Below are 144,179 nucleotides of genomic sequence, written 5' to 3' on the forward strand. Positions count from 1 at the left end.
AATGCTCTTCACCAATTTGTCTGATTCGCCTCTCCTTGTGAGCACAGGAGAGGACCATATTTCCCTGTCCCTTGAAATTAGATGTGGCCATGTTTTGGTCAATGATATAAGCAGAAATGAAATTCACTTCTAGGCAAGAACATTTAAGGACACTGTGAAATTCACCATATTTTCATTTCCTCTGCTTTGATCATCTTGATGCATGTGCTATTATGGAGATGTCATAAATTTGAAGCTTCTTACAATACTAAGCCACTATCGACAGTTACCTAGACATAAAGGAAACACTGTGTGAGTGAGAAATGATTTTTTGGTATGTTAAACCATTGACTTTCTTCTCTCCTTCCTTTTTCCCTGTTTCATTCCCTCTGTTCCTCTCTCCTGCTCTCTCTCTCTCCCCCTTTTTCCCTTTCTCTCTTTCCTATCATATCATAACCCAGTTTATCCTGACTAACACACAATTCACAGAGTTAGAGGCTAAAGTTATTTGGGTCTACTCTCATACACAATAAAATAAGTTGGAAATATGGACTAGTTTATAGGAAACTAAAATTCAGTATGAAAAATTTTAAGTAAGAGGGCTATAAAGTTCAGGAAAGACTGCACAGGGTAAGTAAACTTTAAGCTGGAGACTGAAGGATATTAGCCAGAAGGAAATAAATCCAACCCTGGTTATATCAACTTTCCTCTTACTCTCCTCCTGCATTCAAGCAGCTGAACATAGCTGGAGAAAAACACGCAACTATGATCACTGGTTTTACTTGAAATTTGTAACCACTAACTCAAGCAAGTCCTTGGAGCTGCCTAAAAACACACTTTTCCTGGTATACTCACACATTCACTCTCCTCAACAACCATTTCACCCTTTCTGTCCAAAATATCAAATCTACATATATCAAATCATTATGTTGTACAAACTTATACAATGGTATTTCAGTTATATCTCAATAAAACTGGAAAAAAAACAACAACAAAGAAATGTCTTCCTCCTTCTTCATTGCCAGCTGACAACCTTTGCCTCTATTTTACTGGGAAAACAGAAGAAATCAGAGGAGAAATTGCATACATTCTTAACTACCACTTCTCCCAAAGTGCCCCTATCCGCACTCACCCATGGTAGTTTTCTTTGCTACTGGGACTGAATTCTGCTTTCATGTCTCCAAGGCCAACCTCTCCAACTTACCTACTGCTAAAGTTGATTTAAAGTTAATTTAAGTTGATTTAACCAGAGCTGGAATTATTTAGTCCTGTCTATTATTCTTTAGTTTCTGGCTTAAAGTTAAATTTTACATAAAGTTTACTCCACAAAACCTTCTCTCAACATGTACTTCCCTTATCTTGAAACTTTCACGCTACATTGTAATTTCCTGACCATAGCTTTTTAAGGACATTAGTACAATTGTCCCTTCTCTTCTTTGCAATTCCATCTTTTTTCTTCTTTAATGGATCCTTCTTTTCACTTCTCAAATATCTCTCTCATTTATAGCAAGATTCCACAAAAGAAAAAAAAAAGTTGTTCATATCAACTCTCTACATTTCTCCTCTCTGCTCATGTAAAGTCAAGAAGGATTGCAAGAGCTCCATGTGCTCCAGGACAGACCACTTTTCCTCAGCCTCCATGGATAGCAGTACAGAGATAGCCCAGAAGCTCAGCAGTCTTTGGTAAGACCATCCCTTCTCTGGCTTCCTCATCACCATTGGTAAGAATGAAAAAGGGCCCTGGAATTCTTAGAGGTGTTCTTAGAAAAACCCTTCCTGTCCCTATATCTCAAATTCACAGCCAAAGTACTATGATCAGCTTGTATATGATTAATACTAAAAATGTTATGCTCCATAAACATTAGCCCTTGCTCAGTTTTAGAAAATCATTCTTCATCTTCTGACCTCTAATTGCTACAAGACTCTTTTGGTAGTGAGGCAACATCATTCTAGAATTTCTTACTCTACTTTCCTGTTTTTCATTTTTTTCCGAATCACATAATATCCTCTAATATACTGTATGTTTTACTTAGGCAACTGCTTGTCTTCCTCCACTAGGATGAAAATTCCTTGATGGTAAGAGTTTTATTTGTTTTGTTCACCACTGTATCTCCAACATCTAAAAGAGTGTCTGGAACACAGTAGGCACTCAATAAATATTGATTTAATATATTATTGAATTCTCTATTTAACCCACTCCAATCAGACTATCATTCTAACTTCACCAAAATAGCTCTCTCAGGCCACCAATTTTCATGTTGATCAAGCCAGGGGTCAATTCTAATTCATCATGTTTTTTGATATGTCAGGACCATGTGTCACAGTAGTTCACGATGTTCTTCTTGAACTACTTATTATATTTGACTTCCAGATACATACTCTTTCTTAGCTCTATCTTTCTATCTTCTCATCTATCTTCATCACATTATTCTCACCTCCAAATGCTGGAGTGCCCAAGGGTTCAATTGCTAAGCCTTTTATCTTTATATTCACTCCATAGAATGCTTCCCCTCCCCACACCTTACCAACAAACCAACAGGGCTTCATTATAAGAGTATATTACAGCTGAAATAGTCACAAGGCACAGATTCTCTCTGAGAAATACTTAAGGATGCCTAAAGTCAATAGAGGAGACAAAAATAAGGACACTAGTGGAATTTGAAGCCACTGGCAACTACAGCTAACGAAAACATTAAACACATCCAAATTCCTAGCCAGATTAACATAAAACCTCACAAATCAAGTCTCTTTAACTCAATTCTTTTACCCAATACATCATATCTGGCTTTCAGCAAAAAATTCCAAGGCATGCTAAAAGACAAGAGAAAACATAGTCTGAAAGCATCAGAACCAGACTTAGCTATCACTAAAATGTTGGATTTATCAGACAGGGAATTTAAAATAACTATGACTCATATGTTAATAGCTCTAATGGAAAAAGTACACCATGTACAAGAAAAGATGGATAAACAGAGAGATGGTAACTCTAAAAGGAATCAATATGAAATACTAGAAAATGAAAACACTGTAACAGAAATGAAGGATGCCTTTGATGGGCTCTCTGTTAGACTTTGCATGACTGAGTAAAACGTCTTTGAGCTGGAAGACAGTCCAATAGAAACTTCCAAACTGAAATGCAAAGAGAACAACAACAAAAACAGAGTAGAATATCCAAAAACTGGCCTCTGGGACAATTTCAAAAGGTATAACAGATGTGTATTTGGAATATAAGAAAGAGAAGAGAGAATGGAGCAGAGAAATATTTAAAGCAATAATGGCCAAAAATTTTCCATGAGTAATGACAAAGAAAACCACAGATCCAAGAAGCTCAGGTAACACCAAGCAGGATAAATATGAAAATATCTCCACTTATGTGTTTCATGTTCAAACTGCAGAAAACCAAAGACAAAGAGACAATTTTGGAAGAAGCCAGAGTGGGGGAAAGCACTTTACCCAGAAAGGAAAAGGAATGAGAATTACAGCAGATTCCTGCCGAAAACTATACAAGTGAGAAAAGAGTGGAGGGAAATATTTAAAGTGTTGAAATGTCTGAAGTGTAGGATATAAAGTTCTACAGAAAGTAAAATTATCCCTCAAAAGTGAAGGAGAAATAAAGACTTTTCCAAACAAAAACCAGAGAAATCCATTTCCAGCAGACCTGTTCTGCACAAGAAATGTTAAAAGGAATTCTTCAGGAAGAAGGAAAATGTTATAGGTCAGAAACTCAGATCTACATGAAGAAGAAAGAGTATTGGAGAAGAAATAAATAAAAGTGAAGTAAATTTTTAAATTGATTTAAAAGATAACCTTTTAAAGTAATAATAATAAAGCACTGGATAATTATAATATATGGATAAGAGAAATGAGCAACAACAATTCCCCAATGGATAGGAGGGAGGAATTAGGAAAATTATTATAAGGTACCTGCACTGCACATAAAGTGGTATAGTGTTATTTCAAGGTGGACTTAAGATTGTTTTCAATATAGATTGCAAATTCTAGGGCAATGACTAAAAAAATACTAGAAATATATAATTGATATATTAATAATGGAGATAAAACGAAATCACACAAAATGCCTAATTAAAACTAGTGAAGATAAGAGGGAAAAATTTAAAAAAACAAATGGTGGATATTAATCTAATTATATTAATAATTACTTTAACTATGAATGATATAAACACACCAATTAAAAGAGAGATTGTCAGAGTAGATAAAAAAACAAGACCCAAGTATATGTTGTCTACAAGGCACCCACTTTTAAACATAAAGACTCAAAGAGGTTAAAAGTAAAACGATGGAGAAATATATACCATGCTAACAACTAATCAAAAGAAAGCTGAAGTGGCTATATTAATCTCAGACAAAGCAGATTCCAGAACAAGGAAAATCATCAGGGAAAAAAGTGAATATTACATAATGATAAAAGGGTCAATTCTCTAAGAATATATGATACTGCTAAATGTGTATGCACCTAACAAGAGGACCTTAAAATATGTGAGGCAAAAACTCATAGAACTGAAAGGCAAAACAATAAGTGGAGTTAGGTCACTGCTTGGGGTTTTTCCTTGCTTTTCTTCTGGTCAATCAGATTCTTCAAGCAGATGGACTGTATTTAAGGAAGCAATGGCTGGGAGTTGAGAGAGAAACAGCAAATGCTGTTGACTGGCTATGCTAAATGCTAAATGACTATGTTGGAATTGGGGAAAATAGGTAATGGGTTTCATTAATAAGTCTACATAGAACAGGGTGCCCTGCATGGGAGGCACTGGGCTCAGTTCGAGTGGGAGAATCTTGAGGCAATGCTATCTGTCATCTTTCTTGTGGCCAAGTCTGCAGCAGCCAGGAAACAACTGCAGGGTGAGAACAACCAAAGGGAGATGAGAGTAGCTTCTCTCCTGGGCTCCTTGCCCAGATTATCAGTTCCTGAAAGCACAGATGGTGCTTCATGTTTTCCTAAAACATGCTTTTAGGAAAACATGAAGCACGGGCCCTGAAAGTGGGCTACAATGAATGTGCCAAAACATCTTCGTTGATTATGAAAACTAATGCTTGTGATTTGAGGAATTTCTAGTTGGTACTACGTTTTATAGCATGAGAATTCAATGGACAAAGAAAACCATGCTGTTTTAAAACTGTAGTTGATTCTGCATTTCAAAGAAGACAAAACTAAGACTGTTTTTTGTCGTCGTCGTCGTCGTCGTCGTTTCGTCCTTTGCTTTAAAAGTCCCAAAGCACTAGCTTAATTTGGAAGCTGAAGGGTGAGAAAAGGGAAGTGAACAATAAATATAACAAATGTTTTGCATAATAAATGCAAAGGGCCATCTTTTTGTGGGCAGAGTGTAGTTCTACAAGTTTCATGGTCTTGAGAAAGCTGTCTGTTCTATCATTAAATCGACAGGGCCTGTCTAAATGGCTGACTTGGATACAAGCCTATTTCACAAAATGTCTAAGCCCTCATTTCTAAAAGTTTAATGTGCATAGGAACTACCTGGAGACTTGTTTAAAATGCAGACTTCGATACAGTAGTTCTTGAGGTTGCCTAAAACTCTGCATTTCTAACAAGCTTCTAAGTGATGCCACAGCCCTATTCCACAGGTCACATTCTGCCATAAGCAAACTTGGAAGAAAGTCCTGGGAGATCAGTCTCCACTATGCAAGTAAGGCAAATATTCCTAATGCCAGTCAACTCAACAGGTTAACGGAACTCAGGTCCAGGCCACCAGCTACCTTACTGAACAGATATTGAGGTCCTGTTCAGAATTCTTGGGTATTCAAGATGAAAATGATCATAGAGTTCTAGTTTAATCCCTTAGTTTTACAGATGGGGATACTTAGCTCCTGAGGGGTTATATCATTTGCCATCATTGCATAACTATTTAAGTGTATGATCAGGACTCTAATCGTAGTTTTCTGTTCAGTGCCCTTTACTTGCCTTATACACTACAGGAAATCAGCCTACAACAGAGGATATGGCGATAGGACACAGTGTGAACTGTACAGGCATCAGAAAAGCTGGGAGGAAAAACAAGAGAGAATAAAACCAAGACAGGTTCAATGACCTAAATCTATGAAAGATCAGACACAACAAAGTGCAGTGTAGAGACAGTCATTTTAATACTGATACAATAGTACTTTAGAGGACAACATATAGCACGGGGTCATTTCCATCAGGACAGAGTATGTGGGACATATGGGTCAGAAGCAATCGGGAGGAGTACCTTTCTTCTTTATTGGGTGAGTGATCTAGGTTGATGTCTCAGGTAAAACTGCCTTTACACTCACTATTTCCTTTTTTATACTACATCAGAGCCTGACTTAGAAGCCCCATGGGTTCAGGCTAGGACTAAAGATTCCATTATCACCTTCTCACTAAGACGTTTAATGATTAAGAAACATCTGTCTCCAACAGGTACAACTCAACCCAAGTCCCTTAGGCAGTGGGAGGAAAGGTATGCAATATAGGATAGCAAAGCCTAAGCAGAATCCACCAAAAAAGTTGCCAACAGTGCCAACTCTCACAGCTGACCCCTTGAGTCTCTTTCTTTGTGATCTTGAGGCCATATTGACCCTGATGCTGGCTTTCAACTTCCCCTCCAGCTCTTCATCCTATCTAAGAATAGAAAACTGTATAGTTCACCAGTCTGGTCCTGATAAGTACATAAGATCAAGAGTGAATAGCCACATATTATGCAGATAATTGTCTAATTTGGGTATTCCCTGACATCAATGCTCCAATCTTTAGTCTGCAGTCTGTGTCACCTGTTTTATATGTTGTCACTCTGGAAAACCTGGGAGGAATGTTACTGCCTATGAATGCTTTGAACTCCTCCAAGAAAGGGCATAGGTTCTGGGACCACTGACACTTGGCTGAGGGTATATGTGGAGATAGAAAGCTCATGTCCAAAGGGAAACGGGAATGACAGGCAAGGTGGGGTGGGCACCCTTTATTTTTATGACAAGAAACTGACACAATAGGTGTAAAATACAAAAATACATCACAGCATAAGAGATGGTAAAGGAAAGGACAATAGCATAGGCGAGGCACTTGTTTTCCTCAGAAGGCAAACATGGTGGGATCCACGGATGATTTCAGGAAAGCAACAGCAGCTTTCACAAGCACATGCATGATGGAGCCTGTTATGAGGAGAAAACAAGGATTAGGGTGGAGAGACAGCCATGAGAGCAAATGCTCTTCTCCCAGTCTCCCCTAAGCTTCCTGATCATATCCCCTGAATCTTGATTTTATCTTTCCTCAATGGCCCTGACTTTTCTCTTCCTTCTGTCCAGATTCTCTTTTAATCTTCTCTGGTCCCAGAAATATACAGCAGCACTGAGATTATGAACATCCAAGTCCAGTCTTACATACTCAGTACAGTACTGAAATAGTGAGTAAAATAAATGCCACTTTATGTATGTCCTTCTCACAATTTGCACTCCCCATCCACATCCCTTTGCCTCTTTACTCACTGCCCCCCATACCCCCTACCCCCCTGCCCAATATAAGATTCCACCCTTATCCTGCCAAGGAAAGAACTATCTGAGAGACCCGAAAAGGTCTGAACCAGGATGGTCAAGGGAGGAGACTATGGGGATTCTCTCTTGGTCCTCCTCTGTCAGGCCTGGAGGCTCAGTACCTGGGAAGATGGCTAGCTTCCTAAGGAGAGAAGGAAATAGGTCTTAGGATTATGCTCCTACCTGCATGGAAGCGAATCCAGGCCACAGCTTTCCTTTCCAGAAGCTCCCACTCATACTGCAAATCCTTATTATAGGTATGCAGCCAGAGCACTGCCAGGACTGTGGCCCAACTTGAAGAATCCACATTCTGTACAACAGATAGAGACTTCCCTGAAGCCTACAAGTTGGAGCAGGAAGCCCCTCAAGGGGATGCAAAAAGTTCTATTCCCTCCTCACTTACCATCCCCCAAATTGACACTAAATGGCATTATCTGATCTCTCTTTACCTCATCTATGATTTCCAAGGCATAATGCCAGGCTCTGAACCTCAGGACAACAATCCATTGAGTCTTAGGGTAGAAAGGTCTTGAGTTTTAAACCCAGTGTAACCACCAGTACAGTGCTGGAAACTCCTAAAACACCCCCAACGAGGAATACCCAACTGTGACGAGAGAAGCATATGCATAGTTGCTTACAGATTTTATAAAGTACCTTCAAGTTCTTTTATTTGAATCCTCACCAAAACAAACAAACACAACATGAAGGATCATAAATAATCACATTTTTGAGAAAACAGATTCACACAAAAGTGAAATGATTTGCCCAAAGTTAGCCTCTAGCAAATGACAGAGCGAGAACTAGAGGCCAAATATTCTGAGTGGAGTCATTTTGCTCAATAGAAAGTCTCAGCTAAAGAACAGAAAGTGTTCTTCCATGACTTCTCACCCACAGCTCCCAACTTTAGTTTCCTGAGTCAACAGATCAAGGGAAGTTCCTCTTTCGTATCATGACTTTTAAAATTTAGAAACAGCTATCATGTCCTCTCCGAGAAGTCTTGTTTCAGATCAAAATTCTAAGTTCTTTTAATTCTTTCTTAAGAGGAGTGCTTATGTCAAAGCAGGAAGACTCCCCACGCTTGTTCTCCTAGTCTAGAAACAAACATGACAGTGATTTTTAAGAGATATCTTCTTAAATGGTCACATCTGGAAGTATAGGTACTTACAAAATGCTATGACCACAGCCCAAAAATACATAAGACATGCAGCTTTTCTGATAATCCCGTTCCTTCCACTAATCATGTTTCAAATATGCTGATTCATATTGTTTATGGTCATCTAAAATTTCTGATTTTCATGGGCAACAGCTCTTAAATCATTTTGCTTCTGTTCTCTACTTGTATAGTTGAGAATTTAGAATAAAAAACAGTATTTTTATTACTACTAAGTTGTGTTTTTTTTCCCCATGGAAAATTGAAAGTCATTGTTCAAGGTCTTTTGGGATTCTGCTTTTCTTGTCTCATACTCTAACTTCCAGTTTTGCCACAGACAAATAGGAAAGCACTGGTCTACATCTTCATATAAATCTTCATTGAAAATATGCACCTCCAGAGAATTTGGAGCCTGGTGGGTCTAAAAAACTATTTCAGGTTTGAAAAAATTCATTATTCAGTGCTATGGGTTTTCAACTAGTTTGTACTCAGTTCATATACCCATAATTAAAAAAAAAATTCAAGGGGTCCGCCCAGTGGCATAGTGAAGTTTGTGTGCTCCGCATCAGTGGCCCATGATTCATAGGTTCAGATCTGGGTGTGGACCTAGCACATCAAGCCACACTGTGGAGCTTGTCAAGCCGCACTGGCAGCATCCCACATAAGTAGAGGAAGACTGGCACAGATGTTAGCTCAGTGACAACCTTCATCAAACAACAAGAGGAAGGTTGGCAACAGATGTTAGCTCAGGGTCAATATTCCTCACACTCACACACAAATTCAAATTCCTTACTGAAATTCAGATATACCAGGGCTCTTGATTCCCTTGATTTATTGGCCCAGTTACCATGCCAAAGGAAATGTTAGTGCAACATGTCTTGTTCCCAATGAAATTAAGAAGTTCATGATCTTTACATTTTCTTCCAATTGTTTATGTTAGCCTTTTAATTATTTGTTCTACAACAGTATTTTTCAACAGAAGTATAAAGCTAGACACACATATAATTTTAAATGTCTTAGTAACCACACGTAAAAATGTAAAAATAAAGAGATACCATTATTTTACAAATATATTTCATTTAACCTAATATATTCAAAATATCATTTTAACATATAATCAATATAAAAATAATTGTAGATGAAATATTTTACCTTCTCTTTTCATATTGTCTTTGAAATCAGTACGTATATCACAATTATAGCACACCTCAATTCAATCAAAAATTTAGTTCCTCATATGCATTAGCCACATTTCAAGAGCTCAATAACCACAAGTGCCTAGTGGATACTGTATTGTATGGTGCAGTTATAGGATATCTGAAGTTTATTTAATCACCTTCCATATTTTGAAAATTCAGAATGACACTTGTCCTTTAGGCTTTCAGCATTTGTCTGATATTTAACAATTTCTCAATTAGAAGATTTACTAAGTTACCTTGAAATTCTGGAACGTAATTTGTCCTCGTCAGCATACTTGAACACATTTGAAATAACTAGCTCATTCCTATGATTACTTCACCTATCCTTACTTAAATAAAATTTTGCTAATTTCTAGACTACTTCCTTTTATATGCAGAGGAGCAAAAATGTGGGTTCTGAAGACAGATAATCTAGAATTGAATTCAGCTCACCACTGACTGGCTGGGTAAACTCAGACACATTATTACGCTTCTCTGGGCTGCAGTTTCTTCATCTTTAAACAGTAACGTGAATAGGATTTACCTCAATTAATTGTTGCGATGAATAAATAAGATCCTGAATGTTAAGTGCTCAGCACAGTGCCTGGCACAGATTAATTTTTCAATAAACATTAGTTATTATAACTAAGATGATTGGCAGAGAGTGTAGTTAAAGTAGAAGAGGACTTTAGCTTTCATTTTGTCACCCATCCACTCTACCAGCATACCATTCGCTCCTTGTTCTTTCTGCTCTAACATATCCAGAAAAATCTTCAGCCTCTATTTATTAGAAATTAATTTAGGCTACAGTGTGCTGTATTCTCCTTCCTCGGGTGAGTCATGATTCACCTCAGTTCTCATTAATGACCCCAATCCTTCAAAAACATACATACTGCTTTTTTGTCTCTGAATCTCACCTTGAGAGGGAGTGCTGCCAGTACGTCTTCCAAACTCATACCGAGGACCACGGCCAGACCTTCATTCAGATCCCAGGAACCGTTTGCTTTTTGGAGGGAAATCAGCTGCACAAGGTGCTCATTTCCAAAGACTTTGGGGGAGAAACAGAGAGAGAGGATGGGGAGTTACGGAGTTATTGGCCCCTTAGCATATCTGAGAAAGACAGGTCTGAATTCACAGACAAGCTGTAGTGAGAGTGCAGAGCTAAGCAGATCCTACCAAGATCCCTATTTCAGTTCTTCACCTAGGAGATATGCATTTTCTCTGTGACAATGTCGGCCACCTCAGGGATGAACTGATTTAAGGGGAGCTTCATTTAAAACTTCAGCAATAAGGAAAAGATACAGGGTACTCAAGAACCCATAGGAAACTGCTGTATAAAATCTTATCCAGTCCTGTTCAAATGGTCCTTAAAACTTTAAGCATATTAAAAAATTCTAGACAAATATACCTTGATTTTTAATTATCAAAACTTTCAAAGCAGTCAGCAGTCTACCTCAAGCAATAGTCTAGTGTCTAATCCCGGTGGTGCGAAAATTGGTTAAAGACCACACAATTTTCATAGAAACTATCTCACACTGGCTATCTATTATAGAAGACGACATACTTAGACCAATGTAGAAATTAGTAGGCAAGAAAAACTGTAACTAGAAAAACAGTTCTACTCCAATGGGAAAAAAAAATCTAATGCTCTGAATTTCAACACCCTTAGTTTGAATCTCAGCTCTGGTAACACTCAAAATTTAATAATTACTTAACTAGTAGGAATCTCAGCCTTCTCTGAAAATTGGAGACAATAATGCCTAATTATTGTCATGGGAAAGAATGTGAAGTACCAAGAAGGCCTCTAATTAGCTCCCTAAAAATAGTAGTTAATTAATTCACAAAAATCAGCAGCATAACACTGCTGGGTAATTTTTCTTTCTACTTTGGTAAGAGGATTCATAAGAGAGAAATCTCAGAGTAGGGATATTCTAAGTTAATGGGATATTAGGTCAGCATAGAAAACCAACACAGACTGAGAACCTACTCTGTGGGTAACATTAAGGAGGTTCCCATGACAACTCTGTGAGGTGAGTAGTTGTGCAGCTGAGAGAATTAAGGTTCTAAGAAGAGAATTAATTTTCCTAAAATCCCACAGTAATTGAGAGTACACAGATCTGAATCCACCATAGATCTTGAAACACTCTTGCCTAGGGAGAATAAATAAGTAGAGAGAAAGCGGCAAAGAAGAAGTTTGAACAATTAAACAATTGTACACTAGAAACTCTTGCTACAAAAATTGGAGACTAGAAACAAATTTCTTTGAAGTCTGTTTTAGCAGAAACGGCACCCCTTAGTGATGAAGTGTACTTTGACTCAATCTGTCATGTACGTGAGAAGCTCAGTTGCTTGGAACACAATGCAATGACCAAGGGAAATGCTTTGGTGACAGAGAGAAAGTCATCAGAGAGCATCAGGAATACCTATCTTGAAATCCAACTTGTAAAAAGATGATCAGTGCAGCAAGGCCCAGACAGGGTGGCAGCAGAGTTCTGCAGGAGGAGGGCTCCAGCCTGCAGGCAAGGTGTATGAGCTGAGATGGCAAAAGGAGTTTGTTTAACTAGGACTCAACCCAGACTCCCTTGGGGTAGTTTCAGGATCCTATATTGTACACTAATGAAGCTATGCTGGGTCTAGAAAATATAGGGAGTGGACAAATCTCACCCTCTGCTTGACGCTTTTCAAACAGACTATCTCTTAGGTAGTAAAAGCCACAAGATAGCAGAATGCTGAAGATTAATTCTTGAGTCTCCATAGATCAGAGAAGAGAACTAAGGCTTATCTCACCTGTATTGCGAGTTTCCAAGTTGGTCCTGTTGCTGGAAGAACGAGCCGTTTCCATCTCAGGAGAGATCTCTTCGGGAGGCCTGCATTTCTTCTTTAGTTTCTGACCAAGAGCTTGGGTTTTGCCTAGTCGTATATGTGTGACAGACAAACATTGGTGAGAAGAAGTCCCTGGAAAGATGCTTACCTAGAGAGTACAGGCCCTAGTTAATCATGGACTTCTAGGGATCATGACCATTCTGCTGGTATGACATCCTCAAGTAATAAGAAGTGCTCTCCATGGGGCCGGCCTGGTGGCATAGCGCTTAAGTGCACACATTCCACTTTGGTGGCCCGGGGTTCACCGGTTCGGATCTCAGGTGGGGACATGGCACCGCTTGGCAAGCCACGCTGTGGTAGGCGTACCACATATAAAGTAGAGGAAGATGGGCACAGATGTTAGCTTAGGGCCAGTCTTCTTCAGCAAAAATAGGATTGGCGGCAGATGTTAGCTCAGGGCTAATCTCCCTCAAAAAAAAAGGAAGTGCTCCTTGTGGGCCGAGATGCAGGAGGATGGTAGGAGGACAAGGGCTTTGAATGAGCTGAAAAACACCATTACAGACATTGACACTGAGGCTCCCTCCGCTCTCTTTTGTAGGCAAAGGGCCTGATAATTTGAGATACATACCCTCCTAAACATGTCAGCCTCAGCCACCATCTTTATTGCGCATTTTTTCTTCACCTATGAGCCCACCTCCTGCACATACTCTCACCCTCTGAGGCCTTTCTACTGTGTCCTCTGTAACCCTTGATACATGCTAATGATCTTTCCTGCATCTTTAGTTTTATTACAAGAGGCTTCTTCCAACTATTTATCTTGACTTAAAACTAATTTTTCCTTCCAAAAAAAAAACTGTTCTCCCTCTGTCCCCCTCAAATGGTGGTTGCTCAAGGTATCATATCCTAAGAATCCAGGTTTGGGAGGTAGGGTTGGCAACCTCTTCAGTTCCAATTGCCACATCAAGACCCTCCACCCTCACTGGATTACCTTCTTCATATCCTCACTTCTGTTAACCTCCAACCTCTTTGTCACATCCCATCGTTCACTGAAGCATCTGAAAGCTAGATTACAGATTTCTACTTCACTGCAAGGCTACCATCATCTTGAGAGATTTCACTACCCATGTACATAATCTATCCAACACCCTAATTCAAAGCTTCTTAACTTTCTCAAATCAAATGGCTTCAGCCTCCATCCTACTTCCGCCATTCCCACCCAAGCCAGGACCTTGTTATCTAGTAGAACTGTTCTACCTGTAAAAAACATACTGAAAAACAAAATATTGCTTTTTAAATACAATATCCAATTTTTCCAGCTCTCTGACTCAGAGATTCCTATTTTACCTGGTCTTTGACCTCATCAGGACTTCTAAGTCCTTGTTTCCTCTGCTTTTTTCCTATATGTCAATTTCTATCTTTACTCTCTTCTCTATTTAGCCTAAATCTCAGGTCCAACACTTCAGTACTCTCTTATCAATGTCTTCAATTCCATGTCCCTAATTTCCTTTTCATCACATCCATCTGGCAAAACCCCAACTTCAAAACAGAGCCAACACTCTACTCCATTCATGCTTATACCAAAGCTGCCGAGTACTGCTGAAATGAATCACATAAACCATGATTCCCTTTAGAAGTTTGGTGCCACTAAAAACATCAAGATATCACAACTAAACTGGACCCTCAAAACTCCTTGACAAATGCTGTTTCTCCCTGGGTATTTCACTCTCCAATTGTCCACAGTGGTTATTTCAAACCCTTTCCTCAAATTCTCTTCTCTACCACTTCTAGTCTCATACTCATTAGTTAAATTTACTGTCTCTTTCACTAAAAATATAGAAAAACTATCACACAGAAACTACAAATACTTGCCTCTCAGCCTATGAACTAAAATGTAATCCCTTTACGTGTCCTCCACTTCCTGGCAATAAGTGGGAGATTGTCCTAATACTTGTCCTATTAAAGGCTAATCCCTCCACTGCAGCCCTAGATCTCACCCTCTCTCACTTCCCCAAACACCCTTCTCAATCAGCTATCCTTTTTCCCAACAATATTTTCAACCTCTCTACTGGCACTTTCCTATTAGCTTTACAACACCCTCAAATCTCTCCCATTCTGAAATTTTAAAGAGATATAATGCACAAAAACCCACCTCAACTCTACAATCTCCTCTATAGATATTCCTACTCCTTCCCCTTTTCAGCTTAATGTTTATAAAATCTATCTTTACAAGCTACCCCTCATTTTCTACCTCTCATTTGCTCTTTAACACTCTCTGATGGGAATTCTTTCCTGATCTCAGCCAATGAAACTGCTCTTGATCAGATTAGCAAGACTTCTTTGATATTAACCCAACAGTCCTTTTTCAATTTTTACTTTGACTTCTCTGCAGTATCTGATTCTTTGATAACTTCATTTATCATAGTTTCTTTTTGTTTTGAATATGTACTCACTTCTTTTCTTCCTATTTCCTTCCTCTTTATTCTGGTTTGGGGAAATCCTCTGTTACCCATCCCTTAGATACTGGGTATTCTTTAGTGTTTCAATCTCATCCTCCTTTTCATCTCACTTACACCTGTCCTCTGAATAATCTCATCCATTCTCATGCCTTCAGTTATTACTGAGATGCTAAGTATTGCCAAATGTCTATCTTCTGACCACCAAACCCATCTATTCACTTTCTACTGGACATCTTCCTGTGGATATTCCACAGGCATCTCAAGTTCAAGGTGCTCTAAAAATAATTAAACTATTTAACTCCCAAATTTGAGTTCTTTTGTTACTCATTTAAATAAATGGTATCCTCATCCACCCAGTTGTACAACTAGAAATCTGGGCTACCTTGAAACCTGCCTCTAGAACTAACATCATCCATTCCCCTCCAGCTGTGGAGTCCTGCCCAGGGAATTTCTCCACCTGATCCTAATCCTCAAGCCCCTAACATCTATAATCAAGCCTGCTTGTCTCATGCCTGAGACAATCCCAATAATCAGCACCCATTCCCTAACACTAGTAGCTTGTTTATCAGCCATATGTGTAATCATTAACCATCTAATTATCAATAGGATAAATCACCTTCAGATTCAGACAGTGGGACTACTCAATTGTGTGTTTTCTATGTTTTAATTTTCCTTGTTTGTTTTCCCTTGGATTATTTTAAATCTCCTTGCCAATGAGATATATTCTAGTTCCCTAAAACAGAAAAGTTTATCACCAGCCAGAAATCCTAGATGTGGAGAGACAGGAAAAAAATGCAACTTAAGGACATTTCACAAACTTTCCTTTAAATGATATGTTCAGATATCCAAGACTCCTTATTTTATGTGAGTTTTAATGGGGGAAAACTCACCACTTCGATTATATGATGACATCACAACAGGAGTACTCATTAGAATTGGCCTTGGAATGGCCCTACGAACCAGGGGCCTCTGCACAGGCTTGTTGAGATCCTTGTTGATGGCAATGAAAGCTGTGTGGGAGCTTATGACTCCACACTCAAGGCTGACTTTCAACACATCTTTTTTATCATTTGCTGGAGTCTCCCTGAAACCCATGTCCTTGGTCTGAAGAAAGGACTTGGCAGCGAGGCGGTGAATGGTGAGGCTAAAAGAAAAAAACTATTGTGACTTAGGGAGAAGCATATATGTGCCAGTTACTAAGGGCCCTCAAAAGTTAGGGATGACAGAGGGAAGAAAAAGGCAGATAGGGGACAGATAAGACTTGAGTGGGTTATAAAGGAGAAGTGACTATAAGGAAATAATTAAGCTGAAAATTAAAAGAAGGAAACCAATCCCTAAGAATGGCAGAGACAGAAAGAGAAAGGAAAAAAGGAAGGAAGGGGGAGGGAGGAATGGAGGGAAGGAAAGAAAGAAAAGAAAGAAAGCAAAGACAAGACAGAAAGGAAAGTGACAAAGAAAGAAAGGAAAAGAAGGAAGCAAAGAGAAAGAAAGAAAGAAAGAAAGAGAAAATAGCAAAGGAAAAATGAATTCTCACTTGGCATCGAGCTTGGGTTGTAAAGAAAACGTCACCTTATTCTCAAAACTCTTGCCCTGGAGTGTGTACTTAAGGCAAACTTCTCCTGTGGCCTCTGCTGGCTACAAATGAGAGAAGAGTACAAATAACGGAAGGGAGAGTTCACCAAGAGAAAGGTCAGAACTGGGGCAGCTCCCCAACCTAACATGTTAACATTCCTGACTAGGAACCAGGTAGCTCAGGAAATCAGAGACCTGAAATGATGGAGAAGGGGGCAGGCTCACTGCACCTGGAAGTGTAATCCCTTGATGAGATCCCACCAGCTTTAATGACATTGTCCAGAGCAGAGTTCAGGGCAGTAGCTATTCTGACTAGAGGAATAAGCGAGAATGAGAACTCACCGGCATCATCCCAGTCAACTGGGCATAGACAATTAACCTCTGACCCCTAAAGATGACAGTCTGCTCTGGGGAAAGCATTTTAGCAGAAAGACCTTGAGGCAAATCCCAGCTCAGAGACACGTCCTCTACCACAGGCTGTAGAGAACGTTTCAGGGCTCTAAGAACCTGGTAGAGGAAAGAAAAAATAAGCACAAAGAACAATAATGGCAACAATGACAACTACTAACTGAATATTTATCACACACTGGGTACTATGAGACATGATACATGCTATGTCTATTCCTTAACACTATACAAGGAGATGGGTATTATTATTCTTGCTTTACATGTGAGGAAGTTAAAGCTGAGAGTTTTAACATAAATGTGAATGAAGGAAATGTGTAGGAAAGGAGACGCTGGAGAAGTAGAGATAAGAGATGGCACCAACTGGGAAATAGGAACTTAGAAATATAACAAAATGTGGAAGACACCTTCCCTCATGCATACTAACCAAATGGAGTATCAATTTACTGCTTCTTCCAATCTACCAGACATATTACAATTGTTCTTTCTCATTTCTCTTTGTATCATTTGCATGGAGGATAGGATATGGTATCTAAGGAGGTCCTAAAGCACAAACCTACAATCTCAATCGTGACAGTCAAAATTAGTAGTTTCTCTGTTTCTGGCCTTAAATATAAAGCCCTACCTCTTCCAGCATCTTGTCCCTGGGCTTCCAACTACTAGGACCAGATGTCATTTCTCCAGAAACTACAGCAGGCCCCTTTTCCATAAGACCAAAAGTAGCCACATTAAGAATACAGCCCAAGGCCTTGGGGATATGAAAATGAATCCCGGAGGCAAGTTATTGCCTCTACTCTTGCAGCAATGCCCACCCTGTTCCACACTCGCTCTAGATTGCCACATCTGGATACAAGGCCTGCCCCTAACCTTGGACTGCATCCTTTCCTTGCCTGTGATAAATTCTGAAGTGCCCCCTGCCACCCGAGCAATGCCTTTTATTAGGCTGGTGGAGGCTCCTTCTCCAATACCAAACGAGAAACATCTGTAATTATAAAAAGACAAGAGATTAGAGAAAGGCACTAAAGAGTGAAATTACAAAATTAATACATAATGGTCAAAAAATACATAAAGAGATAGTCTATTTCCTTGGCCAAATGCGTAATAGCTACCATTTATTGAGCATATTCCATATTTCAGGAGGTCAAAAGCCTTAAATTAATATCGCAATTTAATCATCACAAGACTCCTAAGAGGCAGGCTTATGTTTCACTTTGCAGATAAAGAACCGAGGCCCAAAGAATTTAAGAAATTTGGCCAAGATGACACACCTACTAAATGGTAGAGATGGCATATGAGCACTGGTTGGTCTGAATACAAGATCCCTCTGGCAAACCATTATATATTATACTGATTCTAGAAGCAGAAAAAACAAAATAATAAGACCACATCTTCATCAATTGTTTTCAAATCAACCAAAGAATGGGTTAATCAGAAGGTAGGGGAGTTAGGAAAAAACTGACACTATCATCAGTGCTAGACTAATATTATACTGGAACCACATCTGCCCCAGCAAGGCCAGTCTCAGTGTGGGAAAGAGTGCCTCCTGCTCTTCTAACTGCTCTCTCCCTGCACTAGTCCCTGTGCATCAAATGGCTGATTAATCACAGTATGACTTCCCAAATAAAACTGTCTATAAACAGAAAATGGATCGGTGATACAAATACAACCATTTTTAGAAAGTGTGACATGGATAGTTCTCATTGTAAATTAATACATTGGAATTTTGGCTTATGCATCAGTCTCTTTTGCGTTGGGTTAGTGTGAGTCATCATCTCCAAGTCTAGTGACACCAGCAGAAGGATTAATGTTATGAACTTGTAGTGCTAAGAAGAAGACTTCTAATTATGGTGACCTAACTGTGAAAATGCTCCCTAGAGACACAGCCTCCCAGCATCTTGACATTATCACCTTTAAATTTCCAACATGATGTGTGAACTGTGGCTTGTGTTCTTTATGGGTTACAAAGGGCTTTTATATATATGTTTAAGTGTTTCTATACGTAAAACTAAAGCTAAACAACATATATTGATGGATAACTATATGCCTAGAACTTATTTAAGTGATTCATGTGGATGATAATTATAATAATGGCAAAAATTCATGTAGCATTTATTTTGTGTCAAGCATGGTTCCTAATGCTTCATTTAGTTATACTCTTTTAACCATCACAATAAACATATAAGGTAAGTACTATTATTATCTGCATTTTCAAGTGAGGAAACTGAGACTTAGAGAATTTACTTGATTTGTCCAAACAGCTGGCAAGCAAAAGAACTGGAAGTTAAATGTATGACTTCTGACTTAAAGTATAACATCCTAGGAGAGTTCTGCTCAGAGCAATGCCAAAAGAAACTGTTTTAAAGCCAGTAGAGAACTAGAAAATCTGCATACAATATCTTAAATCATCTCTTTGAAAACACCAAAAGGCTACTGGGGCAATAAGAATCTATGGCCTAGACTTGGGAGAGGAGGGAAGCGGAGAGAGATGAGCTTGGATCTGGTATCCCTCCACCCCTTGAAGCAAGTGTCAAGTACAAACGGATGGCTGAGGGGTTGAAAAGCTAAGCAGTTTCAGATATGGGCCTTCCAAAGACAAGATGTCCTGTAGACACCTCAGGTTTTCACACAACCCTGGAACCTACACGCTAGAGGTAGAGGCGAATAGAAGTAAACTAGCCATCAAATAACTGAAACTCATTAGACTCTAATCAGACTAATTATCTGCTTCTAGACTAGCAACCTGTCACAAGAAAAGAGGAGGTCTTCTAACAGGGAAGATAACGTCATCTAGAAGCTCAAAGATATTCCTACAATATTTCACATGAAATATCTGACAACTAACAAAGAAACAGAAAATCGCCAAATATTGGGGAATTATACCCTATACTTCTGAATAAGACAGGCTTTAGAAATAAATCATAATGATAATGAGAAAATATTCTCAAGTGGACGCCAGTGGAAAATGACATATCCAAATTCAGGATTCAGCTACAGATAGGCTTAAATTTATAGTTCAAAATACATATATTAGAAAAGAGAAAGAAGTCTAAAAATCAACTACCTGGGCATCCATCTCCAGATGTTAGAAAAAGAATAGCCAATAAACCCAAAGAATTTTAAAGACAGAAATGAGACATGGAAGCAAACATTATTGATATAGAAAACAATCATGCAATAGAGAGGATCAACAAACCCAAAAATGCTGGTGTTTTGAAAAGATTATCAAAATTGACAAGCATTTAGGGCAAGGAACAGAGAAGGCACAAATGAGCAACACCCAGATTGAAAACGTCATACTACCACAGATTCTACAAAATTTAATAATATCACAAGACGATATCGGAGAGAATTTTATGCTAAAAAATTTGAAAATTTACATAAAACATAGAAACTCCCATAAAAAACCAAGGATATAAAAATACAAATAGTTCTATTTTAATTAAAGAGATTTAAAAGCCTTCCCACAAAAAAGTCTCCTAGCAAATTCTAGTAAACATTTAAGAAAGAAAATATTTCAGGTAATAGAAAATCAGCAAATTCTCAGTTCATTTCTGATGCCAGCATAAGAGTGATATCAAAACTTGACAAGAATATTATGAGAAAATATATCTGAATATTTCTCATGGAAATAGATTCAAAAATCCTAAACAATTAAGAGCCAATTGAATCCAAAAATATATGAAAAAATATTAATAGGTCACAACTAATTTGGGTTTATTTCAGAAATGCAAGGTTGGTCTAACATTTAACGATAGTCATATAATTCACACATTAAAAGAATAAAGGATAAAATCATACATTCATGTCAAGAGATACATAAAATGCATTTGATGAAATTCAATAACCATTCATTATCTAAAAAAAGAAGAAAGGGAAAAGAACTCTCAAAACAGAAATGAAAGGACATTTCCTTAGTTGCAAAAAAAACATATAGAAAACAATCACACTTATTGATACAATGCTAAACATGTTCTCTGAAGTCCAAAATAAGATAAGGATGCCAGCTATGACCACTTCGACTCAGGTTTGTACTAGAGGTCCTTTTCAGGGCAGTACAGAAAGGAAGAAAAATGAAGACATAAGGATCAGAAAGGAAAAAAATAAAACTAACATTATTTTCAAACATGACTATCCATAGAACATCTAAAAGAACCTACAAATATACTACTAGAATTAATATCTAAATTTGGCATGGCTATTGAATACAAAGTCAATGTAAATTTAAAAGCTATTGTAAATTGTTATCAATTTATATTTAGAAATAAACATCCAGTAAATAAAATGTCTAAAAAATACTATTTAAAATAGCATCAAACACCTAGGAAAAAAATCTAATGAAAAATACATCAAGACCTCTACACAGAGCATTATAAAACATTATAGAAAGATATTGTGTGTATTGTAAGATTAAGAAAACGAGTAAGTTTACTCATTTTGTGGGACACCAGGTTCCTCACCATGGAGGAAGAAGATACAAATATGCAATAGGAGAAAAATAGAAAAAATGTTATATTGTTACCTTGGAAGTAGGGGTTTCAGTAAAAATTTGTGTTTTTTAGACATATTTGTTAGTTCCGTCTGCTGAAAATGGCTAGACTCAATAACAGCCCGGTAGCAAACAGTTACACCTAACACTTAAATACTGACTTCTAAGCAATTTTTTCACTAAAAGGAACAAGGCACAGGGATGGGAAAGTACAGGTGAATCAGAAACATATTTTTCTAAGAAAGACAGGAAATATTCATAAACCAAAGAAACATGAAAAAGACATAGGAGCAAGTTAGAAGGGGCTCCCACTGGCCAAATCTGGAAATTTTGAGATTCTGAATAATAAGAATAACGTATCTTAAAAAAATTGAAAAATAATGAAAGAATCCAAAAGTACATATTTATACAGCAAAAGGAAGGAAGGGAGGGAGGATGCGAAGAAGGGAGAAAGGGAAAGCTCTTCTTTACAGTAAGATGTCAACTAATAAATATGTAAAAGATGACAGGATTTTAAAATCACTATTTTATTTGGGCAATAAGCATAAGTGAATGCTAAAACTACTGAGTAAACATTTGCTGAGAACAAGATGTTTACAATATATCAAAGTTATCTTCAGATACAACCTTTAGCTAAGTGGTCAAACTCATCGCCAGGCCCAACATTACTTTTTAGATTATTTCTTTCAAAAATATTTAATATTAATGAATTTAAACAAACATAAATGGAGATTCTACAAAAATAATTAGCAAGTACTCTTTCAATGTCAGTGGCATGAATATTAACTATGACTCCATGCTATACAGGTATGAATCTCAACATACTGCTGAGGGAAAGAAGCAAGACAGACAGAAACAGAGTTACACTGTATCACTCATTTATTTTCATTCAAAAACAAACGAAAATAATATAAGTCAGGAAAGCTACTTCCTTCAGGGAGGAAAAAGTGGGTGGTGATTAGAAATGGGGTGTGACGGAAAAGGGTATAGATGGAGAGGTAATGGTAGCATTCTAGTCCTTGACCTAGGTGGTAATTACACATGTGTGCTCACTCTGATAATCAATCCTGCTGCATACTTATGATTTGTGTACTTTTCTGTATGTTTTACTTTAATAAAAATGTTTATAGTAAAAAAAATGTCTTACTATTCAATTCCTGTTTTCACTATGATTTAGAGAGAATGAGACAATGATTTTGTTGTGTTGACGTTCTGTAGAAAATTACTTTTATCTTTTAGTAGAGATGTAAAAAATGATATAGAAAGAAAACTGTCAGCTGGTAAAAGTAAAATTCTTAAATCATTCTGTCCTCTAAAATGAATGTCAACACTAGTATCATGTGGCACTAGAATACACATGGCACTACTTGGTCTAGCACCCAGAAATGACATTCTCTTCATACCTGTGCCTCAGACTGTTGCTCCTAACTTCTTTAATTACACTAAATGAGTCAATAACTTCTCCATCTGTAAAGACAAAAAGCTGCAGAAAGAAAGAAGATATTCTTCAAGTCTCTGTGAAGTTCATTTTTAAGATGCCAGAATTTGCCCTTGAAAAACCCAACTATTTCTTTCCAGAGACACTGACGCCACTTCAGACAGGTGGGAGATCCCTAACATTCTCACATGGTCTGTTCAGGACCCTCCGAATATTCAGCACCTCACACTACTAGCTTCATCTGAGGCTTTTGAAGCACTCTAGAAAAAGAACTTCCATTGTTTACAGCATGGATCTAAGGAAGAAGAATTCTATGAAAGGCCTCTTATCTTTTTATCTTTACTACATGTTAGAAGACCCTGAATTACATACCATATTTCAACAATCCTACAATGAAGCTCAGGGCTATGGATTCTTGAGTAGGGATTTCATTCTCTCACTCCCTTTCTATTAGCTCTGCTGCAATTCTTACCTGTAGAGGGTGGCCTGGGATGGAAGATGCCCCATAAATGGTCTTGAGTGGTCTCAAGATTTCTGTGCCCCCTAGGTCAGCCTGCATAAGGTTAACTCTCCTCAGTGCCTCCTCCATTGTATGCTGATTGTACTTCACACTGTTCCTGAGAAAAACAAACACACCCAGTGACATGAAAGCTACTGGACATTGGCCAGTATGGAGTCCCTGAATTGTGATACACTCATCGTAAACAACCTTATGTGAAACCTCCAATGCCAAAGTCAATTCCGCAGTAATTCCTTTAACAAGCTAGTCCTTTCTTTATCTTTTGGATTCTCTATGGCCTTTCTAGCAACTTACGGAAAGAATGCCTCATAGGAAGATCCAAATCCATAGATGTTGAAATAACAGCCTATCGGCAAACTCTTCAGCAATAAAATCAGTGTTTCCTGAAAGAAGAGAGTATGAGGAAAGAGAGTGAGAGAGGATCCTCTCAGACACAGACCCTGCCAATCTCATTCTTGAAGGTCTGGGCCTTCACCTCCTTCATGCCTACAGCCCTCATGGCCCAAGGCTAGCCTCAGGTGGACATGTTAGCTGTAGCTCAGGTGGGGAACAGACCTGCAGCTCCAGATGGACCCTAATTTAACCCCTGAGATTTATCCCCACCTGAGCATGTGACCAGAAAAAGAAAAAAAACTAGTCTTACCTTGGCTGCCTCTATGCGCAGCTGAGATTTATCCTGTTTACTCATGGGCCCCTGCATACTTCCTGAGCAGTCCATGAGGAAGACAAATTCTCCACAGGTGATTGGTGGCTGAGCTTCTGGGATATTTGGGTAAAAACTCACCATCGCCGATGGATCTCCCATCAAACAATCTACCCAGAAAGGATAAGGGCACCGTAAGACAAAAAGGAACTCGAGAATCCTAAAGACCCAAAGAATCAATTGCAGTGAGTTACATAGGGAGCTGAGAAAACCCAAATCTAAAACACTGTTTGATCTTTATACTCTATCTGCTGGCAAAGGGTTTGAGATGACTTATAAACATATAAAAGATATAGAAGAGGAACACACACAAAAGAAAGAGGGTAGAAGTTACCAGGTGCAACCAATAATTAAAATACCATAATTGAATGCTAGTTTCCTAGCTGCTAGGCAAATGAGAGAAATACATTAAGGCAAAATGTTCCAGCACTTGCCAGAAGAATCTAGCTATTTTATTTGCATAGACACCTCTTCAAAACAAATCAATGGGGAATTTATCACACAGGTTCTTAAGTCTTTAATTACAGCTTTGAAAAAAATTATGCTGATGTGGACAAATCTTATGTTGACAACTTAAAAGAGCTGAGAGTGTAATAAGTGTCATACACCAAGGAAAGTTCATCTGCTTTGGGTATGAAGCGCTTACCGATACTCTCCAGAACAAAGAAAGAGATGCACTGGGACGTGTGTTGGACTCTAATAGCATCATCCAAATGCTGGTATAGAGCAGACCCACAGGATCCTGGCCCATGTCACCAAGTTGTCAAAGCCATAGCCATGATTTAATTTTGAGGAGTAAGTGAAAACTGATGCAGGAATTGAAATGTTAGTATTGAGATAGAGATGAAATGAGAATGCTTGGGTTATATCAACCCCGGTTTTACAATTCAGAGAATATAAGAGGACATAGAATTAAACTCCAATATCTAATTTTTATGAAGTGATTCCAGGATTATAGGTTTAAGTTCTCAGTAGCCCTGGGATTCAGAATGATTCCAGGACCTGGTTCAGTTTAATCTTTTAGCCATGGGGTACCCCAATAACCAAACCGGCTTCCAAATAAAATGGGTGTGGCTCAGCAAATATTTGATAGAACATTGGTCCCAAAATAACTTTTACACAATCCAGATCTCTGGACATAAGGTGGAAGAAGTAACTTTTTTTTAATGGACAAGGTGGACTCCTTTCCACTCCAAGAGACAGCTGGTCATGGCACTGTACTGAGAAGTCACAAAGGTTGCCATGAGAATGAAATGAAATGAGTTAATATATCTAAACTGTCTGGAAAAATGTCAGGTACATAGTAAGCACTATGTATCTATTATCTACATAATTCTTATGCCTTGGCTGAAATTATTTTCAGCTTCATGAGTCTCAGCTTCCTCATTTTTAAATGAAGCATTTGAAATCCTAGCAAGCTCTTCTGCTTGTCAGCCTCAGTTGCCTCAACTCAAGAATCAAAGTAGTAATACTTCAAGATTATTTTAAGGGTTAAGTGATATAATACACCTAAGGAACTCAGTCTAGGGCTCCACTCAGATTAGACTCTTAATTTTATAAAATTATCTATAAATTTTGTTTTTATGCAATTATTTTTATTAATTTATAAATGCGATTTTTAAAAACCATCATGTTCTTAATATGGTCAGTGCATTCTAAGTTTTTAAAAAACATATTTTGTATTTTCATCATGTAGTGGTATGCTTCATTTAGCAGAAATCCAAATGGTTTTAGTGAGCCAAGCTGCCTCTTGTCATTGGTTTCTTTGTATGGATGGGAATATCACATACAATCACATACGTCACATACGATCTAGGAAGCAAGATTTGAGCTGCCCTTCTGGAAGGAATTCACAAGATTCATAAATATTGCCCCTGATGTCCCCCTGTGGCCTGCAGAGCCGGTTACAAGGAACAGATGAGGAAATATGCATAGAGGCCAAGGAAACTTCTTGAAAGGAAAGGGAAAGAGATTTCAATCCTTACCCTTTAAGATTCAACATCATAGATCTTTCTCTGGTGGATTAAAATGATCCTGACTGAAGACCAGGTCACTGTTGTAGGACTATCTCATGGAGGAACTCACCAGAAGCAAAGGACAAAACCAGGTAACTAAGGTACAAAGACAAAGAATGGGGCTTCACGGAAGAGGTGCTGGAGCCAACCTGGTTGAGGACGGGGAGCCTCTAACGCTCTATCAGGGACAGCTTGCCCTGAGGAAAAATGGTAGAACAAGTGAGGGCAAACTAAGGAGTTCCAATTTGAGAGCTCGAGTATGAAGCTATCTTGGCCAAGCATTAACAATGAGAGAGAAGGATGGCCTGTTGAAGACCAATACAGGGAACTGTCTTCACAGCGGCTGTCGTCATAGAAGAACCTAACCCAAGCCATAGCATTTTGACTATGACTGTCCTCAAGGATGCTTCCATCTCAATAATGTAGCAAATGCTTCAGAAGTGGTGGTATCTCTCCAGTGATACTTCATGGTCCCTGCAATCCAGGGGCATGGCAACCCAGTAAGGCCCCAAGACAGCAACGGAATGTCATGGGTTACACCAGTTACAATTACAAAGAAAAGTACAGATATATTAAGGAAAACTTAGAAAATGAGAGAAATTAAAGAAAAAAGCTAAATTTATTAAGAAACTAAAATTAATCTTAGAAATTAAGAAACTAGGGCCAGATGGAAAAACTCTGGAGATGGATGGTGGTGATGGTTAAACAACAAGGTGAATATGCTTAAGGCAACAGAATTGTACACTTGAAACAAGTTATTTACATTAGGTAAATTTTACCACGGTAAAAAAAAAAGACAAAAAAAGAACTCCAGATGAGATTACATGTAGGTGTCATGATCAAACGATAAAAGTTATTTATTAGATAAAAAAAAGTTATGAAAGTAAACTTAGTCTTAATCACAATTACTACTGGAATACTTCCTGTGATTTGACATGTTTTTCCCAGTGCATAGGTGTGGCAACCTACCTGTATAACTTACTTTACTTTTAACTTACTACTTAAGATTCTTTGGAAACCTTTTTTCCATATCATTTCAATCTGTCAATGTACATTATTTTAGCAGCTACATAATAACTCTTCAAGTATACCTAGCATAGGGAATTTACCTACTGTAAGACATTTTATTTTTTACTAATCTTTGATATTATTAAAATGGCAGAGGACATTTTGGCGCATACCTTTTTTTTTTTTTAAAGATTGGCACCTGAGCTAACAACTGTTGCCAATCTTTTTTTATTTTTTTTTCTGCTTTTTCTCCCCAAATACCCCCAATATCTGGTTGTATATTTTAGTTGTGGGTCCTTCTAGTTGTGGTACATGTGGGACGCTGCCTCAATGTGGCCTGACAAGGAGTGCCATGTCCGCAGCCAGGATCCAAACCAGCAAAACCTTGGGCCGCTGAAGCGGAGCACGTGAACTTTACCACTCGGCCACGGGGTGGCCCCTCGGTGCACATTTTTTACTTATACTTAGATTTATTTCCTTAGATAAGATTCTCAAAACTGGAATTACCAAAATAAACATTTATTTTGACTGACATCTATGGCCAAATTTCTTCTCAAAAGTTTGATAAAAAGTTATTTTGCTTCAAGCAATCTATAAGAGCACCAGATTCACCACACCTTTTGAAACATGAGGCATTATCACACTTGAAAATCTCTGACAATTTGAAAAGTGAAAATGTCACCTCATTATTTTTATTTTATTTTACTTTGATTTGCACACGTAGAGACCGATCATTGTCACATTTGTTTGTAAACTAGCTGTGTTTCCTCTTAAGAATTATGTCTTCTTGCCCTATGTCAAATTAACTGATGCACTTAAGTTTGCCTACAAGACATATGCACACAATATTCTTTGAAAACAACTATTTTGCATGCCATAGTGTAAGCCATTTCAATGTTTTGCCCACTACTAGATAGAAGGAAAGAAAAGAGAGGGAATTTTCAGGGTAATTCCAAGACAGGAGTTACCCCTTAGGAGGTAACTAAAAGAGAGAAAGAAAATACCTGAATCTGTTTTGGGTTTCCCCATCTCCACAGCTACACTTGGGGTATGTACCTCACTGTAGTAAACCAGGAGTTCCACATCTCGATCAAACTTGTGTCCATCAGCCAAGGAAACCTGAGCAGGGAACAGGCAAAGGAGCCATGTTAGAATTATCACTGCTTGCTGCCTGGGGCTGAGGTCAGAGCTGAGGGCTACAGGCTTCTTCCAGAAGTGAGCATGGTCAGGAGCAGGAGCAAGAATGGAGAGAAGGCACTGGAGATTAAACAGGGATAAAGAAGGAGCACACTGTGATTCCCTCTGGGTTGATATGGAAAAGTATGGAATGTTTAGGAAAGACGGAGTGAGGAACAAGGTCAGGACCCAAAGAATAAGGGCACTGGCAACAACAGTGTTCTCTTATAAATTACCTGAGCAGAAGTCTTATCATCTCCATGGTACTCAATAGGACTCAAAGGGCAGTTGGATTGGATCCTCTCAATGCCATGCTGGGAACTGATGGTGGCAACCACACTGAGTGTGTAGGGCAGGTCTTCCAAAGGGACTACAGGAGTCTTCATATTAAGGCAACTGTCTTCAGACCATCCTACAAAAAGTTACCTTAGTTCTGTTTTCCCTTCCCACACTTTTTAGCACCCCTACAAACTTGAGGAGGTTTCCCCAATTATCTTACCAACCACTAGTATTCAAAGGGAGAGGATACTCACCAGAGAGACAGTATCGAGGATTCAGGATAGCTGGGAGCACGTAGCGCAGGGCTCCATCTGCTTCCAGGGGCAGCTCCTGTACATACTTCAGGGTGAGTGCCACCTTGCATCCAGGGTGGAGGTTCCCCACATTGCAACAGAAGACATCCCTGGAGCACCTGTCCTCCTCCAATAGGAAGGCTTGGTGGCCCTGGCTGATGGCATTCTCATAGTTGGTGTGGGCCTAAGGAGAACGGAAAGAAAGGTGGTCTCAAAGGTGACATGGCTGATGAAGAAACAAGTGGTACAGAAAACAATGATTGGGGGGGAGGGACTGTGATTGGTCTCACCAAATTCACAGCTATACTTTGAGCTTCTCTGATTGATTTTTCCCTCCAAATGATTTTAGGAAAATAGCGGTCATAGGGGAGTGGAGGAAGAGCATCCAACATCAGCAGTTTTGTGAAGCTGCATTTGCTAGAGGTCCTAAAGAGCATGCACTAAAGAAATAAGAAGGGAGAAGATAATGTACTCATTCCTATTACCTTCATCTTGTCCTGTAATTCTGCCATAATTTTCTTCCCATCCACCATGGCCTCGAAGCTGTAGACAGCTGAGTCTTCATCCATGGGGAAGACAAAGAAGGCCTCCAAAGGAACTTTCTCCTCATTCTCATAGTTTAAGGTAGCAGACACACCAGCCACAAACTCACAAATGGACAAGGTCACAGAGATGCTCTTGAGTGGCACTGGAAATAGACCAGAGTTCAAGAGTTCAACAAACATTAACAGAATGCCTCCTGCAGGCATGGCATTACATTAGGTGCCAAAGATTCGATGGCAAGTAACAGTCACCAATGAGGCTTACCTGGCTCTTCTCGCCGGGTTAGGAGGCCACAGGGGTGCACCATGGTGACACAGGGTTACTGTGGAAAAGACATGTCATGAACAGATGACATGTTAGGGATTATCTATTCAAATACTAATATCTTATGTACTTTTGTCTTGCATAAGAATATATCAGAGGGTTAACAATGGACATAGGAAGGAGGAAGAAGCTGAAAAGAAGGAGACAAAGATGCCAATAGTAAGATCACTTCCAAATGCCAGATCCAGGTGGGAAAGCTGTAAGATTCACTAAGTATCAAATAAACAGGAAATCTGTGACACCTCGTGAGATTGGTTCAAACACCAGTTCTTTTTCAAAAGTGTATTTAATATACCGCTCTTTAGGTACATTGAATAAGTCTAATTAACTTAACACCTCTGAACCTCAATATTCTCTTTTTAAAATGAAAACCATAATACCTATATGTCGTATATGCACGTATGAATGAATATATGTAAAGTCTCTAGCAGAGAGCCTGCCTATAGGAAGCATTTAATCAATGATGATTGACATAAGTGTTGTTCCTGTTATTGCTGTTACTATTGTTAAATAGAGCCTGACTGTTACTTTGGATCATGGTATTCAGAGACCTGCATGTAAGAAGCTGCCTGATCCAAAGGGGATCCCTGCAACTTAGATCACTTACCTTGTCACTTTTCATTTGAGGCGCATAATTGAAACCACTGTTTGTTGCTTCCATCCAAGATACTCTAATATATGTACAAACACCATACATGCAACATGTCCTTTATTTTAAATCAGGTCATACTAAACATATCTTCCAAATTTTATTATAAACTTAGACAACCATTTCATGTGATATGGGAACAAAGAGACAAAATTATCTACCTAGATTATGATTTAAATTATGATTCTTTAATCCAGAGAATCAATAGATGGGTCATGTCTTACTCATTGGCCTTACTACCACTAGAAGCTGCCCGCTGACCATTCTGAACTGAATCATTTGTGAGCTTGCCTCTCCCTGTTCTGTCAAAGGGTGACCTGAGCTGCAATCTCCAGCATCAATGAAGGGGACTTTCACTCAAAATACAGCTTTACGAATTAAAATGGAATTACCTGGTGCACAGAGAATGCTGAAAAAAAGTGAAACTAATGTCCTTATCTAGAGTCTCCGGAGCAGATGAGTCACTGGGAACCACAACCTTCACTCAGGAACCTACAGGCCAGTAAAACATGTGGGCTCTTGAGAAAGGCAAGCTTCTTTCCTAGAAGAACACTCCCCTCAAGGATACTGAAGCTTTTGGCAGGACTCTTTCTAGGCCCTCAATGCTCATCCCAATCACCATTTAAAACATCACACCCTACCCCAATCCAGAGCAATGTCTATGTTGCTCATCCATTTGATGGAAATAATGTTTCTTATACACCATGCCCTGTCCCCACAAATCAATGCCAACAAATCAGACTTTTTGTTCTGTGACTGTTTTTATTTTGAGGAATTGAATAAAAACTGAAAGTGGCAACATGGCTCACATTTGATAGAAACACTGAGGGCAGTAGTGGCTGTAGGCAGAGAAGAGGCTGCTCAGGAAAAGGGTTTCCATGAAGACAATTGACTGGGGTAAGTTGTCTGGTAGAACAGGGGGAGTGGGGGAGGGAAGAATTTCTAATAACACCAGCAGGGAGCTTAACGTAGAAGGTCACAGGACACAGGGATACAACAGCTGAAGAAATTGTCTCAGGCTACCAAATGGTGCTCTGAGGCTCAGCAGGACTCACCAGGATGGCTTTCAGGTGAGCTGACAGAAGCAGGGGGTGTCTCCTACAAAGAAACAGCCTTACTTCCTGATTCTAACCCCAGGACAAATCCCTCACTGAGGGAAATTTGCTGCTCTGCACCCTCTCCCTGACCCTTCCCAGTACAAACTAAGCTGGGTCAGAATTAGTTCTCTGTCCCTCAGGATGCATTTTGGAAATGCACCTAGCAACAAGTAGGCAAAGTTGGCCACAGCAGCTGAACAGGTCAAAGGCTTGAATCTGAGGCAGCTGGGAAAATAGAGGGTGACTCACTGAGCCAGAAGGGCTGCGTGTTACGTGGACCCTCAGACATCCAGGAGTCCAGGCCCAGCACTGTTCAGCCACACCTGGGGGAGGAAGGGGCAGGGTGGCCCAGCGCACCACACCCCTGCAGCCTGTTGCAGGGGAGAAGTGGAGAACCTGGTACCCAGCCAAGCAGGCGGTTTGTTTGTGGAATGGGGCTTGGATAGAAACCGAGAATGATTTAATCCCTACATTTTGAGTCCTAGATTTTCAGCGTCCAAGTGTTAACAGAAGGGATCAGAGTCGGTCCCTTAAATTTCCATATAGAAGAGCTGAGGGGGCTACAATAAGATCGAGGTTGGGGGAAGCGGAGTTTGAAGCTCCATTTCCACAACATAAAGTTACATAAAACTGAGAAAACATCAATTGTCCGTATGAAAGAAAGAAATGTTAAGTAAAAATAAAGGAAAGTAGGAAGAGGAACTTGGAGATTATTAGAAGATGGCTAAATCCCCCTTCCACCCCCACCTCCCCCCACAAAATTCCCTTAAACTGCCAAACTGCAGACACCCCCCCGGAGATTGCACCCCAGGACTAAATTCCCCGCCCCTTGGGCTTGCAGTTTAAACAAACCCCGAGAGATTTGGAGATGGAGAAAGCGAGTTAGAATGGGCGGGTCCAAGTCCTCAGAGGTCAGGGATGGGATCCAGCCCCAGCGCGGGCAGCCCGGTCACCTACCTTCCGCTGTAGGTCGGAGGCTCGGAGTCACAGCAAAGAGAAAACAGCTGCAGTCAAAATTTCCAGGAAGGCCCTCCCCCTTCTAGGGACCGTTTATAAAGTAGCGATTACAAGACTAAGGGATCGACGGGAAATTCTTAAACAATTAGTCTAACATTCGCTCTTCTCTGGATCAACGGAAAATTCTTCCACCCTGGAACTATCGCTTTTTCCTTTGCCTGTTCTAGGCTAGGGAGCAATCAGAGGATAGGCAAAGGGAAGGTATTTTTTTTCTTCAAGTGAAAATGCTGTAACAGTAACATCGACAATGACTTCAAAAACTATGCATTTCTTGGGTCTGCCTGGTTACATTTAGTGGTTACATTTGCAGGCTCAGCTTGGGGGACCTGGGTTTGCAGGCCTGGATGCCTGTCGGGGAGCTGGCACCAATCTTTAAGTCACGCTGTGGAGGCATTCCGTATGAAATAGAGAAAGATTATCACAGATGTTAGCTGAGGGACAATCTTCCTCAAGCAAAAGATGAAGATTGGCAAGGGATATTAGCTCGGGGCCAATATTCCTCACAAAACAAAAACAAAAACCCTTTCTGTAATAGACTAAATCACAAAGGGCTTAGTGTGTATTACCCACTGCTAATAATACTGCGTGGTAGGCCCTGAACTTTATGGGCATTATATTATTGAATCTTCATCTCTAATTTGAGTCATATGTCCCCTAGATTGTATCCTCCCTACAGCATAGGGTGAAGAGGAGGAGGATCCAGGGCAATACCCACAGGATCCAAGTCTTCCAGTCATGTGTCACTTATGGGTTTGCCATCAAGATTATAAAACCAAGTTTTGGAGGGTAACAATGTAAGTAATTGAGATCTGTGCTCATTTTTCTGGAAGTGATCAGGTTTCCTATGTTTTCTTTATTTTGTTTTCCTATTAAATCTCAGGCTTTAAAAAGATGTCAAATTGCTGCTGAGAATCTGTACAGGGTAAAGAAAATACGATATGTATAGAAGACACAGCTTGATTTTGGTCTCTGCGATGTATTCATTCTGCCACATTTACTCACTCTGAGTTTGTTCTCTTTTTTATGAAATGAGCTAATGCCATACCTACCTCCCTGGGTTGTATTTAAAAATCCAATGGGTCTTAATGGATGTGAAAGTAATGGATATGTCTACACACACACACACACACGCATATATACCTATGTAATAAAGCACAATATAAGCAGAAATTCTATTTTATCATTATTTGACCCTAGAATTATGTTCTTTACATATACCAAGCTTAATTATGAGAGGGAATGATCCTTTTCTCTTGGTAGAAATTATGTCTAGCATTGTCTCTCTCAGCTATAATGTTTTTCTCTTGGCTGAAGTATCTGGGCAACAAGAGTCAGAAGCTGGAAAAGTGGGCAGAGTTCGTCACCTGATCCAGCTGGACTAAAGAGATTAGAACTAGATGTCTGCCACAGACCAGACAAGGCAGTTTGGTTGGAAGGAACTGAATCAGGAAACATACATAATGTGCCGGTTAGTGGAAAGATAATTATATGAAAAGTCTCTGAACCTGGCACTATGAACACAATTAAACTGATCTTTATAGCTATTAAAATATGAATGCATTTTATTTATCTGTTTATTCATATTTTGTTTAAAAACAATAAGTAATTTCATCTTTTCATATAAACTATTTAATAAACCCAATGATCAAACTTTTGAAAGAGAAACATATAATGCATTCTTTTAATCAACGTATGTTTATTGGGCTTCTACTATATGTAAGGCATTGTTCTAGACGTTGACATTATGGCAATAGCAAGACACAAAAATCTGTACCAACCTGGAGCTTACATTGCAAGGAAAAGAAATATTAAAAAAAAAACAAATAAACAAGAAAATAAGCAAAAGCAAAATCTGGTAGTGAAAGTGCTTAAAGAAAACAGGATAAGTAGTGTAACAGAGAATGAAGAGACTACCTTAGATTAGGAGTCTCCGTTCAAACATCTGTCCTTGTGCCTTAATGTTGCTTGCTAAGTATTCTCCAATATTCCTTCTCAAGTTTAGTCCAAGTTTAGTCAAGTCTGTGGTCATTCAGAATAAAAACATTTCCCAGCCTCCTTTAATTTAGATGTGACCTCATGACTAAGTTCTGGCCCATGGGATGCAAGGAATGTGTGCAACACAATATTGTACCCTTTCAAGGAGAAGAGAATGGTCTCCCCTACTCACTTTCCCCTCTTCCTACCTACTGGTGAGAATGCAGATATATTCTGAGCCATGTTGGACCATGAGGACTAGGGCAATAAGTGAAAGAATAGAGAAGCAACAAGCTAGAAGGATCCTAAATCCCTGAGTCTTTCATGAAGTAGAAATGCTATATTAGCACAGATTTTTACATGAGAAAGTAATGAATTTCTCTATGATTTGTAACAGCTATTTGGGCTTTGTGCCACACAAATTTTATCCTACCTAATACACCTGATTATGATCAATAAAAACAGTAAAGTTTTATCCCTGAGCTAACATTTATGCCAATCTTCCTCTATTTGGAAGATTGTAGCCACCACGGCACGATTTGACGAGCAGTATGTGAGTCTGTGCCAGAGATCTGAACCCAGGAACCCTGGGCCACTGAAGCAGAGTGTGTGAACTTAATCACTACACCACTGGGCCAGCCGCCAAAAGAGTAAACTTTTAAGAAAATTATCTTCTTCTGAATATGAAAAGCATATTTGCATAAAAGAGAGAGATCTGCGCATTATTAGAACAGTATCCAATTCACTTCAGCACCCATCAATGTAACACATATGCCCTCATTTATGCCAGTGTATGTTGGTCGTAGAATGCTGCTTATTTTCATCCAGTTCTGGGAGTCATTTCCTTTTCTGAAAAACAGTTATTTGTGTTATCACGTAGAATACTCAGCACTGGTTCAGAACAGGCTGTCAATAAGTTGTTTTGCTCATCCTCTCATTTCCTGCTGTTCTCTCTCTACATTTGTTCTCATGGAATTTTATCAAAGTCTCCTATTTGGTTTGTTCTCTCTCCTCTGATGTTTCCATAGCAATTCCTCTAAGACTTCCTACTGTTCTCATATTTCAGCCCTTTATGTGTTCCTAAAACTTACAAACCTTCAAGTAAATAAATGCCCCTAATGTATAAAATTGTTTGATTAATGAATAAATACGTATAAATACTCATGTTTATTTATACTGTTAAGCCTTGTGATTGCTATCCACTAAAGATATTGTAAGATAGATTTCAAAAAGATCAAATAAACGAATGCCCAGAAGAATACACCAGTCTTATAAGCTTTTATTACCAGACCTATTCATGGTAACAATTATAATTAATAGATATTTTGAAAATTATTTTATTGAGGTCATATTGGCTTATAACACTTTGTAAGTTTCAGGTGTACATTATTATATATCAGTTTCTGTATAGACTGCATCGAGTTCACCCCCAATAGTCTAGTTTTTATCCCTCACCATACATATGTGCCCCTTTACGACTTTCACACCCCGCCCACCCCGTCCCCCTCTGGTAACCACTAATTTGTCCTCCTTATCCATGTTTGTTTATCTTCTAAATATGAGTGAAATCTTATGGTGTTTGTCTTTCTCTGTGTGGCTTATTTCGCTTAGAATAATTCCTTCAAGGTCCATCCATATCGTTGCAAATGGCACAATTTTGTCTTTTTTATGACTGAGTAGTATTCCACAGTAAAAAAAATAGGCATCATGTTTATATGATCACCAGTAGCACGCACACTTTATGTTTGGAGAGAGAACATGAAAACCAGATTCAACAGAAACTTATCTTAGATGGATGGATACTAGATAGGATGGAGTAAAAAAAACATATCTAGCTAATATGTACTGAGTTCTTAGAAACCAGTGCTAAGTATTTTACATGTTAAGACAAACAGCTTTAATTTCAGACAGCAATAATGGCTGTCATCACAAAGCCACTTAGCTGTTTGTCAGAAATTCCTTAGAAGACGCTGATCATTGCTTAAAATTAACAGTTGTCATCAACTATAAGCAAATATACTTTGGGCAAACTAGAAGCATAAATAAGTGCAAAAGGAGATAGGCAAGGTGAAGCTCAGAGGTTTAAATCTCTGAGAACTAGTAAACAGCATACTTTGCTCATCCAGAGGGTCAAAAATTGTAGAGAAAACTAGGAATCAGGTTCTGATTTATTAGGATCAACTTGATTCTGCCATAGAATCAAGTCTGTGAGCTTTAGGTTCAAAGAGCTAGGGCTCAATTCCTATCTCTACTACTTAGTTGTATAATATTGGGATTACACAAAACAACTTCTCTGATGTTCTCATCATTTGTAAAAAGGACTAATAATACCTACCTTAAATGCATATTGTAAGAATTACCTAAAATAAGATTTTTTAAAGTCATCGCTCAGAAGTCTTTAAATGTTAGGTCCACTTTCCTTTTCTTGCATTGGCCTGGTTGAATCCAGAGATTCTGGAAAATTTTACTTTCATTCCATAGAGAACAGGCTATTATTATGAAAAGGACTCTGAGATTTCTTATATTTTTTTCTGACTCTATGAATATTAATTGTTTTGTTTCATTTTGGTTTGGTTTGTCACTGTAATTACTACTAGTTAAAACAAAACAAAGCCAACCAAATAGAAAAAAACAAAACAGAACAAAACAATCATCTTAAAATTAGGAAGGGAAGAGAAAAGAAAAGAAAGAAAGATTCTAACAATGAAGAGAAATCTATGTATCATCCGATTTCAATAAAAATCATAGGGGTAAGTAGCATGTTTCAGTAAGTTTATAAAGCATAATTTCATTTAATCCTTGAAATCTTCCTAAGGAATATTATTATAACTACATTTTACAAATGGCAATATTAAGGTTCAGAGAGGACCATTGACCTGCACAAGGACATACAGCTAATGAGAAAAAGACTTGTTTTTCACTCCCAGAATCTTCTGGCTCCAAAATGGTACTCTTTTCATTATGTTCTAATTTATTCTACAATGGTAAAAGGGAAGGGTATAGGTTGAAACAGGAAAAATGACAGATAATTAGGCCAAATCTCTGAGATCTATAGAGAATGAAAGGGGTCCATCAAATGTCTATCAAGAATAGAATAATAGGGTGGCCAGGGGGAATCCACAAGCTCTTTGATTACCAATTCTTTTAAAGATTATCTTGATTATTGTGTACTATTTTCTTACTCATAAACTCTCTCAACATCCAGCATTTAATTGCTCCCTATACTTAGAGGGCTCCTGCTCCTTGAGTCTTGGGATATATTATGGATCGGGCTCCCAAAGCACTAGAGATAATTTAAATTCCTACAAAGGTAGGACATATTTTTACCTATGTTAACTCTGAGAAAATCACCATAAGTGATAAGGTAGCCATCATATATACAGCATCCTCTCTGGTAATTCTGAATGAAAATGACCATTTGGGGTCTGCAGTTAGAGAAACCAAGTCGATTTCCATGGTACCTAGGAAAGAGAGAGTTTTGGCATGGAGACCCTAAGAACTCTATAGAATAAACTGAAAAGTAGGGGAAAAAACATTTGTTTTCCATAATTGAGCCATAACTGAGTCAGTCATGACTCTTGACAGTGCTCAGAGCACTCTGAGTCTGGGTATCGAGGATTGTTGTAAGAAGTCACAACTAAGGGCTTCTTTCTCATTTTATGTAATGACTAGAGTCATTGCCTCCATTCACTCTATCAAACAGCATAAGGGAATGCATTTATTTATTCTTTTTTGGTTTATTAAACATTAATTCAGCATCTGTCATGTTCCAGGCACCACACTTAAGTTGCTTAGGATTAAAAATATTAGAAACATTTTCATTTATCTTTCCTTCCCAAGTTCTCTAGCCCTCCCCTTACCCAATAGACTGATTCTATAAAATAAAGACCCAGAGAATATGGCAAAGACAGAAATCTCATAGCAGGTAGAAGCAGTAAAAAGATTGTAAATACTTATACCATATTTTTTTATTTCCATATAAATGTATCTGTGTATAAATGGATGATTGAAACAGTGTTCCCTCAAATGTTAAAAATGGGTAATCTAATTTTGAGCGATTTTTCCTTTCTTCGTTATATTTTTTCTGTGTCTCTTTCACGATTTTACAAAAAGATTGTAACACTTACTTTTTTAAAAAACCTATTTTCAAGAGAATAAAAAGGACATATAAGAATGGGATCAAGTGAGGCTAATTATCTGAACTACAGAGTTTTAAGGAAAAAAAATCCAGAGCAATTATTTAGGAGAAAGAACTGAGTGGTCATTTCTAAAGCTAATGCTATTATATTATTTATAAATTACCCCTAAACTAATTTCTAATAAAATGTTCTTTTCCCATAGATTGAGGTTCTATCATTCCCATCCTCATTTTGGCGCTATCATTTGTCAGTTCTACTCTTCTAGGTGTTTGCAGAAGATATCTGTGTAGGGGCCTTACCTGATCATTAGAACTGAAATCTGAGTCTCATTGTATGTTCAGGTATAGAAACTTAAAAAGCAAAAAATAAAATTCTGTTCTTATGTCATCAGATTAGGCTAAAGTAGGGCATTGAATATATACATTGATAGCAGTGTTTCTTTGAGCTAGTGATTATCCTTTCTTCTTTTTTTTTTCACCAAACATCTAAAAATTCTGTAGCCCATCGATCTTTCCTTATTTGTCCCCCCAAATGTTTTCTAACTCCCTCCAACCACTCTCCCCACTGTAGCTAGATTTGTTTCTTCATACCCCTCTCTTCCACAATACATTCAAAGGCAATGCCGCTAAAACACTCTTAGTTTTTTAAAGTTCCTAATATAGAGAACATATCCTTGAAAATGACCAACCAGACCCTGAGTAATCATTTTCTTTTCAGCCTCTCAAGCTTTATCTCACAACTCTTTTCCTCTGTTTCCTCAAGTTTATCAAATGTGCTGTGCTCTTTTGCAAAGCCTTTGCACATGCTATTGCCCCTGCCTAGAATGTTTTCTGTTCCCCTCCCTGTACTCTTACTCACTCTTCACATTTCAGCTGGGATAACATTTTCTCAGGGAAGTCCTCCCAGACCATCCAGGAAGACTACCTAGCCACACAAATTGTGATGTGAGTACATATTTACTGACATGAAAGAGGAACATGAGTGAACTAATTAGGGTACAAATACGATATCATTATAATTTTTAATCTGTTGAACTTTTCTTCTCAGCATCTACCACATTAAATAATTATATATATATATATATATGATTATTTGATTAATGCCTTTCTTCTGCTAGACTGTAAATTCCTTGAGGGCAGAGCTATGGTCTAGTTTCTCTTCACCAGAACATAGCAATTTGGGCACATCACAGTAGCTGCTAATAAATTTTTGAGGAAGGAATGGATGAACTCATTGAAGCTTCTAATTCATTCACGTCACTTTCTCTCCTCTTCTCAGCCTTTTCTTGTTTTACTTAGATTCTTATCTAGCTTAGATGTTTTGACCATTACTGTAAGTAGTTCAAAATTACTCAAATCCTTTCCTCCATTCTGTCTCCTTGCCCAGTCTTCAGGGAACCCATCTGCCTACTGCCTGCACCCATACTGCTAGGCTTTCTTAGAGAAAAATCACAAGCCAGGCAGTTTAGCAACACCATAAATTCATTATCACTACCTTAAGTGTTTACTAGCTATCCTGTTACTCTTCTTTATTGGAATTCCATTCATGCCCTATTGGAATGACTGTCGATATGGGGTTGGTGCCTAAGAATTTTAGTCTAGTCTTGAGTTCTGCCTAATGAAGAATCAAAATGGGATTCACTAGCAAAGCAAGGACTAAAAGATCAGCAATATTTTAATATCTCCCATCATGAAATTCTCTGCTAAACTTAGTGGAAAATGTGGCTTAAATTGAGTCCAGGGGGAGACTCTTCCTCAGGAGCCACCTGATTTATCTGCCCAGTCACAGCAGGGAAAGCTGAAACCAGGAGAGAAGGAGAATGGCTTTCTTCTCCGACTAGTGAGCCTTATTCCTCACCCTCTCTCTGTCTCATACCGAGAACCTAGACCAAGTACATCATTCTATCATTTAGTTTTCTATATGAACTTTCTATCAAGCATGGTGCTTATGCATTTCAAACCTTTTTGAATAAATATTAGTCTTTAATAAATTAAATTTCCTAAAAGGTGAAATGCTTTGTTGTATGATCACTTCTTTAATGTGCCCTTCATCTGTTGAAGAAAATAAAAATCCTTAATACATGGTTTGCTGAGTAAAATGTAAATTAAACACTAACTTAAAAAATTATATTTTATTAATTATAAATATTTTCTATATTCAAGACAGATCTAGAATCTACATTTAACCCAACTTGGGTACAAAGGTTTAGTTATGCAAGGTGAAGAAGTTCTAGAAATCTAACGTATAGCATGTTAGCTACAGTTAACAATACGATACTGTATTGAATATTTGAAATTTGCTGAGAGGGTGGGCTTTAAGTGTTTTACCACAACAACCAAAAAAGATTACTGTGAGATGATGGATATGTTAACCAGCCTGATTGTGGCGATCTTTCCAACATGTATACACATATCAAAACATCAAGTTATACACATTAAACATATACAATTTTTATTTGTCAATTATACCTCAGTAAAGCTGTTGAAAACAGACGATGGGGGCTGGCTTCACGGCCAAGTGGCTAAAGTTCTGTGTGCTCTGCTTTGGTGGCTGGGTTTGCAGACAGGTTTGTGGATCTACTCAACTCATCAACCGTGCTGTGAAGGCATCCCACATACAAAGCAGAGGAAGACCACCGCAGATGTTAGCTCAGGGCTAATTTTCCTCAAGCGAAAAAAATAGAGGAGGATTGGCAATGGATTTTAGCTCAGGGTGAATCTTCCCCACAAATAAATAAATAAGTAACAGAAGGATGGATGAAAGCTGCCTTTACGGGTTCAGCTTCAAGGTCAAGAATTAACGGTTCAGTTGTCTGTTGCTATATAAAATGCAATCATAAAACTTAGTGGCTTAAAATAACAATTTATTTTTATAAAAAACAAATTGAAGCTTTGCCTAAAAAATACAGATAAAATACAATTTACCATTATGCTTTTCTTGTGTGTGATAAGTCTGGAACATCTTTACACTTTCTGGAGGAAATTAAACACGAAAATAAGAAAACTTTCTGAGTTATTTTGTCAGTCTGTCCTATTGTGGTCTGATCACTCTTTGTTCTGTAAGAAGTATCATCACTGGAAACATCTGACCTTTTGAGAATGTAGATTTGTGTTTACACTGTGACCATGATATTAGTTTTGCACATGCCACCTGATTCTAAAATGTCCGGTTGGACATCTAAAAGAATCCATGTCATTTTCACCTGAATAAATTTTTACCAGACCAAGGTAAATTTAATAGTATTTTATTTCCTTGTGAGAAGTGTATTTATCATCTTATTTGGCTGTACAAACTATTTTTCAAGTCAGTCGTCATGCTTAAAAACATTAAAAGTAATCAGGGATGACTAGGATGGTAGAATCAATAACTTTTATAATCTTTTATCATTAGTTAATGGTGCAACAGAAACATTACTTCTAATTTTTAAGTCATAATTCCAGATATATTTGGAATAGTATAACTCCTTAGATACTGAAACTTGATGATCAGAAACTTTATGTCCAAAAGTCCTAAAGAAGAGGCCAAATCCCATTTCCTTTCAGAGTAGCTTCATAATTTGGGGCTAGTTATTTAAATTCTTTGATCCTAATTTTCCTCATCTGTGAAAGACTTCATCAGTGTTCTTTGAGGTTTAAATAAGACTGTAACACCCTCTTTTCCTCTCAGATAGAGTCTAAGTTTTTTGAGCAGAGGGACTCTCTCGAACTTTCTGGCTCTCCTGGCAAATAATTAATGTCCTGTCTGACATAACTGGTACTCAGTATTAGCTGGAATAAATGAATCTATGTATGCATAAATAAGCAAATGAATGAATGTATTCAATAAGGAATTTGGTAATCCACTTTCCTCAAATACTTATTGAGTATGCAAGGCATTTAACTCAGAAGCTTGAACAGATACCAAGTAGTCTAGGACAGATACTTCAAGTGATAGCTTAAAATTCCTTTTGACCTCTCTGCATATTTCTTCCCCCATTCTCCTGGCAATGGGCCTTTCCCCTTTGAAGAATTGCCCATCTCCATTCAACTGTCCCCGAACCCTGGCCACAGAGGTAAACATGTGACCCAGTCAAGGAAACCAGATTTGGATCTTGATCTGGGGTACACAGAAGCCATAGGCAGCTGAGGCTGAATCATGTGATGGCAGCGCCCTGAGGCTGCTCCATACGTTCTTACTGCTGAGACACCTGGACCTGCCCTAGTTCCCACTCTTCAATGAGCCTAGATTTTCATACATTTATTTAATTCTCTCAACTACCCCAGTTACTGTCCCTTGCAATAAGTCAATCACATTGGTACAATGTGGTAAAATAACGTAATTTATTCATAAAACAACACATAAATATGAAAAAGCATTAAATATGAAACTATACATATAAACACATATGATAAGCGTGCCAAAGCAATTATTATACCACTGAAGTATATTTTATAAAGGAAATCACAAAAGTTTTAATCTTTAATCAGTTTCCTTCTCCCTCTCATTTCTAAGGTGTAATTATACCCAGTAGTTAATCACTCCCTGGCTCAGTAAGAGCCCTGACTTAGGGGATTAATACCCAAAGGGAAACCAAGGTTATTTAAAATCTCCTGTGTTTGGAAATTATTGCACTTCTTGGAGTTGGAAAGGAAATTACTGTAAGGGAGCTTAAGCACATTTAGATTTGTGACACTCTATTTGAAAGTGACTGAAAAAGAGAAGAATTCAAGATATTTCCCTGCAGAGTTCAGGCTGGTAATATTTAGGCAGGGGAGGACTCCTTCCTTCTGCTGGATTAGGAAAGGAAAACAACATTCAAAGCACCAGCAAGTGATGTTCCCTTTTTGCCATGTAAGCACCCAAATTTTGTCTTTCACTTTTATTTTATTTTGGCTCTCATTCCATCCTCTCACAATTAAAAAAATAAAAAGAGATAGATAGGGTTTTAGGCAATAGAACTGATAGATTGATCTATAATTTACAGATCTGACTGTGTCGGAAAATTTTTAAAAAGTAGAAAAAGAAATCAAAATTTTTCAAAATATGGAAATTAGAAATGAGTCTCTACGACTCCTACCCATGTGAATTTATAATAAAATTGGGCAATTGCTTAAGTTGGATCTGCTTAAACTATTACAGATTTTGGAGTCAGAAAGGGGACTATCAGGTACTCATTGTACAAATTCAGGAAAATGGAGACTACCTGTTAGTCACATGTAGTAAAATCCAGAGCTTATGGGACCTGTTAATGTAACTTTTTGTTCATTAAAAGCTATCGAAGACCCTTCTTTTGGCTACTTTGTCAATGCTGACCAGCATACCAAGGAAGGCGAAGTGGAAAAGATTCTGTATCTTTTCTAAGCATGGCTTCTATGATCCTAAATGATTTTTGGAGAGTTACTTTAACCAAATTGTCTTAGATGAATATAAGAAACTTGGATGGAAACTTATTTGTTACAAAAACATTGAGTCTTTATATTTATCCATTTAGAATCACAAAGTATATTAAGAATTAATGCGATTTAGTAATGTATATGATGAATGGAAGCTAGGAGGTTGGTCATGTAAGGCCTCTTGGTGATATTGTAAAAAGGATCATTTGTAAATAGAAACTGCACTGCAGAGAGACATCCAGTATGGAGAGAAGCAGGCAAATCAAGACAATTCTAACAGGAAGCACCACTCTCTAAAAATCTAGATCATTTCATCCTTTTCCATTTCACCAGTTCAAACACATGTAATTTGCATACTAAATTTAACCACAAATTTCTTTTCACAGACACACACAAGTTGATTCTTCCATAAAAATGAGAAATCACACAATGGTGACTGAATTCATCCTGCTGGGAATCCCTGAGACAGAGGGCCTAGAGACGGTGCTTTTTCTCCTGTTTTTATCATTATATTTATGTACTCTCTTGGGAAATGTGCTCATCCTTACAGCTATCATCTCGTCCTCTCGGCTTCACACTCCCATGTATTTTTTCTTGGGAAATCTCTCCGCGTTTGACCTGGGTTTCTCTTCAACAACTGTTCCCAAGATGCTGTTATACCTTTCAGGGCAGAGTCAAGGTATCTCTTTACAGGGCTGTGTGTCCCAGCTCTTCTTCTACCATTTCCTGGGCTGTACTGAGGGTTTTCTGTACACAGTCATGGCTTATGACCGCTTTGTTGCCATATGCTACCCTTTGAGATACATGGTCATAATGAACCACAAGGTCTGCTTCATCTTGGCCACAGGGACCTGGATAGGTGGCTGTGTCCATGCCATTACCCTAACCTCCCTCACCTTCCAATTGTCCTACTGTGGCTCTAATGAGGTGGGCTATTACTTCTGTGACATACCTGCAATCTTACCTCTAGCCTGTGGTGATACATCTCTAGCTCAGAGGGTGGGTTTTACAAATGTTGGTCTTTTGTCTCTCATTTGCTTTTTTCTCATCCTTGTTTCTTATGCTAGAATTGGGATCTCCATATCAAAAATTCGCTCAGCAGAGGGCAGGCAACGAGCATTCTCCACCTGCAGTGCACACATCACTGCAATTCTTTGTGCTTATGGGCCAGTGATCATCATCTATCTACAGCCCAATCCGAGTGCCTTGCTTGGTGCTACAGTTCAGGTATTCAATAATCTTGTAACCCCCATGTTGAACCCACTGATCTATAGCCTGAGGAACAAGGATGTAAAATCAGCCCTGAGGAATGTATTTCCTAAAAGAGGTTTGGCTCTGAAAAATAAGTGAGAAACTCTAAAACTTTGCTGGACAAAGTTTGTTTCTCCATTTCTTAGGACAAATTCTCATCTGCAGCTTCCACGACATGTTGAAATTAAATGTACTCTGAATAAATATACCACTTAAACTTGCTAACTTTTAAAATATATGTCTGTTTTCATATTTCCCTGTTTCATAATAAAATCTAATTAATGGAGTCATTTAGCAGATATTGAACTGATTCTTACACTGCATGGATGCTCTCCCAGCAGCATCATTCTCCACAAAGCATTTCTTAGTTCTTTAAATCTTCCAAAGAGTTAAGAGAACTTATTTTCTTTCTCATAATCTCAGTTAAAAGTGCATTCATGTGCCAGCCCTGGTGGCACAGCAGTTACCTTCACGCACCCTACTTCGATGGCCCCTGATTCACTGGTTTGGATTCTGGGCACAGACCTAGCACCATTTATCAAGCCATGCTGTGGCAGGTGTCCCACATATAAAATAGTGGAAGATGGGCACAGATGTTAGCTCAGGGCTAATCTTCCTTGAACAAAAAAACAAACAAACAAGAAAATTCATTCATATGTGTCTAGAGTGAAGAGAGAATGGAAAAAAATTTCGAGAGAGCCTAGCTTAGTACAGAATAGAATAACTCAATATCCTTTTTTCTCGTAGAGTATAATCTCCAATTTTCTGCCAATAAGCACCAAAACTCAAATTCATTCAAGTAATATTTAAAGTAAGATCTTTTTAGTGAAGTCTAATGGGATTTAAAGATTTTTCTAGTGTGCACATTCCTTTGGTATCTGGATATTCTTTCTGTATTATTAGAGTCCTGGAAGGCTACGAACTTGAATCATTTCCCATTATCCCCTAAAAGAATCAGCATTAGTTTTGTAAAATATAGTAAAAAACAGACAAACCAAAAAAGCCCAATCTAGTTTAAATATGCTACTACATGTTTTTCCCAAACAAGGAATATTAGTTTATCCCTATGTGTTACAGAAAACCCAAGTTAGAATTTTCATTTAAATTCATGTAGCGATAAACTTGCTTCTCCATTGAAAAGAATATGTTTCTTTTTTTCTCATAGTAAGATTTATAAAATTTGTTTTGACTTCTCTAATCTCTGTGATCCGTAATGCTAAGGAAAGCAAATAGGTACATTTTATTTATAGATACTATGTGAACTTAATATATTCTCATTCTTGTTTTCCTAAGTTTGTTTTCTCTTTTTATATTTTACCTACCAGTTCTTTATGGCTTTTCTTGTAGCCCACATTAAGTCATTTTTGGAAATAACCAGAGAATTAATAATACACTAAACAAAAAACCCCCCAAAATAATAATAAATATCTACTTTAGAAGTGAAACAGTATTTTTCATAATAGAATTATTATTTTCTTGCTTCTCTTCCCTTCAGTTCCTGCCTAACATCTCAGATGATTAAAAATAAGTTTCCTAGGTAGAAACTATAACCATCACACTGAGTGTGGAGTGAGCCATTAGGAAATATTAAATGAGCTCCAGTGACAGGAAATGTCAATCACCAGTGCTTTGTGATTTGCTGTATAAGAATCTGTAATGTGAGACCCTGTAATTGTACCTTACAAGTAATTAGGTAGTCACTGTGGCTAGAAATCAAAAGGACACTAATCCGATTTCAGGTAACTGTAACTGTGGGCCCTCCAGTGCCAGTTCAACTGATCTCAGCTCTTATCAACAGAGGGATTAAGACTTGTCTTTCAGAAAATCTGCAAAGTCATGTAGCCAGGGCATGCACAGAAGAAATCCTGACCTGAAATTACCACAGAACCAAAGATCTTCATAACTAAAGGACATATCCCCACATAACCAAAGGACCAGGACATGACCGGAACTTAAAAGTCAGACTCTTATCAAAAAGAGAGGGGTCTCTCATTCAGGAAAATCCAGGGTTAAAATTCCTTCCATACCTCATCACAAATGTTTAGCACCCTCTCATAAAAGTTTAAAATCTCATCATAAATGTTTAGAGCCCTGTCATAAATGTTTAAAACCTTGCCATAAATGCTCGAAGTCCACCAATCAAAACCTGTACCACTAGCATTTCCGTGTTTGCCAGCCTGTTCTCCCTAACTTCTTAAATTTTGCCCCAAATCCTGAATCAGGGAGGCAGATCTGAGGGCACACGCCACCTGTCACCCTGCAGATCGATCTAGCTGATTAAAATAGAATAAAGCCGATTTCTCCCCCAAAAGCTGATGTTGTAATTAGTTAGGTGTTCGTATGCACTGGGCAGGAGAACCACAACCTTGTGAGGTAACACAACGTTAGTTACGCTGAAGTTACAGCCTTCAGATAGGCAACAATTGAACTGAAATATTAAACAGCAAATGTTAAAAGATAAAATGTAATAGCTCAATTTTCTGTATCTCTTTACTATAAACATCAAAAAAATAGCTTCCATTATAGCAATGTTTTTATCATTTTAAACGTTCTGTTACCCAAAAAACACAATAGTCATTGTTATTCTTTAAGCCCTATCATGATGTCGTCAGCTGCATTCATACACATTAACCTCTTTCTTCCTCTAAACTCCAAGGATTCATATTAATTGCTTTCCATCTTCCTAAATGTAAACACTCATTTTTTTTCTTCCTTAAACTCCCCGTTTGGCATGCGAATGTTGAAATAGGCATATGCTTTACAACTCCCACTCTTCTGTTCTTTAAACACACTCAGACACACACACACTTTTTGTTTTCTGCGTTTTATCACATGTCACTACAAAGAAACAAGTGGCAATACTAAAAAATAATATGCACTTGTAAAAGTAAAATGATTTAGAAAGTCTCTTTGAATTTTACCCTAACAATTTTCCTCTAATGTGTATTAAAATGTAATTCCAACTAGTCCTGTCCTCCTTCTGTCCTCCAATTTCTTCACTTTCCACAGAAGCGAAGAGTTTATAGGCTAAGAGCCTGGATTGAGAAATGTGTTTAGTCAATGGCAGAATCAAAAGTAGAAACCAGAGCTTCTGATTTGCAGATCACTTCTTTTTCTGCTTCACAAACTTATAAACGCAACTGAGAAATTTACAGATGATCTTGATGCTACATAACTTTGCTTAATTTCCAGACAAGTCATCATAACCATAAAAATACTAAATAAACAAGAATTAATCATTTTGTTGCAAGAGGGCATTTTTATTGAATCTGAACTTTCATTTCTCCTAACATAAAACATATAACAGCTTTTAAACATAAAAAATCTAATACAAAATAAATAATTTTTAACCTTTATGTTCTCATGAAGCACCCCTAGAAACTTCATCAAATTACTTTTTAAATTTAGACACAATTTCAGACTTACAGAAAAGTTGGAAAAGTAGTACAAAGAATCCATGTATACCCTTTACTCAGATTCCAAAAATGTTATTATATTTGCTTTATTCCCTCTTATATATATATATACACATACAAACACACTCACTTTTTTTTCTAAACCACAATAAGTTGTATATGTGATAAGTTGCAGACATAATGTCCTCTTTCCCCTCACACCTTACTTGGAGTGTGTTTTCTTAAAACAAGAATACCTCCTTATACAACTATAATATAGTTATCAAAACCAGGAAATTAACATTGATACACCTCTTTATGTAATCTACAGACATTCTTTATATTTTACCAACTATTCCAATAATATCCTTTATAGCAAAAAGAAAAAAGAAAAAGAAAATTTCCAGAGTCATGGATTGCATAAAGTTATTTCTCTTTGGTTTCCTTTCATCTAAAATATTTCTTCAGTCATGTATTCCATTGTATTCCAGGACATTAATGTTATCAAAGATTTTAAGCTTGATATTTTGTAGGACATCCATCAATTTTAGTTTGTCTGATGTTTCCTTCCTATTAGATTCAGATTATGCATTTTGGGCAGGACTGACTCAGAAATGATGTTGTGTTCTTTCCAATACATCGTATCAGGAGGCAAGTGTTGTGCTTTTGTCCCATTACTAGTGAGGTTAATGCTGATCATTCTTTTAAGGTGGTAGCTGCCAGATTAATCAAGTGCTAATTATTACTTCAATTTCCTCATAAATAGTGATCTTTTTTAGAGAGAGAAGTACTTTGAAATTATATAAATATCCTGTTACTCCTCAAATTTTTACCCGTTAGTTTTAGCATACATGGATGATTCTTGCCTGAATCAATTATTGTATGATATTTGCCAAATAATGACTTTCCAATTTATCATTCCTACTATATTTATTAATTAGCTTTCTACTGTAAGGAAGAGTTTTCCCTTTTGCCCTATTTATTTATATCAAAATGACATTCTAAGAGTGGGTTAAGCATATGATACCTATCTTCTTGAGAATATGATAAAGGCTGTCAGCTGCAATCATGGGATGAGATGATCATATTAAGACTTTATCTCCTTGGGGAGGAGATGTGAAAGATATCAAAACAAGATTTTTCCACCTGACTAGATGCCTTCTAAGTTCCCTTCCAACTCTGACATACTAATTCTGTCATTCTGTATTACTGTGGATCATTTTATCTGGTTGGGGAAATGGGATTATGGATAGAGGGAAGAATAATGGGACTGAAAATAATAATAATAATGGGACTGAAAAACATGTTTTCTTGGAATGAAATCCTTGCTAAATTATCCAACAAATGAAAACAATTTTTCTTTCACTTTCTTAGTGCCTGCTAGTTGCAAATATAGATATGAAACACTAGGCAATGACATCAGTCAACCAAAAAACAGAATTTATTATTCTGAAGATATAGAAGACAAGTGGCACAATCATGATATATTACAGAGACACCAGCAACATTTCTCAAGACAGAAGATACAATATTCTTGGACTTAAATTTTACCATTGAACCCAGGGCTGTTAATGATAATATAGGAATGAGTGAGTTTACCTCTAGAAACATCATTGAGTCCCTTCAGACTCAGACTAATGGACATTAGAACATAAGATTAGACTATCCCTGTGTATATATATGCTGCCAACTGCCTCAACCTGGGACAGAAATACCTCATAATTCTCGGTATTACAGGAATACACAGCAGAATTATAGGGCGGAGGACACAGTAAATTCAGTCCATCACAAAATCCTCAACCATTGCTCTGAGATGCTGCAGTCCATGGACTCTCCTGTGAATACATTCCTGAACTAGGTGCTGCAGAATTAGGAAAGGAAACCATTTCCCAGAATTCTTAGGGGATCAAATTAAGAATTCCATCGTCCATTTCACTCAACACTTAGTCTCACATTACACTCTTCCAGCACCTGGTACTGTTTTGGAATTTCACATTTTCTACAACACAAAATTGTCCTCTCCTCTACTAGCCAGAAACCCTGAAGCCAAATCACCTAGGCCCAGAAGACTTCTTTGTCCATTAACATATCAATATGAAATCTTCATAGTTTTCCTTAAACTATCACCTGTGAGCACATGATTTGAAATAACTTTGCCTAAAACTCATTTAAGTGGGCAAGAAACAGTGAAATGGCAAACTCCTAACAGTTTTGGAACATATGTAGGAGATGAGCACTGAGTAGTGTGGGATCCAGTGTTGTGCAATCAAACATAGAGCAAATCACCTTTGTAGAGTGAGGGAAAGTTTGGCTGAGGAGAATGCAAGGCCATAAACATTGCTTACAGAGTTATGAATGTGGAGTACCTTGATTGTAAAATGAGTTAGAATGACTACACAGTCATGCAAAGCATAATGATGTTTCAGTCAATGAAGTACTGGATATACAATGGTGGTCCCATAAGATTCGTACCACATAGCCTAGGTATGCAGTAGGCTATACCATCTAGGTTTGTGTAAATACACTCTGTGATGTTCACACAATGACAAAATTGCCTGACGACACATTTCTCAGCACATATCCCCATAGTTAAGTGATGCATGACTGTACTGCATTCATAATTGCTGTGACAGAAAGCAAGGCTCAAATGAAATGGAAATTAATGTTAAGCATGTGTTGGATTATGTATTATTAGTCAACACATATTTCTTGATCACATATTATGTACAATAGTTAGGATCAGTAAAATAGTTAGGAAGTGAATAAAATGAACATGGACACTAAATTTAAGAAACTTACATCAATTGAAGGACATCTTAAGTAAAACCAGAAGACTATGTTGTCACCAGTGTAAATTTCTGAATATTGCTAAAACCAAGAATATCTCAAATTCCCCCACCAAGGAGAACTATTTATATGTGAATCCTTTCCCTAATGGAAGCCTAATGCCATAATAAACCTCTCAAAAGAATATTTCTCACGATTTAATTTTAAATCCAAATTCAGAGTTTATGGGCTCCAAGCAACCTGCACAGACCGACTGGCATCCCGATAGGGGTGACATCAAGATTTTCTCCTTTCTCTCACATTTCTGTGTCTATGCTCCTACCCTCCAGAACCACTAGGTCTCTCACATAGTTTTTGGTTGTAATAGCAATTGGGTTGAAATTAAATCATGTACTGTGTCCTGAAAATATTCTTTTGCTTGGGATATTGGTATATGGCTGGGCTTTGTTTTAGTTTTTAATATTTTAGGCATTGGGCTGATTTTGTGAAAATGATCTATTACCACTTGAGAAAGTGGACACTAATTAAGAGCTTTTGTGTTGGAGCAATACAAACTGGAAGTACTGCAGGAGCCTCATCCCATTGCAAGGAGAGAGACCAGAAATGAGCCACGGCAGAAGGAACCATGACCCCAAATAAGGCGCCTCAGTCTTAGAACAAGAAGGATATGAAATTGTGGAAGGAAGAAGTGTGGAATCTTAATTCTTTGGACTTTAACGTTCAACAAAAGGGTATTTCATATTTATATTTTAATTTCTTTCTGAAATTCAGATTTCAGAAGATTCATATTCAGAATTAATATTCATATGCAGTTTAATTTTGTTGGCATTATATTATTTGGCATATTTTAACACTGTTCATGTTCATTTTGCGGGTTCTTCTGTTGAATTATATTGAAAAACATGTCTTGACATAATTCATGATGAGAAATAGATTAGAGAATGCATTTTTGGCTGAGAGTACCGTGTATCCTTGATATTAAATCAATTTATGTTCTGTTCTGAAGAGAGAGCAGCAGGATAGTTTGTTGGATGATCCAGGCAGCTCTCCCTGGGTTGCTTGGCAACCAGTTGGCTGAAGTCAGGGTCCTGCTTCCCCAGAGCAGAAGGGGGAGGGCAGATCAAGATGCTGCTGGTTCCAAGGTTTTAGAAGGAGAAAGAAAGGGCATTCTCTTTCATTCTTAATCCAGCTTTATTAGTAAAAGAACTGACATTTTATTTTGACCCTTGATTGAATCCTTATGTTACTCATCAGTTTTTAGTACTCATAGATGAGGAAATTGGCAGAAAGATGATTGATTAGGATCCTTCAATATACGTTGTTACGTTATTCTATCCTCTGTTATGATACTTCACACAACCCAACCTGCTTGTAGATGAATGGATGTACTTATGAAATATAGTTAAATAACGTAGTTTAAAGTTTTTCCTAACCTCAGCCTAATATGTATCAAGAAGCACCATAAATACTCTCCAACTGAATGGCAAGCTAAGCTTTATACTGAACACACAACAAAGAGAGTAATTCTCTATCGATCATCAGAGCCTTTTTACATAATTAAGATACTACACAAGAGAAATTATTATCTCCCTTCATCCCTTCAGTATTTTGAGCAATGACATTGCAACGTATTCAAATGCCCAAGTCAGAAATAAAGAGCAGACTATTACATTTTCACTCTCTCACTCTACAGATTGCCCATTAAATCCTACTACTCTATTTGTTAATTATTTTTCCTTTATTTATCATCCACTCTCCTTCCTAATTGTCACCACCTCTTTTCACACCCTGATCTCACCCAGTTGGCCTCCTAAAGAGAATCCCAGCCACTACTCCAGTCTCAGTCCAGCCTCCTGTCCACACTGATTTATGTTACCCTTTAGAACACCATCTGATCTCCACAGTCTGTGGTATGAAGTAGAAACTTTATAGCATATCACACAAGGCCCTTCACAGGCTGACTCCTGCAGGCATTTCTAGTCACATGCCCATGTTTGAAGCTGAGCTCTGGTTTTCTCAAACACGCTGTGCTGTGAGTCCAGGAATGTTTGATAAACCACTACTAAATTCTTCAGTCTAGACTCCTCTCAAATAGTGTCTCTTCCACGACAGTGACTTGGAGAAGCTTTTCTCCTCTGTGTTTCTCTAGTTGTATGCACTTTTACTGATGGACTTCCTTCAGTGGAACACTTTAGAGACAGTAAGAAATACAGACTTCAGTTGATTTTCCAGAAACACTACTTACTTGCTGTGTGACATTGAGCCTCTTAAACTTCCTGGGCATTAGTTTCTTCCACTTCAGTCCTAAATAATAACACTTCCTTCATGTAGATTTTGGCAGGATTAGATAATATTCATTAAGCACCCATGATAATCCTTGTGCATAAAGATAAAACAGTAATTTGTAATCATTTTTTCCCCTTCCCTGTCATTCCCATCTAGGTTGTAAAGGTTCTTTGATGGAATTGTAAATCTTAAACACTTAGAACAATGCCTTCAAATAAGGGATAGTCAATAAGAGTTCAGTGAGCAATGAAATGTGTCATTAATAAATACATATGTACAGTGTCAATTAACATTATTAACTATCATGTTCAAAGAATTAATTTCTGTACATTCAGAAATACAAAGTAACTTAAAATTAGCCTCAGAGAAACAAGAAAGAATCATGTAAAATAATCATAAATATCATATTATGACACACACCAAGTAAATTGTTCTGATCAGAACAGTCATGGTCTCCAATTAAAACTGATTTTACAAGGAAATCATTATTAGTTTTCATCCCAGAACTAAGAATTCTACTGTTACAAAAGCCTACATTAAGAACTACTTATCAAGTCTTTCCATAATACGAATTATGACTGTAGAGAAAAAAAATTTTAAAGGAAGATTAAGACCAAGTTTATTTACATTCTCATGCACTTCGAGAGATATGTTTCTGTCTAAGCAAAAGTAAGTAGAAACTGGGATGTCTATCAAAATCTGAATGAGATGTTTTGTGAGAGGCTTTTCTGTTTTGCGGATTCTAATAACGTCACTTTCTCACCATCACATTTTATTTGAGATAGTGTTCTTGTCTCCTCCATCATCTTTGATGCTCCCATGTAATGATGAATCTAGTGGCAGGATATGATGAGTGTCTTGTCCTTAGGCGAGTATTTCTTTTACTACTCTCAGAGAAAGGTCTACGGCTTTAATGAAATCAGATAAGCACAGAGATTAGATGCCTAGTGTGGAGGCAGAAGCTAACGGGCAGGGACTGTGCTAGTCCAGGATGGTGAAGGGAGGGAAAACTGTGAAGAATGCTTTTCATTGGTTTTATGAAGAGTTATAAGATGAAACATGTGGAAAAAAATGAATGTAAGACTCTATTCAAAGAGTTTCCTTGGGGAAAGTACTAATGAGGATTACCTGAAACTAGAAACTTCAATTTAGAGATAGATACTGTAAAGAACAGCCTGCCAATCCAAAATGTAATTTAACAACACTCTGAACGGCCTTTCTACCTCTTCTATCTAAAAGTTGTTTATTTAGAAGGATCTTTATATTAAGAAAAACTTTTCTTTCATTGATATCTTTCTGTTGACTCTTCTCTAAACTGCAAAGCCACACATCGATGTCTGAGCTTATCCTACCGAGAATTGCTAAGGGCTGGCAACTGTATTTTATTATCCTAGTCTTATCTTTAATTATGTATTAGTTATTTTATTATCCTGCTCTTATCTATTAATTATGTATCCTCTTGGGGAATGTTGTATTTGAAGTTATTGCTTGTTTCTTTGGAACTTCAAACACCATGTACTTTTTTTTTTTTTGGCTTGAAAAAGTCTCTATGTTTGACATGAGTTTGTCTTCAAAGATTGCTTTACCTTTCAAACAAAGACAGGTCATTTATTATGAGGGTTCTGCTGCCCACATTATTCTCATATACTGAGATTTTCCTGTACACAGTGATTCAGTGCCACCAGTTTGCTGCCATTGCTTTTCTATCACAATGTATGATCACCATGAAGCACGCGTTGTAAATACTGCTTGTCAGAAGGATCTGGGCAGAAGGCAGGTTACGTGTCAATCTCCTGACTCTTCACCTACAGTTACCATAATCCAGTGCCAAAGAAGTGGGCTATCATTGCTGGAACATTCCTGACTTTAACCTGTGCCCTAAGCAAACACATACCAAGCCCAAAGGGTAGGTTCTCCTAATGTTGGCCTTTTTTTCTCTCTTCTTTTTCCATAATTCTTATATTTGCAATGGAATTGCCATACCAAAAGTTCTCCCAGTAGAGGGCATTCGTGGACATCCTGGTCTTTGTCAACATTGGAGTTCAGGCCTCAGGCTACTTTCTCCTGATAGTGCTGTCCTCCGTGTCCATTGTCTGTTCCATCCTGAAGACCCACACCTCAGAGGGGACACAAAGCCTTTCAGACCCATGCCTCCCATTGCATTGAAGTCCTTTGTTTCTTTGGCCATGGTATTTTCATTTACTTGAGGCCAGGCTCCAAAGATGCAGTGGATGGAGTTGTGGCAGTTTTCTCTACTGTGCTGACACCCCTTATAAACTCTGTGGTATACACCCTGAGGAACAAGGAAGTGAAGAAAGCTCTGCTCAAGCTGAAAAGTGAGTCAGTGTTCACTCAGAGTAAATAACCAAGAAAGGCCAGATATGACTAGCTCCTCTTTTTATTTATAATTAAATTAAACCACCAACATGAATATTATAGTTTTAAAGAACATTTCAATTACACAATCTTAACTTTTTAATGAAAATTTAATGAACTTTTCATATTTTTCCTGTGTGATACTTGTCAGATCCCAGTTTAAGTAACCATTTAGTGGTGATAAGCAAAGAGGAATGATAATGGCCTATTCCTATTTTTTATGATCTCTCAAGTAAATCATCAGAGAAGTGGTTTACTTCAATCCTCTAAACAAATATTTTCCAGAATTGCAATCCAGTATAATACTCTTATATTTTATTCTGTGAAATTTAAATCAAAGCTTTATAAAAAGCTTCTTGTTCTCTTTGTAAACCTTCAAAAGTGTGTTGAAAAAATCACTTATAATATTCACAATCCATTAGATAATATAGTATCCATATGATGAAATTTTTACATTAGAAAATATCAGACCAAAAATGCTTGATTATCAAGAAGAATGGCTTTATCCACATTAATGAGCTAATGAAAACTGTATAGCTAATTTTTTTTAACTTTAAGCTTCAAGATTTTTGGAAGTAAACATCTGTCTACTTATGTGCTATATGCACTGTTAGTATACTGTATTTTGGCTGCTAATACAACTATCTAGATTTTCCTTCTGTGTTTACAGGACTCTCGGTGTTGTAAACGACCTACATGCAAAGCTTCTATTTTTTGGCAATTTTCAAATTATTTTTGTAAGTAAATAGGGGAAAAATATTAAATACATGAAAAATAAACAAATAACTTTAGAGACAAAAATATACCACCACAAAATATTGAAAGCATCTCTCAATTTTAAAACTATGCCCTAAGAAGTACTTCTTGTGTAATTATAAGCTTTCTGTAATTCACATTTGTGTAACTTAAAGTATAAAACAGATATGGATACCTTCTGAGGTGGTAAGCTTTGGAACATGAACCTCACAAGCAGTCATCCAAATATATACCTATATTGAAAGTATAAATTATTTTTTCTCAAAATAAATGTTTAATTTAGATGCCTCATGAATCATGTTAGTGCAATAAATGTCAACACAGCCTAGCATAACAAGAAGAGCAAAGAGAAAACTGGTAGGCAACCTCTAGAACCTGAGAGCACTTCTCACGATACTGGTTGACACAAGGTTGACATAAGGGAAGCTATATTGTAAGAAAAAAACCATATTATAACTTTGAATGACCTCTGATTAACTAACCCAGACATGCTCTGTAGATGTTATGGCCACTCTCAGCTGCTATAAGTTGATAACTTTGCTCTTATGAGTTCCTTAGGAATGTGATGATCCCCAGGCAGAGAGTCTATGCTGATGGCCATCATCAATGACAACTGAAAGATCAGGATACAGAGCATTGTTCTGGTCTCTACATATACAGTAAAACAAAAGACTGTAGGAACTGACACTAGATGTCTGAGCCCACCTGGAGATCAGATGGAGGCCCCACTAGGATTTAGTCTATTTTTCAGGAGCTGTTAAAATTTGGGTTATCTATACTTCTTATCCTTCTAGTTGGACACTTGATTATAAAATGTGCTTTTAGATGTTCCAAAACTATTGAGCAAGATACAAAATTCTAATAATACCAAAGTGTCAACCTGAAGCCAGGAACAAGGGAATATTTCCAAATGAGTGCTAAATAGTTTCATTCCTCTAACAGAGATCTATGCCCCGATTCAGCAGGAAGTAGCTAGATTGGTCATCACCCCAAATCCCTCAAGAATGAGAAATGACCAAAGAGTAGGGAGGATTGAAACTGACAAACAGCCATTGATGATTAAGTAGCTAGGAACCAATTTTTTTTCCCTTTTGCAATTACTGATTATAGCTTTTAGCTATTTAACCCACCCATTGCTAACTGTGCTATTTGGGCAATATGCTTTCTGACTCCCACTAGGCTCCTATAGATTACATCTTCCTGTAGCCTGGGTCACCATGGTAATGGATGTGTGAGCTGTTTTTCAGGAATTAGAACTCTTTGTCCACTTCAGGCCAATTGAGACCACCAACTCATCAACTAGACCCACACAGATGTCCAGTAGTTGACCTTTTGATGTCGAGAGGCTAGAAACTCCATCCTCAGATCATACTAACACTGCCATTTTGTGAACATGAGTCCTATGAAGAGGCATGAAGTCTGACTATGCTTGTGTAGATCATCAATTACCTCACCTCTCCTCACCTCCCATCACCTTGCACCTCTATCCCATAAATATCCCTAAGTCCTTATTTTTGGGGAAGTGAATTTGAGGCTTCCTCATGTGGCTGCCTTGTGATTAAACTCTGTCTCAGCTGCAATCTCGTTGTCTCAGTGTTTGGCTTTCTGGGTAACGGGCAAAAGTGAACCTGGTTCAGTAACACTCAGACTCCTCAGACTTGTAGCAGCTGCCTTCCAGTGATGCTTTAGCAAGACATCCCTGTGTGCTAGCTTGGCATATCTTGCTCTATATAAGGTATGAAGTTACTCTTAGAAGAAAATCATACTAACTGTGAAAACATGGCCTATATAAACCATGAAACAGTGAGCTACGTAAAAGGTTGATTATTAGTACTCACTCCAATAAACAAGACTGATATGACATATTATATAACCTTACTCATTTGGCAAAGAAAAAACGAGGACAAGTTAGATAAAAATTACTTAGCCATTGAATTCACTTGGATTCTTTTCAGTTCCTTGTAACATCACACTATTTTATTTAACTCACAACAACACAAAGTGTTATGGGAAATTTACAGAGATTTAAAATATATAATAAACAATAGAACAGACAAGGTCTCTGCCTTTATGAAAGTCATCATTCTGGTGAGGAAAAAAAACGAGTGCAGATCATCCAGGATAGGTTGTGATAAGTGTAATGGTGCCCAAGGACAGACCTTTTATTAAATTTAACTTTGAATCATGCTGGAAGGTTCAAAATAGTGTAATAATATGTATTAAACAAAACCATGTTGAAAGTAATTTAGATTTTTAATGATGATCTATAAGGCTAATATCAGTGTCTTTTTTTAATTGAGAGTTTTATGGAAATAATTGTAGAATAACATAAAGTTGTAAGACGTAACACAGAGAGATCCCTGTATACCTTTGCCCAGGTTCCCCCAGTGGTAACAATTTGCAAAACTATAACAAAATATCACAACCAGGATGTTGACATTGATATAATCCATAGTTCATATTCAGATTTCCCCAGTTTTATTTGTACGTGTATATGTGTGTATGTGTGAAGTAGTACACAATTTTAAGACCTGTCTAGGCTTGTGTATCCACCACATCCGTCAAGATATTGAACAGTTCTAAGACTTTAAGAATCTCATATGTGATGATTTTTTAGCTAATATGAAGACTGACCACTGAATAAAGCTATCAAATAGTATTTTAATTGTTAGAGGGTTAGATAAAACAACTTTGAGTTATATTTGATTTTTTTGCTTACATTTTTATATTCTCTTTTTTCTCTTTCCTGCATATATCCACCTATTTATTCATTTAAAATGTAATATGTAATAAGTGGCTATTGTGAGCTATGTAACATGAGTACAAATATTGAACAGACATAGACCTCCTTTTTAAGGAGTTTATAGTCCCAATATAAAAGAAGCATGGGATGTATAGGAAGAGGAGTCAAAAAACTTAGAGGAATAATGAAGGAAACTTGTATACAACACTAGGAAGAAGGATTTTTATCTTGTACATTTCAGAGAGTTATTGAAATACAGGTGATATAACAGTAATATGATAGCATTTATATTTAGAGATGTAAATAGTAGCAGTGTGGAAGACAGATGGGAGGAAGGTAAGCTTTAGGGCAGAAAGATCAACTACAGAGCTTCTTCAAATGCATATCACAAAAAGACACACATGAAAGTCAGAGTTCAGGTAGTAGCAGTGGGAATTGGGAGTGGTGCAATGGATGGCAAATAATAGCCAATTGTGTGAGGACGTAAAGTTGACGGAGAAGTTTAGTATTCTTCGGCAGTTGTGATACAACTCAACAAAATAGAGAAAATTATAAGGGTAAGTTCTTAAGGTAGAACAAAGAATCTAACTAAGAAATGTTTGTGTTAAGTACCTGTGAACATTTCAGGTAAAAATTATGTGGTTGACAGTATAGCTTAGAAGACAAACCAGGAAAGCTTACAAAGTTAAGTAAGGAAGAGAACTGGTCATTAAATTCTTTGGTTTATCTGGCTGTTAAACATCCATTTCCTGAACATGGAGAAGGAAACTTCTCCTAATGAGTAGTATAAAACGGAACCAGATCAGTAGTGTAACAACCACCCTTCCTACATTCCCAAAATAAGCCCAAGAAAGATAGTCTTTGGGAGATATATACAAACCTGTTGTAGAATCTTAAAGAATTATTTCTCACAATATCACCCAAAGACATTTGTTGAGATTGTAAATTTAAAGAGGCCCAGAGATAGAACTTATAAAAGCAGCTACTTCTTTATGGAATGGTCCTGGGAGATACCAAGGGATGAAAGTGCCAAAACTGTTGCTCCTCCAGTTCCCTAATGCTATTGAACTATTCCCTACAGAGATCACATACAAATAGGATCAAGAGTGCATTTGAAGAAGATTAGAAGGAAATGACGTGTCAAAAGCACTAATTTGTAACAAAGAAGGGGCAGCCGGAGGGTTTAGGGGATGAAGGTAGACGTAGTAGGCACATTGTGTGCATTCTAGCCACAGAAATATACAACTTGTGTTGTCTAAATATAGTGATAAGTATTGTATTCATAGCAATTAGAGTGTGCACAATTGGCATAAGTTTTGAGATATAGGTCAATGGAGAAGAATATAGAGTCCAGACCAACACATATCACTCAGGTGATTTTTAATCAAAATGACAAAGCATTTAAAAGGGGCAGTTTAGTGCTTTCAACAAATGATGCTGAAAATGCTGGCTATCCATCAGTAATTTGACTATTACCTCAATCTACACACAGAAATTATCTTAAATTACATTATTATCCTAAATGCAAAAGCTAAAACCACTAAGTTTCTAGGGGAAAAGTGGGAGAAAAACCTTCATAAACATGGAATAGCTATAGATTTCTTAGAAAAGACAGAAAAGCATGAGCTATAAAAACAAATTAAAAATTAGATTTTACCAAAATCATGTGTTCTTCAAATGATATTAATAAGGACAAGAGTAGGAAAGATACACACTGGATGCAAATATTTGTAATGCACATATCCAATAAAAATAGGAATCTAAAAAGTGTAAAGATATCCCACAAGTCAATATGCAAAAACAAACCACCCAAGGAGAAATGGGCAAAAGATTTGGCCACATACTTCACAAAGGAAATATGTGATTGGTCAATGAGAAGATGAAAAAGTATTTAACATTATTATTCATCAGTGAAGTGTAAATTAAACCATGATAAGATACAACCACATGTAATCAAATGGCAAAAATTTAGAAAACTGACAAAATCAAATATTAGTGACAAAATCAAATGCAGTGCAATTGGAATTCATATGTTCCTCCTGGATATATAAAATGTTATAATCAGTTTGCAGAACAATCAGTTTCTTAAAATATTAAACATGCTCTTCTAATCTGACTTACTATTTGACTTAGCAACTCTACTTTTTGATGTTTATCCAAGGGAATTGAAAACATATGTCCACACAAATATTTGCAAATGAATCTACATAGCATCCTTATTAATAATATATCAAAACTGGAAGCAACACAAATGTTAAGCAATAGGTGGTAAATTGTTACATATTTATAGAATAGACTACTTTTAAGTAAGAAATGAATTATTGATATGCACCAATACATAGATGAGTGAGAAAAAGAAGGGTGAGCAAAAGAATCAGACACAAAAGAAGTCAGACACCACCCTGGGTCTCAGGGTGGTGAGGGAATGACTGAGAAGAAACACAAGGGACTCTATAGTGGTGATGTAAAGGTTCTTTTGTCTTGATTGTGGTGGTAGACAAAATTTGTCAAAACACATCCAACTGTGCACCTAAAATGGACGCATTTTAGTATAAGCAAATTATACCTCTATAAAGTTGATTTTTAAAAGGAGGCAGAGAAAAGTCAAATTATAAGTTTTAAAAAAAGGAAAATTGTTATTTCTACACAGACATGATAAAGTAGCTTGTATCAGACTCAACCTCCCTCTGTAAACAAGTATAAACTGCATAAAATGTAAACTCATACTATAAAAATTAGTAATGGAAATTCCAAAATTGAATAAAATGATCCCATATGGAAATACAAGAAGAAATAAACAGTACTGGAAAGGGTAAATATATAAGTAAGTATAAAAGACTCTTGACTATTTAAAGCCTTAATAACAAAATCTGTGAGGTTTATAACATATTTAGAAATAAAATTTGAAAATATAGGAAGCTGTTATATGAAGTTAAATGATTGTAAGTGTCTTGGATTATTTAGGATATGGCAAAAGTACTAATTAAGTTATAATATTAAAAATGATATTGAATGTCATAAAAATATAGAATAATGAAAAAAGTTAAAATAATGTACAAAGTAAATAAAATAATGAAAAAAGGATTAATACATTAAATACTTTGAATAATGCAAAAGAAGACAGAAAATGTACAGGAACAAAGAAAAAAATTTAAAGTATGAATTGAAAACAAAAGGCAAAATGTTAGATTTAAATCTAACTGTACCAGTAATTACAAGTACAGTAGAAACTCTACAAATAAAAATATCATCAGTCTAAAAACCATTTAACTATATCTAGTTTATAAGAAACTACATTAAACACAAAGACACACAGACAAAGAATGTAAAGTAAAAGAATAGAAATTGATGCAAAAAAAAAATCAGAAAAAATACCCTGGTGTGTCTATATTACTATCAGATCAAGTAGACATTATAGTAGTAAATAAGAGATATAAAGGGCATTTTATAAAGATAAAGGAGCAAATTTAACAGAAAGATATTAAAATTCCAAATCTGTATAAACTTAGAAAAATAGCTTCAAAATATATGACTTCTGAAAATTGCTATTAATGACATTCTTCAATGAAATAATATTTAACAGCAGATTCCTCCTTAATGATGATTCAAATAAACAAAAGTTACAATACAGTGCAAAGAGTGTGAGGAAATAACTGTCAATAAAGAACTGTATGCTAAGCAACTGTCAAGAATGGGTGTGAATTAATGATATTTGGAGACATTAAAGAACTGGAAGTATTTACCACTAAATGATCCTTATTAAAGAACTTAAAGAAAATAATGCAATAATAAGATTTATCCTGAGAGGAATATTTGAGATGAGAAGGAATAGAAAGTTAAAAAAATCAAACACATAAGTAAATCTGAATAAATATTGTATCATTAAAAATAATGTATCAATATGGAGAGTGACATCAGCAACAGGGAGGAGTGAGTTCTTCCCTTTGTCTTTCCCCCTCTAAGTTACAACCAAAGGGACACCCATTGACCAACAGAGGATTCCCTGCACAGCAAAACAGGATGCCTAAGAGATCTATTCATTTATACATCTGAAGGTGGGTGGACTGGATCCCTGGGAAGCAGTGGAAATAGGGGATCAGCCTCATTCCTCAATCCTAGCTGCAGTAATATAGGGCACAGATTCTCACCCAGCAGCCCATACAACTATGAATGGAGGCAAGGGTGACCCGACCCAGGTGTGACTGCCCAGGGAATGGCTATGTTAGTGGAGGCCCATGGGGCTATGAACAGAAGCAAGGGATGCCTGACCCACATGTGATCACTCATAGAATGGCTGTGGTGGTGGACACATGAATGCCTGCAGAGCAGCAGGCCTACCCACACAAACACCAGTGGAGGGGTGGCAGTAGCCCACCCCATGGGATAGCCTGTGGAGATGTTGCACTAGTGGCAGCCTGACCTGCACAACTTCAAGCAGAGAGGTGGGAACAGAAAAGTAGGCCCCTGTTCCCCACACGGGGTACAGGTAGAATCTGTGACCAAAGGCATCAGGCACCACAGCAGAACTGGTGACCCAGCCCACAGTGACAGCACATGTGACACAAGTTCCACCAGTGTGGGGACTGCATATAAGTCTCTGGGTCCCTGGGTCCCCATCAGTGACCAACACCTGTGACCCCAGCATCCCTGGCAATGGTGCAACAAGCACTCCCAGAGAACCAGGGAACAGCCATGCAGGTGGTACGTGGGATGGCAGCATCCAAGCCCACAAGAGGGCCAGTGAAGGTACACGAGATGCAGGCAACCCCAGAAGAAGCAGAAGTGCTCGGAGCCTGGTGACCTCAGTGGCATCACCCAAGACTGTAGCAACATCATAAGAAGCAAGGAACCAGTAAAACCAGAGGCACAAGAAGCACAAGGAGGGCACTGACAATGCTTTGGCCAGAGATAGTAGCGAGTGGAAAGTTATGATTCTCTAATACAATCAGAAGCAGCTCAGAATCGAAGTAACCAAAGCTGCACTCACTCGAATAAGAAAAAGTGATTAGCACCAAAAATGTGCTGAGAGGATCAATTCATCAAACACCATGAAAAACTACAGTAACATGACAGAATAGAAGGAAAATGACAACTCTCCAGAAATCAAACCTGAAGTCAGGGAAGATTACAATTTAACTGACAGAGAATTCAAAATAACTATCATAAAGAAACTTAACAAGTTACAAGAAAACTGAGAAAGACAGTTCAATGATTAGTTCAGGAATAACAGTTTGATGACAGTTCAGGAAAAAAAATAAATAAAGGAGGAATACTTCACCTAAGAGATTAACACTAAAAAAAAAAAAAAAAGAAATTCTGGACATGAAGAACACAATTAATGAGATAAAAAAAAATAATGTAGAGAGCATTAAAAGTAGAGCAGACTTTATAGAGGAGAGAATTAGTGAACTCCAAGATAGAAACCTAGAAATGATTCAGGTGGAGGAGGAGAGAGAACTAAGATTTTTTTATAATTAAGAAGTTCTTGAGAAATATCTGACTCAGTTAGGAAAATTACCATGAGGATTATAAATATCCCAGGTGAGAAGAGAGGGAGAAAGGAGCACAGAGCTAATTTAAATAAATAATAGCTGAGAAATTTCCTAAACCTGAGGAAGGTACAGAATATAAAATACATGAAGCTAATAGAACTTCTAATTATCTCAACACGAAAAGACCTTCTCAAAAGTACATTATATGAAAAATGTCAAAAGTCAATGACAAAGAATATTAAGGGAGGCCGAGAAAAGAAAATAACCTACAAAGGAACTCATATCAGGGTTTCAGTGAGTTTCTCAGCAGAAACCTTGTAGGCTAGGAGATAGTGGAATGATATATTCAAATTGCTGAAATACAAACCTGTTGGCCAAGAATACTCTATCCAGGAAAATCATCCTCCAGATATGACAGAGAAATAGAGCTTTCCCAGGCAAACAAAAGCTGAGGGAGTTCATTGCCACTAGACCTGCCTTACAAGTAATGTTGAAGGGAGCCCTTCTACCTGAAATAAAAAAGCAAAGGTTTACAAAGCTTTGTGCAAGGAGATAAATGGACAGACAAAATAAGAAGATTGCAGCTCTATAACAGAATAGGTTAGTAAACACTCAATTATAACATAAGGGATAAAGGGAAAGAAAACATCAAAACTATAAACACTTCAATTTGGTCACAAATTCACAATATAAAAAAGAACAATCTGTGACAACAAAAACATAGACGGGGAAGAGGAAAGGGATGGAACCTGTGTAGGCTAATAGACATAGGTGGCTATGAGAAAAAGGACTGTCTCATCTGTGAGATCTTTTACACAACCCTAATGATAACAACAGAATGAAAAATCAGAGCAGAGTCACAAATCAAAAATATAGAGAAATTGAGAAGACTATCACAGAAAACCACCAAATGGAAATGGTAGACAGAAATACAAGGAAAAAGAAACAATGGAAATATAAAACAACCAGAAAACCAAGAGATAAAATGGCAGTACTATGTCTCCTTATATCAATAATCACTCTAAATGTAAATGGATTGAATTCACCAGTCAAAAGAAACAAACTGACTGGATGGATTAAAAAACAAGAACCAAAAATATGCTGCCTCATATCTCAGCACTAAAGACAAACATAGGCTCAGAGTGAAAGTATGGAAGATGGTATGCCAAGCAAATGGCATGCAAAGAAAGCAGGTATTGTCATACTTATGTAAGACAAAGCAGACTTTAAGATAAATAGATGAGAGGCAAAAAGTGGTAGTATAGAATGATAAGAGGAACATTCCACCAAGAGGACATAACACCTATTGACATATATACACCTAACACAGGAGCACCAAAATATATAAAGCAATTGTTAACAGACCTAATGGGAAAATTGATAGTAACACAAAATAGTAGGGGACCTCAACACCCCACTTACATCAATAGATAGATCATTCAGACACAAAGTCAATAGGGAAAGAGTGGACTTCAATGAAACATTAAAACAGATGGAATTAATAGACATATACAGAGTATTCCATGCAAAAGAATGAACATTCTTCTCAAGCGTACATGAAACATTCTCAAAGACAGACCATATGTTGGAAAACAAAGCAAGCCTAAATAAATTTAAGAAGATTGAAATCACATCAAAACTATTTTCCAACTACAATGCTATGAAACTAGAAATAAACCTCAAAAAAACCTTGGAAATTCAGAAATATGTGGAGACTGAACACCATGCTACCAAATAACCATTGGATAAATGGAGAAATAAGAAATACCTGGAGACAATGAAAATGAAAACACAGCATACCAAAACCTATGGGATGTAACAGAGCATTACTAAGAGGGAAATTTATAGCAATACAGGCCCAACTCAACAAATAGGAAAAATATCAAATAAACAATCTAACAGTACACCTAAAAGATATAGAAAAACAGGAACAAGCAAAGCTCAAGGTCAGTAGAAAGAAGGAAATAATAAAAATCAGAACAGAAATTAAATGAAAAAAGACACTACAAAAAAACCGGAGAAAAGATCAATGAAACTAAGAGCTAGTTCTTTAAGAAGATAAACAAAATTGACAAACCCTTAGCCAGACTCAAAGAGAGAGGGAAAAAAGAGAGGAGACTCAAATATGTAAAAGCAGAAATGAAAGAGGAGATATTCAAACAGACACCACAGAAATACAAAGGATTGTAAGATAACACTACGAAAAAATATATACCAAAAAAACTTGATAACCTAGAAGAACTTGATGAATTCTTAGACTCATACAACTTCCCAAAACTGAATCAAGAAGAAATAGAGAAACTGAATAGACAAATTACAAGTAAAGAGATTGAAACAATAATTAAAAACCTCCCCCCAAAAAAGTCCAGGACCAGATAGCTTCTCTGGTGAATTCTACCAAAGATTCAAAGAAGATTTAACGCCTATCCTTCTCAAAATCTTCCAAAAAATTAATGAGGACAGTATACTTCCTAATTCATTTTGTGAGGCCAACATTGCACTGATGCCAAAATCAGACAAGGACCACACAAAAAAAGGAAAATTGCAGGCCAATATCACAGATGAACATAGATGTGAAAATCCTCAACAAAAATATTAGCAAATTTGCTACAATAATACATTAAAAAGATCATACACCATGATCAAGTGGGATTTATTCCAAGGATATATTGATGGTTCAACAACTGCAAATAATCAATGTGATACACCACATTAACAAAATGAGGAATAAAAATTGCTTGATCATCTCATAGATGTAGAGAAAGCATTTGACAAGATCCAACATCCATTTATGATAAAAACTTTCAATAAAATGGGTAGAAAGGAAAGCACCTAAACATAAGAAAGACCATATATGACAAACCCACCATCATTATACTCAATGGTGAAAAACTGAAAGCAATTCCTCTAAGAACAGGAACAAGGCAAAGATGCCCACTCTTACCACTCTTATTCAACATAGCACTGGAAGATTTAGCCAGAGCAATCAGGCAAGTAAAAGAAACAAAAGTTATCCAAATTGGAAAGGAAGAAGAAAAGCTGTCAGTATTTGTGGATGGCATAATTTTGATATGTAGAAAACCCTAAAGAATCCACCAAAAATACTATTAAAATAGTTAACAAATATAGTAAAGTTGCAGGGTTTGAAATCAACATACAAAAATCAGTTTCGTTTCATTACTAAAAATGAATGAACAGAAAGAAAAATCAAGAATACATACCTATTTACAATTGCAACAAAATGATAAAATACCTAAGTGTAAATTAACCAAGGAAGTAAAAGTCCTAGAGACGGAAATCTATAAGACATTGTTGAAAGTAATTGACTAAGACATAGAGAAATGGAAAAATATTTCATGCTCATGGATTGGAAGAATAAACATTGTTAAAATATCCATGTTATCTGAAGCAATCTACTGATTCAACGCAATTCAGTCAGAATCCCAATGACATTCTTCATGGAAATGGAACAAAGAATCCTAATATTTAAATGAAACAACAAAAGAACCTGAATAGCAAAAGCAATCATGAGAAAAAAGAAAGTTGGAAGAATCACACTCCCTAAATTCAAAGTATACTACAAAGCTATAGTATTTCAGACAGCATGGTACTGGCAGAAAAACAGACACACAGATCAATGGAAAAGAATTGAGAGCTCAAAAATAATCACACATCTACGGATAGCTAATCTTTGGCAAAGGAGCCAAGAACATACAATGGGGAAAGAAAGGTCTCTTCAATAAGTGGTGCTGGGAAAACTGGATAGCCACATGTAAAACAATGTAAGTAGATCATTATCTTAAACCATACACAAAAATTAACTTAAAATGGATTAAAGATTTTAATGTAAGACCTGAAACCGTAAAACTCTTAGGAAAAAAAGGGCAGTACACTCTTTGACATCACTCTTACCAGTATCTTTTTGAATATCATTTCTTCTCAGGCAAGAGAAACAAAAGAAAAAATAAACACATGGGACTACATCAGACTAAAAATATTCCACATAAAGAAAACCATCAAAAAAAGAAAAGACAATCTACCCACAGGGAGAAAATATTTGCAAATTATATATCTGATAAGGGGTTAATTTCCAAAATATATAAATAACTCATACAACTCAACAACAAAAACATAAACTACTTGATCAAAAAATGGGTAGCGACTATGAGCAGACATTTTTTTGAAAGATATACAGATGGCCAACAGGCACATGAAAAGATGTTCAACATTACTAATTATTAGGGAAATGAAAATCAAAACTACAGTGAATATCACCTCACACCCATCAAAGTGGCTATAATCAACATGACAAGAAATAAATTTTGGAGAAAATGTAGAGAAAAGGGAACCTTCATGCATTAGTGGTGAGAATGCAAACTGGTGAAGCCACTATGGAGAACAGTATGGAGATTTCTCAAAAAATTAGAAATAGAAATACCATATGACCCAGCTATTCCACGTCTGGGTATTTATCCAAAGAACATGAAATCAACAATTCAAAGAGAATTATGCATCCCTATTATCATCACAGCATTATGCACAATAAGACGTGGAAGCAATCCAAGTGCCTATCAACAGATGAACAGATAAAGAAGAGGTGGTATACATATACAATAGAATACTACTCAGTCATAAAAAAGACAAAATTGTGCCATTGTGACAACATGGATGGACCTTGAGGGTATTATGTTAAGCGAAACAATGACAGAGAAAGATGAAATACCATAAATTTCACTCATATGTGTAAGACAAAGAAAGACATAGATAAGGAGGACAGATTAGTGGTTACCAGAGGAGAATGGTTTGGGGGGGAGGGCGAAAGGGATAAAGGGGCACGTATGTATGGTGATGGATATAAACTAGACTACTGGTGATGAACATATACACTACCATACAGAAACTGAAATAAAATAATGTACATCTGAAATTTGCACAGTTATAAGCCAATATGACCTCAATAAAATCATAATAAAAAATTTGTTTTTACATACCTTACAGTATTTCTTATTTGCAATATCTCATTTTTAACTATATTTTAATTTTTTGTTTCATGTGGAGAAAAATACTACTCAATTTTTGTATATTGCTGTTTTATCTAACCTTTTTAAATTTTCCTGTTTGTTCTAATGATTTGTCTATAGTTTCTCGATTTTTTAATGTAGAGCAATTATATTATGAAAAATATAAAAAAATTAAATAAATAAATCTCTTAAACATAAGTCATGAAAAAAGTAAATCATGTATCATTAAAAATAATCTTTGAGGTTTCAAAGTCATTATTTGTGACTCCTGGTTCTAGTTCCAACATGTGAAGTGCTTGGAAGTTGTCACTTACAGTCTTACAACAAGAAAAATCTGGACAAATTGGAAATCAAATCTTTTCCTGAACCCATAAGAGAACTGAAGTCATAGGGCAAACTGCCACTCCAAAATCTGAAGAGAAAGCATCAACCAGAGCTATAGCTAAGATCTTCTTACCTAGAGCAGAAGCCATTGGAGCCATAAATAGGAACAGTATGATGTTAGTGGAGGCTGAGTGTGGACTAACATTACAGTGAGAAATTGCTGACAGCTGCAGTCTTTAGGGGAGCCCCTAAACTTTCATGAACTTTACCTCCAAGAACCCCACCAGTTTTTCATGGTAAAGAGCCAAGAAAATTCTCCTCTTGGCTCTGATAGGGTTAGGGGAAAAGTAACAATTGTAAAATATACCCAGAGTCTTCTCCATTACAAAGGCCCGCTTTCTCTAGGAGAAAAAACTTTGCCAGAGTCTTATCCCAACTGGAAAAAGGGCACTTCTCCCACTCCAGAGAAATTTAAAATCATATTTTCAAAATTGTATTATGGCTTTCTACTACCCATACTGACTGTGGGTGAATTAGATGGATGGAATGGTACTGAGTCTTTGGGGTTTAATAAATTCCCTTTTGATTTAATATGCATCCCCCTTAGGCACTTTTGACAGTATAGTTACCACACTATCAGTGTGCGCAAAATGACATTTCAGTCAACAATGGACTGCACAACCATGGTGGTCCCATAAGATTAATACCATATAGCCTTGGTGTGCAGTAGGTAATCCCATCTAGGTTTGTCTAAGTACACTCCATGATGATTACACAACAATGAAATCTCCTGATGATGCATTTTTCAGAATTTATCTTGCCATTAAGCAACATGTGACTGTATGAGACTAAAGTCCCTTGAAAACATTTTGCTGATGATAATTTTGAATAAGAATATGATAATATCCATTTTGAAAATACCCTCCCATTCTACCAAGGAGGAGGAGATATGCTTTGTCTTAATTTTGCCCACAGTGAGGAATATAAAGTCACACTGTAAACATTTGAGTTAACACTTGGTGTAATCCAACTAATACTTCCTCATCTCCACCACAGGGACATGGTAGCATTGCACTATCTGGCCATCTTGAGGTTGGGGAGGGGCAAGTCCTGGATGATATGTATGCATGGTGTGGACATTGAGATTATCAGAAAATGAAAATAAATATGAAATGTTTTGGATTTAGTCTCTTCTGTCCAAACTTTCCTCTCATTAGAACTAAAAGATTCAAAATGCACTATGATCTGGCCTGGAAAACAAAAGCTCTGTGAATTTGGTGCAGAGTCCAAAACACATAAACAGGAATAATCTTTATTTTATTCATAATCTACATGTTAATTATGAATTCTGCAGTTGGAGCAAGCCTTTGTTACCTGTATATCTGATTTTATTTATTTTCAGATGGTGATTCACTGAACAACCTAATCTGAGTTAGATGTCATGTGGTTTACCATGGCACCTCAGAGAAACTTTGTGACCTAAAATTCATTTGTTTTCTTATGTGTTTCCCATTGGACTCAAGTTCTGGAACACAAATATTGCCTTGATGTTCTGTATCTCCTGTGCTTCAAATATAGTCACTTAACTAAAATTGCTGAAGGAATTTATTGCATTGACTAATTAATTAAAGGAAAAGTGCTGAAATGATGAACAAATATCAGCATTGGGATCATGATAAAAGCTACCCTATTTTTTCTAGATTTGAGTCAAATTCTTTCCATGTTAGTTGTTTACTTCTTATAATTTAGCTGTTTACTTCCACAATTTAAGACGCTTTTCAATACTAGTTAATTCAGAAAATATAGCTTCAAGGAATCAATCAGACACCTCATGCCTTTACCAAACAATATTTTAAAGATTCACGTCAACAGGGGAGTGACAGCACTAATAATGATCCTCAGTGGACAAGTTCAGTATTCCAGAGCCACTATTTCGAGGAGAAACCCAATAGAATACTTGAAAATGCGGCACAATGTGATGAAAGATTTGCTCAGATGTCATAGTTCCCTATGAGGAATGCAAACATCAATGCTGAATCCTTTTATTCTTTTTTATTTTCCCCTTTTCAAAATAGTACTGACAATTCTTGGAGCTTAATAATGGCACAATGAAGTGTTTACAAAATAAAGTTGTCCTAATTATTATTTGATAATGCAAAAGATTCGTTATTGAAGTTTTAAAAATTATCCATTGTTTTTCTTTATTTTCCAGAGCTTTTTCATGCCATCCTACCTCCCTCTTCTTTCTCTATTTATCTCTTCTCTTACTCCTTTTCCAATTGCTTGAAGAGGAATGTATGAGGAAAGATTATGGGCATACTTTCTGAGCTTTGGGGTGCTCTGTATTGGGCCAATCATAGCACATAAAAGACAAATGTTGAAGAAGAGGGGAAAAAAAGATTAGTTTTAGAAATGAAAATTATAATGTAATAGCTTTATTTCTGATGGAAATATCTAAAAACCAAAGTTATTAGGAACCTGAATAAAGTAGGAAATGCATGGATAGGAAGAGATGGCATCTGTTTAGGAAAGAAATTTAATGTGAGTGTGGATCAGAAATTAGGTCTCTCAAAAAGTAAGTAAACGTATTTGGAAATGAAAAAGGTCTGTAGCAGGGAGAACATTCTAGATAAATCAGAATAAGATTTATTTAGGTGTATTACTACAGGGCTAACACAGCCCTGTCTTGAGGAATCCATAGCTTAATGAGCTTTAATTTTTATAAAACTCCTACATTTGAGATATAAAATACACATAATTATACAAAAACTTGTGCTTTCTTATTTCAATGATTATTGATGTTCATTGATACTGTCCTGATCCCCCAAAACATAGAGAGTTCCTGAAATTCAGTGATAGCAATGTAGGGTAGAATTTAACACCTTCACTTTGATGCCGGATGGTCTGGGATTAAACCTTGACCATATTCCTCACTGTCTGTGCGAATTTAAGTAAGTAGCCTAATCTTCCTCAGTTTTATCTTATATGATAACATTAACTATGTCACAGTGTTCTTATAATGATTAGCTTATAAAGTGTTTAGCATATAACAAACTCAATAATGTTTACTGTTTCTGTCTCTGAATTTATTCTGGCATAAGTTAATTTGCATAATTTTAATGTTTTTATGTATTTAATTATAGTAAAATTCTTTGAAAACTAGTAAATATGAGAATACTAAATTTATCAAAATATTTAATCAGAATGATTACATTGTCAATAATGCTGTTGATCACATCAGTAAATTATGATCAGTAATTTAAAGAAATCTACATTATGCATCTTCAAAAACTATGTTAGTGGCTAGGTAGTCATTGAAATAATTTGTAAAGAGAGTGATTCAGAGAATCAGACTATCTGGCTGGTGGCTACAGATATGTATTTTAAAACTTTAATTAAGAATTTCTTATAAATCAGTATCACTCAAAGCACTTGTCCTGTTATTAACTCATTTAATCCTCATAATAGTATTTTGAAAATAGGTCTTTTACAGAAAGGAAAGTGAGGTACAGGGAGTAAAATTATTTCTAAACTTATTTGAGCCAATATTTGTCTTTGTTTGTGTGCAATTATAGCATTTCACCCATTACATGTAGATGGCCACAAGTGTGGGCTATGCACAGCTGCAACCACGAGTAAATGACCTCTGATATTTGTTGCTGTCTTTGAACATTTTCATGATTATAAATTCCCAAATTTGTGTGCATAAGACACAAATAAAAAAAGGCATATTATCAAGTTAGGTATATGAATAATTCAATTCTCTATATCTGAGATCCAATCAGAATATTTTTCTTAAAAGATAAAAACAATGTTATACATCAATTATATATAAATAAAACTGAAAAAAGTAAAATAAACCTGTTATAGAGAAATGAGTCAATCAAAATTTAAGCATATTCATATAAATAAAAAATTTAATTGTGAATGTTTTTCATTCCTTAGAAAAATCTGTGAAAAAGATATTCCTGAGTGTGTGGTTTTGTATAACATTTAACAATAGGAATATATATACATGCAATGTATCACACATTGATGACTAATTTATATCACTATTTTTTTTTAAATGAGTACATGCACATTGCAGCATTTTTTCTCTAAGAATATGCTACTTTGTGCTTAAGATTCAACAGAGCTTTCTTTACTTCCTTGTTCCTCAGAGTGTACACCACAGGGTTTAGAAGGGGTGTCAGCACAGTGTAGAAAACTGCCACAACCCCATCCACAGCATCCTTGGATCCTGGCCTCAGGTAAATGAAAACACAGGGAAGGAAGAAACAAAGAACCACAACGCAATGGGAGGCGCAGGTCTGAAAGGCTCTGTGTCTCCCCTCTGAGGTGCGGATCTTCAGGATGGAACAGACTATGGACACATAGGACAGCACTATCAGGAGAAAGCAGGCTGAGGCCACTACCCCGATGTTGACAAAGATTACCATTTCGATGGCAGAGGTGTCTGCACAGGCCAGTTTGAGGATGGGCGGTGCATCACAAAGGTAATGCTGGATTTGGTTGGGCCCACAGTAGAGCAAATGGAATGTCAATGTGGTCTGGACAGCAGAATGCAGAGAGCCGCTGAGCCATGTGCTTATGGTCAGGAAGGCACACATTCTCCCATTCATCATGCTGCTGTACCTGAGTGGGTAACCGATGGCCAGGTAGCGGTCATAAGACATGACCGTGTAGAGGAAACACTCGGTGCTCCCCAGGAAGTGGAAGGAGTAGAGCTGGGCCACACAGCTGTGGAAGGAGATAGCCTTGCCTCCTGGGGAGACCAAAGTCATCAGCATTTTGGGCACAGTGACTGTGGAGAACCACATGTCAATGAAGGACAGGTTGGTTAGAAAGTAGTACATGGGGGTGTGGAGGTGGGAATCCACTGTGATCACCAGCAGAATGAGGAAGTTCCCCACCACAGTGAGTACATAAATCACCAAGAAAATTCCAAAGAGGGGGGAGTCCAGTAGTGGTGCATGCGGAAGCCCCATGAGGATGAATGTTGTCACGAGGCTCACGTTTCTCATTTCTCCACACCTTTGGTCCCTCTCCCTGTGGGAATATGAAGAATACCCAGCATTTTATTAAGAACTGAGAACTCTTTCTCTATGTAACAAATGCATCATCTATGGTAGATAATTCTCTAATTATACTCATCTTTACTTATCACAAAGCTTCTTTGGTAAAGGTGATGCAATGATTTCTTCATCTCTCTGACTTGCTCTTTCTCACATACACACACACAAATAGAGGCACATGTAGATAAATGCAAAAGGAAGAAAGAGAAATTCATTGCATTCATTTCTATTGGTGTATCATAAACTACTACTAATTCACCAGCATGAAACAATTCAAATTTACTATCTCACAGTTTTTTGAGTCAGATCAGGTTGATCCTCTGCTCACATTCTCACCAAGCTGAAATCAAGGTGTCACTGGTCTGTAACATCATCTGAAACTATCACCTCATCTGAAGCTTGGGATCCTCTTTCAAGCTTATTGAGGCTGTTGGCAAAATTAATTTCCTTGCAGCTTTAGGACTGACGTCCCTGTTTTCTTGCTAGCTGTTGGCAGGGAGTGTCACTTTCCCCTTCTAGAATCCACCCTTAAGTTCTAACCACCTGACCATCTGATAACATGGCAGGGTCCTTTCTCAAAGCCAGTGGAAATATCTCTCTCCAGTTTGCTATGACAACATGTAATGCAACATAATGTAATGAAGAGAGTGGTATCCTACCATATTCACAGGTCCCATCCACACACAAGGGGAGGCTATTTAATAAATAATGTACACCTGAGGCAAGAATCTTGGGAGCTATTCAGAATTCTCATTTTCTCTCCAAAGATCATTGGGAAACTTAAAGAACCAATAATTTAATTTTTGAGCACAGTGAGCATTTCAAAACTCTACAGTACACCTAAACAATTCTCTGATATCCTCATATATAACTTGGCAGTAATAATATTACCTACCTCACTAAGAATTTATAAGTATTAAGAAAGATTGACTACATATAAAGTACTTAGAGCAGTGCCTGGCACCTAATAACTGCTCAATAAATGATAGTGAATCATACAACACTGTGCCTTGTATTATAGAATTGACTTTTATATATATAATATGTTAAATTATATATTATACATTACATATATGTGCATTACATATATAATATGCTACATATATGTAATATAATATATACATGTGTATATATTACTTATACACACAATGTATAATATATACATACATATATATAATATGTATATATATATGTACACATATACCTAATAAATAATATCTCTTTGTGCTATAGAGACTTCTCAGTTTCAAAGCTAGATCTTTGAGGAAGATTTCTCCTCTGGGACTGGTAGTAATGTCCCACTACCACTACCACCTGCTTATAAAGGGACTTCTCTCACTTGCTTCAGAAACAGGTTAAGAATCTCAGCTCCATAACAGGATCCCTGCAATCTCTCATATGATCCAGACAATACCAAGCCTCATACACTGTTGGCTTCACAGTTCTCTTACACTGGACTATCATTTATGAGGCTCTAAGAACATAAAGTCCATATGTGTTCTCCCTACCACAATCCATGGGGTAGCGGTCAGTTTTCTAAAATACATCCTTCTATCCTAGATATTTACATATCCTAGATATCTAAATATTTTCTAACATTTGCTTTGTTAGAAATATCTCTACCCCATCTTCTTCTCCTCATACTCATAAATCCAGGCAATGCCTTCATTAGAGAAGACAATTACATCAAGTGTATAGTTCTTATTTAACACCTAGTATCTGAGACAGGAAAAATGGGACCAGTGCAAGAGGAAAGGACCCATGTCAGCTTGATGTCAAGAAAAGTTGGCATTCTGCACAATGAAAAGTGAGACATAAATGATGTTATGGATTTAACCTAAAATACTGTTGATTTTGGGATTGTTCTTGATTGTTCTATGAGAGAAGACTATGAAACTGGCTCACCAATATGAGGGAAATGAGGAGATCTCCTCTTAGCAAAGCCCAAACAAAATTTATCCTATCTCCAGGCAATGTGGCTTAAGCTATATTAAAGCTATATTTTTCAAATATGAGAATAAATACCAAAGACAGGATTATCTTAATTACCTACACTGATATCAAAACTCAGAAAACTGGAACAAATATATCCCTGAAATTTCTGTTGTACCAGAGGGACCCCATCACCAGAATAACCTCGCATTCAGATTAGGTAAAATATGAAAATTTTCATCAGGTGAGTTACAAGGTAGCCTGAGACTTAAGGCAGTAGTATAATCTCAGAGGAGTCGATGTTTGACTTGTTTGCTCATGCTGTAGCAACTTAGTCCCTATTTCTAGGCCCTCAGTTACTAACTATACGTATATAGGGAAGGAGAGAGAGACTAGATAACCAAATTTAGAAGGAAGTCTAACAATCACTAAATATCTTAGCTCTGAATGGAAGGTTCAGAAGGAAAGCAGAGGGAAATAAGAGAAATCTACCTTTCTGAGAACTCACCTTACAGTATGTGACTCATTTCAGTATAAAACTCATCTGTGGTGTTTTTCTTTCCCTCTCTATATACTATAATGAGGCACTAGTTTGCAAATTATTACTCAAGGAACTGATACACCTGCAATTTCTTGGTGAGAAAGAGTGGTTCATGTCTCCTCAAGTACCCAACTAGTTGAAGTACAGGGAATGGAAACTAACATGGCAGGATGGGTAGCAGCCTGACTTGATTTAGTGTCTCAGGGGAGAGGATTACTCTTGGGTCTTCAGGTCCTTGATGAGGAGAAAAACAACAGGAAAGGCTAATGAAAGGTTTTTAATAATCATGCTTGTATTTCCCTATGCGTTTGTTATTTGAACCATCCAAAGAAGAATTCATGTCTTTCTGGAATTAATATTTATACCTAAGAGGAAAGGAGGAGTCAATTACCCTCTCCCTCTCCAGGGATGCAGATAGATTCACAACTGCTTATTCTCAACTTAAAATTGTCCAGAATCCATAAATGGTCATCACCTGTTTGCAGTCTCCACCTCAATAACATTCTCTTTTTCACCATCTTTTTAAGGTGGTCTAAAACATCTAAATTTCCAATTTTTTTTTACAACTGAATTGTAGATGTAATTTTATTGGTCTTTACATCATGGGTTTAGGTAAATATATTTTAGAGAAAAAAGTAAGCAAAAACGGCTAACCATAACAAATGATACATTGAACTAAATTTATTGCATTTTAAAATATAAATTTTGCAGCTAATTTTCTTTGTTAATATGTAATAAAGCTAGAGTTTAATAATCAGATTATAAGTAAAGAAAACAAAACAGTTGGGAACTGAAACCAATTTCCTAAACACCACTTCAGTTAGTGAAGTAATTACAACTATAATCTCCAATTATGTAGAATATAACAACATCTTTACATCATACATAAAGTCAAATTAATTTCAGATGAACTGAAGATTAAATAAAGAGGTAAAAACTCAAAGCACTAAAACATTATATAAGTAAACCTGATTACCTTACGTATACGGAAAACATTTATAACGAGTTTTTTTTTTTTTAAAGATTTTATTTTTTCCTTTTTCTCCCCAAAGCCCCCCAGTACATAGTTGTGTATTCTTCGTTGTGGGTTCTTCTAGTTGTGGCATGTGGGACGCTGCCTGAGCGTGGTCTGATGAGCAGTGCCATGTCCGCGCCCAGGATTCGAACCAACGAAACACTGGGCCGCCTGCAGCGGAGCGCGCGAACTTAACCACTCGGCCACGGGACCAGCCCCTAAAGTTAAAGCCTTTTTTTTTTTTTTTTGAGGAAGATTAGCCCTGAACTAACATCTGCCACCAATCCTCCTCTTTTTTTGCTGAGGAAGACCGGCCCTGAGCTAATGTCCATGCCCATATAACGAGTTTTGATATCTAGTATTGTGAATCTTCTAGTTTTTATTTCTTCAAGATTATCTTAGCCATTTGGGGGGCCAATTCCATTTCAACATTCACTTTAGGGTCCACATGTCCACATCTACAGAAAGAACACTGGCATTTTATTTAGAATTGCATTGAATCTATAAACAACTTGAGGAGGATTAGAGTCTTTAAAATATCGTCATTCAACCCACGAGCACATTATAACCTTCTATTTCTTCAGCAACTTTTATATATCTCTCAAAAATGCTTTGTAATTCCTTCTGTTGTGGTCTTACACATCTTTAGCTACATTTATATCCAGATCAGGGTTTCTCTACCTCAGTGCTACTGACATTCTGGGCAAGCCAGTCTTGCAGGGACTTCCTGGGCTTTGTGAGATCTTTAGCAGCGTCCCTGACCTCTGGCCACTAGATGCCAGTACCTATGACCACCAACAATTTCTCCAGACCTGGCCAAATGACAGTTGAGAGACACTGATCTAGATATTTAATAGATATTTGATTTTTTTAACCTAAACATACATAAGCAAACGGGCACAAATTATACGTGCATAAGCCGTTTTTACATGTAGTTGTAGATCATACATTCTCATTGCTGAATAGCAATTCACTTTGTGAATATACTACAATTTATTTTTCATTCAACTTTTGAAAGACTTTTGAATAATTTCCAAATTAGCCTGTTAAAAATAGTGCTGCAGAGCCACGCCTGATGGTCTAGTGGTTAAAGTTCGGCACTCTCACAGCTTTGGCGGCTCGAGTTCAGTTCCCAGTCATGGAACTACACCAACAGTCAGTCAGTTGCCATGCTGTAGTGGCAGCTCACATAGAAGAAGTGGAAGTACTACAATTAGAATATACAACTATGTACTGGGGCTTTGGGGAGAAAAAAAAATAGTGCTGCAATAAACTAGAATACACATTTTGTGCGTGTGTATATATATACGTGTGTAAATTTTCTTTGGAAAATCTATATATCATATATTATATGCCTTTCTTTTGGATATACATTAGCCTTTGCATATACACACACATACAGTTTTATCAGATACATACTCAGTAGTGAAATTGCTACATCATAGGGAATGCATATGATCAGTTTGAGTAGATGCTGCTGCACAGTTTTACAGTACCAATTTATCCTCTCAGTAGTAGTGCTTGAAATTTCCAGTTGTTCCACATATGATCATCATTTGGCATCATCTATCTCCTTTACTTTGGCCCTTTTAATAGAGGTAAAGTGGTATCTTATTGTGGTATAGTTTGTATTTTCCCAATGAAAAATGAAGTTGACCATCTTTTAATTATTTTGCTTTTAGGGTGCTATTGTGAGCTCCTTTTAAAAAATTTCATTCCTATTTTTCTATCTTAAATTCATCATTTTTGTTATTATAAAGCAATACTAAGAAGTAAAAGGCAAGCAGCAGAGTGGGAGATAATATTTGCAGTACATAAATTTGACAAAAAACTTAGATCCAAAGTAAATTATGCCTACAAATCCTTAAAAAATAGGGAACCCCTCTCAAATCGAAAAATTGGACATAGAAAATGGATCAGCAATACACAGCAGAATAAATTAAAATGGTCTTGAAAAGATGCTTTAACTCATTATTAGTCAGTCAAGTGCAAAATAATATACCAAGTTACTAATTCATACTCACCAAATAGACAAATAGTGAAAGGATCTATCACTGTTTTGGATGAAGGGAAAAGCTTCATCTCACATATTGTTGGGAAAAATGTGCATAGTCACAGTGTCTTCTTTGGGAAAGCAATTCGACAACAGTTATTGAATTTAAATTCATATATACTTAGAATTCAATAATTCCACCCCAGAACTTTCGCTCACAAAAATAAAATCACCACCAGATAAGTATTTATTCAAACACGTGTTTTGATACATAATTTATAGTTGCAAGTGAATATTCATAAAGAGGAAAGATTGAATAAATCATGGTACTGTTACATCATGAAATATTAAGCAACTATTAAAGGATTGAATTATAAACACACCAGTTAACTCTGACGGGTTTTCATGAGATATTTTCAACTTGGGGAGTGGAAATATGATTCACAGAAGTGTGCTTAGCATTGTGCCATTTCTGTAAAGCAAACAAAGAAAATTTGTATATTATAGGAGCATAGAGAAAAGAGTGGAATGGAAGAAAGTCAGGTTATTAATCTGAGGTTGCAGAAACAGACAAAAAATTTTAAAAAGACTAACATAATAATATGGCATATACGATATAATCTAATTACTTTATAATTATATGCATTATTGTATGCATAAAGAAACCAGATAATAAATAATTGAATATGGATATACTGACATGCAAGGAGGTCCATAATATATATTTTAAGTTGAAAAAGAAAGCTAAACAAAAATGTATGATTCAGTTAAAACATACCGTGGCCCCACACACATCACCACACCGCATAACAAGCAACTCAGAAATCCAAAGAACCAAACTTGTAAAAGGAACAGGAAACATGAAGACCAGGCAGACTTACTGCAAAATCATGCCTAATAAATATCTGGTGAGGGTCCCACTGTTGTTTCCACGCACTGCCCAGCTCCTCAGAGAACCCATGATTACCACAGGCATAAATTCCTAAAAGCACTGCTGGCATGCTGTCATCCCTGGCTGTCAAAACTCTGTATTGGTAATGTGGTCATTGTCATCACCTCAATTAATTCTCTCCTGTATGTGCCTTTTACCACTGTTTGCTTCTGATCTAATGTCCAGGTTGATATATCTTATTGGCCAAGTTGAGGTCCCATGCCTGTGTAACATAGTTGCTAAAGTAAATGGAAAATCATCTGGTATTTCTATAGCAGGAGGGAGTCCCACACACAGGAAGACAGTTTAAAAGATACACAGCCAAAATATATGAGTAAATAAGTACACTAATAAAGACTCATGACAGTCCACCACACTGACTGCACATCATTTGTATAAATCTTTCCTCTCATATTTACACACACAGTGTCAGCACCTAACACAATGCAACTTTATTCCTCATGTCACTCCCTTCACAGAGGGAGCCATTCCAACATATCACCATTCATTTCATCCAGATCCAAATCTGGAATCTCTGAGTGATGTCAATTCCATCTCTGGTTCTGAGGTAATTTTAACTTAACGTTGTATGACCTAAGGACAAAATAATAAAGTTACCATGAACATATCTTATATATAATAATAAAGTGAGTGGAGGGGAGAAAACTAAAACATGTGGATACATGCATGTCAAAGAAATGCAGAAAACACATGTAGGAGGTACAAAACTTATTTTGCAAATGGTTATGAGGTAATAAATCATATTAATAACTTCTGCCCTTTTCAACACTTTTTCTTATCAGGAAACTCAGCGTGTTGATGTTGCCAAATAGGGTGAATCAAACCATTATTTCTTTAAGACAGAATCACATTTTGATATTGCCAATTTAGGTGGCAGTCATTTACTATTACTTTTTACCTCTGGATATTGTAATATGCAGAGGCATCCCATGGAATTACCTAGATTCACTGTCTGGATAACTCACCCCAAGGCAACTAGATTAGAAGAAATGTCACTGAGGTCACAGTTTATTTGTTTTCATAGGTTTTTCTCCCATGGTATGGAAACATGAATTTGCAAGGCATTTGGGATATCTTCTATTTCCCACTCACCAGGTCCTATCAGCATGATGTTACCAGTATGGTAAACCAACATAATATCCTGTGAGCTCGTGAGTGTACAATCACTAGACTAAATTTTTACACAAAAAGCATAAGGGCAAAAAATACCCTAAAATAGTAGCTGGCACATAGGTGATAAAAAGTTAATTTTGAGTGTGAATGTAAGAGATAGAAAAGGATTTTTCCTTAAAAGACAGAGAAAACAGTAAATAGAAATTCTTAATTCTAATATGGTTAAATTATCAAAAGACATTACAAAGACAGAGAAAAGTTATACACTGAGAGAAGAATTTATCAAACATTACCTAAAGAGAAAATAAAAATATTAGTATTTGTAATGTAGACAAAACTATATACATCAAGAAGTAAAATAAAAACAAAAAATAATAGGCAAAAGTTACATATAGACTTTTCAGAAAAAAGAAATCAAGAAATGTTGAAAATGGAAGAAAGCAAACTCAACTTCATAAGCAGTCATGGAAATTCATATTAAAACTACAAAAAGATATACTTTCATACTTTTAAGAAAAAAACTCCATAAAATCTAAATGTACTAAGTACCAGCAAAGATGTGGACCAAGGCACTCTCTTTGCTCTTAGTTATTGTGAAAATAGGTACAAACACTAGATAATCAATATAATTACAGATATGTGTACTTTGTGGTCCAGCAGTTCTTTTCCAGGAAACTACATAAATTTTACATATACATGGTTGGCACCATGTATAATAAATATGCTTAGCAGCTCTGCTTAAACATAGCAAAATACTGTTAATAACTCAAACGTTGTTTGGAAAGTGTTGTTTGTTGTTTCCACATTGCTGTTCAATGTGAAAGAAGTGAGAGAAAAGAGAGAAAAAGGGAAGGGAGCAAAAAATGTGTTCTATTCATAAAATAGATTCTAAGGAAGTAAAAAAAAGAAAGTGAGTAAACGATAGTCATCAAAATCAATGTTTCGAAAGTAATTTTTAGGTAAGAATATTACTGCATGATTCCATTTACATTAATTAGTTCAAAATAGGAATGAAGACTTAGTTGCTAAACTTATAAAGACAATCAAGGGAAGGCTTAACAGAAATTGCAGGATACTTATCTCTCATAGGGAGAGAAGATGGTGTCAAGGGAGAAAAGCACAGAGGACGCTGCAGTGGTTCTTGTAACATTTTACTCTCAAATTAGATTGTGGTTACACACAGTTTGTTTTATTATTATTATTATATATGTGTATATATATACGTGTGTATGCCTGTGTATGTACATATGTGTATATATGTATGTATTTTTATGTAGAAGTTTTTTTTATGCATGAAAGTTTGTATTTGAAAACCTTTACAAATTAAAAGCATTTATCAGTTGGGGATCACTGTGTTAATGGTTCTACTGATATATTTTAATAAGACCACATCTAGATCAGGAGCTATGATATTAGTCACTACTGCATTAAACATACAATTCCCTGTCATTCTGCACCTGTCATATTGCAGAGTTAAGTGGGTGTGTGATAGAAATTTCCATCCTGAATCTTTCAAATCTTTGAATGTGGTATTAATCTCCATGAGTGTCCCAAAGTTTTTATGACTCTTTTATTGAAACTGAGGGGACCTGGGGCTTCCACATGGCCCTCTCTATCAAAATAGTTCCTAGCTCATTAGGGTCAGAAGGTCAATGGGGAGATTCCCACACTTGCTGAGAACATAAATCCAACTCCACACTCATGAACTAAGAAATAATTTTAGGGTAATGTAACATTATACTAAGGTGGGCTTGTTCAGGACTCCATTTTTCACTAAAAACAGCCAGAGTTCAATATAAGTGGCCTGGATATTTTCCTTTACTAGCTACACTACAGAAGGAACATAGGCCCATGTGGGGAAAATTAGGAAGAATATACACAGTACATGCTTATGTCATTACTGTAGGGAATATTTGGCCCTTCCTTTTTGAAAATGGCATTGAATCAGTGAACTGACTCAACGAGGGAAGTAAGGGCAATGACACTCATGGTGGCTCAATTTTGGCCTCTATTTATGAGATCTGGTAGGATTTTGTTACATTAATCAAGAAGGAAGGACTTTCTGGCTTGGCAAAATTCTTTGCTGGTTGCTTTATTTACTACCACATTGCTCTTACTACCAACTCTTATAACATTCCCCACCTCTTGTCTGATAGCTAAAGCTCACTACTTATAATCCTTAAAATGTTGTAAAAATTAAAATCTCATTTCAATTGCATCAATCCCAACCAATATCCTTGGATCCTGATGTTTCCCTTCTTGAGTGTAATTCTTAGAGTTTTGATAAAAAGACTAAATTCTTGGTCCTTTCAGGCCACAGGGTTTGTGCATGAGTGGGTAGGTTGCACATGGTAACTCTACTTCCACATTCTGATTTCTCAAGTCATTAGATTCTTTATCTAATGATATCTTTATTTAAAGATATCTTTATCTATATATCTTTATTTAGCATAAGCCACTGCTAAGTCCAAGCATCAGTTAACAAATCAGTAAGTAAACTGTGTAAGACTTATATTATCTGAACAAGTTAGCACAATGAGGGCAGAACTTGTGGAAAGTATGTTCATATTGCTGATTTATCCAATATTTTCTGCTTGGTCAATCTTTCAGAAATTATGTTCATCTGACCAAAGCTAATGTGGGGAGCAGGTGAACTGAAGAAGGAGAGAGGACAGTTGGGGTGTGTGACTGAGGCAAATGATTTTCTTGTTTGAAGGAGAGCCCCTTTTGAATCTGCAAGCAAGGCAAGCAGAGCCTCATCAGACAGGGCAGGAGGGGCTGATTTTTCTGGGCAAGGAGTTTCAGTGTGTGGTTGGGGATTCAGGCACCACATTATCCAAATCCTGCCACGAGTCCCCATTCCATGTCTTAGAACCCTATTCTTTTCTATTCATTCCCTAATTTTACATGAGAATGCTGGAAAAATAAGAAGTTCACCTGATATTGTAATTAAAAATCCATATTCAAAATACACGTATTTTAGATTTGACACCAAAAGCAAAAATAAACAAGTGAGACTGCATCAAATGAAAAAGCTTCTGCACAGCATTGGAACAACATCAACAAAATGAAAAGACTACCTACAAAATGGGAGAAAACATTTGCAAATCATAGGCTTAATATACAAAATATATAAAGAAGTTATACAACTCAAAAGCAAAAAAGAAAGAAAAAATCCAACTAAAAAATGGGCAAAGGATGTGAATAGACATTTTGCTAAAGAACACATACAAATGGCCAACAGGTACATGAAAAGGTGCTCAACATCACTAATCATCAGGGAAATGCATGTCAAAACCAGAATGAGATATCACCTCACACCTGTTGGATTATTATCAAAAAGACAAGAAATAACAAATGTTAGGGAGGATGTGGAGAAAAGGGAACCCTTGTGCACCGTTAATGGGAGTGTAAATTGGTACAGCCACTATGGAAAACAGTATGGAGTTTCCTCAAAAAATTAAAAATAGAAATACTACACGATCCAGCAATTCCACTTCTGTGTATTTATCTGAAGAAAACAACTCGAAAAGATATTTGCACCTGAAGCATTATTTAAAATAGCTAAGATATGGAAACAACCTAAGTGTCTATCAATGGAAGAATGGATTAAGAAAATGTGATAAAGAATGGATCAAGAAAATTACACACACATACACAATAGAACATTATTCAGCTGTGAAAAATAAGAAAATCTTGCCATTTGCAATAACATGGATGGACCCAGAAGGCATTATGCTAAGTAAAATAAGTTAGACTGAGAAAGACAAATACCTTATGATCTCACTTACATGTGAAATCTAAAACAACAACAACTCCAAAAACAAAAACTAAGCTCATAGATACAGAGAACATATTGGTAGTTGCTAGTGGCAGGGGGTGGAGAGTGGGCAAAATGTGTGAAGGAGTTCAAAAGGTACAGACTTACAGTAATAAAAGAAATAAGGCACAAGGAGGTAATGTACAGCGTGATGACTATAGTTAATAATACTTTATTTTATTTTTTAAATTATTTATTTATTTATTTTTAATTTTTATTTTTATATAATACTTTATTAAATATTTCAAAGTTGCTAAAGAATAGATCTTAAAAGTTTCCATCACAAGAAAAGAAAAATTTTTGTAACTATGCATGGAGATGGATGTTAACTAGACAATGTGGTGATAATTTAACAATATATACAAATATTGATCATTATGTCATATAGCTAATATAATATTTTATGCCAATTATACATCAATAAAAAAACAAACAAAATTATATTGCCAAGAAGTTCACCAATATAAGATATTATGACATCTAATTTTTGATCTTGTTAAATTAATAAAGTGGAAACTTATGTTAAAAAAACTAATGTGATTTTTAAACTTACTCAGAAAAATTAGTGAAACAAATAGTCCTGAGTAAGTGGTTTTGGACAGCATTTAATACTAAGAACTGTACATGGAATAAATCATATGTTGATGGCTAAATTATATTACTAATTTTTTAAAAAATGAACATATCTCCATCAAGCATTTATTTGCTGTGAAACATGCTATCTTGTCTTTAAGTTTCAACAGAGCTTTCATCATGTCCTTGTTTCTCAGGGAGTACACCACAGGGTTTAGAAGGGGTGTCAGCACAGTAGAGAAAACTGCCACAACTCCATCCACAGCATCCTTGGAGCCTGGCCTCAGGTAAATGAAAAACACCTGGGCCAAAGAAACAAAGGACCACAATGCAGTGGGAGGCACAGGTCTGAAAGGCTCTGCATCTCCCCTTTGAGGAGGATGGAACAGACAACGGACACAGTGCAGCATTATCAGGAGAAAGCATCCTGAGGCCACTGCTCCGATGTGGACAAAGATCGCCATCTCTCTCGATGGCAGAGGTGTCTGCACAGGACAGTTTAAGGATGGGTAGAGCATCACAGAAATAATGCTGGATCTGGTAGGGACCACAGTAGGGCAAATGGAACATCATTATGGTCTAGACAGCAGAGTGCAGAGAGCTGCCGAGCCATGTACTTGTGCCCAAGAGGGTACACATTCTCCCACTCATCGTGCTGCTGTACCTGAGTGGGTAACTGATGGCTAGGTAGTGGTCATAGGACGTGAACACATAGAGGAAACACTCGGTGCTCCCTAGGAAGTGGAAGGAGTAGAGCTGGGCCACACGGCTGTTAAAGGAGATAGCCCTGCCTCCTGGGAAGACCAAGGTCATCAGCATTTTGGGCACAGCGATCGTGCAGAAACACACATCAACGAAGGACAGTTTGGTTAGGAAGTAGTACATGGCAGTGTGGAGGTGGGAATCCACTGTAATCACCAGCAGGATGAGGAAGTTCCCCACCACAGTGAGTACATACATCACCAAAAAGAACCCAAAGAGGTGGATACGTTGTCACGAGGCTCACATTTGTCATTTCTCCACAGCTTTGGTCCCTCTCCCTGTGGGAATATAGAACACCCAGCATTAAGTGGGAACTGAGAACCCATTCTCTATGTAGCAACAGCATCATGCATGGTAGATAATTCCAGAGTCATATTCAAATTTTCCTATTACAAAGCTTGTTTGGCAAATGTGATGGAATGATTTCATCATCATATCTCTTACACACATACACACACAAATAGAGGCACACACAGATATATGCAAAAGAAATTAGGAGAAACACATTGTATTAATTTTACTGATGTCTCTTAAATTACCACAAACTTAGCAGCATAAAACAATTCAAATTTCTACCTTACTGTTGTTCAAGTTGAAATCAAGGTGTCACCTGGGTCTGTAATCTCATCTGAGACTATAAATCCATTTGAGGCTCAGGATTCTCTTCCAAGCTTATGGAGCTTGCTGGCTGGCAAAGTTTATTTTCTTGTAGCTTTAGGACTGATGTCTCTGTTTTCTTGCTGGCTGTTAGCAGAGAGCTTTGCTCTCAGCTTTAGAGGGCACCTTCCACTCCTAGTCACCTGGCCATCTGATATATATATATCTATCATTCTATCAACTGATCTATCAATAGATATGTTATCAAAAAAGGCAATTGTGTAACAAATTCTGTAATACAAGAAAGCAATTTTGTAATACATATCATACATATATACATATATATATATATATATATATATATATATATATGAGAGAGAGAAGGGAAGTGGGGAAAGGAAGAAGGGAGGAAGAATAAATAAATTCTCTTTGTGCTGTAGAGACTTCTCAATTTCAAAGCTAGATGTTTGAGGATAATTTCATCCCTGGTACTGGTACTCCTGTCTTACTGACGCCACCACCTGTTTATAAAGGGACTTCTCTCAGAGGAGGTTAAGAATGTCAACTCTGTAACAGGAGCCCTGCAATCTACCATGTTATCCAGAAAATACCAAGCCTCATACACTGCTAGCCTCATGTTTCTCTTGCACTAGACCATCCTTATGAGGCTCTAAAGACATAAAGTCCATATGTGTTCTCTCAACCACAATCCACTGAATAGGGGCTGATTTTCTAACAGACATCCTTCTATCCTAGATATCTAAATATTTTTAAATATTGGTTTTGTTAGAGATATCTCTCTCCCTATTTTCTACTTGTCACGCTCGTAAATCCAGGCAATGCCCTCATTAGGGAGGACAATTCCATCAAGTATATGGTTCCTATTTAAAAGCTACTAACTGAGACAGGAAAAATGGAACTAATGCAAGAGGAAAGGACATCTGTTTGGTTGACGTCAAGAAAAACTGGGATTCTGCACAGTGAAAAGTGAGGCAGAAATGATTTTCTTGATTTAATCCAAAATACTGTTGAGTTCAGGAGTGTTATTAATTGTTCAATGAAAGAAGACTATGAAACTGGCCCACTGATGTGAAACAAGGATCTCTGCTCTTAGCAAAGCCCAGACAAAATACATCCCATCTCCAGCCAGTGTGGCTTAAGCTGTATTGATGCTATATTTTTCAAACAAAAGAATAAATAGCAGAGAGAGAATTATCATAATTACCTAAGTGGACACCAGAACTCAAACAGTGAAACAAATATATCTCTAAAATTTCTCTTGTACAAGGGGGATCCAATCACCAGGATAATTTCACATTCGGATTAGATGAAATATGAAAATTTTCATCAGGTGAATTACAAGGTAGCCCGAGACTTCAGGCAGAAGTATTAATCAGGTTTTGCCCTTGAAAAATCAAACCATTTCTTTCCAGAGACACTGATATCTCTTCAGACAGGTGAGAGATTTCTAACATTCCTACATGGTCTGTTCAGAACCCTCAGAATTTTCAGCACTTCCCCCTACTAGCTTCATCTAAGGCTTTCATAGCACTCCAGAAAAAGAACTTCCATCATTCACAGCATGGAGCTAAGGAAAAAGAATTCTTTGAAATGCTTATCTTTTTCTCTCTCCTACATGATAAAAGACTCTGAATTACATACCATATTTCAACAATCCTGCAATTAATCTCAGGGCTGTGGATTCTTAAACAGATTTCGTTGTCTCTGTCTCTTTCCATTAGCTCTGTTGCTTCTCTTACTTGTAGGGGGTGCCCTGTGTCCCTGTAAATTGTCTGGAATGGTGTTAAGTTTTCTGTGCCCCCTAGGTCTGTCCGCATATGCTTAACTCTCTTCAGTGCTTACTCCATTGCATGCTGACTGTACTTCACACTATTCCTGAGAAAAACAAACACAGCCAGCGACATGATAGCTACTCAACATTGCCCAATATTGAATCCCTGAATTGTGATACACTCATCATAAACAATCTTACCTGAAACCTCCAATGCCAAAGTCAATTCTGCAGTAACCCCTTTAACAAGCTAGTCCTTTCTTTAAAGTATCTTTCTGGATTCTCTATGGCCTTTCTAGCAACTTACAGAAAGAAAGCCTCATAGGAAGATCAGAGTCCGTAGACGTTGAAATAATAACTTATACACAAACTCTTCAGCAGTAAAATCAGTGTTTCCTCAAGGAAGAAAGTATGAGGAAACAGAGTGAGAGAGGATCCTCTCAGACACACAGACCCTGCCAATCTCAGTCTTGAACATATGGGTCATCATCTCCTTTGTGCCTCCAGGCCCTAATGTTCCAAGGCTAACCTCAGGTGATCATGTTAGCTGTAGCGCAGGTGGGAAACAGACCTGTAGCTCCAGATGGACCCTAATTTAACCCCTGAGAGTCATCCCCACTTGAGCATCCGACCAGAAAAAGAAAAAAAAAAACTAGTCTTACCTTGGTCACCTCTATGCGCAGCTGAGATTCATCCTGTTTACTCATGGGGCCCTGCATACTTCCTGAGCAGTCCACGAGGAAGACAAATTCTCCACAGGTAATTGGTGGCTGAGATTCTGGGATATTTGGGTAGAAACTCACCACTGCAGATGGATGTCCCATCAAACAGTCAACCCAGAAAGGACAAGAGCACCGTAAGACAAAAAGGAACTCGAGAATCCTAAAGACATAAAGATCAATTGCAGTGAGTTACATTGGGAGCTGAGAAAACTCAAATCTAAAACACAGTTTGATCTTTACACTCTACCTGCTTGCAAAGGGTTTGAGTTAGTTATAAACATATAAAAAATACAGAAGAAGAACACATATAAAAGAGAAGACAGAGGGTAGAAGTTACCAAGTGCAACCAACCATTAAAATACCACAATTGAATGCTAGTTTCTATCAGATAGGCAAATAAGTGAAATACATTAAGCTAAAATGTTCCAAGACTTGCCAAAAGATTCAAGCTATTTTATTGTCAGAGACAGTTTCTCTTCAAAACAAATCAATGGGGAATTTATCACATGGGCCCCTGTTTAAGTCTTTAATTACAGTTTGAAAAAATGATGCTTATGTGGACAATTCTTATGTTGACAATTTACAAGAGGTGAGAGTGTAATAGGTGTCATACACAACAAGTAAAGTCTATCTGGTTGGGTATGAAGCACTTACCAGTACTTTCCAGAACAAAGAAAGAGATGCACTGGGATGTACGTTGGACTCTAATAGCATCATCCAAACAATAGTATAGAGGAGACCACAGGAGCCTGGCCCATGTCACCAAGCGGTCAAAGCCATAGCTGTGATTTTATTTTAAGGAACAAGTGAAATCTGATGCAGGAGTTGAAATGTTAGTATTGAGATAGAGATAAAATCAGAATGGCTGGGTTATATGAACACTGGATTTGTAATTCAGAGAATATAAGAGGACATAGAATTAAATTCCAATATCCTATTTTTATAAAACCAGGATTATAGGTTTAAATTCTCAGTAGCCCTGGGATTCAGAATAATTATAGGAACTGGCTCAGTTTAATCTTTTACCCATGGGATACCCCAATAATCAAACTGGCTTCCAAATAAAATGAGTGTGGCTCAGCAAATATTTGATAAAACATTCATTCCAAAATAACTTTTACAATATCCAGGTCCCTGGATATACAGGAGAAGAAGATGAGCTTTTTTAATGGACAATGTGGACTCCTTTCCATTCCAAGAGACAGCTGGTCATGGTGTGACTGGCGTTGTTCTGAAAAGTCACAAAGCTTGCCATGAGAATGAAATGAGTTAATATATCTAAACTGTTTGGAACAACGTCAGATACATAGTAAGCACTATGTATGTATTATCTACTATAATTCTTATGCCTTGGCTCAAATTATTTTCACCTCTATGAGTCTCAGCTTACTCATTTTTAAATGAGGCATTTCACACCCTAGCCAGCTCTTCTACTTGCCAGCCTCAGCTTCCTCATCTGAAGAATCAAATTAGTAATACTTATCTCAAGATTATTTTAAGGGTTAAGTGATATAATACACTTAAGGAACTCAGTCTAGGGCTCAACTCAGATTAAGCTCTCAATACTAATTTTATAAAATTATTTATACCTTTTGTTTTTATGCAATTATTTTTATTAAATTATAACTGAAATTTTTGAAAATCATATTCTTAGTGTGATCAGTACATTGAACTTTTTAAAAAACATATTTTTGTATTTTCATTGTATAGTGGTATGCTTCATTTTGCAGAAATCTAAATGGTTTTAGTGAGCCAAGCTGCCATTTGTCATTGGTTTCTTTGTACGGATGAGAATAGCAAGTCATCTTGACCAAACATATGATCTGGAAAGCAAAATTTGAGTTGCCCTCCTGGAAGGAATTCACAAGATTCATAAAGACTACCCCTAATGTCCACCTATGGCCTGCAGAGCTGGTCACAGGAAACAGATGAGGAAATATGCATAAGGGCCAATGAAACTTCTTGGAAGGAAAGGGGCTGAGATCTCAGTACTTACACTTTGAGACCCAACATCATAATTCTTTCTCTGGTGGATTAAAATGATCCTGACTGAAGACCAGGTCACTGTTGTGGGAGCTTCTCATGGAGGAACTCACCAGAAGGAATGGAGAGAAATAGTCAACTAATGTACAAAGAGTATGCAGCTTCATGGCAGAGGAACTGGAGCAAACTTGATAGAGGCTGGGAGCCCCTCTAACAGCTTTAGCATGGAAAGCTTGCCCTGAGGGAAAATGGTTGAACATGTGAGGGCAAACTAAGGAGTTCCAATTTGGGAGCTTGAGTATGAACTCTGTTGACCAAACATTAATAATAGAGAGAAGGAGTGGGATACCTCCAGCTTTGTTCTTTTTCCTCAAGATTCTTTTGGCAATTCAGGGTCTTTTGTTGTTTCATACAAATTTTAGGATTCTTTGTTCTATTTCTGTGAAAAATGTTGTTAGAACTTTGATAGGGATTGCATTGAGTCTATAGATTGCTTTAGGAAGTATGGACACTTTAACAATGTTAATTTTTCCAATCCAAGAGCATGGAATATATTTCCTTTTCTTTGTGTCTGCCTCAATTTCTTTCAACAATGTTTTTTAGTTTTCAGTATACAGATCTTTCACCTCTTTGGTTAAGTTTATTGCTAGGTATTTTATTCTTTTGGTTGTAATTGTAAATGGGATTGTATTCTAATTTTTGTTTCCGCTACTCCGTTGTTAGTGTATAGAAATGCAACTGATTCTTGTATGTTGATTTTGTATCCTGCGACTTGACTGTATTCATTTATCATTTCTAAAAGTTTTTTAGTGGATTCTTTAGGGTTTTCTGTATATAAAATCATGTTGTCTGCAAATAGTGACACTTTCACTTCTTCCTTTCCAATTTGGATCCTTTTATTTGTTTTTCTTGCCTGATTGCTCTGGCTAGGACTTCCAATACTATGTAAAATAAGAGTGGTGACGGTGGGCATCCTTGTCTGGTTCCTGTTCTTAGAGGGATAGCTTCCAGTTTTTCTCCATTGAGAATGATATTAGCTGTTGGTTTGTCATATATGGCCTTTAATATGTTGAGGTATTTTCCTTCTATACCCATTTTATTTAGAGTTTTTATTGTAAATGGATGCTGTATCTTGTCAAACGCTTTCTCTGCATCTGTTGAGATGATCATGTGATTTTTGTTCTTCATTTTGTTAATGTGGTGTATCACATTGATAGATTTGCAAATGTTGAACCATCCCTGCATCCTGGAATAAAACCTACTTGATCATGGTGTATGATATTTTTAATGTAGTGTTGCATTTGATTGGCTAATATTTTGTTGAGGAGTTTTGCATCAAAGTTGATCAGTGATATTGGCCTGTAATTTTCTTTTTTTATGTTGTCCTTCTCTGGTAATGGTATCAGGATAATGTTGGCTTCACAGAATGAGTTAGGAAGCCTCTGCTCCTCTTCAATTTTTTGTAACAGTTTGAGAAGGATAGGTATTAAGTCTTCTTTGAATGTTTGGTAGAATTCACCAAGGAAGCCATCTGGTCCTGCCCATTTATTTTTTGAGAGGTTTTTGATTGCTGTTTTGATCTCCTTACGGGTGATTGGTTGATTCAGGTTCTCTAATTCTTCTTGATTCAGTTTTGGAAGGTTGTATGATTCTAAGAATTTATCCATTTCTTCTAGATTATCCAGTTTATTTGCATACAGCTTTTCATAGTATACTCTTATAATCTTTTGTGTTTCTGAGGTATCTGTTGTAATTTCTCCTCTTTCATTTCTGATTTTATTTATTTGAGACTTCTCTCTTTTTCTCTGGGTGAGTCTAGTCTAGTTTGTCAATCTTGTTTGTCTTTTTAAAGAATCATTAATTTTTTCTATGGTTTTTTTAGTCTCTATTTCATTTATTTCTGCTCTAACTTTTATTATTTCCTTCCTTCTGCTGATTTTGGGCTTTGCTTTTCCTTCTTTTTCCAGTTCTTTAGGTGCTCTGTTAGATTGTTTATTTGGGATTTTTCTTCTTTGTTGAGGTAGGCCTGAATTGCTATAAACTTTCTCTTAGAACCACTTTTGCTATATTCCCTATTTTGGCATGTCGTATTTTCATTTTCATTTGTCTCCAGGTATTTTTTGATTTCTCCTTTGATTTCTTCACTGACCCAATCGTTGTTCATTTTGTCATTTTGTTTAATCTCCACATTTTTGTGGCTTTTCTGATTTTCTTTCTGTAGTTGACTTCTTGTTTCATACTTTTGTGGTCAGAAAAGAAGCGTGGTATTATTTCAATCTTCTTAAATTTATTGAGACTTGTTTTGTGGCCTAATATGTGATCAATCCTGGAGAACGTTCCATGTGCATTTGAAAAGAATGTGTATTCTGTGGTTTTTGGATGGAATGTTCTATATATATGTACTAAGTCCATCTGGTCTAATGTGTCCTTTAAGGCCAGTGTTTCCTTATTGATCTTGTTTGGATGATCTATCCATTGGTGTAAGTGCAGTGTTAAAGTCCCCTACTATTATAGTGTTACTGTCTATTGCTCCTTTTATGTCTGTTAATAGTTGCTTTATATACTTAGGTGCTCCTATCTTGGGCACATAGATATTCACAAGCGTTATATCTTCTTGTTGGATTGTTCCCTTTATCATTATGTAGTACCCTTCTTTGTCTCTTCTTACATTTTTATTTTAAAGTCTATTTTGTCTGATATTAAGTATTGCTACCCCTGCTTTCTTTTCTTTACCATTTGCATGGAATCTCTTTTTCCATCCTTTCACTTTCAGTTTGTGAGTGTCTTTAGTTCTGAAGTGTGTCTTTGGTATGTAGCATATACATGGGTTTTGGTTTTTTTATCCAACTGGCCACCGTATGTCTTTTGATTGGAGAATTTAGTCCATTGACATTTAAATTAGCTATTGATAAAAATGTATTTTGGCCATTTTGTTACTTTTTTTAAATAAGTGTTTTAGTAATTCTTCTTTGTTCCTTTCTTCTTCTCTTGCTCTCTTCCCTTGTGGTTTGATGGCTTTCTTTAGTAATATGCTTGATTTCTTTCCTCTTACTTATTTGTTTTCTTATTATAGGTTTCTGGTTTGTGATTACCATGATGTTTCTGTATAATGTATATAGTAATCTATAGTGAGTTGATAGTCTCTTTAGCTTGACCTCCTTCTAAAAGCTCTACTTTTTCACTCTCCTCCTCCCACATTTTATGTTTTTGAAATCATATCTGATCTCTTATTTTGTGTGTGTCTATCCATTACCTTCTTGTCATTGTAATAGGTAATTTTAGTACTTTTGTCTTTTAATTTATATATCATCTTCATAGGTGGTTGGTCTCCTACCTTTACCGTATTTTTGCCTTTATCAGTGATTTTATTGCCTTTTTTTTTTTTGATAATTTTCCTATCCCTATTTGTGGTCTTCTCTTTCCCACTTAAATAATTCCCATCAGTATTTCTTGTAGAACAGACTTCTTGGTGATAAACTTTAATTTTTGCTTGTTTGGGAAGCTCTTTATCTCTCCTTCCATTCTGAATGATAACCTTGCTGGACAGAATATTCTTGGCTGTAGGTATTTTCCTTTCAGCACTTTAAATATGTCTTGCTATTCTCTTCTCCCCTGTAGGATTTCAGCTGAGAAGTCCGCCAATGACCTTATGGACTTTCCTTTGTAGGTCATTTGTTGCCTTTCTCTTGTTCCTTTTAGGATTCTCTCTTTATCTTTAACTTTGGACATTTTAATTATATTATGTCTTGGTGTGGGCCTCTTGGTGTTCCTCTTGTTTGGTGGTCTCTGTGCTTCCTGTACTTGGATGTCTGTTTCCTTCCTTAGGTTAGGAAAGTTTTCAGCTATTATTTCTTCAAATAGATCCTCTGACTCTTCGTCTTTCTCTTCTTCAGGGACACCTATAATACAAATGTTAGCGAGCTTGATATCATCCCAAAGTTTCCTTAGACTGTTCTCATTCTGTCTAATTCTTTTTTCTTTTATCTGTTCAGCTTGGGTGACTTCCTCTACTCTTTCTTCCAGCTTGCTGATTTGTTCTTCTGTATCATCTACTCAGCTATTGAGTCCTTCTAGGGACTTTTTCTTTTCCAGTCTTGAATTCTTCATTTCTGATTGATTCTTTTTTATATTTTCCAATTCTTTGTTGACGTTGTCACTGTGTTCATCCAGCCTTCTCCCAATATCAGTAAGCATCCTTATGAGTTTTTGTTTAAACTCTTCGTCAGGTAAATTGCTTATTTTTGTTTCAGTTAGCTTGTTTTCTGGAGTTTTGTCCTGTTCCCTTGCTTGAAATGTATTCTTTTGCCTTCTCATTATGCCTCTTTCTCTGTGCTGCTTATATCTATGTATTAGGTGAGTCAGCTATGTCTCCTGAGCTTGGAGAAGTGGCTTTATGTATGAGATGCATTTAGAGGCCCAGCACTGTGCTTCCCTCTTGCCACCAGTCCAAATGATCTGGGACTGACCCCTGTTTGGGCTATTTGTGTCCTTCTGCTGTGGTAGTGTTGCTCTTACTGCAGGTACCCAGGGAGTCTAGTCTTTCCCTCCCTGGTCAGCTGTTCCTAAATTGGGTTTGGGGAGCCCCAGCACCATTGGCTGCAAAGTTTAATAGCAAACTCCTGTTGTAGTTTTCCAGTTAATTGAATATGTACCCAGTGTAGCTGGTTGCTAGACTCAGTGGCTTATAGTTGCTGTAGGCCTCAGTCCTGCAAGCCTGTTGTCAGCTATCAGTATTATAGCTGATTGGTGCTGGTCCTAGGCATGAGAACATCTAATTGTTTCAGGCTTTGGAAGGTGGAGCCAATCCTCTTTGTGGCTGATTGTGAAGCACAGGTTTTCTGCCGCTGATAAGCCCCAATCCCCACAGGTCCAGACACACCGTCAACACAGCTCTGGTCCATGCACACTTCCCAACCCCTTGGAGTGTACGCAGTTGACCCACTGCAGAGGTCCCCACCTCTCCAACAACCTCCCCCCACAGTTCACCTCGTCCTCACACAGGCCCTGCCCCACAGAGGTGAAAACACTCCACTGCCTGTAGAAGATCAAGGCACTCAGTCTATTCAGGCCGACAAGCAGCCTGAGGGCTCGCTATTGGGTGGGGTCTAGGGCAGGCTGCCTGCCCTGCCTGAACTGGGTTAAATTTGCACTCTAGTAGCTATGACAGACCCCTGAGCTATCAGGCCGTGGGACGAACTTCATTGGTGTCTGCCAGCGTCTGTGTCAGCACACCAGTACTAGGTCCCAACAATGGCCACCACCAAAGTCTCAGTCCCTGGAGAGGTCTCACCTCTCACCAAAATACACCCAGAAACTTCAGGTGAGTCTCTTTTCACCAAAGGGCTGTGCAGCTGTCTTTTTGGTGATTTCAGATTGTTCTCTGAGATGGGTGAATTTGTGCATGGGCCGTTTAAGAGCCAGGATTTTTTGGCTTTCCTCTGATAGCTTTTCTGGGGGTATTCCCCATTGCAGTTAATAGCCAGTAAAGCCAGATAGTAGGACACTTGTCTCAGTTGTAATGTGTCTAAAGGATGCTTAATGTGCCCCCGCTAAGGTCCTCACTTCTTCAGGCAGGGCTGTGTACCTTAGGGCGGCTCCCATCTGGCCAGCTGTGAAGCTCCACTGCTCACAAAGGTGGCTTTTTTCCTCTCCAGAAGGAATTTCTGCCTCTTCTGCCTCAGTCAGGACTGTCCCTCGTTGTGGGGATTCTTTTTATCCAGTTTTCATCTTTCTCTCCAGGGTAATTTTTCCAAGAATAATAGTTACCTGGTTGTGTTTGTGGGAGGAGGTGCATTCTGAGTCGGCCTATGCAACCATCTTGACAAGATCTCAATAGACATCACGTTTATATGATCACTGTTAACTTGCAAATTTTATGTTTGAAGAGATCATGTGAAAACTGGGTTCAGCAGAAACTCATCATAGATGGATGATAGTAGATAGCATGGATTGAAAGAAAATACATATCTAGCTTCTATATATTGAGTTCTTCTTAGAAATCAGTGCTAAGTATTTTACATAGTAAGGCAGACAGCTTTAATTTCAGACAGCAATAATGGCTGTCATCACACAGCCACTTATATGTTTGTCAGAAATCCCTTAGAAGATGCTGATCATTGCTTAGGATTAACAGTCGTCATCAACTATGAGCAAATATTATACCGTGGGAAACCAGAAGCATAAATAAATGTGAAAGGGGATAGGCAAGGTGAAGTTCAAGGCTCTAATTCTCTGAATATTAGTAAAAGGCATACCATCCTAATCCAGAGTGTCAAAAATTGTAGAGAAAACTAGGAACCAGGTTCTGATATATTAAGATCAACCTGATCCTCCCATAGAATTAAGTCTGTGAGCTTTAGATTCAAAGTTTGGGACTCACTTCCTACTTCCACTAGTTATTATTTGTGTTATATTGGGATTACTCCAAACAACTTAACTTCTCTGATGACTCACATCATCATTTTTAAAAGGGACTAATAATACCTACTTTATATGCATGTTGTAAGCATTAAATAAAATAAGGTTTTTAAAGACATGTGGCACTCTTTCAATGTTAGTTCTACTTTCCCTTTCTTGGATTGGCCTGGATGAATCCCAAGAATCTTGAAAATATTAAAGCTCCATAGAGAACAGGCTATTATTTGAAAAGGAGTCTGATATTTCTTACATCTTTTTCTAACTCTATAAATATGATTTTGCTTTGTTTTGGTTTGGTGTGGTTTCTGATCATCTCTTTCACTGTAATTACTAGTAGTTAAAACAAAAACAAACCAACCAAACAGACAAAAACAAAATAAGAAAAACACCAAAAAATCCATCTTAAAATTGGGAAGGGAAGGAGTAAAAAAGAAACAAAATGAAAGATTTTAATGTTGAAAATAAATCAGTTCCATCCAATTTCAATAAAAATCATAGGAATAAGTTGTATGTGTCAGGAATTTTGTAAGCATTATCTCAGTTAATCCTCACAATCTCCCTATGAAATACTATTATGACTCCATTTTACAAATGGCAATAATAAGGTTCAGAGGGGACCACTGACCTGCTCAATGACACACAGCTGATGAGAAACAGACTTGTTTTTCATTCCCAGAACCTCTGGCTCCAAGGTAGTACTCTTTTCATTACATTGCAATTTCTTCCACAATCATAAGTGCTAAGGAAAAATGACAAATAAACAGGCCAAATCCCTGAGGTCTATAAAAAATGAAAGAAGTCCATAGGATGTCTACCCAAAACAGAAAAATATAGTGGCCATAAGGAATCCACAAGCTGTTTGATTTCCCAATTACTTTAGAGATTATTTTGATTATGTGCACTATTTTCTCACTCAAAATCTCTCAACATCTAGCATTTAATTGCTCCCTGTACTCAGAGGGCCCCTGCTCCCTGAGTCTTGGGATATATCACGAGTGAGGCTCCAGAGGGACTTTGAGATAATTTAAAATCTTACAAAGGTAGGAGATATTTTTACTTCTGCAAACTCTGAGGAAGTCTCTATAGGTGATAGGATAGCCTACAATGTATAGTACCCTCTCTCTGTGTGGTGCTGAATGAAAAAGACTATTTGGAGTCTGCAGTTAGAGGACCCAAGTTCAATTCTATGGCACCTAGGGAAGGGAGACTTTTGGGATGGAGAGCCTCAAAAGTTTATAGAAGAAACTGAAGATAAAAGGAGGGAAAAACATTTTTTTCCCTAATTGAACCAGTCATGACTCTTTTGAACACGTGAGTGCTCAGAGTATCTCCTCGTCTTTCTCAGATTTTACTTTTACCCTCACTCTGGTGTCCTAGGTAACAAAGAATGTTGTAAGAAATCACAGTTAAGGGCTTTCTTCTCATTTTATGCAATGACTAGAGTCTTTTCCTCCATTCATTCTATCAAACAGTATGCAGGAATGCACTCATTTATTCTTTTTTTGTTCCTTAATTATTAATTCAGCATCAATCACATTCCAAGTACCACACAGTTGCTTAGGATTAAAAAATTAGTTGGGTATATTCCTTGACATGGAGAAAATATATTTCTATGGGATGGAGAGAATAATAGTCTGTATGATACATAGATATATAAAAGACATTCTCCTGGTTCTCTTCCAAATTCCCTGAAGAATGCTTATATTTCTTATTACATGGCTCCTTTTCCCTCTCCTTTTCCTAAAATGTAGTATTTCTCAAGTTTTGGCCTCCAGTCCTTATTTTGTCCTTGATTTACCCTGTCTCTCCTGTTGAGCTCATTCAGACTTAAGACATTGACTACCATCTTCATATAGGTAATACTTCCCAAATTCTTTAGCATGAGACACTCTATAGCAAATAAAATAATAATGAATCATTATGAAATATGTTATGTATTAAAATATTTCATGAGCATCATCATATTTAATCTTGACAGCAATTCTGTGAGGTAAATATTATCTCAGTTAATCAAAAACAAGCATTAAGTACATACCCACTATCTACCAAGCACAATTATAAGAACATCCCAAATTTTCAAGGAGCACAATTATAGTGGTGTGTGTCAAAATAAAGATTGTGAGAGACAAGTGAGGGACATAAAACCAAGGAGATTATCCAGTGGTTTCGCAGGAACTTTCCTATTTTACCCTTGTTGTTCTGCTTTAATTATTAATAATGCTTCCCTTCACTCTCAAAACTGTCTCAGTTGGAATGATAATGATAAATTAACTGATTAGCTAAGGTTGAGGCTACTGATGCAGGGAATGCTTTCTTCTTCTTTAAAGATGGGAAGCTGAGGTTCAGATATTATAAACTTCCTGTCTATAGTCACATCACCAAAAATCAGAAGTTCAACTTGGGTCTTTAGACCTCTAATCCAAATTCTTTTTAATATGCCATGTTTTCTCTTTCCTAGACAAATGCTTGAATGCGAATTGAATCTTCTAGGAAAGTTGGATCCATTTTCTAACTACAGATATAACCCTAAATCACTATTTGAATTATCAATTGTCGTTCTTGGTTCCATGTGTCTTTGATGCCTATGAACCTGTCTGGTTGTGGGTCTAGAAATGGGGATGAGCTTAAATGTTTAAGATTAAAAAAATATTTGAAATTACAAAGACAAATTTTTAAAAAAACATAGTAAACAAAACTTTAATCTGAAATGGTGTTATTTTCAGGAGATATTTCTCATAGTTTTTCTTTGCTCTCAGTTGTTATCTTACAGAGGATAATGTTTATACTGCTTTAGAACCAATAGAAATGTGATTCATGCATCACCTTGCATATCATTGATATCAAGCATAAGCATGATTCATATTTTACTGTGTTTCCAATGGTTTCGAGGGGCAGGCGCTTTCATGTAGGTGTGGGGGATGAGATAGACACTTAAGCCGTGGTTCCCAATCTTTTCCATCACATGTTTTGTTTTTATACCTCAGCATAATTCAGAGAGGATCTCCATGGGTACCCAGGGGTATTTTCCAAACACTTCCCCTAAATTGTGAGTTATTTAGCATTAGCTATGCTCTGTAATAGATGCCTCATACTGCATTATCCAGTTAAAACTACCTAACAGCTCTTACAATATAATTCCATCCCCATTTTAGAGATAAGTAAACTGAAACATGGCAAAGTCACAAAATTGTTAAGCAAGAGCCTAGATTTAAAAACAAATCTGCCTGCCTCAAAAATCTTACCTTTCCTTCTCACCATTTCCCCATAGCAGTTCTTCTATTAGCCCTCTCTGTTCATTGAGCCTAAGAGAAGTTGTTCAGGAGCCAACAAGGATAGCTGTGTAAAGAGAAGGCTAATCCAGATCATGGGGCCACCCACTGGCTATGCACTCTTTCTTCAACAGCTTCAGCACAAGTACAAAGTGACTTCAGGCCCAAATGATGCCTCACTGGAAGCAGACAAAAGTAGTCTGAAAAAAGAGAAGAATACTGACTTTCCTCCAACAAGAAACCTAAAGGACCAAAAGGCTTAAAGGACCCAATACAATAAACAGAATTTCTATAGACTTGATACCATAAGACAATAATAACAAAGTACATCAATTGTACTGATATATTGTGATAATGCTGTTCTCATTCCACTTATCACATGAACTAAGATACATGATCTAAATCTGGAACCTATGGCTGTGTGTATAATTTTTATACTATTTCAGGTATTTTTACACTAATTCTTTTCACATCTTTTTCTTGTTATTAAAGAATTTTCCACTAATCATGACTTTCTCCTTTTCCTTCTCTTCAAGGAGATCCATTATCCTTCCTTAACTCCACCTCCACCTATCATTTACATTTTTTTCCCTCAAGCTAGAAGCAATTATCAGCTACCAGCAATTATGAAGATGTTCAAGGCTCATCTCATCCAAGAATTAGACACTCAACATTTAGATGAATATCTAAATTCCTTTCATTAGGCATGAAATCTCACACCTACAGCAGGCTCACTACAATCATTTCTTTCCATGGTTAATAAAAAAGGCTTAAAATAGTCTAAAGACATAATGAATCACTTCAGAGCATTCTAAAATTCTATTTAAAAAAACATTTATTGGGTGCTACTATTTCCTAAGTCATAGAGATACAGTGGTGAGCAGGAATAAACATGGTCTCTTCATGGAAGCTACAGTCAAAGTAAATTCACAAATTAATTTCCAATTTTTCATCATTCATTTATCTAACAAACATTTAAATGCCAACTATTCACAGGCACAGTGATAAATACCACAGATAATGATAACTTATAGTCTTTACTCTCAGGAACCTTATAGTCTAATAGAACCTGAACTCAATTCCATCGGAATTCCTTTTGTATATATGGAATATATGGATAATATTAACCTATGTTAGCACTTTCAATTTTTTTAGAAGATAAAATTATCTATCGGTAACTATTAATTATAAAAGAGGAGCAGAGGAGTTGACTAGGAATTGTAACTGAAGGCAGGACAATTATAATTTGACAATTTTCATACACTTTGGAGTTCCAAAAATCAGATCATAAAAGTAAAAACATCATCTCTTCTTGGATGATTCACTAGCACCTTTAAACGCCAGCATTCTAACAGACAGCTGACCACAGCACACCCTAGTGGCCATTTCACTTTCTTAGCATATTCACTTATATGACTTTTTCCTTTAAAATAAAACAGATATTCAAACACATACAAACAGAGTGCAGAATGGTGGTTGCCAGAGGCATGGGGAGGAGAAAAGGAGGGATTGCTAATTAAAATGTATAAAGTTTCAGTAACGCAAGACGAATAAATTCTAGAATCTGCTGTACAACATCAAGCCTATAGTCAACAACATTGTGTTGTACAATTAAAAATCTGTTGAGAGTAGATCTCATGTTAAATGTGCTTACCACAATAAAATAAAAATAAATTTTTTTAAAAAATCAGAAAACACAAAAAAATCTGCAGAATTGAAATACTTTCATTGGATTCAACAATTCCAATTGTTAGCAAATATCAAATATCTCATATCTACATCATTATATATCATGTGACATCACTAAAACCTACAATCTAAATGATACAACTTAGTTGTTAACTTCTAAACAATTTAAAAGCGCAGGATAATAACCAAATTTGTCACCATTACTTTCTTTTGAGTCAAATTATCGATAAATAAGAAAATGCCCAAACTAAGGAATATATCCAGTTAGAATGATATCAATACAACCCAAATCTTAATGCTCATTGCCATGTATCACAATCCATTGTTCTCAATAGAGGTGCGGGTGCCAAACCTGACCTTTGATGGCTATTCAGGGTATTCGATCACATGTTGAGTAATTGTAGATATGCTTTGGAAAGGAATCGAGAGGATCGGGCTTCCAGGTTGATCTATTTTAAGGCATTTATTGTTGTATAATTGGTTGTGGACATTAATTAAATTACGTCCATGTGTTCAGTACTGAGATCTCTGTTCTGGGGGCACATCCAATATCTCATCATGTTAATGCCTCATTTTGCTTTGTATCCATATTTGTGAAGAAATATAGCATCTCAAGACGTGAAAGCCCAGCTTTGTTTTACTAATAGCTCCCAAAATTCTTTAGTAGAATTTCTAATTCTTAACTTCAACATCATTTTTATGTTTAAACAGATTGTTGACTATGAATGTATTGGTATTGTGTCTGTCACAAATCAGCCTTCACATTCATGCTTTCATGTCTTTTGTCTCTAATCAGACCTCCCTTCCAGAAACATGAGGAATCACACAGAGCTGAATGAGTTCATTCTACTGGGAATACCTCAAACAGAGGGACTGGAGACCGTGCTCTTTGTCGTCTTCTCATTCATTTACCTCTCCACTCTGCTTGGCAATTCACTCATCTTTACAGCAATTGTTTCATCCTCTGCCCTTCACACTCCCATGTATTTCTTCTTGGGACTCCTATCTATTTTTGACATATTATTCCCATCTGTGACCTGTCCCAAGATGTTATTCTATCTCTCTGGCCAGAGACAAGCCATTTCTTATAAGGGATGTGCTGCACAGCTCTTCTTCTATCATTTCCTGGGATCTACTGAAGGCTGCCTCTATTCTGTGATGGCTTATGATCGCTTTGTTGCCATCTGTCACCCACTGAGGTATATGCTCGTCATGAGACCTGGAGTCTGTGTTGGTTTGGTCATGGCAGCCTGGTTGGTGGGTTGTCTTCAGGCCACCATTCTGACCTCCTTTACCTTTCAGTTAACCTACTGTGGCCCCAATCAGGTAGACTACTTCTTCTGTGACATTCCTGCTGTCTTACCCCTGGCTTGTGCCGACACCTCCCTGGCCCAGAAAGTGGGTTCCTCTAATGTTGGCTTTCTGGCTTTAATGCTTTTCTTCAGTATTTGTGTCTCCTACACACGCATTGGGATTGCCATTTTGAGAATTCGTTCAGCAAAGGGCAGGCAGAAAGCTTTCTCTACCTGCAGCGCCCACCTCACTGCAATCCTCTGTGCCTACGGACCTGTAATCATCATCTACCTGCAGCCCACACCCAACCCTTTGCTTGGTGCCGTGGTGCAAATATTAAATAATGTAGTCTCACCCATGCTGAACTCGTTAATCTATTCCTTAAGGAACAAGGAAGTGAAAAGATCCCTAAAAAAGGTGTTCCACAATATAGTATTTACTGCTGTGGAATAAATTATGTGTTTTGTAATTGATTTTAGAATTTATCGTCTCTTAATATCATCCTCCTATTTCCTCTTCTTAAATAGATAAGCAGTAATAGAAAATGCTTCCTCTAAAGCATTATGTTTTGTTTGCCTAATAAGATTTTGTATGCTTTTGTGTCTCTGTAACCCCTGGGGCCCTATATGTTACTCTATAACTGATGTTATCCTCAGTGCCATAATCCCAGAAAAGTGATCCAAGGACCATGGAAAGCAGCTGGAGACAGATTTCTTATCTCTATAATGGGCAGGCAATTTAGCCTGGCTGAAGATAGTGAGCCTCTGTGGCAGTCCAAGAAGCACCCTTTAATAGCCATCTCTGTGCCAAATCACCTTCATTTCATTTTTCTGGTTCCTTTTAGAATGTGGTTATTCCTCTTTTATGCCTATAAACATTTCAGTTTCTCCATGTTGCTAAAAATAGTATTAAGTACCATTTATAGCACATGATCTGTTTTCTAGGCACTGTGAGGAACATCTCGCAGATATTCATCCTGTTTAATCTTCATATCATTCCCCATAAACTAGAGTTTTCATTTTGTAAAAAAGAGCTTTGAGGACCAGAGACTTCAAACAATGGACCCAAGTTTGCACGTTAAGTGGCACACCAGACCTCAAGCTCAGATCCAGTTAACTCCAAAGCCCCTACTCTTAATCCCTCTCCCACATGACTGCCCTGAAAGACCAGCTTGGCAATTAACTCATCCTCGCACTTCTCCCCAGAGCTCATGATACATAGAAAATATTCAGTAATAACTGGTAAAATATGCACTGACATAGATCATGTTTGTATATTGACTTTACTATTATCTTCTTTTATTCTGTGCCACTACCCATGTACCCATCTGTAGATTGTGGCACTGAGATATAGCAGTAAGTCTCCTTCACTTCATAACACATCTACTTATGGTAAAGCCAGGCCTACACCCAAACCCTTTTAACTCTTACTATCATGGTTTTCCTACTGCACCATGCTGCTGATATCCCAAATTACTCTTTAGTGGAAAAGCATTGGGAAAGCTTTCATGCCCAGTGTTGTTTGAAGAGAAGATGGCCTAATTATGGAGTTCAATGACCATGGTCATCTGGTTCTTCTATCAAGTTACTTCTTCCAACTTGGCCTCCAACACTACTGGAATTGATAGTTATTTCTCAGTTTTCTCCAGAATCCAGAGAGAAGGAAGGGGCACAATTTTCTGGAGATCTCACAGACACACCAGCCCTTAATTTCTGTGACATTGTAATGATTTCTAGCTTTTGTAATCCATTATTACTCCGAAAAGCTTCCATCCTATTTGAAACCTTTAAACAAAACAAAAAAGTGAAAATCCCAAATGAACTAAATTTCTGCCATTACAAAAGGCATGAGACAAAAAGTACAAAATGAAGCCTATTTAGGCATAGACAAATGGTTTGAGGTGCAATATGAGGGTTCCATGGCCTCTCCTAACCTGATTAGTAAAATCTAAGATCACACAGAATCTTATTTTTATGCTTTTGGAATGCCTATTCTTGATAATATGCTAGATTCAAGCAATTCTAAAAAATTTGCTGTCCTATTGATAACAAGCAAGGACAAGGTCTGCTCACTGCAAGACAAAAGCCCATCCATCAAGTAGCAAGGCGGTGGAGAGAGAGACACTTTATTAAGCAATGAACTAGCTAATCAAAAAACAGCAGACTATCGTCCTTAAAAAAATAATACATCTTAAAGGGGAACTGATTGGGAAATGACTTACATAAGGCAAACAAGGTTGAGAAGAAGGCTCAGGAGTATCAGGTTTGGACCACCGCAGATGGTTGGATGCCTCTCTGTAGACAAAAGTTTCGGATCTGCTGAATGTGACGTTCCCGAGGAATCTAAGAAAACATTAATTATTTTCTTATCTGAGAGAGAAGGAACAGTTTGGGCAGAGGGCTGAAATCTGCTAACAAGTCATTCTCTGCTGGTTACTGACTGGTTACTGATTACCTTGCCTACGTGCAGTTCTAAGTGTTTCTCTAAAGCACACAGTCAGAATAAGACAGGAGGGCTTTAGACATAGAGTCTCTCATGCTAACTGGGTCTCACTATAAATGCTGGATATTAGCAGGAGAATCCACATGCTACGATATCTGGTAAAGCCTGGATAGTGTTTATGGACTGATACTCATCACACTAATACTTAAACTCCTTCAATAAATTTCTTTTCTTTACGATGCAAAATTCCATGAGAGTAGAGACCATGTTTGTCTTATTCACTGTTGTGTCCACAGGACATAGCCCAGCGACACAGAAAGCTTCACCTGTAAGTTTGTTGAATGAATGAATGGATACTACTTAGCCTTTCAAATTAGGATGCAATTGCATCTTTATTAACATAAGAAGAGGAACGTGAGTGAAATAATTAGGATACAGAACAACAACATGCACCAATTTAAACAGATATCTACAAGTAAAATTGAAGACATATGAAAGCTGAAAGCTGAATGAACTACAACCAGTTTTTAGTCACTTGCTAAAATCAAGACTATCCGAAATTGCTCTACCAAGGACAGGAAGAAGTATTTACATATGAATCCTTTCCCAGGATATGGCATCCTAATAACATAATAAACCTCTCAATAGGAAATTCCTCACAATTTAATTTTAAATCCAAACACACAGTTTATGGGCTCCTAAAAACCTGCACAGACTGACTGGCATCCTGATAGAGCTGCCATCAAGCTTTTCTCCTTTCTCTCATATTCCTCTGTGTACACCACTACCCTCCAGAACCACTAGGTCTCCCTCATAGTTTTTGGTTAAAATGGCAGTTGGGTTGAAATGATAACATATTGGGTCTCAAGAATATTGCTTGCTTGGGATGTTGCTATATGGCTAGGATTTGCTTTTGTTTTTAATATTTTAGGTATTAAGCTGGTTTTGTGAAAATGATCTATTTACACTTGGGAAAGTGGAAATTAATTAAAAGCCTTTGTGTTAGAACAATTCAGATTCGAAGTACAGCAGGAGCCTCACGCAATTCCAAGGAGAGAGATCAGAAATGAGTCACGGAAGAAGGAACCATGGCCCCAAATAAGGCGCCTCAGTCTTAGAATAAGATGAATACGAAATTGTGGAGGGAACAAGTGTGGAATCTTAATTCTTTGGACTTTAATATTCAACAAAAGTGTATTTCATAGTTATATTTTAATTTCTTTCTGAAATTAATATTTCAGAAAAGATATTCATATGCAGTTTAATTTTGTTGGCATTATATTATTTGGCATATTTTAACAGTTATGAGTGCTCATTTTACAGCTTCATCTGTTGAGCTATATTGAAAAAAGTAGCTAGACATAATTCATGATGAGAAATAGAGAGTGCATTTTTGGCTGAGAGTATAGTGTATCCTTGATATTAAATCAATTTATGTTCTTTTCTGAAGAGAGAGCAGCGGGATAGTCTGCTGGATGATCCAGGCAGCCCCTGATGGGTTGCCTGGCAACCAGCTTGCTGAAGTCAGGGTCCTGCTTCCCCAGAGCAGAAGGGGGAGGGCAGATCAAGATGCTGCTGGTTCCAGATTTTACAGGGAGAGAGAGAGGGCATTCTCTTGCATTCTTAATTCAGCTTTATTAGTAACAAAAGTAACATTTGGTTTGACCCTCAATTGAATCCTTATGTTTATTCATCAGTTTTTAGTACTCATAGATGAGGAAATGGGCAGAAAGATGATTGATTAGGATCCTTCAATATATGTTGTTACACTATTCTATCCTCAGTTTGTTATAATACTTCACACAGCCGAAGCTGCTCATAGATGAATGAATGGATTTATAAAATATCATTCAATAATTTAGTTTAAAATTCTTCCTAACCTCAGCTTAATATATATATAAAGGAGCATCATAAATACTCTCCAAATACATGCCAAACTAAGCTTTATACAGAACACAAGACAAAGAGAGTAATTCTCTGTCAAACATCAGAGCCTTTTCAAGTGAGATAGTATAAGAGAAATTAGTATCTCGCCTCCTCCCTTCTGTTTTTTGAGTAATGACATATCAACACGTGCAAACACCCAAGTCAGACACTGAGAGCACACCTTTACGTTTTCACACTCTCACTCAACAGACTATAACTCCTACTACTCTATTTCTTAATTATTTTTCCTTTATTTATTATCCAGTCTCCTTCCTAAATGCCACCATCTCTTTTCACACACTGATCACGCCCTGATGGCTCCCTAAAGGAAATCCCAGCCACTACTCCAGTCTGAGTCCGGCCTCCTGTCCACACTGATTTACGTTACCCTTTAGAACAGCATCTGATCTCCACAGTCTGTGGTATGAAGTACAAATTTTATAGCATATCACGCAAGGTCCTTCAGAGCCTGACTCCTGCAGACATTTCTATTCACATGCCCCTGTTTGAAATTGAGCTATGGTGTTCTCAAACACACTGTGCTGTGAGTCCAGGAATGTTTGATAAACCACTACTAAACTCTTCAGTCTAGACTCCTCTCAAATAATCTCTCTTGCATGATGACAACCTGGAGAAGCTGATTTCTCCTCTGTGTTTCTCTAGTTGTATGTACTTTTACTGATGGACTTCTTTCAGTGGCACACGTTAGAGACAGTGAGAAATACAGACTTGAATTGAATTCCCAGAAACACTGTTTACTTGCTGAGTGATATTGGGCCTCTTAAACTTCCTGGGCCTTAGTTTCTTCCCCCTCAGTCCTAAATAATAACACCTCCCTCATGTGGATATTGGCAGGAGTAGATAATATTCATTAAGCACCCATGATAATCCTTGCTCATAGAGATAAAACAGTAATTTGTAATTATTTTTTCTCCTTCCCTGTCCTTCTCACCTCAGTTGTAAATGTTCCTTGATGCAATTATAAGTCTTATGCACCTAGTGCAATGCCTTCACATAAGGGATATTCAATAAAAGTTCAGTGAATAATGAAACATGTCATTAATAAATACACATAAACAGTGTCATTTAATAAACATTTATTGATTAACTATGATATTCAAAGACTTAATCTGTGTGCTTTCAGAAATACAAAGTAACTTAAAATTAACCTCAGAGAAACAAGAAATAATCAAGTAAAATAACCATAAATGTCCTATTATGACACACACCAAGTAAATGGTTCTGACTACAATAGTCATGTCTCCAATCAAAGCTTATTTTACAAGGAAATAATATCAGTTTTCATGCAAGAATTAAGTATTTTATTGTTTTCAAAGTATAAAATAAGAACTACTTAATCAATCTTTCCATACAGAAACTATGACTATGGAGAAAAAAATCTCCGAAGGAAGATCAATACTAAGTTTATTTAAATTCTCATAGACTTGGAGAGAGAGGTTTCTTTCTAAGCAAAAGTAAGTAGAAAAACTGGGATGTCTATCCAAATCTGAATGAGCTGTTTTGTGGGAAACTTTTCTGCTTTGTGGATTCTAATAATGACACTTTCTTGCCATCAATTTTATTTGAGATAGTGTTCCTGTCTCCTCCATCATCTTTGATGCACCCATGTAATGAGATGAATCTAGTGGCAGGATAAAATGAGCATCTTGTCCTTATGTGAGTATTTTCATATTATTCTCAGAGAAGGGTCTATGGTTTTAATGAAATCAATAAGCACAGAGATTAGAGCAATCCTGAGAGTGGAGGCAGAAGCTAATGGAGATGGACTATGCTGGTCCACAATGGCAAAGGGAAGGAGAACTGAAGAATGCAATTTCTTGGTTTTACGAAGATTTATAAGATGAAACCCTATGGAAAAAAATGAATGTAAGACTCTATTCAGAGTTTCCTTGGGGAAAGTACTAATGAGGATTACCTGAAATCAGAAACCTCAACAAGTAGAGATAGATACTGTAAAGAAGAACAGCCTGCCAATCCAAAATATAAGTTAACACTGACACTTTGTATAATCTTTCTACTTCGTATCTGAAAGTTGTTTATTTAGAAGTACCTTTATATTAAGCAAAAATTTTCTTTCATTGATACTTATCTGTTGACTCTTCTCTAAAATGCAAAGTCATACAGTGATATCTGAGTTCATCCTACTGGGAATCACTAAGGGCTGGCAACCATATTTTATTTTTGTGTTCTTATCTTTTATTATGTGTTAATTATTTTATTATCCTCTTCTTACCTATTAATTATGTATCCTCTTTGTAAATGTTATATTTGAACTTATTGTTTGTTTATTTGTACTTCACATCCCATGTACTTTTTTTTCCTTGAAAACGTCTCTATGTTTGACATGAGTCTGTCTTCAACAATTGCTTTAACTTTCAGGCAGAGACAGGTCATCTATTTTCTGGGTTCTTCTGCTCATGTTTCCTTTGGTCATGTACTGAGATTTCCCTGTACACATTGCCATAGTGCCACCAGTTTGCTGTCATTGCTTATGCACCACAATATATGATCACCATGAGGCACGAGCTGTATATACTGGTCATCACAGGATAGAAGACTGAATGTATGTCAATCTCCTGACTCTTCACCTACACTTACCCTAATCCAGTGCCAAAGAGGTGGGCTATCATTGCTGCAACATTCCTGAAGTTAACCTGTGGCCTATGCAAACATATGCCAAGCCAAGAGGATAGGTTTTCCTAATATTGGTCTTTTTTTCTCCCTTCTTTTTCCATTGTTCTTCTATTTGCAATGGAACTGCCATCCCAAAATTTCTCTCAGTAGAGGCTAGGCATGAAACTTTCTAAACCTGCATTGCCACAAGACTACAATTCTTTGTGGCCATGGATAGAAGCCCAGAACCACAGCCTTTCTTTATTCTACGATTTGGCTGCTGAATTTGGGTGACCCTCTTGTTAAACTCCCTGATCTCCAGCCTGATAAGCAAAAGTGTGAAATGAATCCCAAACAAAATATTTAAAGGATAAACTTTATTCATGAACATAAATGAGAAGACTCAGAACTTCTAGAGAAATATTTATTCTTTTCTTAGCAGCTTTTAAGAAACTGTGCAGTAACTAGTACTATGTCTTTAACTTCATTCCTCAATCCTAAGTCTTAGTGTAGATATTTGCTAGTACTCATGCTTTAAAAGTAAATATAGTTTATAATGTGAATAGCAGGTATTCAATTGCTGTCATTTGATTTGCCCCCCAAACCAAACAATTTTTAATATTTTTTCTCATTTTATGGAGAAAGCATGGGAAGGGAGACGACATTACTGAAAAACATCCACTAAAATGTATATCTCCCTTATCTTATAACACTGGTTTCCAAAGATTTTTCAGAAGAGACATTACTAAAAATTAAATCTTTTCCTATTCCTATACATGAAGCAAAAATAGATGAGATTTTTTTTTTATAAAGCCAAACTTATAAGAGAAAAAATCACCTCAGTTGGCGTAATAGGATGGTATCTCTTATCCTCACGTAGGTGAGAATTATCTTATATTATCTTCCATCCTACTCTTTTCTATTAAAAAGAGCAAAACAGAAGGAATATTGCTTAAAGAAAATGCTATTTTTCATGCACATTGACTCTGTTACTAAAATAATTTAGCCACTGATGTCTGAGGAGTTAATCGTGTACTTTCAAAGCAGCCAGTATGAGACAGGTATACTGTAGAAAAAAAATAAAATCTCAGTCTTCTGATTCTAGAAGAAAGACTAAGCACATACTGAAACTTTGATCTTTCTCTAAACACAGAGAAATTATAGAAAATAAAATAAGTATATAACTGCAGATGAAATGAGGAAAAAGGTTTGTCTATAGACAAGAAATAGAAAACACCCAGTCAGGACACCGATAGCACCCCTTTGAGGCTGGGAACCGGAGCTGCCCTGTCCAAATTAGGCTGGGGCCAGAGCTTACAACCCAAGCAAGCTCCAGGCCAGAGCCACACCTCACAAAGGGCAGGGTTAATGCTACAAAATTATCACCATCCAGGAGGGACCATAACTAAGAACCGTTTTATAGGAATTATCATCAAATATTCAAGGAAACCACTATTCTGAATAGATATTAAAGAAACTCGAAAGTCAGGAGAACTTACAGATTAGAAAATAAAACTACTAGGGCATCTATAAGAATTTACAATATAACTACAAAAAGGCAGTTAAAGAGATAATATTATTATGAAATAAGAACAAAAATTCCGAAAGAAAGGCAAGAAAAGTTTTGAAAATAAACCAATAAAAATCTTGTAAAAATAATAGTATTGAATTAAAAAGTTCACTATATAACATATGAAAGAACAGCAGACTACACAGAATAAATTACTGAACCAAAAGATTTACCTCTGAAAATGAGCCAGCATATATCACAAAAAAAGTAAAAAACAGAAAACAGAAAAATTGATACTTTTTAGCATTTTCTCTTGAAAGTTATTTTCTGGTTTTCTGAAATTCTAGAGCTAGGATTGCTATTCTTCCCCCATCCTCTAAAACCTACCTTATATCACCCCTTGGAACCTTACTTTTCATTTTACCATTTTTACTTTTGGGAGCATGCTGAGAGCTCACTCAGCTTCCTTTCATTTAATCTAGCTTCATCCAGGAGGCTGGGAGAGTCCAGTCATGTTAGGTGAGAACTCTTCCTAGAAGATTCATTCAAGAGGATTATTGCTTTCTTCTTTTCAAAACTTACATAATGTTTTCATAATGAGGTGCTAATCATGCAATAAGTGATGAAAACACAAGAAAAAATATTTTTAATTCATTAAAAATCCTGCTTCCCAGAAATAACCACTGATAACAATTTGGTGGACATCTTTCTAGGAAACACACATATATATGCCCACACATACACAAATTTACATAAGTGAAATAATATTGTAGTTATTAATCACTAGTTTTCCTATCCCCTAAATATTTTTACATCAATAAATACAGATAGCCATTTTAGTTAAATGGCTACCAATAATCAATTTTATGGCCTCAAAATGTATTTAACCCAATAACAGTAATATTTTTTTCTTAACTGTTCATTATCGTGAACTATCATGTTTAACTAACTATCCTCTCAATTCAGACACTCATTTCATATGAGTATCCATCTATACATATATAATCTCAATTTCTTCCCTGATGTAGAAAGGCTATGTAACATAACAATACTCTCACATCTTTTCCCAGAGTATTTTTGCATTGTCTTTAAAAAGAAAACCACTAATTTTGTTACTTTAAAAAAAAAGTCTTTGGATTGTAAAATTTTGGAGTGAGCTTCCCAAAAGGTAAAGAAAAAAAATTCAAATTTAAAAACCAAGCAGTCTGGGGCTGGCCTGGTGCCGTAGTAGTTAAGTTCACAAGCTCAGCTTTGGTGGCCCAGGGTTTGCGGGTTTGGATCCCAGGCGTGGACCTGCACACCACTCATCAAGCCATGTTGTGGCAGCGTCCCATGTACAAAATAGGGGAAGATTGGCACAAATGTTAGCTCAGGGGCAATCTTCTTCACACACACACACATACAAACACAAACAAGCAATTAAATTAGAGATGTTTGGAAGGATAGCCTAAAAGAAATAAAATTATAGATATCCTTTCCCATAGGGGTATGCAAAACTATCATCTTATTTAACGAAGATGTGGAGAAGAAGGCACAGTTTCCCGCCTGCGTCTTTGCCCACATAGTTACTCATATTCTTCCAAGAGCAAAAGGAGAAAGACATGAGGCCACGTATTATGACTTGTGATAACTAAAGACTGTCAAACCCTTTGTTTACATAAGAAACATATTGGGCTAATAGGTTTATATTATACCTTTATGAATACAGAGAAAAGAGAAAAACAATTCTGCCTAATAGTAAGTATTTAGAGTATTTATATTTTCAGAAAAATACAAATTTATGTTCAGATACAAAAACTAGTGCAACAAATTATCAACTAAAGTAAACCAGATATTTTAGGCATTAAAAGTTACACTTTAGAGGACATAGAACAATATCTCCAGTTCAGGTGGATGTCCTAAAAGTTATCATTGTTAAAGCAACATTTACAAGAACAATTTTATAAAAATCAAAAGTAGAAGTACAGCACTATCCATTTTCTCAAGACTCTCAAGTTTTGTGAATGTTTTTATTTGTCGTTTTTTCAAAAGGGGTTTGACAATACACAATGCTACTATTGCTGTAGTTACAAGAATCTTTCCCTGTAAGAAAACTTTTCCCTCTTTCATTTTTCTAAGATTCCTTTTTGTGGTGATTGCTAATAGAAGAGGCAAATTTTCAAAGCTAAACTCTAGAATTTAACAAGTTAGCATAGAGAGAATCTTAGAACTTTGAATATGGGAAATGAAGAGGTCAGGAAATTAGCAACTGAACTCTGAGAAATATAATAGCCTGTTTTCACTTCCAACCAAGGATTAAAATGGGGGAGACAGTTGCTGTTTCTTCCATCTATCAATTCCAAAAGTCTACTCAGCATTTTGGGCTTGGAGAGGAGAGTGAATGACGTATATCAGAGATGTTTTAGGAAAAGCAAAATGAGAAAAAAAGAGGAGTTATGGGAAACCAGAAAAAGAAAAAGAAGTGGGAAAAGTTGAAGGAATTTAGTTTCTAGCTCTGAAACTAAAAAGGATGAAAGAACAGGTGTTTTTTCTTTTCTTTCACATCACAAAATTTTCAGTCAGATTTATTTAGTCAGAATTTAGTCAGAAATTTCCTTGGGTAGGCCCGGTGGCGCAGTGGTTAAGTTCACACATTCTGCTTCTCGGCAGCCCAGGGTTCGCCGGTTCAGATCCCGGCTGCAGACAAGGCACCGCTTGGCAAAAGCCATGCTGTGGTAGGCGTCCCACTCTATAAAGTAGAGGAAGAAGGGCATGGATGTTAGCTCAGGGTCAGTCTTCCTCAGCTAAAAGAGGAGGATTGGTAATAGTTAGCTCGGGGCTAATCTTCCTCAAAAAAAAAAAAAAAGAAAGAAATTTCCTCTATTGTTTCCTTTTGTTGAAACTAAAACTTAGCATCATGTTATCATCACAGTTTTTAGGCTAAAATTAATCTCTGGGGCTTCTGATAAAGGAAACGAAGATGAAGAAAATGCCCAATTCCCTTCTCTCATAGCTAAAAGGAGGAATAATGGGGGTATATATAGGCTAACACAGGTAACACATTATCATCAGAGCAGTTCTGCATTCTGTGAAGGCAATGCGGGGTCCTGTGACCTTTGCCAAATGCATTTCCATCAAGACTTTCCTCTGGCCTAAATTACCTGCATAGCATACACACAACAGTGTATATAGTGGCACCAACATGTAAAAATGACAGTAATTTAAAGAGATTCATATGCAGTAGAGTAATCAGAAAACCGTGAGCTTCACAGACCTCTCATGCACAGTTTTAATCATCATTTCAACTGTTCTTTATCTTATGAATTCAGTTCTGGGATGTTTATTGCTGCCAGTCAGCAGAGGAATCTAACTTGTCAGTACCCAATAGTGCCATCTGCCTGTCAATATGGGACATTTCACTTTGATTCAGAGGCCAATCTCAAGGGCAGAATTCAAAATCAAGAATAGTACTATTGCAATTTGGATTCCTTTTATTTCACTTCTTGGTTTCCAATTTGAAGAGATGAAAGGAATCCAAATTGGAAATGAAGAGGTGAAACTCTCGCTGTTTGCTGATGATATAATTCTATATACAGAAAACCCTAAAGAATCCATCAGAAAACTATTAGAAGTAATCAACAACTACAGCAAAGTTGTAGGGTACAAAAGCAATTAAAAAAAAATTAGTTGCATTTCTATACACTAACAATGAACTCACAGAAAAAGGAATGAGAATACAATCCCATTTACAATTTCAACGAAAAGAATAAAATATCTAGGAACAAACTTAACCAAAGAGGTGAAAGACATGTGCACTGAAAACTATAAGACATTACTGAAAAAAAAATTGAAGAAAACATAAAGAAATGGAAAGATATTCCATGCTCATGGATCAGAAGAATAAATATAGTTAAAATGTCCAAACCACCTAAAGCAATCTACAGATTCAATGCAATCCCATCAGAATCCCAATGACATTCTTTATAGAAATAGAAAAAAGAATTCTAAAATTTATATGGAACAACAAAAGAACCTAAATAGCCAAAGCAATTCTGAGAAAAAAGAACAAAGTTGGAGGCATCACAATCCCTGACTTCAAACTATACTACAAAGCTATAGTAATCAAAACAGCATGACACTGCCACAAAAACAGATACACAGGGCAATGGAATAGAATTGAAAGCCCAGAAATAAAACCACACATCTATGGACACTTAATCTTCAACAAAGGAGCCAAGAACATACAATGGAGAAAGGAAAGTCTCTTCAATAAATAGTGTTGGTAAACTGGGCAGACACATGTAAAAGAACGAATGTAGACCATTATCTTGCACCATAGACAAAAATTAACTCAAAGTGAATTAAAGACTTGAATGTAAGACCTGAAACCATATAGGTAGTACATTATTTAACATTGGTCTTAGCAGCATCTTTTCGAATACTGTTTGCTTGGGTAAAGGAAACAAAAGAAAAAGTTAACAAAGGGGACTACGTCAGACTAAAAAGCTTCTGCAAAGCAAAGGAAACCATGAACAAAACAAAACCCCACAAAAGAAAAACAACTGGGAGAATATATTTGCAGATCATTTATCTGACAAGGGGTGGATCTCCAAAACATGTAAAGAAGTAGAACAACTCAACAATAAAAAGACAAACAATCTGATCAAAAAATGGGCAGAAGATATAAACAGACGTTTTTCCAAAGATGATATACAGATGGTCAACAGACACAAGAAACGATGTTCAACATCACTAATTATTAGGGGAATACAAATCAAAACTACAATGAGATATCACCTTACACTAGTCATAACGGCTGTAATTACCAAGACAAAAAGCGACAAATGTTGGAAAGAATGTGGGGAAAAGGGATCTCTCATACACTGCTGGTGGGAATGCAAACTGGTGCAGCCACTCTGGAAAACAGTATGGAGATTTCTCAAAAAATTAAAGATAGAAAAACCATATGATCCAGCTATCCCACTACTGTGTATTTTTCCAAAGAACTTGATATCAATGATCCAAAGAGATTTATTCAACCCTGTGTTCATTGGGGCATTATTCACAATAGCCAAGATGTGGAAGCAATCCAAGTGTCTTTCTACGGATGATTGGATAAAGAAGATAGGGTATATATACATACACACACACACAAACACACACACACACACACACACACACACACACACAGTGGAATACTACTCAGCCATAAAAAAGACAAAACCATCCCATTTACAATAACATGGATGGACCTTGAGGGTATGATGTTAAGTGAAATGAGCCAGACAAAGAAAGACAAACACTGCATGATTTCACTCATATGTGGAAGATAAACAAACACAGGCAACACATTAGCAGCTACCAGAGAGGAAGGGGGTTGGGGCGGTGGGCGAAAGGGATAAAGGGCACATATGTATGGTGATGGACAAAAGGTAGATTAGCAGGGGTGAGCACGATGAAGTGTATTCAGAAATTGATAAATAATAATCTACACACCGAATTATTCAATGTTATAAACCGCTATGAACTCAATAAAATTACTGGGGAGAAAAAGATAAAAGGATCATACCGTTGCAAAAGGAAATCATTGCCCAACCAAAATCAGAAATTAGGACACTTCTGGAAATATTTTTTCCCCAAGCCATGACCAATTCCTTCTAAAAAAGAGCTCTGATTATGGCACATAGTTTTTAGATGTAAAAGAATCCTTAAAGATGATCCAGTCCTCTTCATTTTGTAAGTAATAGAAACCAAGATCATACAGGTAAAACATATTGTTCAGGGTCACAGTGATTATTATTAGTGGAACCACTGTTAAAACTGGTATTCTTCTGATTCCTAATTAAGTGCTTTTTGCACTTTACCATATGGGGAAAAGACATTTCTACTCTTTCCTACTTCCTCATCTGAAACCACTATGCAAGATCACTATTATTAATACATTCTTCCACCATAAGAACTGTAATACGTGTGGACACACACACACACATACACACACACACTGCTACAAAAGGATCTTCTCTCTTTTTTTTAGTTACTTTTCAACTAATGATTTTCTTTTTTTCTTTTCCTTATTGAAGTAACATTGGTTTATAGCATTATATAATGGATATTCTTCTTGTAGTCAGAAATCCTCTTAAGAGTAATCTAAAAAAGACCTTAAAAAAACTCCAAAAAGCCAAAACCACACTCATAAAAAAAGAAAACAGACTTGTGGTTACCAGAGGAGAGGGTTTGGCGAGGGAAATTAGAGGAAGGTGGTCAAAAGGTACAAACTTCCAGTGATAAGATGAGAAGTACTAGGAATGTAATCATGTACAACATGATGACAAGAGCTAACTCTGCTGTAAGATATATAAGAGCCGTTAAGAGAGTAAATTCTAAGTTCTTATCACAAGAAAAAAGTTGCTTTCTTTTTTTACTTTCTTCTTTCTTTTTTCTTTTTATTGTATCTATATGAGAAGATGGATGTTAGCTGAACTTATTGTGGTCATCATTTCAAAATATATGTAAATCAAACCATCATACTGACACCTTAAATTCATACAGTGATGTATAAGTCAATTATTTATGTGATGTATGTCAATTACTTATCAATAAAACCAGAAAAAATAAATCTTCATGAAACTATAATTAAGTATAACAAAATTGAAAAACCTATATAAATAAAACATTAAAAATATAATTATTGTCTTTAACTGGAACTTTTTTCCATCTGACAATAGCATTCTAAAATCTTCAGCAAACAGATATATCAATAACTAAACAGAGTAAAAAAATAAGTAACCAAACCTCCTTTTTTGTATAATTAAATTCATTTATTTATGACTTTTTTTGTTCTAAAACAAAAGGTAATTTTTGATGTATGTGAATATACTAACTGTGCTACAAACTAGATTGGTGTTTTAAGATGCCAGCTTCATAGAAGGTAGTTAAATAGGTATAGGAGAAGAGATGAAGTAGAACGGGCTCCTCCAGAGGTAAGAAAAATGAACCAAGTAATCTTTAATGACATTTTAACTCTAGGTATCTTAATTCAACTTTTTTGCATGATGCATAATCTACTCTGGATATAACTTAAATCGGTTTATTAAGTGGAGAGGCAAAACCTGAGGAATGAGTATCATATGGGATGGTACCACAGGTAGAACAAAATGGTACCATAATTTCTGCAAGATTTTCATTAGTAAATAGTCCATTTCTCCTTTCCTCTTATTGAAAGTCATGGAGGTGTGTCATCCTGTCACAGTGGGAAAATATTCCATCCCTCTCACCTCTTTAGATTTATCATACATGACTACAAAACATGTTCAATAGATTATTTTTCTTTGTAATAATATTAATGTTCAGGATGGATGTTTAATTTTAAATGATATCTGGATAAGCAATCTCCAAATTAGCCTGTACTGATTTCCCATAAAGTGTCTATAAAAAATCAGAAACAAAAAACGCCTAGCAAGCCCAAAATATACTAGTGACATCCAGATTATTTCAGGATTTGGAAGAATATCCTCAAAATATAAAATTTATGGAACTAAACTGTGAATCACAATCAGTGTGTGACAAATGCAATCTTCCAGAAATAGTATCTTGCAACTCTAAAAGTGGGGATCAAGATGTTACAAGGTCCACAGCTAGTAAGTGTTAAATTAAAGATAAGGTAAAAATATCATGTGTTTTCTGCAAATAGGATCACATTATACATCGGTTATTAATCCAGAAGTTTGAATTTTGCGATCTAATTTTGAAATGAAATCTTTGCTAGTCTTTAAGAAATTTCTAAACATAATAAGTGTATTGGGGAATTTTGGAATGTATGAGAGCCATCTTTTTGCCCATATGAATTGCTGGTAAGTTTAAACTGAGCTTTTCCAATCTTTACCTAGCTCTTAAAATTTGACCTAGAAATCCTTCAGTCACTCTCAATGTACTATGGTGCAGCTGACTTGTAAGAAAAAAATCTTGGAATTTATTTGTGTCTTAGAGTTGCCATTGACTGGCTGTTCAAATGTTTTTGTCTTTTTAAATTTTTGTGTGTTTTTTTACCAGATATCTTTCAACAATTTTGATATATGAATCAGGTCTTAGAATCTCAAGAGCCAGTTAAATCTCCTTTCTATGGCTTAAAGAAATTGACTCGACTTTCTACTCTTTCTGCCTACCTTCATTCCCTATTTTTTCTTCATCTTTAAGTAAAATATTCCTTTTTCCAAAGCTAATGGATCTAGAAATGGGAGACTTATAGAGTCCCAATATCTGATTTCATTCATCCTGGAAAGATTGAGTCAGAAAGATGCCTAGATTGAGTTGTTTATACTTTCTTCCCTTCTGCCCCTTGTCTTTTCCCTTATTTCAACATACCAACTCATCTTTCTGTCCTATCTGCTAAGGGACCCACAGCTCCTTTCCTATGCCATGATCTCTGACTCATATTTCCTTTCTCTTCTTGCAGAACATTGCATGATTCTCTTCTACTATACTTTCAAACCAAAGTAGATGCCCTGGCATTTAGCTCATTTCTTTAACACGTAACCTCATCACCCAGGATATCTGAGAAAGGGGCAATGAACTGGGAAAAGCCACTCACTGAAATCTCAGATGGTAATTATGACACAGAGCTGAATGTGTACATGGGAAATCAGTGAGTCTAGCCTGAGAAACACAACCCTGGAATTGGGAGAATGTGGTCAGACAGAGTTTTGGTTATTTACACTATTGCATGTAAGATCTATGACTTGGTCTGTTAACTGGAGGAAATGTGTGAATTTGTGTGTTGTGTAATTAGGCTCATTAAGCAATTCAATTCATTAAGGATAACATTAATACTGATTATTGGAACTGAAAAATGTGCAGTGAGAAAACAAAACAAATTTGGACCATTATGTAAAGATACAACTAATAAATTTATTTCAAAATTATATTTAGTCCCTCCTATGTTCCAAGTACTGTAGTAGATACCTGAACTGTAGTCTCTATCCACAAAGAGGTCACTGTCTAGTGTTTGTGTGAATATGAACTGGAGACGGTTACCTTAACAATTTCTAATCACTATTTTAAGTTCAACAATAATTACATAGTAGAAACAGTGATAGCACAAAGCAAGGAGAAATCAATTCAGCTGAGCTGGATTAGGGAGAGTTTCTCAGAACAGAAGATAATTGCGATCATCTGTCAATAATGGAAATGATAAAAAGTTGTCTCTTTTTGAAAGTCTGCCATGGTCCTGATATTGTGTAAGATGCTTTGTACAAATTATCTTATTTAATTCTTACAACAACCAGAAAGGTATGAATTATTATGCAAATTTTACAGACGATGAAACTGACAGATTGATGAGGTTAGAATCTGAAGCCACAACATTTGTTGTTCAAATCCTATATGATTGTCCCACTATATTTATAATATGTGAGCCTAAAAGGAGACATGAAGGATGCTTAGGGAAAGATATAGAGACACAAATCATAAATAACTCTTCTGGTGTTCTACTATTGTGAAATGGCTGAAGTGTGGATGTGTGTGAAAGGAGTGATTATGCATGATACCAGACAAAAAGATAGGAGGTTCATATAACAAGGGGTTTGAACACTTAACCTTAGGTCAGATTTTCTTTGTGAAAAGTTTATAAATAGCTAGCAGAAAACATGCTCTAGAAAGATATTAGGTTCAGGGCATGGAGGGTGATGGGAATAGGCACCAATAAATCTATTCTGAATACAATAGAAAGTAGAAGCATGGGAGCTCTACATTCAAAGGTGAATAGAGAAAAAATAAAATTAGGAGAAAAGAGTGGGAAAAAATTTTCTGGATGGGAGATTTCAATGAGGTAGAAGAGGAAGGCTAGTGGGAGAACACATTTACAGATCTGGAAGACAAAGAGGTTATATTCAACATGGGCTATCAAGTGTGGAAGCTCAGAAGTGGGGCAATTAAGGGAGATGACAGGTACCAAAGAATGGCCCCAGGTTGGGATTCTGGAGTAAAGTGGAAATAAGGGCACATGCCTGAAAGCTTTGAGGGTTGGGTGATTAATGGTTCATCACTGAAGACTTTAACATCACCCAAGATTGGTGTAGACGTGGGTTGGAGAAACAATGTTCTCCAAAGATTTCAGTGAATTTTTAAGCATGATTGTGAGAATAGCCGATGATAAGGCACGAGTATAGAAAAGCTGTTTGGACTTCTACAGGAGCAAAGGTTTTACAGAAGAATAGGAGAATTAAAGAAGTTCAAACGCTTTCTGTGGATAGGGTTTGGATAATACATTTACATTTTTCTACTAAGTTATTTACAAGATTTAAAAATTGGTAAACTTTACCTAAGCATTTACATTCAGGTTCTCTGGAAAACCAGGGACACTATCAACAATTAACTTGCTTACCAATATGTCAACTAACACACCTAGTTCTTGCTACATACGGAATTTTCAGATGAAACATATACAAATTCTGCTGAAAGAACAACCTTCATTCAACTGACAGGAAGTGTAATTAATATTTTAAAGAAGGTAAGGACCTATAAGTCTTTATTTATAATAAAATGCAAGGAGAGTTATATTTGTCAGTATGGCATAGGCTAGGCCATGATAACAAGTAAACCTAAAATTTTAGTGGATAAATGCAACAAAGATTTATTTCTTCAACTTCAAAAGTCCTGGATGGATAGGAAACTCCCTCAATAGCTTTAAGAATCTTCATATTGGGGAGAGTGGAGAGGATGGTCAGTTAACGTGTTTTTGATAAGTTATTTCTGAGAGTGGTTTGCATCTCTTAAGCCCACATCTCATCTGTCAAAACCCAGTAAATGGCTCAAACACAACAATCAAAGAGTAATAAATAACCCCTCTTTTGTGCCCAGGAAAATAAAACAAAACAGGGTTTTGTTTACATGTAGCATTGCCTTTGTCCAAAGAGTTTTTACAGAAGCAAAGATGAAGGATTAAGAAAGAGGTCATCAGTGCCTGGGATTATCATTGTGGAGGAAGCATAGAGCAATTTGAGTATGTGAACATGGGGGAAGATACAGAGCTTATGAAGGGAGTTAAAGAAGGGCTTGCACTTATGTTGGTGATTGAGAATAACTAAGATGAGTCACAGTAGCATTATAGGCAACTAAGGCTTTACGTACATGCAAACAGGGGATATTGGAGCCTTGGTACAACTAGGAGAAAATAGACTGATCTGTGAAGAGCTGAGATTAATAGAAGCTAAAGTTTCTGTTTTGTCTAAGTCCAGGTGACGAAGGTAGAAATCTTTCCTTTTATGCATAAATACTATGAAGTTTCAAATACTGTTGGCTAAAGAAGTATACTTTCTTTTATATTCAGCAACTGTTTTTGCTTAATATTATTTTGAAAAGGAGAAAAATAAGAGATTCTTTAATATGATTGCTAAAGAGTGACTAATGGTTGACATTCTTACTTAGCTCACAAAAGGAAACACAAACTGAGAGAGGGTAAGTAATCTCTTCTCCTCCTCCAATGTCATTTTAATCAAAATGGATCGACCACTTATAATGAGTTTAATTTTATTTATTGTGCTGAATTCATCGATATGTAGAACAGCAACTTAAACACAAATAAGGCAAAAATATAGTGTTACTAAAGAAAGAGATTAGTGAGATTTCTTTCATTTTATTTAAATGAAAGTTATTATTAGTGCATCTGGTGATGAGCTCAAGAAAGCTACTTACTAAATATTAACAATAGCAAGTGTTCTACACTCTGGTATAGAAAATTGGCATGTTCCTCACCAAAACCAAAAGAGAATAAATCCATGAAGAGGAAGTACCTTTTATAATAACATGTTTCCATTTGGGGAGGTAATGAGTTGATGTATGACATACTATCCACATCTTATACAATATCTCCTAATTAAAAGGCCTGTAAGGATGTTCAAAACTTAGAATCATGCCAGAAACCAATAACATAAAATAATTTTGAAAAACATAACTCAGAATCTGGCAAAATTTTCCAATAATAATAATTCAGATGAGAATGATCTCAAGCAGAGAAAAGAAATAGAGGAAATCATGATTTAAGCATCAATTGTCCTCTGCTCAAAAATGCAGGTTAAGGAAGAAGAAAGAATAAGGAAGAGATAGTCCATTGTCTACTCCCAGATGCATCACCCTCTCACTCCTGTCTATGCCATCCTCCCCTACACACCCTTATCCATCAATGTTCCTTTCTACAGTAATTTGAGATGGCAATTTCTAGTATGCAACATATCTGGATAGCTGGAGATAGAGGGAGAAAGGAGGTGGTTTCTCAGACATCTAGGACAAAGAGAAAACATTTGTAAATAATGTACTGTAGCCAGCAAAAGTGAGAAAGACCAGGTCTCTAGTAACAGGAAAACAGGAGTGATGGAGATAACAGGCCTAGAAAAAGAGGGAGTTGGTTAAGATTAAAAAAAAAAAAATAGAATACTCATTTAGAAATGCAATAGTAAAATTTAAAGACTTTTTTCTCGTCAACTACATTGTGAAGTTAATAATTTCTATGCCCTAAATTACATATTATCATAATTTAGGATTCTAAAATCAGGAAATATTTTAGTAGCAGGAAATACTAAAGCAAAAAACAAATTGTGAAGTTTAAAAAAAATCTAATTATAAAGCTTAAATTGGTTTTAAAAATTTTGTACATTACAAGCCTGTTTTCAATCCTGATGTATATGGACACAATGACACAACTTGATCATATGTTGGAATATAAAAATATCTTTTATCAATTCTAAGTGTAAAACATATCATACATATTTTCTAACAACTAAGGTATAAGATAGTAATTTAAAGAAATAAAGTCTTTAAAAAATCTAAAATTCTTTATAATTAACCATGTGGATGAAAATATAATAAATGTACTTATAATTTTATACAAAGCAAGAGAAAAGACAAGTTAAAACAAAAGACAATTATCACTGATATTGGGAGGAATGAATAGTAAAGATACAAATAGATGTCTTTCACCTCAAAACCTAATGCTAAGGTAATTGATGAATTCAAAAGTTTTTCTTTCAGGAAACATCTGAATAAAAGGTAAACTTTCTGTAAATCCAATGCCACAGTATCCGTAATTAAAATAGATGTGAATCTCTGAATAAAGTTTAAGTAAATGAAATCAAAGGAAATAGTAACAAGCCCAGTCTCAATGACTATTTACTTTGCTCTAGGAATCCACAGATACTGACAATGGAAATGTATTAAAATATTGAAGAACAGGACAAGAGCTTGGCTATCATGAAGATGCACAGAAATTAAATTTCCATCTTGTAAGCAAGTAAATTCCAGGTATACTATTGAGTTTATTAAAAATAAAAACCCTAAAACTCATTAATAAATATTTGTAAGAGAGGAATTAAAAGAATTTCTAAGTTTATACATAATAAGGAAAGACCAAAGAAAAATAAAAAGATCGATAAATTAGATTACATAAAAAATAAAGACTTCTGTACACAAAATATTGCAAATTAAAGCAAAAGATAAATAAAAAATCAATGACAATGTAACAAATGAGAAGTTATTCTAAATTTATGAAGAATACAAAATAATAAGACAATTTGCAAGATCCCATTAAATGTTAACAAAGGAGGATGAGTAATTCTGCACTAAAGGAGATATTCAAACAAATATATAAAATATACTGCCTCATTTGAAATAACAAAGAACAGTCCAACAATAGGTTATTAATTTAACAAACTATGACAGTACTTAGCAAAGGGAAAATATTTTGAGGGGTGGTTATAGACATTTCTGTAAAGTGTTGACAAGTTGCAAAAAACAAAAATAAAAAAGCTCATATTCTTTAACCCAGTAACAGCACATGTAAAGACATATAAAATGTGGGAAAAACTTTAAGTACAAAGATGCTCACTGTAGGGTAATAGGTAATGGAGAAAAATGAATCAAAATATAAGCTTGGTAATACAGGAATCATTATGATGACTATATTGATACATAAAATGGGATAACATGCAGCCTTTAAAAATATGCCCATTAATGTTTTATGGTGAGGAGGGATTTCTGGCATGACAGCTTGAGGATCTCTATGGACCTCCTCTTGCTGAAAAGTCATGATAAAGAACTATATAAAGTCTCTGGAAATGGTCCCTATATAGCAAATAAAAAGAAACATTTATTTAAGAAAAATGGATGATAATTTGGTAATAACAGAGAAAACTTGTGGTATTTAAACTGAGATTTTCTCCCTCCCATCCCCATTCAACCTACTGAGATGGAAACTCTACTCCAAACTGGTACAGCCAAGAGCACGGGGTTCCCTTTCTCCCCAGCTCCCAGTCAGAGAGCTTATCTTCCTGGGAGGAGCAAGATGTCAGCATTTCTCATCCTGTCCCCAGCTATGTGTTACTGAGGCTAAGTTCCAGATAAATGTGGCTAAATGCAGGAGCTCCTGTCTTCTGCCCAGTTCCTATCTATGAGGCAGAGGCTTTACCTCGGGTGTGATACCACTGAGCATATTAGGGCCCTGACCTACCTTGCCCCATCTCCTAAGGTGATGGTTCCACATTAAGAGGGGCAGGTTGAAATGATATGAGGATGTTGCCCATCCCCCATTTCCACTGAGTGCTCAGCTCCTAAAGAAGTGTTGTCCAAAGAGAGAAGCACACTGTTGTCTCCACTCCCAGGTCCAGAGCCCTAAAGCAGACACTATGTCTGGGGGAAGAAGCAGACAACCTGGAGAAAGACGTCTGAAAGGAGCCAGCCTGGAGTAGGAATGAATCACAAACCCTGATCTCATGAACTGCTTTGTAAAAGAATCTGAAATATGACTGAGTCTACATAACAATTTATGTCCTGGGGAACTATTGAAAAACAATAAAGCAATCAGTCAGAAATTAGTGAAGCTGAACAGTTGGGTGTGGTCAGGGGAAGAGATCATCAAAGTGAGCACTGCCAACAACAGTGTTATCTGAGGATTCTTCTGGGCATACTCAAGACTGTATCTTTCTCTGAGGAAAACATCAGAGGTCTAATACTACAAGGGAAAAAATAGAATCCACTAAAATGATTCAGCCAGTCACTAAAGAAACAAATAACAACCATGTCCTCCAGAGGGAGGCAGGAAGCAGTACTCAAAATTACTAATATATATTGTCTAAAATGTCCAATTTTCAACAAAAAATTATAAGACATACAAACAAACGGGAAAGCATGACCCATATACCAAAAAAAAGTAGGCAAAATAAACTGTTTGTGAAAGTGATCAAATGTCAGAATTAATAGGCAAATACTTCAAAATAGCCATTATACATATGTTCAAAGAACAAAGGAAATTATGATTAAACGAGTAAAGGTATGTGTGATGGTAATGTTGAATCAAATGGAGAATATCAATAGGTAGAAATTATAAGAAAGAACTAAATGGAAAATCCATGGTAGTAAAGTACAATAACTGAAGTGAAAAATTTAATAGATGGGCTCAACAGTAACTTGCAGAAGAAAGAATGAGCAAACTTAAAGATAAGTTGATAGAGAGTATGCAAGCCAAAGCACAGAGAGAAAAAAATGAAGAAAAATTAAGAGTCTCAGAGAAATGTGGGACACCATCAAGTCCACCAACTGACACTTAATAGGAGTTCCAGAAAAAGAGAGGAAGAGAAAGGAGCATTAAGAATATTCAAAGAAATAATGGCTAAAACTTTCCAAATTTATAGAAAAGCAATAAACTACATATCCAGGAAGCTCAATGAACGCCAAGTAGGATAAGCACAAAAAATCCACAAACAGACATAACAATAAAAATACCAAAAGCCAAACAGAAGGAAAAAATGTGGAAAGCATCGAGAGAAAAATGACACATCACTTACGCAGAAACCACTGTAGGAAGAATAGCTGACTTCTCATGAGAAACTGTGGAGGGCAGAAAGCAGTGGGATAACCCTTCAAGTGCTCAAAGAGAAAAAGAGCCAACTAACATCCTACATACAACAAAGCCATCTTTCAAAAATGAATATGAAATAAAGGCATTCTCAGAAAAACAAAAATTGAGAGAATTTGTTTCTAGCAGATGCACCTTACCAGAAGTACTAAATGAAGTTCTTCAGGCTGAAAACATGTAACCCCAGATGGTAATACAAATCCACATACAAACAAAGAGCACTGGTAAAGCTAAGTATGTAGTTATAAAAGATAGTATAAATGCATATTTCATAATTTCTATGAAATTATTTTAAAAGTATCATTGCACATACAACATAGAGAAGTGTAATATATTTGCTGAAAACAGCAAAAAGGATGTAAGTAGGAGCAAAGCTGTACTGGGCTAACGTAATGACTCCAGATGGCAATTCAAATCCATAGAAACAAATGAAGAGAGCCAAAAATAAGTAAAAAGATCATTATAATAAAAGTTACAAGTACATATTCCTTTACTTTCTTCTCTCAGCTTCTTTAAAAGACAAAATTTTATAAAGTAATAATTATAACCATGCATTGTTGATTTTGTAACATTTATATACACAATATGTCTAACAGTAATACCACAAGAAGGGGGGGGGGGAAGAGAATAGAGCTATATAGGAGGAATGTTTCTATATCACTCTAGAATCAAGTTAGTAGAAATTTAAAGCTGATTGTGATAAGTTAGGGTGTAAGATGGTAAGCCCTAAAGCAATCACTAAGGTAATGGCTCAAAAAACATAGTGAAAAAAAATCCTGAAAGAAATTAAAATGCTACGGGCCAGCCCAGTGGCACAGTGGTTAAGTTCACACGTTCTGCTTTGGCAGCCCCGGGTTTGCCGGTTTGGATCCCAGGTGCAGACCTATGCACTGCTTGTCAAGCCATGCTGTGGCAGGCGTCCCACATATAAAGTAGAGGAAGATGGGCATGGATGTTAGGTCAGGGCCAGTCTTCCTTACCAAAAAGAGGAGGATTACCAGCAGATGTTAGCTTAGGGCCCAATCTTCCTCACCACAAAAAAAAACAAACAAAAAAAGCATAACTATTAAAAAAACACTTCATTTAGAAATTAATGCAAAAGGAAAAAGTAAGGGAGTAATGGAGGAATAAAAAAAGACATGACATGAAACAAAATGTTAAATAGAACATGTAAATCCAACTATATCAATATTAACATTAAAATGTGAGTGGATTAATACTTTAATCAAAAGGCAAAGATTGTCAAACTGGACAAAAAACAACAACTTCATGATCCAAATACGTAATGTCTTTAGGAGACACATTTCAGTTTCAAAGATACAAATAGAATGAAAGTAAAAGCATGGAAAAAGATACATCATGCAAACAACAACCATCAGAAAGCTGAAGTGGCTAGACTAACAGACCAAATAGACCTTAAAACAAAACAAAAAAATGTTACTAGAGATAAATAGGGACATTTTATAGTGGTAAAAGCATCAATCTATTAACAAGACAAAAAAATTAAATTCATATATGCATCTAACAACAGTGTCAAAATACATGAAGCAAAAACTGGCTGAAATGAAGGGGGAAATAGAGAATTCAATAATACGACACTTTCAATAATGTATAAAATACCTAGGCAGAAGGTCAACAAAGAAATAAATGACTTGAACAACACTATAAACTAATTAGAACTAATAGACATCTATAGAAGACCCTACCCAAAAACAGCAGTTATTCTCAAGTTCATGTGGAATATTCTTCAGGATAAACCATATGCTAGCCCATAAAACAAACCTCAATAAGTTTAAAAGAATTGAAATGTCTAAAGTATGTTTTCTAACTACAAAGAAGTGAATAAGAAAATCAATAACAGAGAGAAATTGAGGAAATTCACAAATATGTGGAAATTAAGCAATACACTAAAAATAACCAATGAATCAAAAAAATAAATCAAAAAGAAATTAGAAAATACTTTGAGATAAATGGAAATAAAGATACAACATACCAAAACTTATGCACGCCTGCTAATACAGAGATTAGAAGAAAATTTGTACTTTGCATACCTATAATAATAAGAAAGTTCTAACTTTCCACCTTAAAACCCAGAAAAAAAGACAGAACACTAAATCTAAAGGAAGCAGGACAAGTAAATAGTATAGTTCATGGTGGAAATTAATGAGATAAAGAAAAGAAAACAACAGAGAGAATCAATAAAATCAATAGCTGGTTCCAGGACGGATCAATAAAGTTGCTAAACTTTTATCTAGATTGATCAAGTAAAACAAGAGGAAAAAAATTACTAGAATCAGAAAATAAAGATGGGATATATTAGCAACCTTACAGAAATGAAAAAGATTGTAAAAGAATAATATGAACAACTGTACGTCAATGAATTAGATAACTTACCCAAAACGAACAACTTCTTGAAAGATACAAAGAAGCTACCCAACCTAACTCAAGAAGAAATAGACAATCTGAATAGTCCTATTAAGAAATAAAGATTTATAATTGTAATAAAAAACAACCCACAAATAAAAGCCTAAGCCCACATAGCTTCTCTACTACGTTCCACGGAACATTTAAGGGAGAATTAACATCAATTCTTCACAAATACTTTCAAAAATAGAAGAGGGAGGAATATTTCCCAACTCATTCTATGAGGCCTGAAATACCCTGATACTGAAAATAAAAGACATCACAAGAAAACAAAACAAAACATAACAAGTAAATATTTCTTACGAATGTGGAGTAAAAATCATCAGCAAAATATTTGCAAACAAAATCCACCAACATATTAAAAGAATTACACACCATGAGCAAATGGGAATTTATCCCAGGTATGAAAGTTTGTATTTGTATCAAAATTCAATTAATGTAATAAACCATATCAAAAGGAAACAATAAAAATCAGGATAATCTCAATAGATGCAGAAAAATCCCTGAGCAAAATAAGCACACTTTTATAATGAAAGCACTCAATACACTAGAAATAGAATGGAACTTCCTCAACATGATAAGTGGGATCTATGAAAAACTCACAGCCAGCATCATACTTAATGATCAAACACTGTATACTTTTCCTCCCATTGTAGAAGACAAGGATTCTGCTCTTAGCATTTCTATTCCACATTGTACTAGAATTTCTAGCCAGAGAAATTAGGCAAGTAAAAAGAGTAATGAAAAAGAACTAAAAGGCATCCATATGGGAAAGAAGAAAGTAAAACTATCTCTATTTGCAAGTGGTATGACTGTTTATACAGAAGATCCTAAGGAATACACTAAAACCTATTAGAACTGATGGAGTTCAGAAAGACTGCAGGATAAAAGATCAATGTACAAAATCAATTGTATTTCTATTTACTGGCAATCAAAACTCTTCAAAGGATATTAAGAAAACAATTCCATTTATAATAGCATCTAAAAGAATAAAATACCTAGGAATAAATTTAAACAAGGAACTGAAAGACTTGTACCCTGAAAACTATAAAACATTGCTGAAAAAGATTGGATGAATGGAAAAACATCCCATGTTTGTGGATTAGAAGACAATGTTGTTAAGATGGCAATTCTCCCCAGGTAGATCTACAAATTCAATGCAATCTATATCAGAATCTCAGCTGTTTTCTTTGTAAAAACTGAAAAGCTAATTTTTAAATTTATATGAGATTGTAAAGGACCCACCCAGAGTAGCCAGACAATCTTGAAAAAGAAGTAGAAAGTAAGAAGATTCACCTCCCAATTTCAAAACTTACTACAGAGTAATGGTATTTAACATAGTGTGGCACTGCCATAAGTATAAACATGTAGATAAATGGAATAGAATTGAGATTTCAGAACTAAACTACCTATGTCTGTATGGCCAACTGATTTTCAACAAGGGAGCCAAGACCATTCAATGGTGAAGAATAGCCCTTCAACAAATGGTCCTGGACAATTGGAAATCAACATATGAAAAAAAAGGACTTTGGACTCATCTCACACCATATACAAAAATTAACTCAAAATGGATCAAAACCTAAATTTAAGAACTAAAACTATAAAATTCTACTTAGGGGAAAACCCTCATCATCTTGGATTTGGCAATTTTCTTAAGAAATAACATCAAAAACAGAATCAATAAAAGAAGATATAGATAAATCAGACATCAAACACAACAGAAAGACTGACTTAAAAATTTTTCTAAAGAAGATACACAAATGGTCAAAATGTGTATGAAACGATGCTTAACATCATCAGTCATCATGGAAATGCAGATCAAAAGTACAATGAGCTACTACTTCATGACCATTAAGATGACTATAATCAAAAAACACAAACTACTAAGTGTTGGCAAGGATGTGATAAAATTAGAACACTCATACATTGCTAGTGGGAATGTCAAATGGTGCAGCCACTATGGAAAACATTTTGGTGGTTCATCAAAAGGTTAAACATAGAGTTATCATATGACCCAGAAATTCCAAGACCAAATAAAGACCCAAAAGAATTGAAAATAGGTGTTCAAAAATAAATGTGTATACTAGTGTTCATGGCAGCACTAATTACAAAACTGAAAACATAGAAACAACTCAGATATCTATCAAATGGTGAACGGATACACAAATTGATGTATTTCCATACAATTGAATAGTATTTAGCCATAAAAAGGAATATGCTAACCCATGGAGTGTACAACATCAAGAATAAACCTAAGGTAAATTATGGACTTTGGATGATTATGATGTGTCAATGTACATTCATCCTTGATTAAAAATGTACCATTCTGGTGAACGACATTGATAATAGAGGTGGCTATGCATGTGTGGAAGCAGGGAATATAAGGGAAATCTCTATAGCTTCCTCTGAATTTTGTTGTAAACCTAAAACAGCTCTCAAAAGCTAAATTAAAAAAAAAATAAAATAATGACTTCAGGAAGCCAAGAAACTAGGGACATTCAGGCGACATACAATAAGACAAAAAAAAAAAAAGTAACATGCTACAACATGAATAAACCTTGAAAACATTATGCTAAGTTAAGGAAGCCAGTCAAAAATCCCCACATATTAGGTGATTCCATTTATATGAAACGTCCAGAACAGACAAATCTGTAGATACAGAAAGTAGATTGATAATAGCTTAGGGCTGAAGATGGTGGAGGAAGAGAGGGATTGTAGCTAAAGGATGGAGGATGTCTTTTTGTGGTGATGAAAACATTCCAAAATTGTGGTGATGGTGGCATGCATCTGTGACTATACTAAAAGCCATTGAATTATAAACTTTAAATTGGTGAATTGTTTGGTATGTGTTTACAAATAAAGCTGTTTAAAAAATGGTGGCAATTGAAAATGCTCGATACACTATTACAACAAGATGATTATATATAAACTATGACTACAACTGTATAAATCTCTATACATGTAAATATAGGCATAGATATAGATGGCATAGATGAAATAATTTTAAACAGCAGGTCAGAAACCTCTGTTCCAATTTAGTCACTAACGAGAGAGAAAGAAAGGCAAAAATGTTAATAGTGGCTATATTTGGGTGGTAGGATTAGTGAGTGATTTCTACTCACTTTACTTTTTTACAATTTTCCTATTTTCTTCAAACCTATTTAGTTATATGAGAAAAAGATGATTGTTATTTTTGAAGGTTCAGGTATTCTGGAAGTCAAATTCAGTCTTTGACTTAATGAAAAGAAATCTGCCATTCTCATAAAATTCAAACAATTGTCATAAAGAATGAACATACTCACCTGGGAGTACAGGCTCTAAGCCAATAGATGTTTACAGGTATATGGATATCATCTGCTTCTAAAATGTAACTGACTTTCTTTATATCAGACAGAAATACATGTCATTCATCAAAATATGGACTACAAAATGATAGAAATCAGTGAAGCAAATTCAACAGACTGCAGATTTTTTAGCAAACTGGAGCATACTCCAGGTAAATTGAAAATAAGTTCCTGGAGAAAGAGTTTATGCTATAATTCTTACAATACAGAGCCAGCATTAGCACAAGGATAAGATCCTTTTGTTTACATCCTAGCTCAGCAACATTTTCACTCTGACACTGGGAAAGTGTTCTAACTTCCCAGGGCCTTAATATCCTCCTTAGTAAATTAGGAAAATAATATTACCTACTCCATATGATAATTATGGTAGTTACATATGTCAGTATTTGTAAAGTGAATAGAATAATGCCTGCATAAAATGGTAAGAATTGTAAAAGATTTTGTGGAATAAAAATCTATATCTATCTATCTATTTATACACACACAAGAATCACACCAGAATCTATTCAACCTCACCCACTAGTGTCAAATCCCACATAGCAATCACACCAACTATAAGAGATTACTTGCCCCAGGTAAATACAAGGTAAAGTTGTAAAGACACACAACGACATGAAAGCTTAGGCCCCACAAGTATGTACTCCTTGGATCAGTGTTTTTCTCAGAACTAACTTCACATCCTTGTTTCTCAAGGTATATATCAAAGGATTCAGAGAAGGAGTAACAATATTATTTAACAGTGAAACCACGGAATCCAGCCAAGGGCTGGAGGCAGGCCGGAGATAAATGAAGATCACAGGTCCATAGAAGAGCAGGATGGAAGTCAGATGGGCACTGCTGGTTGAGAAGGCTCTGTGCCTGCCTTCTCAGGAGCTGATTTTCAATATAGAGATAATGATGCGAGTATAAGAAGTGAGGATAAGAAGAAAACACGTGAGTGCAACAACACCTACATTGGTGAAACTCACCGTTTGAGCCAGAGAGGTGTCTGCACAGGCCAGGGGCAGCACCACCGAGATATCACAGAAGAAACTGTCCACCTCATTGGGGCCACAGTAGGGTAATTTAAAGATCAGGAATGTGAGGACAGATGCATGCAGACAGCTCCCCATCCAGGTGCCTAGAGTCATGATGGTGCACACCCTGTGGTTCATGATGACTGTGTATCGCAAAGGGTGACAGATGGCTGCAAAACGGTCATAGGCCATCACAGTGTACAGGAAACACTCCGTGCAACCCAGGAAGTGGTAAAAGAAGACCTGGGAAGCACAGCCCTGGTAAGAGATGGTCCGGCTTTGCCCCATCAGGTAGAACATCATTTTGGGGGAACTCACTGAAGGGAAAAATATGTCAAACACTGACAAGTTTCCCAGGAAGAAGTACATGGGGGTGTGGAGATTGGAGGAAGTGAGGATGGCCAGAAGAAGGAGCAGGTTCCCCAGAAGAGTGAGCAAGTAGAAGGCCAGAAAGAAGACAAAGCGCACATTTTCCAGCCCTTTTGTGTGAGGGATTCCCATGAGGAGGAACTCAGCTACAGGAGTGTGATTCCTTATCTTCATGTCTAGTTAGACCTGGAAGATCAAAGAATGGCCTCACTGAGATGAGCTTTTCACAAAAAACTAATACCTTCATAGGACCCATTGGAAACTGATAATACCTAATATAATGTAAAGAACTTATAAACAGGAGCCAGTCCAATTCTGTCACTAATTAATGTGTGACTTGGAGTAAGTCATTTAATTTTTATCTGTTTCCTCAGAAGGAAAATAGAGATAACACAAGAGACAGAATAGAAAGAGGGCAGAGAATAAACCTTACAGTTGGATATATCTGAGCTTAAATGTCAAATCTACTTCCTACTCTGTGACTTTGGATAATTTTGAAAAAACCTCTAAAACTCTTCTGCATCTGTATACACGGTATAGTAATATCTTATGGTTCTTGTGAGGATTAATGCTTTATATGTATTAAGTCTTTAGAGTAATGCCTGCTCCTACCCACCCTTGCTGAAACAATTCATTCAAGATACCAACATTCTAACTTGATTGAGCCTTTATTCCACACAGTATTTCTCTTAGGTTGACTCGCAGCAGTTCTGGGATCATCTATTGAGGTGAATGATTCATGAGACTGCTTTTTCTATCATCAGCCACAACAACTAAAAACTGAGAATTGTCTAATGGGAATACAATAAAATAGGAAGAAGATAATATTTAATGTGGGAAAAAGCAACAGACAACTACCTATATTAAATACAACCGTCTTCTTTCAATATAAAATTTATTCCCTCAATAGTAATGATGTCTGCAATATGACTGAATGTATATAATTTCCATTAAGGTTTTTAAGGTTAAGCTTCACTAATCAGGGAATATCTTTAGAAAATACCATGAAGACAATAAAGTCAGTATTAGCCCAAACTCAAATGGAAGAAATCCCCACACTCTTCCAACCTTCTCCTAGTGCATATAACCCATCAGAAGATGAGGAGAAAGCCCTATAGACAGAAGGCACTTACAGACTAGAGTGAAGGGAAACAGTTGACTTGGACTGGAAACCAGGCCCCATATCCACCCTTCCCTGTTTCCTTTCCTTTTAGATGCTTTGGAACTTGAGGACCAGTCTCTGAGGCCAGAAAAGATGAGCACTCTTCTTTTTCAGAATCAGTCACTCAGGCTTGAAAGTCTAGACCCAACAGTACCTCTCTTCCCTAAGCGAAGGAGCAGTATTCATTCCCTCAAGAGAGAATAAGTGTCTTTGGTGTTCCTTTGGGACCCACTTACCCAGTCGGCATCAACTCAAAAGACTGTAGAATAGAAGGGGCAATTAGACCGGAGACTTTCCCCTCTTCCTTCCCTCCTTCTTTCTCCCCACTGCTTCAACCTCATTATTTCTTAGACTAAAACAATTATGTAATAGCATTTAGTTATTTTGGGTTTCTAAATCTTTTTGATTATCAATAACTCTTGGGCATGTTTTTCCTCTACTGCAGAGCCATCCATCGGGTTCAAATATTTGAAAGTGTCCAGTGATCGTGTGCTTGGAAGTCCTGTGTTTGAAGAAGGAGCTGAGGATTAGGAAAGTAACCACTTAAAGAAAAGAGGCAACAATCCCATTTTGGTGTCAAAACAAAACAAAACAAAACACACCTGCAACTGTTTTTTTTTTTTTCATATTTGGCTTTCTAAGTCTCCCAATTATCACTTCTTCAACTGCCTGAATTCATATCTTACTACTTTTTAAAATTTCTTCTCTTGATTTTCCCTTAAAACTGCTACTGATGTTTATCTTACCATACTTTAGTTACTGTAACTTAGCTCAATTTACATTTAAAGAATTCAGTCTGCTGACTGCTGTGTAGGGAATGGATCAGAACAAACAAGAGCAGAATTTGGTAGGGGTGATAGAAGCTTACTTTTACTGGCTGCCCAAAGAAAGAAGCACACGGACCTATTAAAAATGTTATGGCTAAAATTGCTTTGAGATAATACAAAAGCCACAAAATAACAACTGTAATAAGGTTTAAGAAATTGTACAACATTCTAATAATTGTTGTCCTTCATGCCAAGGAATTCAGAAGAGACTTCTAGCTCCATGTGTTTGAAATCATAATTACTGCTTACTGAGACTCTCTTTTTTTTTTTTAACCAGACTGTTCAAAGCCCCGTTATTTCATCCCTGTATCAACCCTACGTGTTTGATCTTATTTTCTTTTTAAAGATGAAAATAGTGCTCAAAAAGTTCAAATAGTCACCAAAATTTACTCCAAAAGTCAGGTATAGAACTTGGATTTGAATTTCAATCTGTTTGCATTTAAAATTTATTCAGTTCTAACAAAGTGGAATAAATATTTTGTCAATTTAAAAAGTAAACATGCTTAGCCATATATTTCTACCAATTTTTCAGTTCTTTAGCTTTTTTTTAAAAATGAAGAAAAAATCAGATCATCATAAAAGCTTAACAAATTTTGATTAGCAATGATTTCCATATTTTAAACAACTTTATTGAGATAATTTACATGAAATCAAATTCACCTATTTTAAGTGTACAATTGAATGAGAAAATATTTACAAAAATACATATATTTGTAGAGTTCTACAACCATCGCCACAATTTCAGAAAGTTCCTCTCGTACTAAAAATCAACTTCTTGCCCATTTACAAACATTTCCATTCCTACCCACAACTCTAGACAATTATTCTAACAGAAGTGTCTAGATATTTGCCCTTTTTGGATATTTCTTATGAGTGGAATCATTAGATGTGTGTTTTTTATCTGGTATCTTTCACTGAACATAATGTTTTTGAGATTCATCACTGTTGTTGCATATGTTACCATTTTGTTTCTTTATATTGATGAATAGTATTCTATTGCAGGATATTTCTATTTCCTGAACCACAGGCTAAGATTCTAACTTATTCTTAGTGCCTAAAAACCTCTAAAAGATTATTAGTATAAACGGAAACATTTTGAGGATCTTAAAATCATTCTCATCATCATCCAGTCAAAAATGATTTTGTGACATATTAAAAAGCTTAGTGTATGAATTCTGAATATATTATTATATATAATGTGTGTATATCTAATGTATAGTAATATATGTAAGTAATGCATACATATAATATATATAGTTTTATATATATATATTTCCATGGCTTTGATTATTTAGTTTCAGCTTATCATCTCAATTTCTACCTTCTGAGTCACCATGAAAAGCAGTACTCAATTAGTGAAAATCAACATAGCACTGAAATAGTTTATAATTAATAACAGGCCCCGATCTTCCCTTTCTTTTCTTATTATAAATTGAGCATTTCACTTTGCATCTAAGTAATTCCAAGAATAAATTCTTAAAGATGTTTATATATCTCATTAATATTCCTATAACTCATTAAAACATACACACACACAATAGGAAAGATACAAGCCATAATGAGCCTCTCTATATACCATCTTATTTCTACTTTCCAGAACTGCTATTCTTGGCAAAATTTCCGGAGTCACTAAAGTACGAAGTCACATAATAGCCCAAAATTTTATCATTATTTATATTAAGTGTTATCCCTAAACTTTCCATATCCTTAACTCATTCAACAAATGTCTGTTGCAGAAAGTCATTAGTAATCCAGCCAGATTAAACCAGCTTTACAAGACATTCACTTTTAAAGAATAATATATATATGTATGATTTATACATGAATTTGTCAATACATGATTAATACATGATATATATGAATATCAATGTATAAATTTACAAGGAGAAATAAAACCTCATATTCACTAGAATGCATGTGTTATTGGATCAGTATATTCTTTTCCAAATGGTAAAATTTTACATTCAAGGAGAAATACTCCCTCAGGAGGCTGTTGGTGAGTGGAATGTAAAGTTAAAGCAGAGCAAACCAGATGATTATCTCCAAGTGTTCTCCTGCTACAATAATTTGACACACTTTTCTTTACCATATCAGAATACCCGTCAGGCAGGCTGAAACATCCCTGTCGGCTAGTATTTCATCTTCTTTGGACATGAGAGATATACTACCATTTGTTTAACATTCACTTATTTTCTATCTTCCAACAGCTTTTTCGAGGTACAATTTAATATCACAAAATTCAACAGTTGTAAGTGTACAATTTAATGATTTTTAGTAAATTTATAGAGTTGTGAAAATATTCCCAAAATTTGGAATATTTCCATGACCCCCCAAATTTCCTTGGGGTCAGTTTGCAATGAATTCCCATTCCTAATCTCCTCCCCAGGAAACCAACCAATGCTTTGCTTTTTGTCTCTATAAATTTGTATTTTCTAAGCATTTCATGTAAGAGGGATAACACAATATCTAGCCTTTTGAATCTGACTTCTTTAAATTAGCATACTGTTGTTGATGTTCATCCATTCTGTAACATGTAAAAATAGTTTGTCCTTTTTATTGCCAAATAATATTCCATAGCATGAATGTATCATATTTTCCTTTCACAGGTGATGAACATTTGGAATGTTTCTAGGTTTGAATATTATGAATAATACTCCTATGAACAATCATCCACAGATCTTTGTGTGTATTTACTCTCTTTTCATCTACCACCAGAGATTGCAAATTCTTCTTTGAGATTTAGGTAAGGTTATCATAATATCTTTTTTGTGATATCAGTAATAAACCTCATAAATAAACTAAATTATAGAATGATTTTTGTAGACATCCAATCTCACTGCTTACATGTTTATTCTTACTACTTACTGTTTCAAAGGAGGCTCTCTTCCTGATCCTTTGGGTCAGCCTACCGCAGCACTTTATAAACACTGTGCAGATATGAGGACATATCTAATATCTCTCAGAAATAAGTTATTTCAAAATAGCCTGAAGCCACATATCTTTGGAAATTGAAATACTTCACTTTGAAATGGTAGCCATCGCTGTGTTGAAATTTGGAGTTCTCCCTAATCTCTTTATTTCCTCACACCACAGCAGCAGATGTACAAGGGTGGCTCCACATGCAGCATGCTGTTAACAGTTGGGCTATCATGCTACCATGTGGTTTAGAAACCAGTAAGTCAGCTATGGCTACAGTGGGATATATTGCCCATGTCAGCATAGAAGGAAAAGGAAAATCTAAACTAAAATCTTTGAAGGAGATTCCAGAGATAGTAAATAGAGAAGCCAAATGCATTTACTAGGGAAAAGATTAAGAAGTGTGTTTGACCACAGATCTAAACCATATTCCTTAATTGAATAATTATATAACTTAATTATCAGTAATTAAGTTGTTCTTTTGATGTAGTCTGACACCTTTGTCTTTTATCTCAATTATTTCTTGACTTTGGAGGGGGAAATATGAGAGTATCATTTATTGGTCCCTTCAAACATCATAATAGGAGATAACACCATAGTGTGGAAACTGAATAAGAAATGAACCAAATTGTGGGGAGCTCAAGAAAAAAATCCACGAGGCTGAAAGATGAATTTATGAGTACTTTTGAGGGATAATGAGTTGACTTAATGAGTCTGACTGTATGGGGATGACATAAAAGATTGTGATTGAGGTGTCAAAAACTGAAAGGAGTCTAGTCCAACAGGTGCAGAGGCAGCTATAAATTATTCATCCCTTCATAGGTTTAATAGAGCAAAGTTTCCCCAAGAATAAGGGAAATGGTTATCTAAACTTTGATCCAAAGACAGTAGTTGCTAGCTCTTTCACTGGTTTGAACAGGGATAGGACTTTTAAAGTTTAGAAAGCAGATTGGAGGAAGTACCTACAATGCTAAGAGCACCGTGTGAGGTACTTTCAAGCAATGGAGAGAGATTATGTGTAAGTTTTTAACTCAGAAAGATTGCAGACTCATTGAGAACATGGGCCATTCATCAAAATTCCTTGTTAATTTAATTTTTTAAAATACTGTGTTAATTATAGTGAAGGCTCCTGTCAATAGAAAGCCCTCTTTTTCCTAGAAAACAGGAACAGTGAGCAATAGGTCACCTTAAACTATAAAACATTTTTTAAGTATTTTAGAACCATATTCATCAGAATTCATTTCTTAAGGTACCATTCCATTCATCTCAAGGGTGCTGTTTCTATTGATTTCACAGTGCCAGCTAGGAGGAATACTAGTGTTCAAGTTAGCCAAGTTTAGTGTTACTGAAGCAGAAACTGAATAACAAATTTGATGCTCCTTGACTCGAGGCAAGTCCTTTGGCTTTTTTCTTTTGCTAAATTTTCTAGTTTTTTTCCTTCCTTGGCCTTGGTGCTTTCATCTTAACCTGAGTTTTTACAGTTTCCTCTGTTTTTATTCAAAGCCTTTATTCCAATCACATATTGACTAGTTGTTCCATGTCCATCTTCTCAAAGGTTTTATACCCCATAAGGACAGAGAACATATTTATCTTGTTCATTATAATATCCTCTTTGGCTATATATACTATATAAATATATAAATAGTCAACTG

At 36.3% G+C, this 144,179-nt stretch overlaps 3 protein-coding genes and 3 pseudogenes across 6 annotated transcripts; 2 read left to right on the forward strand and 4 right to left on the reverse strand.

Moving 5' to 3' along the window:
- Nucleotides 1-6,077: 6,077 nt before the first annotated feature.
- On the reverse strand, nt 6,078-32,663 carry VWA5A (von Willebrand factor A domain containing 5A). Of its 4 annotated transcripts, XM_070490028.1 has the most exons (19): nt 32,567-32,616; nt 30,905-31,004; nt 29,804-29,861; nt 29,482-29,684; nt 28,958-29,180; nt 28,661-28,836; nt 28,253-28,367; nt 24,166-24,335; nt 23,817-23,905; nt 23,475-23,619; nt 22,968-23,047; nt 17,946-18,060; nt 17,016-17,180; nt 16,636-16,736; nt 15,992-16,245; nt 12,610-12,732; nt 10,740-10,870; nt 7,678-7,804; nt 6,078-7,116 (listed from the first exon to the last, which is right to left on the reverse strand). In XM_070490028.1, the coding sequence occupies exons 3-19, from the start codon at nt 29,844-29,846 to the stop codon at nt 7,037-7,039; spliced, it is 2,340 nt and encodes a 779-aa protein (XP_070346129.1). In that variant the 5' UTR covers nt 29,847-29,861; nt 30,905-31,004; nt 32,567-32,616; the 3' UTR covers nt 6,078-7,036. The 4 variants fall into 4 exon arrangements, with proteins under 4 accessions (XP_070346129.1, XP_044608284.1, XP_070346127.1 ...); XM_044752349.2 differs by lacking the exon at nt 30,905-31,004 and having other exon boundaries at nt 32,567-32,663; XM_070490026.1 differs by lacking the exon at nt 30,905-31,004 and having other exon boundaries at nt 7,678-7,834; nt 32,567-32,663.
- An 11,862-nt stretch (nt 32,664-44,525) lies between these two features.
- On the forward strand, nt 44,526-56,195 carry LOC106827982 (putative olfactory receptor 10D4; annotated as a pseudogene).
- An 18,444-nt stretch (nt 56,196-74,639) lies between these two features.
- On the reverse strand, nt 74,640-75,566 carry LOC106827976 (olfactory receptor 10G9). The gene has a single exon (XM_014836173.3). It carries the CDS (start codon nt 75,564-75,566, stop codon nt 74,640-74,642), a length of 927 nt encoding a protein of 308 aa, XP_014691659.1.
- Nucleotides 75,567-87,518: 11,952 nt separating this feature from the next.
- Nucleotides 87,519-99,252, reverse strand: LOC106827947 (olfactory receptor 10G9-like; annotated as a pseudogene).
- Nucleotides 99,253-105,600: 6,348 nt separating this feature from the next.
- Nucleotides 105,601-106,533, forward strand: LOC106827937 (olfactory receptor 10N1). Its single transcript, XM_014836118.3, has one exon. It carries the CDS (start codon nt 105,601-105,603, stop codon nt 106,531-106,533), a length of 933 nt encoding a protein of 310 aa, XP_014691604.3.
- A 30,324-nt stretch (nt 106,534-136,857) lies between these two features.
- LOC106827931 (putative olfactory receptor 10D4) lies at nt 136,858-137,796 on the reverse strand (annotated as a pseudogene).
- Between the last annotated feature and the right edge of the window lie 6,383 nt (nt 137,797-144,179).

Source organism: Equus asinus, chromosome 20 (genome assembly GCF_041296235.1).
Source record: "Equus asinus isolate D_3611 breed Donkey chromosome 20, EquAss-T2T_v2, whole genome shotgun sequence".
Classification (NCBI taxonomy): Eukaryota; Metazoa; Chordata; class Mammalia; order Perissodactyla; family Equidae; genus Equus; species Equus asinus.

Coding starts and splice junctions, on each gene's coding strand:
- VWA5A (XM_070490026.1), bottom strand. CDS start 29,846: ATGGTGCACCCCTGTGGCCTCCTAACCCGGCGAGAAGAGCCAG. Junction 23,906..24,165: donor TGCGCATAGAGGCAGCCAAG/GTAAGACTAGTT, acceptor CTCTTCTTTCAG/GAAACACTGATTTTATTGCT. Junction 17,181..17,945: donor AGGAAAGGATGCAGTCCAAG/GTTAGGGGCAGG, acceptor TTCCTCTACCAG/GTTCTTAGAGCCCTGAAACG.
- LOC106827937 (XM_014836118.3), top strand. CDS start 105,601: ATGAGGAATCACACAGAGCTGAATGAGTTCATTCTACTGGGAATACCT.
- LOC106827976 (XM_014836173.3), bottom strand. CDS start 75,566: ATGAGAAACGTGAGCCTCGTGACAACATTCATCCTCATGGGGCTTCCG.